Below are 114275 nucleotides of genomic sequence, written 5' to 3'. Positions count from 1 at the left end.
AAAATGTGCCCATATGTCTACTCTTCTCTTCCTCCCAAGCAAATAACCTTACAACACAAGGAGATTACTTCTGATCGGGTCAATTCCAAACTTATCCTGCCTTTCTACCCAACTTAATTAGTTTAGATTGGATGTTGCTTCTCCAATATATTTTTAGTTATGTCAATACATTTCGTAATAGTTTTTGTCCCCATGCCTTAGTTTTTATTTAGTTATCATTTCCTTTTTGTCAGAAAAAAGAAAAGTTGTTGACGAAAACTGTTACGGAACTTATTAGTTAACATAATTAATGCTGCTTATGGTTTGCACTGAAAATATTCATCTACAAAGCAGAAGTTTTGCCATCACATTTCAGAAGGCCCAACTTTTCCTTTAAAGGCAAATATTCTCCATTTCTGGTTTAAGTGGTACTTTTCAATTTCACTATCCCTTGGTGATTAGTTTTTGATTGAAGACAAGTTGACATCTTCCATGCGAAATATTGCCAATCAAAGCAATCGCAAGGTTTTGGGCAGATCACTTTATATCTCTTTACAACCAGTTTCACACTAGCAACTGCAGGTAACCTCCAGCAGCCAGTCACCTGGTCATGGAATACACTTTCACTGGTGGTTACCAGGGAGTCTCCGACTGGTCTCAATGGGGCTTAAGCAATCAATTTCACAGATATTGCCAATAATCACTCAACATCAGTCGGAGAATACACATTATACCCTTGCAACTGATGGTTGGCAGATGGTCACCAACCAGTCTGTAGACCTGTGCAACTGGGGCTGCAATGAAGCATCGATTTAATAGATAGACAGGCAGACTGAAAGACAAGTATGTGAATACAGCTTTGTGTTATTTTGTTTAGGAAAGTAAAACATTCAGAAAAGATATTTTACATATCTTTCAGGAACATAGCAGTAATGTGGCTGCTTTATTCTGGCAAGCTGGACACCAGAAAGCTTTTTCTAATTTAAGAATACTGCTTTAAGCCAAACACTCCTGGCTATTAATTAGGCTGACTTCACAGACCAGCCAAAAACACACACACATACAAACACACTATTCTCAGTCTCTAAAAGGTGGGGGTGGTGCGTCTCTTATCCCATGTATCACACTCACATTTTCTCTCTCTCACCTGAATCACAAGTCTGTTGTGCTCTGCTTTTTGCCCATACTTTCTACCCCCACATCCTGGTGTTGATGTGGGGGTAGATGTAATTTAAAAACAAATTAAAATATATCCAGTCTGATTGGTCTCTAAACAAATGAAGCCATGAAAAAGATTAGACTGCTCCTGAAAAACTAAAATCCTATTTCCTTGCTTTTCATGCATTTATCTCTTCAATATTTGTGTGAATGACTGCACTGCAGAATGTCTGACAGCAAGCAGCTCTCTCTGGTATCTTAAATGAGAAGCTGGTTAGACAGTCAGACTGTCAGATGTAGTGCACTGGAAAATGCTTCCCCACAGGAAACAAGACACTTTGGACCTGATTCTCTGCGCTTTGTTTTTCATTCCTTTCCAGGGGCTGAGAAGGGGGTGTCACTTTATAAGAGCAGGCTAATTTGAGCATTCACAGTAGCTTTTGATCTAGCTTAAACTTAAACTGCACTTGAACCACAATGTCTTTTATAATTTGTCACGTACAGCCATAAAGCATTTCATCATTCATTTTTAATCACGTGTGTCCATTTTGTATAATGGAAATTGACGCATCAGATTCAAAAGATTAACAATGATTGAATCCTTAAAAGATAATTCCTTAGACCCCCTTCACTGTTAGTCTGTTTCTTAGTAGGGCTTTTTGAGCTGTAGCTCAAATGTCTTCAGAAAAGCCCCAAATCTCTGGGGTTCCCGTCCACTGCACTAGCTGCAGGCTCATATTTGGTACTGTGGTGGGTGTGAATTCAGCTCCAGCCGTCCTGTTGACAGTTCTACTGCACTAGCTTTCTGGGGCATGATGCGTTCACTCTGGATGCTTTCCAATCATTTTTGTACAGGAGAGCGGGGAGCCCAGCCTCCTGCAGTATTTTATGCCTTCAGACAGGTACAGGGGAAGATTCAAAAGGATACTGAAGGTTGCAAGAAATTTGCACTGGTAAACAATAGTGTCCAGTGACCTTGCCACCAGAGCACAGTGAAGGAACAAATCAGCTCTGAGTCTTGGCTGTGCTTTCAGTTGGAAATGTCAAGTCCAAATTATGTTTTTTTCACAGACAGATGGAGGAAAAATATTACTGCACTGTAGCTCGGCTATGACTTAATCCTTTCCTTTCCTTTCCTCATATTTTTTCTAAAATCTGTCCGTGTGTTTCTTCAAACTGGAGTGTTTCCAGCTGTCACACTGAGATGCTTCCCTCACCACTCCTTTGCCCTGCTGTCAGACCTCAGGAAGTTAATGATCTTCTGACACCACAATATGGCAAGCTATGGTGACATCATGCTCGAGTATGAACGTCTCAGCTATGGAGCGTTTACATTGGTGTGTCAAAGCTAAAATAACGAATAACTGAGGAAAATTTTTACCTTTGTTCAAAATAAGTATATATGTGCATCACAAGATATACATTTGAACAACAGAAAGCTGAACCACCCTTCATTGACAGGAAGGATGAAATTAAATCAAACACCCTCCTTCTGGGAGAAAAAAAAAAAAAAAGGTAAGCAGCAGTGCAGACTGGACACCGCTGAATGGCTTTCCTGCAATCCTTCACGCCCAGCTTTTGCACTCCTGAACTAAGAGGAAAAATAGCCATTCTCAATCACCTGCTGCACCTTCTGTTCTCTTCTCTTCTCTTAATTAGTAAGTAATGATTTCTATATAAAATTTCATAATTCGCCAGCACTTTCAACTCTCTTCTTTTTACTTTTTTTTACTTTTACTTTCTGAGTGTAGTTTTGAAGGGAGAAACCATGTAGTTCATATGAATTTGTGAATATGGGAGAAAAAAACAAACAAAGGGTGGATTGGAAGAATGCTTTTTAGTGTTCTTAACATAGTGAAGATCATCGCATTAACTCTAGGGCTGACTTAGATTGGTTTGATGAGGAAAGATCAGAACAATAAAGTAGATTTATCACAAGATGAAGCAGACCAGTGGGTCTGTGATTATGAGATGTGCAAGGGCTGTAAAAGCAGTTAACTATTTTGACAGGTTGTTGTTGTTGTTTTTTCATAAAGAGAACTGTACTGTATGAAACTCTGATCCCATCAGTCAACCAGTCAGTCATTCAGCATTTCAGTCAGTCACACTCAGTGTCTGCTCACTGCTTGAAGCTGTAATGCCTTTACGCATTGCAGCAGTACACACCTCCCAATGTCTGGGACTTCAGAGGTTGATGGACACACACACACACATACTCACACATATAGAGACACACACATAAATTACATGCAATCCCTCAACTGCCCTCCCCTCCTTTTTATCCCTCACTTCACCTCCTCCCTTTCATTCTTTCAGCATCTCTGAGGACCTCAGAGTGCAGCAGGAATGATGGACAGCAGACTAATATCCAAAGAAAACCACCCCTCCCCTCTGACTTCACAGAATAGCCGGAGAGAGGCCAGTATGCCCTTCAGAAAAAATAAATAAATAAATAACATGACCTACCACTGAAAGAGAGGAAACGCTGGCAATGATACAGCACTAAGAAAAAGGGGCGGGCTGAGAAGTCATCAATATTGTAATCTGTTCTTTAAAATATGAATACTGAACATCTGCTCTAGAGACATAGACATTTCATTGTCATGCAATTATCACCTTGTGAATGCACTGATTCACTGGGGACTTTAAATATGACTAATGCACACAATGTCCCCAGTGAATCATGCTATTTAACATTTTAAGACTACAATTATGGAAGTAGAATGGATCTTACGTTTTTAACATTGTGAAGATCATTAGAGGCACCTTTGACAACACACAGGAGGTGATGCATGAATGCTCTATGCTATTTTAGGACAGTAACTATGTAGAAACTTGCTTGGGTCTGCAAGGGGATAGAAATGAAAGCAGGGATATCATATGTAATGTGATAAAAAAAATTGTAAATAACAATAAAACAGAAATAACTTTTCAACGAAATACATGTTTTAATCTTATTCAATTCAGTTCGGTTCATTTTATTTCAGTTCATTTTAGTTCAGTTTATTTAGTGTCAAATCACGAAACCTCAAGGTGTTTATATTCTTAATTTCATAATAACGCTTACCCTTATTCTTCATCATGTGAAAAGGTCACACTTATTTCTGTGGAGGAGGTTTTTTAAGTATTGAATGGACCACCAGTAAAAGGTCATAAAACAGGGGCCTACTGGTTAGTCAATCAGTCTAGGGGGATGGGATTGGTGGATTTGGGTTGTCTAAGAAGATACAATCCACATATTTACTGATGTGTGCAGGCAGCATTTAAACATACAGCTATGAAGAAGAGTTGTCTGCAATGAAATTAACAGCTGGCTTTAAAAAAACAAACAAACAAACCTTTCTTTAAGAAATGGTACAGCAGCACTAAGGTTCTTCATGTGCCATAATCTATAATTCAACAGCAGCAGTGCCATAAGCCAGAAATTTAGCACCCACTGTGTTGTATTTTACTGTCAGCTTCTCTATTTCCTGTGGCACCAGCTTAAGTAGACCAGGTCCAAGTAACAATTTCTACAATGGAAATTGAAGTTTATAAATTGAAGGCCATTGCTGATTATCCTTCATTTATTCTAACATTGCTGCCGTTTTCATTTATTCCATACTTATAACTATTCTCTGATGAAGATTTTCTAGCCACATACCTTCAAACCTGACAAAATTGCTAAACGGCAGATGTTCACACTGTAAACTAAGATGCTGGATAAGATAACTTTTGAGGTCACATTATGATGTTGTACAGTCATGTAAATAAATAAATATATGAAGTTGTCAATGACTCTATGGTGCAATGAAAAAAAAATACGAACACTGTGAGAATTAGAATGGACCATTCAGGTGTGTGTTGATATGACGCCAATGAAAAGACATCAGGAGCGAACCGATTGTTTCTGCTTATCTGAAAAGGATTATAAGACCAAACAGTCCGAAATCCATCATTCTACAGTAGATTATACACAAGTGGAAAACAAAAAAACTGTTGAAAATCTTCACCAGAGTGGACACGCCAGCAAATTAACCCAAAGGTCAAACCACAAAATGCTCAGAGAAATTGCTAAAAAAAAATCCAAAGTGTTGACAGACACAATTACCTCATCCAGTTGTCCCACACAGTGGTGCAGGGGTGCTGATCTGGACTTGTTTTTCAGCTACAGGACCTGTGCACCATATATGTAATGAGTTGACTCTGACCTCCCATTATTCTAGAGCCTAATGTGAGCCCATCAGCCTTACAGCTAAAAATTGACCAAAATTTAGTTATGCAACAGTACAATCATCCTAAACCAGCAAGATCTACAACACAATGGCTGAAAAAGAAAAGAATCGAGGTGTTGGAGTAGGCCAGACAAAATCCTGACCTCAACCCAAATAAATGCTGTGATGGGACCTTAATCGAGCTGTGCATAAAGAAATGCCTGAAACCCTAAATGGACTGAGTTAACGTTATGAAGAATAGTGGGCCAAATTTCCTTTAGAAGAACAGAGACGGTTAACATCTTCCAGAAAATGAATACTACAGTTAAAGGTGACTCTACAAGCTGCTGAATAATGAGGTGTCTAAGTAGAAGCCTCAACCCAAATTAGAAGAAACACATTGTAGTGATGGAGGACAATCACGGGACAATGGCGTATCTCCGTGCGTATGCGTGATGCTATTGTTACTAAATATTCTTAGGTTGTAAACTGCATGATGGATGTGTGTGTCAGAGTGTGCTGACTGGACACAGCTTCCTATGTCTTGATTAATTGATGGCAGATTCAGCAGTACAAGCTCCCTTTGGTGCATAGTGTTCTCTCTGCCTGTCTGTCTCACCATGTCTGCAAAGTGTGTCAATGTTGCAATATGAAAAAAAAAAAAGCACGGACATTATAAGTAGTTACAAGGGCATTAAAAAAATCTTCTTTTAGAGCTGGAGGTTCACTAGGCCCGTAGCATCTGAAACAAGGTTAAGTTCAGGTGATAAATATATACTTTGTCCTTTATGTGGGTCATCTCCTAGGGTGTGTACGAGAGAAAGACTCGCATAAGGACAGACTGGAACAATTAAGAGTTTCTAACCTTAGAAATATACAAATGCCTGCAAACACAAGGGTCCACACAGTAAAACAGCTTGACACCGAAGCATAGACAGACAAACAGCCCCAGGAGGCAGTAAAACTGTGGCACAGAGCATTACAAACCAACGAGGAGAAAGGGCAAATATGGTGGTGGGCTGGTAGGCAAACAGGGAACAGGTGAAGATGTGGATTTCAGGTGGAGACAAAACAAGCTATAAACCTAAAAGAACTGACCTGATCCAGCTGCTGTGATACCTCTATATGCTTTCTGGATGAAAATGTGGATACTTTTTGGCTCCAGACATTGTTCACACAGACTGTGGCTCAGGAGAAATAGAGCGGGTTGCCCACCATACAGATTGATCTGAACTCATCCAGTCCACAGGTTAAATAAGGGGAAGATATTGAATCTCCAGTTGACGCAGCCATTACTGTGTGGGTGCGTGTGATAAAAGCACCATGCACACTGAATGTCACAAAGCACTGCATAAGTACGCGTGAATCTGACTTATGAATGGTCAATAAACCTAAAACATACAAGTTCAGACTGTGAACTAAAGTCATGGTACCGGCCTCCCTACTCAATTCCGAGCATTGCAAAGAAACAGTTACTAAAATTTATCTCATTAAATCTCATCAAAACTGGAGCATAGACTTCTTGAAGGGCCTGCATTGTTGTGTGTTGGAGTTCCTACAAGAGCCTACACAGAGCGTCATCTGCATGTTGCAGCTATGGAGTGAGACCAGGAGGCAGAGTCAGAAATATGTGGAGCCTCTGGCCGTACTTGTGTCTGTGCTTTTTGAGCAAGCTTCAAGTGGCTATTCCAGGAACTGCAGTTTTTGGTATTTCTATCTTCATTTTTTAATCCCTGAAGGTTGACATTTCTTTTACAACATGTTGTGTTTGTTACTTTACTTGTTATCCTGCTTCTTTAAATCCATAGTACTACATAAACTGGTGTGGACATAGCGGTACAGTGGTAACCACTGTCACCTCACAGTGAGAAAGTTCTTGTTTCAAATTGTATGTTATGTTGTTGTTACCTCCAGGAGCTGCAGCTTCCACAGTCCAAAGACATGCAGTTGGGTTAACTGTTAACCCTAAACTGATTATGGATGAGAAGCAGATAAAATGTTTAAAGTGTATAAGGTCACAAATCAGAATAAGGCACTGTATGAATGCATGTGAAATGTGTCTTAACTCTTTTAGTATGTCTGTGAAGGTTCTCAGTCATCCAGGTCATCGTAGTCAAAGGAGCTTTGACTACATATCTGGGACTCTCCACCATTTGACCTTAGAACTGAAGAAGCTTCTCGGATGAGAGGTGAAACGTCTTCAAGCAACTTAAAGAAGTCCAGACGCTTTTCTCTGCAAGCTCCTTTGACAACTCTTTTAGTAGTCAATAAGATCACCAAAGTGTTATATAAATGCTAGTCTGTAAGTACTGTGACACAGTGTATCGAGGAAATAATATGAGGACTCCTTCAGCATCATGACAGTAAACAACTGATACAAAACATCTGGCTTGACTCACTAAAAACAAAACTTGCAACAGTCTGATCTCAACAATGACGGAAGACGTCATATCTACTCAATAATACCTGTTTAGTATCTCGTCATAGCTTTAGTTATTCATTAATTAGTATTATTATTGTTGTTGTTGTTGTTGTTTATAATGAACTTTGTATAATGTGAATTCATAAATACTAACAAACAAATCTGGAGCATGTTTCTTTTGTGTGTGAACACTGGTCATTTCAATTGAGGTCAGTTTGTATTTATCTATGTATGAATTATTTATGTTAACCATTTCCTGTGCCGTAGTATTTACATTATGATTACGTTCTCTATAAAGAGATAATAAAAATACGAATTTTGAATTGTGAATAATAACGAATCAAGAGCTAATCAGTTAAGAGGTGTGAGAATATCTGAGGTAACGAACCCACGCTGTTATAGCTTACTTCTTGCACGTTGCACCGGGTAATTAAGGCGCTCTTGTTACTTACTGTTTCTGTTAGTTTTTAACGTTGTTATAATGAAAAAGAAATGGAGTTTGGAAACTAGATAGACCCTCCAGTTAGCCCGGATTAGATTCATGAGCATCCCTCCTGCCCCCTCCCCCTCCCTCTCCCTCTGCATGTTCTTCCCTCGTCCTGCAGGAATAGTCTTTCCTCCTCCACCGCTGCAGCCCGGCATGTCCGCAAACTGAGAGCGTGAGCGGTGAGACACGGAGAAAGACACAAGCCAGCCTTTAAGACACACGGCTTGTATTTTGCGCCTTCCCTTTGAAGGAGAGAAGATTTTAACACCGCGACGAAGCTTTTAGAAGGGACTTGGACGAGGATCAAAAACAAGGTAAAGGATGTCCCGAGCAACCACTGGGATGTTGACGTGTGGCTTCACTGTACGGGACAGGGTGCGTGATAGGTCCGGGCACTTGGTACAAGATGCCGATGCTTCCGTCCACTGAAAAACAACAACAAAAAATAACAAAGAAACAAAAACACTGGCATGTGTGTAAGTTGTGTCCCCTGAAAAGAGTAGGGGATGCATCGCTCTAAGCTTGTAGAGTAGATAGTACATTCTGTGCACGAACTGTGGCGACATGCTGCAGATAATAATACAGTGTTAACTGCGAGGGTTCATATGGGGGGAAGGAAAAAAGGTGCAGCTAAGGAGACCGATGAAGAGGAAGGAATCCAGGAAATGATTTGAGCATCTGAGCATAAAATCGCTGACGAAAGAGCGATGCCGCAACCGTGCAGCAAGTTCTCAAGTGGATTTTTTAAAAATTCTGCTATAGTGTGTATTGCAATGTCAGTGGGATGGTGCGAATGCTGCAGAACTTTACATGGTTGTTATGTCCTAAAAAGGGACTTAACTCAGGCTTTGAATGCTGTAGAAATGTCTTTGGGACATTATAATCTTTTGAAATGACTACAAAGTATCCACTTGTGAGCCCCTTAGCAGCAGCGTAGAGAATCATAGCTTTTTTCTTTTTAAAGTTTTAAATGAACTGCTGATTTGCTCTGAATACCTACAAATCCAATGTAAATGATTATTATAGGAATAAGACATGCAGGAAAACGCCACAGTTACCAATATACTCACACAAAAGAATCAGACGTACTATAAGAAATCAGCAGAATGCATATTAAAAGCAGTGTGGTCAATCTTTCTAAGACCCATGCAGTGACACAAATTGTGCCTAGGTTTGCTCATCTTTGACCCCGTGTTTGTTTCCCTTTGCTTCTGGGAGTTATCTCCGTGAAGACAAATCGCAGGCAGTCCAGCACTGTCAGCATAAAATGCGCAAGACAGAGCGCAGTTGTAAATTGAGGGCACAGGTGCCTCAACCAAACTCAGGACACAGTGTTATCCTGAAGGGTAACGATGTTTTAACCGCTCGAAGTTTAACTATTCCCTGTTTTATTCACATTTTGAGATGGTTTCTGTACATTTTTAGCGCAGCTAATGGAAATAAAATTCCAGAGAGCTACTAAATATGAAGATATTCTCTTTAGAGTGACTCCTTTACCAAACAGGGATCTCCGTCTGAACATCGTGTTGTGTCCGCATTGTGCCTCGTCATTTCTACCCCCACCCCAAACCCATCCCATCAAACTTGTGTAAGAATCACTGGAGTGAAACAGTGGTGTTCCTACAGTCACAGCTTGTGTATTCTGTCTCCCTGGCTGCAGGTCTGTCCCTGTAACGCGACCACTGAAGGAGGAGAACACAGAACTGCTTCATCATGAATTTTGTAATGAAAGCTGCGCTGGGAGGTGAGTAGACTGCCCGGCGTGAGGTTGATTTAACAGCACTGCAGCGTAAAGGATTTAACAGGATGCTTGGCGGCAGTAGCAGCAGTATACTGGTACTGGCCTCATAGTTATGGAGACACTGGACTGCATCCAACATCAAACTACTCTCTATAGCATCATATTTCCTCTTTGTTTTATGCCAACTGTTTTTTAAAACCTCCAAGGCTGCAACATAACTTGTTTCAATAAATGCATTCTGTTGGCCAGTGCTTCATTATTGTCAAGAACTGCTGAGTGTTTTAACCTTGTCTTTATGGCCAGCATATCAGTCTGGAACCAGGTTAAGGACCGCTGCAGATGAAATAGGACGGCGGCAGCAGCAGTGATAGATCTAGTCATATACCAATAATACGTCTGTCAAGTGAAAAAGCCGCGTATCTCCAAAATGTCACCTTCTGAGGATGGAGGCAGCCTTACTGTAGGTTGATTTTAATGCATGAGGTTTTCACATGGTTTTAATACCCAAGCAGACTCGGCTTTTCACGTCCAACCAGTGGCACCTTTTGAGGCAAGAGAGATAGAGAAGGGCGGTTTTGCCAAGAATTAATGCTGACTTTTGTCCTTTAAAGCCTTCAGGTATTATCCCTTAGAATATTATCTCAGCTATTATTTGCCCCCTAATTAATCCTCATTATAGCTCTGTAATTCATCCTTCTCGTCAGCTATAGCTTCAAGGTGAAGGGCAGGAAAGTGGTACCAGTAGCTACAATGCAGCGGTTTCACTCATACCTGGTCAGTCGTGCATGATGTTGAGCTGTTGTCCAGGTTACAGAGATGTTAGGCAGTTACAGCTGGAGTTAAAGCATAGCCCCAACTCCTCATTGGGATGCAAAGGATGCAAGCGCTGCCTTGTTCTGCATAGCTCCTGTGCTGTGCAGCTGTGCTGTGAATTCTTAAATCAACTGCACTGCACTGGATGTAGTTTTGCTCTGCATAGGTTGGGCTGCACTCCCCCTGCAGACATTGGGAATAGATTTGACAGTGTGGGTGTTTATCTGTGTACACTGCCAGTGCAGGGGCGGGGTAGTGTGTTATATAGATGTGTGCACCTTATAAAAGATAAATGACAGTGAATGCAAAGGCCTGTCTGCGTGAACAGATCCTTGTTGTATATGTGAGAGAAAGGTGAGAGAGTAAGGATGCAGAGAGAAAGTTTGACGATTATCAGGATGGGTGTCATATTTAATATTTAATAATTATTCCTTCTGGGATGCATTGCTGTTAATGCCTTTGTATGTTACACAAGCTGTAGTTCCAGTCTGGACACAGTGACCTCTTTCCACGAAAATGTCCACAAAGTATTGACACTGCAAAACATCATTAAAGCTCCCTAAGGGGGGGTGAAAGGTTAATGAAGGAGGCAAGCCAGTTAGCCAGTTAATCAATGAGCTCAGCTATCAATCTGATGCTCAGAGCCTGAAAATCAGTAAATCAATATTTGTGAAATATTATTTAATTAATTAAGTTGGATCATTGAGTCTCCTCCGTGCTTTAGCAGTTTGAGCTATACAGTGCTTGTGGTTTCATTCCAACCAGTGACCTTTGTTATGTGTCAAACCCCTCTTTCCCTTCTCGCATTTCCCCGAGGCTTCAGTGACAGCTATGAAATTAAAAAAAGAAAAGAAACAGAATAACATGTTTTATTAATTAGCAATGTCTTACAGTGGATGTCTAATTGAGACTGAAATATGTTCAGTAATACTGGGTGGATTTCTATGACATGAGCGTAACTTAGGTACCGACTCAAGCACCAACATCAGTTCTAAATTTAATCTGTGCAGCACTGTGCTTAATGAGATATCAGGGAAAGTATCAATCAAAATGCTGACCGTGCCATAAATATCACTGTTCCTGATTTCAGTTTTGTCATCCTTTTCAACATTGTCAACTTGTGCAGCAACACACTGCTCCCAGCCCCCCCTGCTATGTGTGGAGCTGTCAAACAATGACTTACAGGCTTAAACATATCCTATTAAATGGTCAGGATGCACAACCTGTAATGTGAAATGGTGTCAATGTAAAACCTCCAACACATATTTAGGCTAGCCTGCCTAGCATGGGATGTGGCATAGCTTGTCAGGCTAGAAATATCCTGGATGTCAAAATGGAGACTTCGACAAAAGCCTGGTCTCCATAGCACTAGACTAGAGGGAACATCTTGTGGTGCTGTTGGGGAAATATGCGTACAAGTAAGGGCGATCGTGGCTCAAGAGTTGGGAGTTCGCCTTGTAATCAGAAGGTTGTCGGTTCGAGCCCCGGCTCGGACAGTCTCGGTCGTTGTGTCCTTGGGCAAGACACTTCACCCGTTGCCTACTGGTGGTGGTCAGAGGGCCCGGTGGCGCCAGTGTCTGGCAGCCTCACCTCTGTCAGTGCGCCCCAGGGTGGCTGTGGCTATAAGCTTGCCATCACCAGTGTGTGGATGACTGGATGTGTAAAGCGCTTTGAGGTCCTTAGGATACAAATACAGGCCATTCACCATGTTGGAAGTTAAAAATGCTTTGAGTAGAACAGTGTTATATAAGAGCCAGTCCATTTACCAGAATGGATCTAGCTGAGGTATCTTGGGGATCTGATTAGAACTCCTCAACAATGTTGTCTCCGAGAGGTTGTGTAGTCATGGGCAACCTTAAGGAGACCCAGAAGCTCTGGCTTGGAAAAGCTTTGGTGTTCCCTCAGAAGAGCTGGAAAAGCTGGCTCGGGAGTGTTGACCTTGTTAGTGTTGACCTCTAAAATCCACACTAGCATGTATACACTGAAAAACTCCTGACAGAAACATTTATATGACCTCCATTTATTCCTGTGACTATTTCTTTTCTCCTTAAGTCAATATTCAGACAACCTTAATGAGACAATTTAAACAATCTGCAGAAAGGTAGCTTGCTGAGAGACAGAAAACAGAATAAATCAAGCAGCATTTCTTCATTTCTACAGCATTCGTTTCCATCCAGTGATGATTTTTTTTTACCTGGTTTTGGATTTGCTATCCTGCCACTGAGTGTTTTGCTGAGTATGTTTGGCGATGTGCGGATGAGAGTCTGTGTGACAGAGGATGCTGCCAGTGCATTAAGTAATCCTCCAAGGCTTCTTTAGTTACAGATACTTGAAAGAAAACAGAGCGATGTTTAACTGTGATGATTCAGCAGGACTAAGATCCAAAGCTTGAAGAGTGCTGGGTAGTTTGCTGCATTTGCCACAATCGACACCGCTGGTCACGCGACTCCCAGACATATTATTTTTCCTCACACAACAACTAAAAAAAAAAAAAATGAAAACCTACCAACGTATTTTTATACTGTTGCTGTGTGCAAGCTGCAGAAAGCTCCTAGATGGGATATACAAACAGTGTAACTGAAAAATTTGTAGGCACCTGCTTGGTGATGCAGACATTTTAAAATACAATGAAACTTCTTTTGTTTTTATAAATTTCCGTCTTACTGAGAAGCAAAAGAAATGCAAAGAAAAGAACAAGATGTAATGAGATGAAACAAGTATTTTAATCCAACTTAAGGAACTTCTCAGAGTAAAATGGCATGCACGGATGGGCACATACAGATGAGGGGTGCTTACAACCACTTGAACAGGTATGTTTAGGCATGTTTATCTCATTTTAAAAAATTATTAAATTAAATTAAATTATACAGTACCTTGAGCTTCTTGGACTACAGTTTAAAAGCCCACAGCATCCTAAAAATCTCCATTATGGAAACAAAAAATTATGCAGTTAGATTAGATTTTATTATTATGATTCATCCGTGAAGATCTGTTGCTAGTTCTGAGCTATGGTACAGAGTAATGCATCTTAAAATTCCAGATCCACTTTTGTCTCCTTGTTAAGTGATTGCTTCGACCTCTGAATGCTTGGGTGCTGACTTGGCACCTCCTGACTCCTAACTAAAAGTTGAAGTTAGTTTGACAGAATGGGAAGCTGTTAAATGCGCTAGTCATTTAGTCCCAAGGTCTGGAGCTCAATCAAACTCTGAAGGCCTCAGGCAACAGCAGTGACACCATGACTGCTGCATCTGCAGAAAAGTCAGAAGTGCAATCGTCTAGTCAATAGTCACATTTAATTACTCATTTAACGCACGTTAACGCAAGTTTTATATTTTTTCCATTTGTTCAACAATTTCTTCAGCTATGGGAAGGTTAGATGTGCCAAGAAGATTGTCTTTACACAGAAGTTTGCAATGCGTGTACACTAGAGTTTATGTGTTTGTCTGTTGGTGGCACCAAATGTGCAAAACACAGTCATGAAACTTTACAGGTGTGAAGTTCAAGTACACCTGAAGGCCAGCTTTAAAGATCTGTTTAGGGGGACTTTGCAGTAGGACAGTAGACAGCTAATTGAATCGGCACAGTGGAATAATTATTGATATTGATATAATCATATTGATATAATCATCAATATGACACCCAAAGAATAAAAGGCAGGAATTAGAAATTAAATAGAGTGCATGCTTAATATTGAGTATTTTGTTTTATTTGTCAGATGTTGTGAATGATATGGAGACTTGCATGTGAAACCAATGAACAGAAAGCTGACCTTTGTTTGGGTGAAGATCAAAGTCCATGAATGGCAAAAGTCCATGAACAGGTGGTAAAACATAATGTAAGACTGACTAGAAACACAGAGGAGGTTAAACAGATGCTCTCACAAAGGAGAAAAGAACAGTCTGGGCCTATATACTCAAAATGGGAAAAGAGGCAAGGGGAGGTTAAAAAATAAATAAATAAAAGCGCAAGGAACATATGACTTTCAAAGTAACACAGGAGGTAACCAAACAGGAAATCGCCAATAGTGGTGAAAATTTTTACAATAACCCATAGAGAACTCAGGGGGGATAAACAAGGTAAGACTGAAAAATAAAACCAAATAAAAAAGATTTCAAGAACAAAGAAACTAAACACTGAGGCATGACAATTATATGGAAAAACCAGAAGGCCATAGACTAATGAAAACAATGAAAATCAAACTATAACCAAAAGCTGGAGCTAAGAAATCAGACTCAGTCCCAAACTTGAAATGCTTGGTCAAAGACCTGAGACCATAACATGAATAATGTCTCATAATTAAATACACACAGTTCCTTCATCATTAAATTAAAAGATCAGTATGCCAGCATAGCTGAATCGCTCATTTCTGCTGTTGTCTGGAAACCATTAAGGCTAGATACCATCGTCTGACCCATGAGCACCCAGTAATAATTTCTTCACCACATATCTGGTAGTTCCTGCTGCAGTAAAAGACTCCAAGACCACATTTTACCATGATCAAACACGCTTACACACAGACTGCTAACTGTTGGCTAAAAACTACAAAGAATTTACCGCTTCAGCAAATTAGTGTTCTACATATTGTAAACAAAATGGGAACATGCTAGTTTTTCCTGGTAAAAATATGAAACCCCATCGTTTCTCTGCTGTAATAATATTTAGTTATTTACTCTAACACATAAATGCGATCATAAGACATTTTCATTAGTTAAGTCTGACAAAACTGTGTCATTTGAGGTGGAATGAACAGAAGAGACACCTTGAGATTTTGCTTGCTCACCCCATCGCCTCAAAGTAGAGATAATCACATTTAGCAAGCTTCTAATATGATTGGCAAAGGGAGTGAGGCCGTCATTACTTGATTGGTGTGGAGGTCTACAGCTGGCACCCACACAGAATTTTCCCATTTTCTTCTTGTGTTAACTCCAAGAAATCAAATCATTTGCAAAAGTGACCTTGAGCTTTTGCTAGAGTGCAAGGTGTGCGTGACTGCATGTCTGTTTGGTACATCCAGATTCAACAACTAAATTATTCCACCGTATAAGGCATGATTAGTGAAAGGGAGAGACGGGGGAGGGGTTCTGAGAAAGGCAAATTCACAGAAAGTATCACTTTTCGAATTCATAGCCTGACGATTGTTACATGCTGCTGCAGCATTTTTATTACTAATACCATTTTTCCTGTGCTGAAATGGCCATGTACCTTCAGAACGAATCTCAAGTCTTGCTTAGAAGACAGCTCATAAGCTCAACTGCTTGTTAACGCAGCTATCTAATCAGCCAATCACATGGCAGCAATTCAGTACGTTCAGGCTTGTGGAAATTTTCAAGACGACCTGCCAAAGTTGAAATCAAGCACCAGAATAAAAAGAAGACTGACAGAACGATAATGAAAGTCTGTGTATTTCAGAAACTGCTGATCTGCTGGGATTTTCCAGCACAACCATCTCTGATTTACAGACAATGGTCTGAAAAAGAAGACAATATCCAGTGAGTGGTAGAGGAGATGTTAGACTGCTTTAAACTGATGGGAGGGCAACAGTAACTCAAATAACCACCTTAAAACGAAGGAATGCAGGAGAACACACATGTTGAACAGTGAACAAGACGACACCGGCTGCCAGTCCTGACATCTAAAAACAGGAAACTGAGAGTAGAGTTTGCATGGGCTAACCAAAATTAGAAAATTGAAGATTGCTCACCCCATCTTCACTTTAGCTGCAACGGTCAGGCTGCTGTTGGTGTAACGGGGTGGAGATGCTTCCTTGGGACACTTTTGGGAGAGGAATATAAGCTGGCATTAAAGCTGCTACCAATTAGTAGGCAAAAAAAAAAAAAATCTAAATCACAGTTAACATGCTCCCCACCATCTCCTCCACCGTCTCACAAAGCTGTTATTGAGACAATGACTTATATCCCAAAGGCCAAACTTGCTGGAAATCTTTACAGCACACTTGTGAACTTTCTCGCCACACACTGGGCTTAGAGGGGATTTGCCCGAGAACTTTGAGTGGGAAAAGAGAGATAAGTACTGTTTATCTGATTCTGTCAAAAGTTGAAACTCTGGGAGAGTTAGCTAAGGTTAGTCTTCTTTGCCACTTTCCCTCAAGACTTTGGATTTAACAAAGATTTACTGAAGAACTTTCAGAAGGAAGGGATTAAAGAAATGACACTTCTTATTAAGCAGGAAATGCCCAAACATGGAGGAAAGAAATCATAGTATATTAATTAAAAAGAGAGGTGATACAGGAAATGACTTAAAATGTTGTACTTGGATTATCTTGGAATTGTATTTTCGATGTGGTCAGTAGCAAGATTATCTACAATATCCAGTGGCACAGCAGGGCATGTCTATGTCTGTTATGGATAAAGTGGCTGATATTACTGATTTTAATTGAAAAACATAGCTCACCACAGCTTTGTGATAAGAGCAAGCTAAATAAATTTACTTTGGTTTAAAAGGGCGTTAATGTATCTGTGGCAAATGGCTTACAAAACAACAGCCAGACTCATTGTTCAGTTTTAAAGCTATCGTCCTTTATTCTATTTGAACAAATATGATCTGAATGCACAAATAGGATTTTGTGAAACCAGACCAAGTTTATTTTGGTTTGATTTAGTGTTGTTAAAATAAGAGCTGAGGGCCCTTTTCACCGTGTTTTCCTAGGGAATTATTTGACAGTGAGGCTCAGCTAGTTGTGAGTCATTGCATTACTGACGGGATTCAGCGGCATTGTTTACACAGCTTCTGCTGGAAATATTCCAGATCTGGGCCATAAGCTGATCTTGAAGTCCATGTTTATCTGGGATTTTCTGACACTGACAGTATCGATTCATGTAAACATTTATTTCAGTTTCCATAGTTTCGCATAGTGCAGTGCCTTTTTCCTGACTAAACCAGTGGTCAAAGAATAGTGGTGTTTATTAGTAATCATTGTCTGGGCTGGTAACATTCAAAATTTTTTAACTTAATACAGCAGGTTCTCTACTAATTGGAAGGTCGGTTGATCCCTAGTTCCTCCAATCTATGTGGTGAAGCATCCTTGGGAAAGATACGGAACCTCGAGTTACCACCAATGCATCCATTTGAGTGTGTGTGTGAATGTTAGATAAAAGTACTATATATCTATAACTGCTAGTCCATTTAACATTTAAATGGCACCTTTTCTCAGCACATATGAAAGCAATACAATGTTTATCATCGTGTGAACATGTGTGCACATTTATCACTTGCATTCAAAGACATATAAAAAGAAATTGCATAACCATGCAAAACCTCATGTTTGACCATATATGTTGACAACTAAGGACTTTAGCTGTAACCTGCCTCTCTTTCACTGTCTGATACAGATGCAGACTTGAAAGGAGCAAGTATAGCATGCTCTGCCAGATGTTGCTGTGTTGGCTTCTATGTGCTGCTCATCCAATGCTGATGCAGCTAATACCTCACTTTACCTTGTATTTCTTTCCTTCCCTCTGAATTTATTCTCTTTAATAAAGAGATTCTGACTTTCTCTGTCCTTTTCAGTTTAATACAAGTGGCTCATTAATGCTGTTGATAAATTGCTTTAAATGCTGAAAAAAGTGCTGCTATTGCAATGCTTAAAATCTTGGTTGAGAATAAACTCACTGCTGGTTGGGTGTGGATAAGCAGGGAACACAGATATGGAGTGAAACTAACTTGCATGAACATAATTTGTATTGATGGAAAAAGAAATAGAAGAAATTCAGTTTGGATTGTTTTTATTCTCATTGAATGATAGAACTGAAGGAATTTGGAGTATGAACTTTTTCAGCCTCTGCAGTGGGAAAAAGGTCTGAGAACCACTGAGCTTGTTAATAATTGTAGCTTTGCTGCTCTACACTTCCCATACAACACCTGTTCAAACTGTCTTGAGATTACAGTCTTCTTTCCTAGCCCCTGGGCTAGAGCTATTACTAGTTCTCCAGTTGTCAATCCCTTATTTTTGCAAGCCTAGCAAAGTATAAGCGGGTGAAACCAGCCGTAGGTGGTGTAGCTCCAGGGTTAGAAAACTTTTCCTCCCTGTTATAGATTTTATTTTTATGTTTTTTTAACATTAGAACATTAATGTGTTCCATTTCATGCACGAGTTGGAGCTTATTCCGTTGAGTGTACTTTTTTACACAAGCACTGGCACAGTGTGTGTTTGCAACCTGAGCTGTCAGAGTCTTACTGTTGTTTTAAGTCTTCTTCCTTTGTAATAAAGTCTCTGAGAAGCTGTGGAGCCCCAGAGCCTTAGAAATAGCCTTGTAACATTTCTAAGACTGATGTCTTTCAATCGCCCTCTTCCTCATTGTGTCTGGAGAGCTTTAGATTTTGATATTGTGTTCTTCTAGGCGATCTTTCAGCATACTTAAGTGTAGCCACGGCCCTTTAGCTGAGGTCCTGTTTTGAAGCCTTATTGTGAGCTTTTTTACCGTCACCATCCTGTTTAGTTAAATCACGAGTGAGAAGTGGATCTGACTAAGAAAACGAGGACACTCAATACGCTTAAGTTAGCATCTTGTCAATTAAAGTAGTTCTGTGCTAAATCGTACCCTATTTCCATTTTAGGACTATAAGTTGTAAATTATATGTGCTATAATGTGTATAATCTGTTGTATTAAATGTGACTTAAAATAAAAAATGTGACTTTTTAAATGTATTTTTATTGAGGTTATAGATCAAATGAGCTGTAGGGCCTTTATTACAATTAGAATTTTTGCAAAAAAAAATTTATAATTTGGGGGTTAACTAAGAGGGCAAATAAGCCTACTTCTCCATACAAGCTGTAATGATTCAATGTTACGAGTGTTGTCCCGCAGTTTTACTATTAGTCTGTTCTAACAAAGCCCAGATAACCTTTTTTGCTTATGGAAATACAGGCATCCTTTAAAACTTGTGTTTTGTGACTACTCAGGTTGCTTTTTTTTATGCTAAATTCTGTTTGAATATTTGATGCAATTTATTTTGAGATGTGAGCAGAAAAACTGGTGTCATTTGTGTTTTGTTAATTACCCAACACAAAAATGTGTTTTTCGTTTTCTGTCCTTCAGCACCCTTGTGCTCGCCCATTGCCAACTCATCTTTTCTCGTCTTCTGCCTTAGATGTCTTTTATCTCTCTCTACATTTTGCTACAGTTTGTTTTTATTATGCTGATGAATCAGAAAAACTAACAGCACCAGGGGAAGACTGAAGGAGTAGTCAGTCTTGTGCCTTGGTTGCTTGATTTTTCTCGTCCGACGTCCTTGCCCGCCTCTTACCTTTTCAATCCCACTCTTCGTTCTAACCTCACTCTCTCGTTTACTTCACTGTTTTCTAACACAACTTATTCCTTCATTGAGCACTTTCTCCATATTGCTTCCTTTCCAACTTTCCCTCTCTCTGTGTCACACTGTAACTTCACATGAACTGTTGGATAATCCCACTAACTGGAACACTTCAACAAATTGGACGATTATTTTTGACAGATTCTCTCCTTCTCATCACACTCTTCTTGCTTCCCTTCTTGTTGTGTCAAAATGTTCGGCTGTAGACTGCCTTGATATCCTAGATTCCTTATTCTCCAGTTCTTCTTTCCGCCTCTTCGCTACTTATCTCCTCCCGTCTTTGCCAAGATTCTTCAGACCACTGGTTTTTCTCCTAATCTTTTATATCATGATACTTGATGACTGTTTCTACTGTTTTCTATTGTTCGTGTTTGCAGAAGTCAACATTTTCTGTACTGAAATCAGGAGGTATTATTTTATTAGATGTATAACTCTGACAGGCACAGGAAGCAGATTTGTGCAAAGCATATTCAAAGGCTTATGCCTTGTAGATTAATATACAGAACTGTGTACTCTCTGAAATCTGTCACCATTCTTTCATCCTGTGTCATACTGATTATACTGTTAGTCTCATGAGTACGTCTTTTTTTCCTGTTTGCTTCTGATTGTTGCAGAAACAGCGTATTGCCGTGTCATCTGGCAAATAACTGTATACATCAACAGTGTGCTATGCAAAAACCGTTTGATCCATAGCCTATCTGATATCATCTATGTTCCTCAAATTCCACATTGAGACTTATTAGGACTGCAGCCATTACTGGGGTCACTAACATTTAAACTACTTAGTTAATGCAGAATTCCATTCAGTTCAGTTATATTTACATAGCACTAACTCAGTGTGCTTTATATTGCAAGGTAAGGACTCAACCATCAGGCATTTACCTGGCAGCAACACTCGGCAACAGTGGGACAAAAGAACTCCTTTTCAACATGAAGATTCCCAGCACAACCAAACTCATCAGGGACGGGATGAGGGGAAAGAGAAGAGGGAAAAAAAGGAGAGCATAGAGACACAAGGACAAAACACAAACTGTGGGAGAAAAGACTGCATTTCATGGCGTTTACTAGCTGAAGGAAGTCATTTTCAGTGCATCATGGGTCATCTTCCAGCAGCATAAGGCAGATTAACAAAGGGATAGGTCAGCGTCACCTGCTGTAGCCCTCACTATGTGCTTCTTCAAAAGGAAAAGTAGAAAAATTGTAATCTTGCTTTTACAAGTAGAGAGCGTGTCTGTTTCCCAAATACAAGCTGGGAGATGGTTCCATAGGAGAGCGGTCAGATAACCTAAGACTCTGCCTCCTGTTTTACTTTTAAAACTCTAGGAACCACAAGCAAACATGCTGTGTGGGAGCCAAATGCTCTGTTTAAATAATGTGATTCTATGAGGTTTCTATGTTGTTTGACTTTTTTTTAAAACTTTGTATATCAGGAGAAGTTTATTACATTCAATTCAAGATTTTTAGGGGCAAAAACAATAATCCCAGCTTTGTTTTATTTTAGAAGTGAAAGGTTATAGGTCATCCAGACCTTTGTGTCTTTAAGACATCCATTCACGTGAAGTATTCATTTTTCTGCCTTTTTAGATAATAACAGCTGGGTATCATCTGCATAATAGTGAACATGTATCCAGTGTTTTATGATAACATGACTTCAGGGAAGCATGTATAATATAAAATCCATTGTTTTCAGCACAGAGCTCTGTGGACGACTGGAATTTAGAAGGAAAGGGCAAATTCAGCTATGTTTTAATTGCCACCAGTCGTCAATATTTGCTTTTTTTTTATTTTTAAAAGGCTTTTAATGATCTCATCTACAAGGAACTTGCAAATGCCTTTCCAGCAATATTAAATAGGGTCCAGCATAAGGTTCTATTTTGCTGCCTTTTTTGGTATACTTTGCTGTCCATTTCATCAAAATGTGTCTCAGTTTTGTATGAGTCAGATGATTGTTGGGACCAGATCATCTGCACTGGTCTTTTAAATAGGCTTTGCCTGATATGTTTTGGTTTCATTTCCCAAAATCAAGCAAAATGGGCCACACTGTGAGTTCTGAATTAATAACCAAGTGTTACCAGCAGAGGGTGAACATCATGGTCAATGCAGACATCCATTTCCCTCTATTTTATTGTGACACGACATGTGAGGGCACCAACTATAAACACATGTTCCCCAAATGGACTGTGAAACAGTATCTGGTTGGAATTAGAATAGAAGAATCAGAGAGCCAACAAAGAGCAATGACAATAAAGCGAAATTATGGGTGCTCCACGGCAACTGTGCAGGACTAAAAAAAATACAAATAGTAAAGACATCAGGAATAATTTCAGTCAGTTGTGGGTAACTGAAGACACTACAGTAGAGTACTTGTTTTTATTGGGTGCCCTTGTAATGCAGTGTTTGCATTCAACAAAGTGGATGGCATGCTAGATTAATAAGAAGAACTGTGGTGTCCAAAGCTAATCATGAGAAAAGGTAAGCCCTTGCTTTTGTGGTGTAGCTGGAAGTACCACATTTTAATTTAAACCATGCTTGTAACTAACTCAGGCAGCAAAGGAGCTGTGCTAAAACAATCTTTGAAATCAGCTTGTAAACATATTAGAGGTGCCATTAATAACTGCTCAGACAGTATCTGTTTAAGAAAATCAAATAGTGAGTGAAAAGGGCCAACAAAAGACCAAAAACGGAAATGTTTTTGCATTTGATGTCAAATAGCATTGGATACTGGCAGATAATAATAGCTCTAAGGTGAAATGCTGAAGGTTGTACCTGTGTTTGTGAAATACATCTGCCTCTATTTCATTCAGTCAGTTTATCTGCTTGTCATCTCGTGTCTCGCAAACTAATTTGACAGCTCAATCTTGAAAGCCTGCTGGAGCAGTTGTTGTGTCTAATGTGTTTCTTTTTTGTTTCGTGTCTCTCAGGAGGCCCTCCTGATGTTGGCAAAATGCTTGGTGGGGAGGAAAAGGAAGAGGACCCTGATGCAGCGAAAAAAGAGGAGGAGAGACAGGAGGCACTGAGGCAGCAGGAGGAGGAGAGGAAGGACAAATATGCCAAGATGGAGGCTGAGAGGGAATCGATGAGACAAGGCATCAGAGATAAGGTATAATGAAAAAAATGGATTTTGCTCTGTGGCTAGCTAAGGTAGTCATAAAGTAAAATTTACAGTTTTCAACCCAACAAACAGAACTATAGTAAGTCAGTCAGTCTTGTAAGGAAAACAACCACCAAAACAAAGACAATAAAGAAACAATTAATGTAGAATTAAATAATGTCATACAATGAGCACTGCTTACTGCGCGAGAGATGCATATGGGCAAAAAACTTGGATTTTTAGAAGCCATTCTCTCTTTTGTTTTTCACGTACCTTCTAAAGGCTTCTCATCTTGGTGGCTTGACAGCACAACTGTTTATTTATATATATATAAAAAACTTGTTTAAAATAGACTACCGTGACATTGTTGTGCTTGCTTTGTGCTATTTTTAAAGCTCTCGTACCCATGAAATAGATCAGTAGATCAGGAAGGAGCTGTAGAGAAGTAAAAAGCTGTTGAAAAATGAGATGAGATTAGATTGATTTAGAAACAGTAATGGTAGCCAGGATACAATTGAAGCTACATATACATTATTAGGCCATTATTTGGACGTTTGTCTTTGTTCCATGATTACACACTGTATTTCTTTTATACAAACTAGTCAGGGCTGTAGAGACGCTGAAACTGCAGTGGCTGCAGTGTAACCACTTCACTGCAGTGTGAAAGGCAGGCAGTCTGTGGGTGGGACAGGTCTGAAGGGAATAGCCCACTGTGAATCAGCGGGTTGAAAAGCAGCACTCCTCCCTTGGTTCGTCACCTCGTCTATACTTCTTAAGTTCTCCCGGAGGAAAACAAAGAGTGAGGAACAGCTCCTAAAGTGCTTGTCACCAAAAGGATACTGTCAGTTTCCTCCACAGCTTCATTCCTTTGTGCCAGATTGTGTGAAAAATGCCCACACTATGTCCATGTCCTTGCTGGAGCATGGCAAAGCTAGCAGTGTCACATGCATAGCTGCTTTATTTTATGATTACCAAATTACTTGACTGACATTTGTCAACCAGAAATGGCATCTTACAAATGTAGTGTGTAGGCGTCTATAAAAATGTGATTCACAAGAAGCACTTACTCTTTAAAAAGCTGGCTGACAGCGCAATAATACTTCTTTTTCCATGATGTTTTGATTGAAACATGTTTTTTTTTTAAATGGATGCTTTTTTTTTCTTTGTGTGCTTTTGTCAAATACAAATTTGCAATGTATTTTTTGTCTGAGCTCTTATCAGCAAACTTGTGTTTCTGTTTCAACTCTAGTATGGCTTGAAAAAGCGTGAAGAGGCCGAGGCTGAGGCAGCAGCTGCCCAAGAAGAGTCTGCAGCGGGCAGCTTGACTAGACCTAAGAAGGCTGTGCCAGCTGGCTGTGGTGATGAGGAGGAGGAAGAAAGCATCATGGACACAGTGATGAAATACCTGCCAGGCCCACTGCAAGACATGCTCAAGAAGTAAGCTAGGTAGCTAGCTAACACTATCTAGCTTAGTTCACAGGCTACAGTTACTTTAATTTAGTTTTTCTCATTTTTCAAACACATCTAAACAAATAACATGAAGTTACATTTTGGCAAGGTGTTATGTTGTTTGGCAAGTCAATGTTTTGTGATGAAGAAATGCACCAACAGTGTGAACTGCAGCCATTGGACTAAGCTAGGCTGGCTTACCGGCCATGTGAACGTTAGTTATGTTAGAAAGCTAACAGCAAGCAGAGGGCAAAGACAAATCTTAGACGATTTATCCTTCTAGTCTGAGAAGTTTTAAACTCCCTTTTCTGTCCCCTGCAAGGGATGCAAAAGCTTTCTTGCACCACTGGAAAATAATACCCTTGTACACCATATTCATTCAGTTTGTACATAAATAAGGCAGTGCATAACAACCCTCCATGTGGGCAAAAAAACAATCAAAAATATTATATATTAAAAATATTATTCTGTATGTCTGTCTTTAAAAGAAAAAAAGTAATAACTTGATAAGCCATATTTTAAAAAGGAACTTTAAAGACTACTCTTGTGTGCTCCTAAAGCTCGTTTTATGTTCAGCCTTGTCTAAAATTAATGTGAAACCTTTTGCACACAATGTTAAAATCTCTGTAAAACCTGTCGTCTACTTTCCCCACACACTCCCACAATGCCCTTCATGTAGTATAGTGTTTAAAATGTTTCCATTCTCACATTCTGTGTCTCTTCACGTCCTGCATGCCATTTGTCTGTAAGAGTTAGTCGTGTGAATATGTGCTCCCATCATCTCGGTCTCCTTTTATCCTCTTTGTTATCATGCAAAAAATAATATGGCAATAACACCTGAGTTTGACTGTGTTTTCATGTCTATATAGCCGTTAATATTATTAGTAATAAAAAGAAATATATATATATAAATAAATATGTATGCTTTCAGGAAGTTTAATTTACATGTTTGCAGGGTTTTTCTTTTTTTATTTTATTGTTTTGATGAAGAATGACTGCTTGGCTGTTCATATAATAGCCAAAAACCTTAAGCTTTCAGCCATAAAACCAGAATTTACAGTATATATACTATTACCATCAGGATCACTTAAAAGGGAAAGAATAATAACAAAACAGTGTGAATAAAAAAAAATGTGTTTTTGAATAAGCAGCGTTGAGCCGAGAGTGAATTATAAGACCAGGTTTCGCATTATACAATGATTTGTGAGAAAAAGACCGCCTTCCCTCGATACGCACAGACACACAGTGAATACTGCAGTTTGCCTTCTAATTTAGCTACACAGAAAAAAGCTGGTGTGTTTTCAAAGACGATTTAAAGTGATGCTTGATTCAGTTTCTTATTGTTGGCTTAGATGTGATGATGGTCCAATGAGGTTGCCATGAGCAATAAAGGTTTATCATGTATGTTTCTGCCTGAGATTCAATAAAAACTTAAAACCTTGTTCACACATAAAAGTGTGTCGCTGTCTTATTTGTGATATTCCATATTTAAATCATGATGTAAGTTGCACTTTACAGTCTCAGTATACATGCAGTATTTGTTAGATTGGAACAATTAAGACGTTCTGCACGGTACAATAATAGAATATAAATATGTGTTTGTGTTTGCCATGTTGAATTTCACCAAATTAACAAAAACTAAAGACCTTCCTTCCTGAATTTTATTTCATTTGTTACTTTTGTAATAATAAAATTCCATTTCCATTCCACAATTATCAGGGATTCTAACATCTAGCCCTTTTACTGAATCAGTCTCATTTTTATTTTTTATCACGATTAACTAAAATCGTTTTAGTTTAGTCCAGTTAACTCTAATAACCTTGTACTGAAACAAATGATGCATAAAACTGTAATTTTTCCCTCCAATGAAATTAAAATAAATTTTTTTTTCCAGATCATTCTTACAACCTCCCTGGAATGACAATGAGAACCTGTAATTTTTCATAAATATGACATGTGGATTTTTTTCCTTGTTGCTGTATAAAATCAATTGCAACCAAGCGCCACCATTGAGGACCGTAGCCAAGAGAGCCAAGAGGGATGGAAAGCTTCACCAGCTTGGTGTAATTCTTCTCTTTCGCCACAGAGTGGCACTGTGGGCCCTGCGGTCTTTGTATCAAATGTGCTGAAGGTGTATAAACAAAGACAATTTTCAAGCTTTATTTAATTCATAAAACAGAACAAAAAAATGTGAACTATCTATGAAAAAACCGAGTCAAGCAGTACAATATGAAAAAAGCCCTACACAGGAGAAAAGAACATGACACACAGAGACTGTGAGAGCAGAGTCCTCTTTCACTTTTAGCTTTCAATTCTTCATCTTTATAATGAAGATATCGACCATTCACTGGACATTGTTACTGACAGTGTCAGTAACAAAGTGGTGATAAATAATAACACTGAATGTGTTATTAGCCCTTAAACATGCAATCAGAATTTTGAGCAAGAGTTGTTCACATTAGGAAGACATAAACGTTTCCTAAAACAAATAATTCATCGACAGCTAATAAAAGCTAACAAACCATCCTGCGATTTCTACTGGAACTGTTCTAATTCCTGCTTATATAACAGCTAACTCTACTTTTCCCTCATTGCACTGCTGATTTTTAAAGTTATGAGAAATCCCGCTATCTGCTCCAAAGTATACAGCAGCATAAAATCAACATTTATTCGGGTGGTTTTTTGGCCTATGATGAGAACCATTTCATTTTGATCTCCAAAGGATTACGGTGCAATACCATATCTCTGATTTGCAGTACCTGTCATAGCCAGACATGCTTGTAAATAGTCTGTTTTTCATACGAATAAGGGGGATTGTTATAGTCTGAAAGCTGCAAAGACATGAAAGGTTTCCTGCATACAAAAATACAACAAACCTGGATTTAGGGATTAATGTGAAACCTGTAGTAAAAAAGTCATTTCATACTAAAACACACATTGTAGCTCCAGTAAATACAAATCAACACAAACAATCAACAAACCAGACCTGGCTGAAAGTGTAAAACAAATCCATTCAAATATTCACAAGTTGCTTGGGTTAATATAATCTGGTGACTGTAAGCAAAAACCCTCTTGCCACTCGGCAGCTATGTAACATTTATTCTAAAAAACTGCATGTAAAGAATCTCATCAAATTATGTTTAAAATTGTTACATTTCTTTGCAGATTTTGTCCCATCACAAAGTTTTTCAAAAGCTTTTTACTCTCTGGGAGTTTTTTTTCTAACACCATCTTTAGTTTTGGGAATTTCTCTCAGAATTTGTTGAGCTTCTTGTCTCTCTCTCTCTCTCTGGCGCTCTTACAATGCCGCTGCTGTAAACACTTCTATATAACAGTGCCGTATTCGCTGGATATTTAAAGGAAAATATAAAGCACATTACACTGGCATTTGAATATTGCACATTAACAGGCAGCGAGTGCTAATATAAACACTGGATAACGTCACAGTGTAATTTGACAGTACATTTTCTTTTACAGCAACGTTTTTACTACTGGTTATTTGATTATCCAGCATAATCAAACCAAGTCATATGAATGGCTTCTGACTCTTTCCCAGGTCTGTTTCAATAAATACGTATGTAGTGACAAATCTCACAGTTGCCAGGTTTATACAGCCATTTGTAAATTGCTCAAGAATCTGTGTAGCTCAGTATCGAAATGAGTCACTAAATACTTTTTTTCACACTGAAAAATGAAAAGAGAAAAACATCAGAAGATGGGGGCAAAACCAGATGTTCATTTTTTTTCTCAATTCAATTTAAATGAATAATCTGACATGGCAGAAATTCGTAGTCTTGTAAGGTGTCCTGGAAGCAACAGCAGTAGTGACAACACCAGTCATTTACAGCACAGTAGTAATAATAATAATAATAATAATAATAATAACTATTAAAATTCAACTCAGCAGACTGCTAAAAGTTGCCCATCACTTTTCATATGGGACCACATTCAAAACCAGACCTTAAGCCCTTCACTGAGGAAGCATTGAAAGACTCAAAATTACAGAGTAGGAGTTGGTTTGTACAAAAAGCTGCAGTTATAGCTGTCCAAGCCTAGAAAATATGTCAAAATGCAAACTTCAGAGCACAAAGTAATAATATTAATGTCACTTTTTTTGTTGTTGCATGCACTGGAAACTCAGAAGGATCTGTTAATTAATCCAAATGGATCATTTAACATTTACTAAGTAAAAGTCTGTGAGTGAAAAAGTTCAGACACTGTCTCTGAAACCAAAACAATTGAACCTGATAGAGTGGAAGGGGGTGACAGATGGCAGGAGTTGAAGGTAGCCCTGGTTTCTACACATTTGTCCGACACTTTGGGAAAATGGGTCCTCCTTCAAGCCTTCTCTTTCTTACTGTAGACAGAGGGAAAATGGAAGGTTACAGGAGAAAGAAAGATGAAAGACAACATCAACCTCATCATCTTAAGCAACAGCACAGCAAAGCTGACCTCTTTAACTGACAGGAAGCAAGATAGCTGACAAAAAAAGCAAGGCAAAAAGAACATCACAACAAATTGGTGGCTGCAACGTGTAAGAAGAGTTCTTTGTGAATAAATACACAGGACAAACGTAAGCAAGTGGAAAGAACAGGACAGCGTCTTCTTAAACGTGATTACTTTGTGGTTATTGTGCACAATAAAACAGAATATATGTTCAGCTCTGAAGAAAATTCTGTCTCAAGATCACGTGATAATGCATGTTCAACAACCAGAAACTAATTACTAAAAGGTGATCAGAGACTCCATGAGAGTCCTGTGGGTCCACTTTTGGGGCTTTGGAAAGGAGTGAAAAAACAGGAGGAACCAAATTCCTCCAAAAATGCAGATGAAAAGAGCAGAAAGACCAAAGACTAATCACTCAAAGTCAGTATAGAAAAATACAGCATAATTTCAAAGTCAAATTCTGTGCTATGAGATTCTTTCTTTTTTTATACAGGTAGTTATCTCATCTACATGTTTCCAGAATTGCAAGATTTTTGCACTATTTCAGGAATGCCGTGGGACTAAAGAGCAGTCTCCGTAAGCTAGAGATGATTAAAAGAGTGAAGATGTGGACAAGCAATAGAAACTCTCAGAAGAGTATGACAGAAGGCAGCAGAGCTTCCGGTAGTACGGAAAAGAACCGGGAGATGTTGGCAGCAGAAAGGCAAGGCTGAGCGGTCATACAGTGTGTGACTGTACTGTACTTTTTTTTTTTTTTTACTTAGTCTTAGACTTGAACTTTTTCCCAAAGGCCCTCTCCAGCTCAGGGACAGATAGAGTGAGGGTGAAAGAGCCGTCTGTCTCCGACCTGACGACCCGGGCTTAAAGATGACGTGGGGAAGAGAAAGCATCATAAATGATGTAAAGTGGTTTTGAACATTATATATATACACAAAATACAAGAAGATAGTAAGACCATTTAAAACAAAACACAAACAAAATCATATCCACATCTAATTTAGTTTTGAAGCTACATTCTGTAGCGTGAATGTTACAGCAATCGAGTCAGAGAGGATTTATTCTGCCCTAGTTTGTTGTACAAAGTAAATATTTTGGGGGAAAAAAGTTGGAAATCAGGTCAGCAAACACAACAATTACTGGTAAAATTTGTGCATGACAGGAAACACTCCACTCACTCGCTTCATTATGTTCTCTCTCACGCTCACAGGCTTTTCTTAGTGCTGAGGTCATAACTCAGGAAGGTACTGTTATGATTGGCTGAGGCTGTTTGGCAGCTCTACTGAGTAACCAACTGATGATATCACTCTCATTCTTCTATTAGCCTCTGATTGAAGTAGAACTCAAGGAGATATAGTGATGATAAAGTGCACTCGTGCCCATACTAACGTCTAACTCTGCCAAATGAAACATTACAAAAAGACATAACTAAAAGAATGAAAATAATATTACTTGAGTATTTACTTGACGTTCTGTCAGTTCGAGACCTAATGCCACATCCATACAGTGATCATGCAGGTGTGTGTACCCACCCAGGTCATTGTTGTTCATCATGGCATTGGAGCCCCGGAGGCGTGGACCCTGCTGGGTGAAATGATACCCAAACTTCAGCAATGTGGTGTTTTTCTCCAGCATGTTGGCTATTTCCATCTCCACTTTGTTGCCTAAGGGCTGACTCTGGAGTTCACAGAGAGTGCAGGAAAGGATGGTGGAGAGAGGAAGACGAGAGAGGAGTAGATGATTAAAGGCAAAAAAAAAAAAAAAAATCAGTGGTGGGATTGAGGGTTTAAAAAAAAAAAAAGTTGATTTCAATCAATAACTGGACTTGAAAAGCAAAAAAGAAAGGGCCAAGAACAAGGAGAGAAATAAAAGTAGGCATTAGTGGGCAATGAGTCACAGATGTCCAACTATGGCATATGAGACATTGCAATGCAATCAGCGAGCATTAGACCAAAGTGGCAATGATGAACTGTGTACACTGCATGACACATACATACTGTTCCAGTGTGTTTAAATCTGTCTGTACTCTATGGAGGGTGTGAGCTTTTACCTGATTGTCTATCTTGAGCTCCAGTAGTGTGGTGTTATTCTGCAGCGACTCTATGAGGGCCAGGATTCCAGTCCCTGTTATGAAGTTGGACTCAACGTTCAGACTCTTGAGCATCGTGTTAACTTTCAACATCTCTGCCAGGGCCTGAGAAAACACACAGCACTTTGTATTCAGGAGCAGCTTTGAAGCCAGGCTGCTCTTGTCAGGCTTTCGTTGTGGTTTGGTCCCCGTTTTGATTTTGATTTGGTTTTTCTTCTGTTCATATTGTACAAATGTCTCCACTGTTTCCTACTCTTAGTCTCTGTTTTGTCTGTGTTAGTTCCCTCGTCTTGCTTGTTTCCATCTCCTGCTTCATTTTGGTAACTGCTATTCCTTGTGCGTCATCTGTGCCCTCACTTCCTGTCTTTGTTTTTCTTCTCATTTCCTGCTTGTTTCCATCTGTGTCTTCGCCTATCCGAGTTCCTTCCACTGTGCTATCTGCCACTTATGTCCACCTATGTCTCATTCTAAAATCTGGCCACTGAGTATATGCAAGTCTTTTCTTTTTTTGGGGGGGTGGCTGTAGCTCAGGTGGCACAGCAGGTCAGCCACTAATCAGAAGGTCGGTGGTTTGATCCCTGGCTGCATGCCAAATATCCTTAGGCAAGATACTAACCCCGTGTTTGCCTACTGGTGGTGGTCAGAGGGCCCGGTGGCGCCTGTGTCCGGCAGCCTCGCCTCTGTCAGTGCGCCCCAGGGCAGCTGGGGCTACAATGTAGCTTGCCATTGCCTGTGTGTGTGAATGACTGAATGTAGTGTAAAGCGCTTTGGGGTCCTTAGGGACTGAGTAAGGCGCTATACAAATGCAAGCCATTTACCATTTTCCCTTTGTCTGATCATCTGCTTGACTCCACATGTACTCCTATTTGCGTCACATTTCTTTTCTGTATTGTTGGGACGAATTTTCCTTGTTGCCTTGAGTTTGGATATCTTGCTCTTGTTCTGCAGAGCTTTTTCTTCTTTTTGTTTACGCCCTGCTTTTTTACCCTCTTGGTGTATTTTGATCTGTTTAGGAGGAACTTTGTCAAACCACATGTTTATTTTAATCTTCATATTGTTTGTCAAAATAGGACTCATCCCCATTAATGATAAAAAGTGAAAAACTGGGAAGCTGTTAAGATAAAAAGGGAAGAGAACTGAAAAAAAAAAGCAAGTTAGGTTGAAAAGCATTAGACTTACAAATGCTACAGGGTCATTGCTCCTTGTTCCTACAATACTGAACCTCTCCACCACTGTGTTCTTCATCAGAGCCTCGGCATATGCCTTCAGAGTTGGGATAGGAATATTCTGGGTGCAGAAAAACAAAAAATTAAATGTTGGAAAAACTTATTTCTATGTATTTTTGCATTTTCCCTTGTCATAAACAGTAAAAAAAATATTAATTGCTGTGATTCATAAAGAAACAAATGCTTGAAGTTTATGTATAAAACTTGAAACCAAATCCAATATACATCCAAATTTAAATATAATTTTTATAATAGATATAGATTATTAAACCTGCACTGTCTCTCTCTTTTTTTTTTTAACACAACCCAGCATTCTTACCTTGATGTTATTGAGGTTGACTTCTACCAGGTCGGGATCATTCCTCTTTACTCTCAACAGAGTTTCCTCTACATCAGTGGAGTTGGGCTCCTCATCAGGGACTGGCTTGTACTGGGTACACTGGATCACACCTGGGGTGCAACACACGTATAATATAAAAATATATTTACAAAATCAGACTGCTGATGGATAAATTTGCTTTACTCAGGGTCTGATTGGACTAAATCTCATTTCAAAAGCAGCACAAAAAATAACCTCTCCATTAAGTAGTTGACTCAATTTCTGAATCTGCGACTCTAAACACTGTAAACAGCATTTTCTGGATGATTGCTTGAGACTTTGCTTGTGTCAAGCAAAGAGAACACATTTATTTGGTGAAAGTATAGTTTTCCACATTCAGTGTTGCTTTTGGTCGTGGAGTACTCTGCTGGTTCAGAAATGCTGTTCTTCTTCTCCATGCTTGCCCCCTTTTTTATGGTAATCCAGGCTAAACATCTGTGTAGCTTCACATTTATTTTACTGACAGGGGATTGGTATCAATCTTAAGAAGGTGATTAAGCGTACTTCCAACGATAGTTTTTTGCAGAGCACAGTACAGGCAGAGTATTAGTATTTGGCTACAATAACCTCAGGAGATTTTCAAAATGATATTTTTTATACTTTGCAAAAGCTGCACAGAGTACCTCGTTGTAAGTGCTCTGCAGCAGAAGATCTAAAATACGGAAAAACTAGAATCCGTTTGGTTTACCAGCACGAGAAATGTGCACCTACTTTAGTAATGGATTGCAAATCTCTGAGATTCAGTCATTAAGGTTAATATGGACCAATGCTTTTGTAAAAAGGGTTTTTGTGCCCTCCTCTGTATCACTACTCAAAACAGAGTGACAACTTCAGCAGGAGACTGTGGGTTGCTTTATAAGGTAGTCATATTTGGATGTGAGATGCTCAGTCTCTGTTTAGAGCTGGAAGTGTAACTATAGGATGAGCCACCACACAAGATAAACAATAGCTCATTAACCTGTGAAGGAGAGCTAAAAGTAATCCCACAATTCAATCGTTTACACGATGTAGCATAACATGAAGTGCAAACAGATGAACCAGCGATAGTGTATTCCTGGCAGGATAATAGCAAAATGTATGTGTGCTTATACTCTTTTATCTACCTATCTATTTTACTTTAACCTGTTTTACATTATTTGTGCATGTATCAAGTGCAAAACAGAAAAAATATGAGCATACACTGTTTTTGGTAAAATAAACATTCTGCAAACATGAGATCACACTTTATTCCAATCCAACTGCAGCATTTTTCTTAAATGATGCAATTTTTTTGGTACTAGTTGAGTGATCTGCTTTATTTTAGAGTACTTTTACTTGTTCCTCGAAAGTCCCTATAATTCATGTGTACTTGTGTCCAGTAGTATACATTTCGGTAGGTGAGTGCAAGCGTGTATGTGTTTCACATACTGTTAAGGCCTTGCTTGTTGACTATAGTGCTGCTGGCCAGGGCTTCATAGTACTGCTGGTTACTCATCAGCGTGTGCATGCCCAGGATGGCTGGAAGAAGAGAAGGAGACTGAAGAATGAACATTTGAGAAAAAAAAAGGATCGAGAAAGAGAAAGCAAGAGAGCAGTGCTGACACTGAGTGGACTTATTGATTGGCTTGCAACCTTAGACCAGACCACCATGCACCAGTCGCTTTCAGCATCGCAATCAAGGCAAGCATGAGGAAAAAAAAAAAAGAAAGAAAAAAACCTGCACACTGTATGGATTCAGCTCCCGTGTACTGGCTTTGACTTCTGCAACCACAGCTGACCTTCTGCTCTTAGCAGGCCGAAGCCAAATCAATGTGCAATATACTTTATTTGTTATAAAAAAAATAATGAGATATCAGCCAGCCAAGGCAAAAAAAATCTATGATGTGCTCTGGCAGCAGGAAATCTGAAATATGTTTCCAGCCAAGCAGTTACTCTGAGGACACAATTAACAGAGAGTCTTTGCCTTGTTTCTTTGTCAGAGAGATTGAGAGTATCTGACTGTTTATTCGATTACTGAATGCAGTGAAGTGCGTGTATTGCAACAAGCTAAGAGGCTTGTTCACCACGAGCATTTCTCATTTTAAATCTCCGTCTTCTAACAGCAGCAGGGTTGGATAATATTTTTGTCACACATGAAGTATGCATCGTCTTGTAATTACTCTGACAGTGGTTAAAACTAAATGTGTTTACATGGTATAAGTAAGTATACTTCCCACAAAGTCAACTCACTGTCATCATTAATATAATAAGTTCAGCACATTGACTGCAATAACTCAGGCAGGCTAAAAACAAAGAAACAAAACAGACAGAAAAAACCCTGAAACATCAGCAACACTGTTTTAATGGCAGCTCGAGTTTCTCCTGATGGTATGGACATCGAAAAAGTTATTATTTTATATTTTAAGGCAAAGAAAAATAACTTCAAACACTATTCAGACAAAATCCAGCAAATGACAATAACTGCAGTGTGTAAAGCAGAGCTGCGTCATATCACATCATACCTGCTATAGCGGTGTCATGCACTTACATTCCCAACTGCCGCCACCTGCAAGCTGCAAGCTGATAAAACACTGGGTGTTTTCTACATCGTCATTAATATCATTTTTACAATTTTTTGTGATGTAGCTTACATCGTCCTTCCCCACTATGCAAAAAAATGTACCAGCAGGTCCACTCGCCCTGCATGAACCAAGTTTTTTGTTAAATACAATGCACGGTCCACACATGCAACAATACGACTACAAAGTAAAACAAAAAGCACAAATGTCACAGAAGACCAGTGTTGTTCCATGCAGGACTATGTGCAGCGTACAGATACCCTGGACGGAGATGAACTAATAGATAGAAAGATCCAGAAAATGAAGGTACGGATGATGATGATGAAGAGTTGAACGGTAAGAGTGGAATGAAGATGAAAGGAGTGCTAGAGGAAATGAGTGAAAGTTAGATTAACAAGGGCTAGTTACACCTATGGTAGTCTACTTACATTCATTAGTGAGAGCATGCCTAAAACCTTCATATAGAAATATATAGAAACAACTCTTGAAATGGAGAAAAGTTACAGTTCAGCTACATGTGCAGACGTAAAATCCAATTAAACTTAAGTACTTTTATTTGTTCATTTTCTTGGAAAAATTTGCCTACAGAGAGATGTTGTGTGATAGTTACCTGCAATATCACAGAGTTCAGCATCGGTAGCACTGGACAGGGCTTCTTCTAACTCCGGCTCCAGAGTCACAGACTCTATGATTGGATCCACTCTTGTTTTAGGCACCCAGGCTTTCCCTGCAATATGAGGGGATATATTTTATGCAAAGTAAGTGACTGCAAGCACTACTATTACAATGACAATTATCAGTAACTTTAATTTAGCATTTAGCTTACAAGTTACATTTGACAGACTCCAGTTTTTTCCTGGATTTTTGTCAATTTAGGGACCTCTATGGCTACAGATTTGCTTCTTAAGTAGCATTTTTTCTCAAAATGACCCAAAATTTCTATACATTCTGTGTGGTGTGACCGCATGTAGTGGAAATGCAGCTTCATAGTATATGCACTGAATTTCTCTCTAAGGTTGAATTTGTTGAACTGCTGTGTATTGAGGTTATTAAAGTTAAAAATATAACTAAAAACTAAAGTAATAAAAACTGAAACTAGGCATGAACACATATTTTTGTGAACTAAAATGAAAAAACAAACAAAACTACACCTTTGGAAAAAAATAAAACTGATGGAAAAGATTTTGTGAATTTGGAAAACTAAACTAAAATACAATTACAGATGAAATGTGTTTTCCTTGTCATTTATTATAAACTGCCTGATGAGGATTTGATGAATGCTTCTATTGAGGCCAAAAAGTCGAAAGGTTTGTATTTATATTGTATCTACACTCATTTTTCACAGTTCTTGCCTCTGGCGTTTGCCGTAAATGAAATAATAAGAATTAAAGATTGAAACGAATGAAAGCTAAACATTTTCAAACAATAAAAGCTAAACTGAAACAAGCAAACCCACTCTGGAAACAAACTGAAACTAAACAGAATTAACAAAAAGTCAAAATGAAGTAAAATTAAAAACTAGTAAGAAAATAATAATTTAAAAAAAATCTATGATAACTCTGTGATATATTGTTTTATTTCTTAAAATAATGGCATAAACAACTTTGGATTGTCCCCTCACAGCGAGGTGTGTCAAATCCACTAGACAGTCGGGGTGTTTCTGTGTGACGTTAGCATGTTCTCTCTGTGCCTGTGTGGGTTCTCCTTGGATACTCTGGCTTCCTCCTGCGGTCCTCCCATGTTAGGTTAATTGGACATTCTAAATCGGGTGTAGGTGTGTATGTGAACATGAATGATTGTCTGTCACTCTGTTATTCCTGAAACACAGCAATCATTTTCATTGCTACTACCATTAACAAAGGCTCACTCTTTTGTCATAGAAAGTCATGTATAAAAAAGACAGAACAAAAGCTAAGTAAATGTGAATTACAAAAACAGTGAAGACCATCAACCTGTTAGAACCTATAACTAGTACTGAATACAGTACATACAGTAGTATGGAATTTGAATGTAACTGTCAGTCTAAGGTGAGGACATGTAAGACAAGGTCAGTCCAGTTGCCAAAATCAGTTCTGTTACACAAGCTGTGTGAGGTGAGTATGCTTTCATGTCACACCTGACAAGCGGCTGACTCTAGAAGCCCAGAGATGTCTTTACCGATAGGTTTGCTATGTCTGTATTTGTGTGGCTTGCTCCTCGTGTTTCAGCCAGACATTTTTTCTGATGCTCATATGAACACGTGGCTCTGTGAGAGGAGTTGTGAGAGCAGTTTTTGGAAAGTCACGTGTGACCTGTCTTGGTTAAATGTCATGGCACCGCTGAGGGCACGGCAAATGCTGCGGCAAGTGGAGTGAGTCCCAAAGCAACAACACCAGCAAATCAGAACGTAACAAAAGTCAGAAAAACAGAAAGAAACTTTACAGAGTTTAAAGAGTTTGACATGGCTGAAGTTCTTCACCACCAGTCAAGTCTGTGTCTACGCTGTGGATTTCTGATAAACCGAGTTTTAGTGTTAACACCTGAGCTACAGGTTGGCTGTTTTCACTGATCAATTTGCCTTTTTGAAATCCATCCAAGAGTCCAGAGATATTTGTTTAATTACAAAGTAACACCATCATTTAAATCATGTTTAAGGAAGCTTTAAACAGCTTTCATTTATTAATAATAATAACAATAATATCTTAATAAAAAGATTAATCATGAAAAGATTTGCCTGATTAACTTGATTTTTATTAAACACACCAGTTCCTACCTCTCTTCTCCCCGGTGTAGGGCACCAGGTCTTCTTTGTCAGGATGCTCTTTGGCCTGTTTCTCCAGATGGGCCAGGAGGTTGTCTCTTTGAAACGTCCCTGTTGGTGCTTTCTTTGTCTGGTCCTTCTGGCGCATCCCAGCAGGCAACAATGCATTCTAGACACGGATTAACATTTACAATATGTTGGTATTGCATGTTGGAAAAATAACCCATACTTTTGCTAATTTGACCAGTCTATGTGTGAAGTCTATGTGTGAAGTGTGAAGGAATTTTTCGATGCTTTTAGCCAGACTTGCTCCCTGCTTTACAATTCCGATCCAGCCTAATGTAACTCAACATTCATTCCCCAGAGAATGAATCCTTGAGTTTCCCAAAGTGCCTTTCTACTTATTCTATCATGTTAAAAAGGTTTTCGTTTTTTTTCCCACAGAACTTGGTAGCAGAGACTGTATTACGCTCCAAGAAAGAAGAAAGAAAGAAAATGTACTTTATTGATCCCCGTGGGGAAATTCCTCTCTGCATTTAACCCATTCACTCAGTGAAGCAGTGGGCAGCCATTGGGCGCATGGGAAGCAGTGTGTAGGGACGGTACCTTGCTCAGGGGTACCTCAGGGTAGCTGTTCAGGGGAATCGAACCCCCGACCTTCCGATCATGGGGCCACCACTCTACCTACTGAGCTATCCCTGCTAAGAAGCCAATCACATAGCAACAACTTGGTCTCAATCATGCAGACATGGTCAAGACTACCTGGTGAGGTCTAAATCGAGCACCAGAACTGGAGTCAAAGATGGTTTGAGCGACTTTGAATGTAACATTGTTCTTTTTGCCAGATAGGCTGGTCTGAATATTTCAGTGAGTACTCATCGACTGGGATTTTCCCCACACAGTCATCTCTGCTTTATAGCACAAGACCACACCTGCTGTCAGCTAAGAACAGATGAGATGATGTGAGATGATGCGATTTTTTGCTGCTGCAACATTAACGCTCCATGTCATAAAGTTCAAACCATCTCAGTGATAGTGAGCTCACTGCACACAAATGGCCTCCACAGTCACACGAGCTCAATTGAGCATCTTCAGGTTGCGGTGATGTGCCGACAACAAATCCGAAGCAACTGTGTGATGCTATCGTGTAAACATGGACCAAAATCCCAGAGGAATGTTTCCTGCACCATGTTGAATCTGAGCTACAAAGAATTAAAGCATTTCTGAGTGCTTTAACTAAGTCCAACCAAGTATCTCATATCTCACCTCATGAGGTGTCAAGATGTATGTAGCTTCTGAAAAGTGAAGTGACTTACATCTGCATTCTTTCTAATGGTCAACAGAGGGCAGCTTCTTTGACTGCAAAAGCAGGGCAGTGCAAAGTCTATGATAAAATTACACTAATCAGGCTTTTCAATCACATCCTTCAAGCACAGCATAGCATATCTTTCTTTATATTAGGATTAAAGTCAGTAAGTAGCTGTGTTGGCACCGGATCACTTAGTTTATGTTTCCCTATGTCTCTGTCAGCAGTTATCTCATGCTAAAGTGGTCTCGAACAGGTGCTTATGTGGTTTTATTTTCTTTATCTTGTTCAAACTTCTCTTTTAGTTAAGTCTTGTAATATTTTGAAGCAAAACACAAAGCTAAGAACAAATGACTTTGATTTTTTTCTTCTGTAACAAGTTTTATGAGCTGCTGAGTGAACTGTATGATGTCAGGCCTAGACAGCATGACACTATATAATTCTCTCTCTCTCCTCTAGCTCAACACAGGACCAAGAAATTTCCCAGACCATTAGTGCACACCAAGTTATTTTGAACCTAAAGCAACATTCAAAACCATGCTCTTAGAAGTGCTACTTATAGCTGCATATCTTATCTGCTTCTCAGCACTTAGGGGCCTCCCTTTCTTTATAAGTCTGTTTCTCTTTTTGCTTCTCACTGTTATTCATCTTCAGTCAGACTCTCTCCTTACATTAGGAGCTTCCAAATAATAATCTGGTTGTACAGCAATTAAAAAAAAAAAAACCCAACCGAACATACCCGACACTTTGCGCAGTCAGCACAATCTAAGATATCACCAACACAAAGCTTATATCAGCTTTAGATTACAGCGCTCAGTCCCAGTATTTTATTTTTAACAGCATGAGTCGGCCTCTGTTTCTCTCCCATCAACTAACAGTCACATGTACAATACGTGTGTCTATGTGTCTATGAGCCTGAAGCTGAGACGATATCATTTCAAGATATATGACACATCAAGATTCATTTCAGATACCAGCATATAAAAATGCACAATGCAAATAAAAATGACCACCTGCAACAAATGCAAACAAACATCAGCACAGATTTCAACTTTCTCACGCTCTAATAAACATATCCAATAATACCTGCCAGCAAAACACCACCTCCACCTCCTCAGGAAAATATCCATCTATTCTGTAGCTACAGGCTCTCTACAACTTTTTGAAAATGGGAAGTTGCAGTCTCAGAGCCATTTTGATGGTTTAATCTATGCCAAACTTTTCACTTTGATTGGAACTTTTTCTACGTGTGATTTGTATTAATCCACACAAACAACTGAGTATGAAGCAAGCTTGGGTCAGTACACTTGTGAGGCAGTACTGTGTGTTGTAAAACACAAAATGTTCTTGTAATTGTTGCTGAATAATCAATAATGGCAGACATGCGTGCAAACTTTCAGTCTGTTTACTGGAACCGATGTGGGAAACCGTGCTGGGAATGTTACAGTCAGAGCAAATGGGCACTTTACTGTTGTGTAACAGGTGACCCTCATAAACAGGCACAAACAAGGTAAGGACATACGCACTGCTTCTCTCTGTTTCCTCTGTTTACGTCAGCGAGTCCCTGCAGTCACTCACTGCTGGCATGAGCCTCGCTAACAAACACACACACATATCTACTCCACATTATACCCTTCGAGTCATCCCCTTGGCACTGAGGGGGACTCCGGTCTCTTTATGAGGAGTTAGACATTCATCTGGCAGCTATTGCAGCAGCTGTCCACACCTTGACCCCTGATTTATTACTCGGTGGTCTGTCGGTGGACGAGAATCAAATGCAGAAATAAACATATCATAAAAAGCAGCAGCGAATAAACACGAGTGCTGATGTAGTATTATAAGTGCTTTAGCTGTACTTAATACAAAAGGAGAAATACTTTGAATAACAGGGAAGACTAAACAGTAACAAGAGGTTATTAATTTAAGGTTAGTATTTTACTTTTTCACACTTTCACTCTTCGTTTTTCGTTTGTTTCACCATTTTTACATGTATTACTGAATCAAACCCTGCCGCAGACACAAAAGACCTTCATGTTTAGTTGTAATACTTTTACACAGAGAATCTAATCTGCGCTCAGCAACTTCTAATACAGTCGCGGTCCAAAGTTTGCATAAGCTCATTGTGGTAAATGCTCTAAATGATTTATTTGAATTGATATTTTTCCAGGGTGGAATGAATATACAGCATCTATCTTTAATGACTTCAAAACATAAAAATAAAGAATAAAGAATTTAATTCATTTAGGATTTTCTCTAATTCACACAAGGTCAAAAGTGTGGATTACACCCCAACTAATATTTGGTTAAACGTCCCTTAGAAAGTTGCACCTGGAATAGATGTTAATCAAATTCTTCTAAGCAAAATTGGTGGAGCTCATTTATTTTGGCTCATTTTGTGGCACAGAACCAGCTTTACAGGTTATCCCAAACATTTTCAACATGGTTAAGGCTGGAGGTTCGGGAAGGCCATTAAAGAAGCTTAATGCTGACCTGTTTTATTTGGAACACCCAATTCTGTCCATGTTTAGTCTAGTGTGGAGTAAAGTTGAAGAATTCCATCTATTTGAGTAATGTAACAGTACCACTAGCAGCAAAACAGCCCCAGAGCATGATGCAACCACCACCGTGCTTGAGAGTTGGTACAGTGTTCATAGGTTTGAAAGCCTCATCTTTACTTCTCCAAACATGCCTGTTGCCATTGTGGCCAAAGAGCTCAATCTTTGTCAAATCTGACCAAAAAACCTTTACCAAGAGGGATTTTAACTTGTCCATGTGGGACCCTCTCAGGGCATGGCGATGTAAAAACTGGCTTCCCTGTGCAGTTGGTATTCCAGTAGTTTCTGGTTTCTGGTAACCTTGAACTTGGGGTTTTTCCTGAACAACCATCATCTGAGGGTGACAGTTTGGGTTTTCTTCCAGACCTTGGCAAAGTGGTGACACATCCAGACAAGATGTGCTTGCGCATAACTGTTTTGAATCATCTTGGAATGTGCACTTGTTTAGAAATGGCTCCAAGAGACCTTCCCAACCTGTGCAAATCTACTCTTTTCTATTGCTCTGAGTAGTGACCAACACTCAGAGCAATAGACAACTGCTATGAAACAAATCCTTTTTATGCTGGCAAAGAAAGTACCAGTTGTAGGCCTTGGCTTTGTCAATTTAAAAGAGACTATGGAACCTTCAGCACCGCTTATGAAAAAATGTGAGTGTATGTATATTTTATTTTGTATATACTTTTGCCGGTGTGGATCAGAGGAAATCCAAAATAAATTGCTGCTTGTGCACCCAATTCTTGTTTTTACAAGTCATTAGAGATATATGCTGTTATAATCAGGGGTGCACATAAGTGGTCCGCAGGTGCGCATTCGCTGTCAAAATAAAAGACGCGCACAAGATAAGATGTTGCAACGCACGTTTGCGTACATAAGATTTTCTGGAGGAGGACAGACATTTGTTTAGAACTCTTAAAGATGTCGAAGAAGCTCCTTTAAGCAATTACTTTGGTGTTCCTCCACCTCCAAAGAAATGTCAGAAGGAGTCCGAACTGCAAAAGAACCGCATATTCTCAGAAAAGTAGTTGCAGGAGGTGAGCTGGCTTCAAACAAATGATGAACGCACAGAGATGTGGTGCAGAATATGCCGTGAAAATCCCACTCTAGCGGACAAAAACAGTGCCTTTTATATGGACGCAAACGCGTGTTGCAACTTCTTATCTGGTGCGCGTCTTTTATTTTGACAGCGAATGCGCACCTGCGGACCACTTATGTGCACCCCTGGTTATAATCAATGCACCCTGGGAAAAAATTTCTTAAAGAAATCATTAAAAGCTCAAAAGTATCACGACATTCATTCCCATGATGAGTTTATGTAAACTCCTGACCATAAATGCCATGGCTTTGTAGACTTTTGTTTTCAGTCCTTTCCTTCAAACATATTTTAACAATTACTACTGTACTACCACTATAAAAACTAAGATTTATGTTATTTTAAAAACAGAAATTACCAGCTAACAGCAACTCAAACGAAAGCACACTGCAGCTCCAGTGATATACAATGTGATACATTACATCGTGCTGTCTGCTGAGCATGTATGCCCCCATTAATCCCCACTGATACCAGCATACTGACATAGCTTCTCCTTATGGACTTCAATGTTATAAGCTTACATCAGGATCCAGCTCCTCTAATTCATCCTCTAACCGCTGCAACTCTTCTTCTGACAGTTTCTTCAGCAGCTCGTCCTCGTCTATGTCTCTGTACTTCTCCATCTCCTTCCTCAGAAGTGCCATTGTGGACAGCACACCTGGGGGGGAAAGAAGAGTACAATATCTTGGAAAACAACAGAAATAAAATATTTACACATCAATTATGAGCAATGATGGCAATCAATTTGAGAGTTATACTGTTTGAGGGAATATACGTGGCAATAAAGCATAACCGTATTTATCATTTTCTTGTATTCTCTTTGCTCTTTGTTATTCTTGGGATGTGTTCAACATGTGAGGCATATTCAAACTGTTCTCTCACTTCAGCAACGCCTCCAAATGAAAAAGGCAAACTGTAGGAGATCAGGAGCCTAGATTATATCTATGGATGGAAACAACCAAGAAGTGAGTAATTAAAATGAATGTTGGAATAACAGTGGGTTTGAAGGATCAGAGAAAAGCAACACAATGCTTTAACAGTGGAATTCAGAAGACAGACTGACCTTAATGACCCCCACCTCGGGTAAAATAACAGCAAAGGCAGCCAAGTGCCCGTAGCCCTCTTGGGAAAGCAATTACACCTGAAAGAGGCACAAGTAAATAGTGTGAAGAGAGATTAATAGCTCGCAGAATTAGAAAACAATAGTACGTCATGAACATGGAAAGAAGTGAAACATCATATTTCTCTGCTTGTCATCTCTTCTCTACTACTCCGATTTCTCAGAAAGCAACTGTCCGGAAATACAGAAGGCTTGAAAATACGAAATTCATTGAGTGCAAAAGAAATGTATGAGAATTTGTCAAACATTTTCACTGGTAATGCTTTAAATGTTCTTCTTTCCATTTCTCTTATATCGTCACAGAGTTTTTGAGAGCTGTTGGAGTGTTCATTTTCATGTCCTCAAAAGGTTTCCATGTGCCACACTCACATCTTTAGATTAAATATGACGCTACAGCCAGCAGGTTAGTACAACTTAGCACAGAGTGGAAAGATAAAAAGCGCTAACCTAGGCCTTCTCAAAGCTAACAATTCCCATCTGCCAGCAAATATACAATTAAGCTGTTAACAGAATTGCTAGATGGAACTGCTCCTAGCCAAGACAAGTCTGGTATATAACTGCATCTTTAAGCTTTTATGCAGGTTTTTGAATGACTTAATACTAAATATGAATGAGTTTACAAATGCAGACAGGTGAACAAACTGCACCGTTAATTATTATTTAAGGAGAAATATTTTGAAGCCTTCCTAGGTGTTTTATTGTTCTTCTCTGCAAGAATTTTTCCATTTATTTGTCACCATTTCAATTTGATTCAATTAGACAAAAAACAGTTGTCTGATTGAATTGGATTTGCTTACAAGTTTTCACCTATTTGCTTGACACTTGGTAATTTTGCACATATCCTGCTGCTGATCATCTGCTTATTTTCTCCAAGTGTTGCCCTGAAAACTTTATAAATGTTGGATAGGTCAAATATGCTGTCCGTAAACGTGTCTTGCTCTTGTTTCTTTCTCAAACAGCTATGAAGACTCATTCCAAATCTTGCTCTCGAACTCTGTCTTGGCTCTGTGACCAGATGACTGAAAATGGATGAGCTGCAGTGGAACATTTGTGGACCAGAGCACCAAACACTGGGCGCGCACACGGTCACTAAGCCCCAAGTTCCTTAAAGCTGTAGTTCAGACTCTGACAAGTGTTGAGCTGCTACCGATGGATGCCCACATAGCAACATTAACTATAACTTCACTGAGCTTGTATCAGGCGATGGGAATGATCTCAAATTAGGCAGAAAATATTGAGCTGGAGCTCAAAGTGCAGAAAATTGTGTTTTTGAGGAGCACAAATGTGAAAGAAAGCTTATCTTTTTGATCTTAGCGATGTCACCAAGTGTGCTTTGGCTTTAATCCTAAAAAGCGGGGTCAAGCGTGTTGTTCTTTTGTTCTGCTTTCTCTTTTCACTCCATGTCAAGACAAGTTTCCAAAACCAGAGATGAAGAACTGGGCTGCACTCCAAATAGCACTGCAAGCCCACTGGAAGACTGCAACCTGTTCTGATGATATCGAACAGACACTTGCCTGTATTTAGAACATTTCTATAAGCCTCTGCTTCATTACAGGACATTCACTGGGCAGAAAGAGCAAAACAACTAAAAATGACCTGAACCAGAACGTACCCTCTGCAGTCATAAACATCTAACTTGCCTCTTGCCCTTGAAAGCAGGCCTATCCAATCCTTAAGCGTCTAAGAATAGCCCACTGATACGGGATAATTAATCAAGTCAGATATGTGTAAAACCTTGGGAGGGCAACTGGTCTTGCATGAGCACAGCCTTTCACTAACTGAGAGCAGAAGATAAAAATATTTCAGAATAAAAGTCTTTTTAAAACTGTGTGTATACAAGTTAGCTACTCCTGGGTGAAGGCAAGATTTTTTTTTTCAGTCATGAAGTACGCAGACATTTCTGCAATATTCACAAATGCTCTCAGAGTGAAGAAAACTGAAATATTCATCACAGAAATAAGCTCATGCAGCAATATTAAAGTAACTTGATTTTTCTTTTTGCAACTCCTCGTTAACTGCTTTCAAACAGCATACAAATGGTACGTGAAGCCTTTGTTGCCATCTTCTACAGGCTGCTGAAATGACCTCCACAACATCTTTGTGCATAACTACTTCACAGATTCACATTCAAATATAAGCATAACTCTACATATCTAAAAAAGTAAATTAAAAGTGATTTTAATTGATTAAATTACCCCAAACATATCTTAGCTGCTCAGTTTGTTCTAGGTCTGATGCTGAAATGGAATAAAACTACAATAATCACACTTAACTCTGCTCATTTTTGAGAAAGTAGAAGAATTAAACCCTAATTTTGTGCCACACAATCTAAAGGAAAGATAGCAGTTGTAAAAATTGCACAGATATCTGAAATGTCCCAGCAGACAACAGCTGAGAGACAACTGTTCTCCTTTACTCAGCCACATGTCACAATGCATGTGGCAGAAAATAAGCTCTGTGGAAAGGATGGCGTGTTTTATTACTGGCACTCCAAAGAAAAGACAGTTTGGTTCGTAGATTTAGACCTGGCATTGAGGTGTGCATACAACCAAAACCATTAAAGGCCACACGTTAAATAATCCTTCATTTTGCTGAGGACATCTGTGGCCACTGTTTTTTTTTTTTGTTTTGTTTTTTGCTTTGGGGCCAGCACAGAGTCATATATCATGATCTGTATACCAGACCAAGTAGCTCACTTGCTACCTTGGACCTGGGGTCAGGCCATTTGTTCATTCTGCAGAGGTCAAAGTGTCATAATGTTTTTGTTAAGTGTAATATCACCAATGAGTGCTGTTATACTCCAGCTGATAATATAATACATGGCTAAACCAGGAGGTAAACAGCAGACTTCTGAAGCACCATTAAGAGCTGTGCTCATAAAATAAAAATGACTGACAAACAGAAGTTCCACAGCTTAGTTATTTCTAGAGTGGATGTGTGGAGGTCACAGAAAACCAGCAACTTTTGTATACTTCGGAACTCCTGTTTCTGCAAAGTTGTAATAACTTTAAAAATTAAATTAAAAGCTGTAGTTATGATTGGTCCAAATACAATCACAATAAAATAAAAATAAAAAAACCCACCCAATCTGCATCTTTCAGTTTAATATTTAACCTGCAGCAGCCAAATGATGAAAAACAGAAACAGGGAACTTATAATTGGTGTTCATTTTTTCTAGAAAACCACTTTCCCACTTTAAGTAAATGTTAAACTAATCCGGTTCACGGTTTTAACACGGAGAAGTGACCTTAACTTATTTGACTGCTTTGCTGCCCGCAGTAAAATATATGCATTAATTTCCCTACCTCCTCCAGCGCTATTTATAGCCGGCTGGTCCCGCTGGGTGACAGCAACGAATACTTTGACCAGATATGGTTTCCTTCACAGCCGCCTGGAGTCGCAGCAGTGCGAAGCACGGTCCGCTGCAAGCGCGCAACTCCGGGAATCCGCCAAATTTCCCCTAAATCAAACCGTCCATGACCCGCGGACAATCTTGAATCCAGAAGATTTCAGCGCTCACAAAGTTTCCTCCCCCGGCTCTGGTCGACTCTCTGTGGACCTGTTGGGACTGAATCTCATCTCCAGCAAAGGGCAAACCAAACTTTTGGGGAAGAGATCCTCCTCCTCTCCTCGCTCACGGCTGCTGTGTCACTCCTGTGATGTCACGAAGATGCGCTGCCTCCATTATCGGACAATGGTTCACTATGTAGCGTAGCTCACGATAACGTTTATGGTTTACATTAAAGCTGCAAGAGTCTGGGTAGGATATCGGTTAGTTTGGTGACTGTTAACCGCTTAAGTGCTGGACTCTGGATCCCTATTATTTTACTGTGCAATAAGTTATTGTATTCTTACAAGTACAGAGAGCAAATCTGTACCAATCCGTTTATATTGGTTCTGCAATAAGCACCAAATTAAATTTAGGTTGGCTGAAGCGCAGACAGATGACTGTCTGTTAAAAAGTACTTGTATTTAAAACACTGTGTAGAATAATAAGTGGAGTAACAGATGTTTGTGCAGACACGTTACAGTATATGTTTCTAACACTGAAATCTTAAGTCCACTCAAATCCATTAAAATTGTGAAATTATAATTCAGTCTGATTCAGTTTGTACAGACAGCCAAATAAAACTGTTTAAAATACTCATTCTAATGTGGGTGAAGCTAATAAAATAAGTTAATAATAATAATAATAATAATAATAATAATAACAATAATGCTAAATATTATGTAGCAAAACTCAAAGCTGTTTAATAAAGCACCTGATAAACAAGCAGCACTCTCCCAAGGCAGCTCACTCTGAGCATTATTTGCTTTAAAGGTAATATTACTGTATTTCATGTATATTAACTTTATGTGTTTTTCTTTTTAAAGTTACTTGAAGACATTTGTAATGCAGTTAGTCAGGTCAGGGTAACATGACAGATGTTTACTTGATTACACAGACATTATGTAGGACTAAGATAGGTAATGGATAACAGGTATCAATTTTAAATAACTGGACATGAATAATCTGAGCTCCTTTAATATTATAAAACAACATATTTCAAACTTACTAGACAGCTCTTTTGCTTGACAAAAGTGCCTTTAAAGGTTAGAAGAAAGGTAGAAATGTGAAATGTAAAAGTGAAATCAGGGGTTAAATGTGAAAACGCTAACATTAAACATTCAACATTAAACTATATTGTCCATTATACAAAATGATACTGGAAGGCAGAGGTTAAACTTGAAATCTTTATACGGTGCATGCTTTCTATATTTTGAAAATACACATCACACTTGCAAGAATCTGCTGACAAGAAATTGCTCCCCCCCCCCCATATTTGCCCAACAAACCGTTAAACTGACATTGTTGATATAAGGAAAAATTTAATGGATTTATGACCCTATCTAGAAAATTGTAATCAGAATTAAACTTTTTGAGCCAGAAGGTATGGACGCACATGCAAACCCACCCCCCAAAAAAAACAACAACAATTTCTTCATAAGTATACATTTCAAATATATATTATATAAATAAACAGCTGGATTCACTGCAATATCAAACTCTGCAAAGTCAGCTCAGCTTAAAGAAAAAGCAAAACATGCAATAAAGAACACATATGGCTTAACTAGAACCAAAAGAAAAATGCAGGAAATTTTTATTAACTTCAAGACTGTGACCCTACCAAATCTCAAAAGTCTTCGTACAGAATAATGAACACTGAAACAGAACAGAGGACATTTATCCCCATGCTTGTGTTTCCATTCTAGGAAGTTCAAGACAGCTCGACATCAATCGCAGTGATAACTGTGTGGATCCAAAGGTCCTGATTATCCACTGTGGTGTCCACTAGGTAAACTGTCAACCTGCGCTCCCAAGGCTCACCTTTGACCTCCGACACATCTTGCACACTGTCCACCACTGCGACCAGTGCGCGATTCTCTACATGATTTCTGAATAACATCGAGGAATCCTCTGACCATTGGTGCTGTGTTACACCTGTGTGATCAGGAAAAGGAAACAACTAGTATGTGTACACCACAGATTTCATATAAAACATGGACATGTCTACTACAACACCCCCCCCCACGGCCTTTTGCATTTTGGCTTCCACTATATTGATTGGTAGTAGTGACTATGTTTGGATGGATGGATGGATGATCTCCGTCACACCTCTCTGATCTTTCAACTAACAAAACCTCCAAATAGAACTCAGTCAGCTGGTAAGTTGCTTCTGATTTTCCTTGAAGCAGGCTAAAATAGGCCAAACTTTGGAACAGTCTGCCTCTTCAAACTAAGATCTCTCCAACACTCGACATCTTTAAAACCTGTCTGAAAACACATCTTTACTCACTAGCTTTTAATTCTGACTCAGTTTTTGTTTTGTTCTTTGTGTTTGTTCTACTTTTTACCTTTTTAAAATGTGCTTATAAATAAATTGATTGATTGGTTACTAAGTTGGGCTGTCAAGTTAAGTCACATGCAACAAGATTTGCTTGTTGAACACTTCTTTGCAAGTGGCAAGCAGTCCCATGAAGGACACTCCAGGTTTCAGATGGTAGCTAACCCTCAAACAGAATTTTGCTATTCCAATAGTAGACATAATTGTACCTAGGGCTGTGGGATATGACCAAAACCTCATATCCCGATATAAGACATTTATCGCCCCGACAACGAGATATATCACAAAAATGTTACATTTTCTGTAAATTCTGTGAATCTCGGGCAACTCTACTTGCGTGAAGTTTTTTCAGCTGGGCGTCGTGTACCTGGAGTTGAGTGTGTCACATAAGTTGAAACTGCCACAATTTTCTTTGTATTTATTACACTGCGTGCTAGCGAGACAGAAGCTAAGCTCGCTGCAACATGGCAAATGCCTCAACGCTACCCGAAATTGAACCTCCCCCACCCTCATTCAGATCTGGCATTTGGAACTATTTTGGTTTTCATGTGAAGCATGACCCTGAAGGTAAGCGCGCCATGGACAACAGTAAAACAGTATGTCGGATGTGCCACGTAATGCTCAATTACATTGGTGGGAACTAGTGCGTTAGCGCAGTTAGCTCATTAACGTGTTGACGCCGTCCAGCCCCCCACACGGGGTGATCCGCGGTAGCTCGTTAATGGAGATTTGCGCCATTATGGCGTTAAAGTAATTTTAACGAGATTAACGCTGACAGCACTAGTGGGAACACAATGAATATGACTGCACATTTACGCCAACATCATCCTAGTGCAAAGACAAGTGGAAGCAGACAAAAACAATAAGCACGCATGCTACAAACTTTACCCGAGTCATTTAGACAGCCGTTAGCACATGCTTCTCCTTATGGGGACCTGATATGTTTAATATGCTGCTGAAAATATAGCCCAGAAGAAGCGTATAGTATAGCTTTTATTTTGGAAAGAGCCATTTCTCTGTAATAAACCCTCTTTTCCAAAGATGAGTGATTTCTCGATCAGATAGATTTTATTTTTTTATTATTTTTTTGTTTCAGCAACATTAAATTTAAAAACTACTTTTGAGTTAAAACATATTTATAATTTTAATGAATGACAAATTAAAAAGGCATGAACATTTTTTGTGTCGAAAAAATATCGAACCGTGACACCAAAGTATCGAACCGAACCGTGAATTTTGCATATCGTTGCACCCCTACTATCCATCTATATGTAAAAAACCAGTGAAGCTATATGAAGACAATAACTCACCTGCCAGTTGTGCAGTCATAGCCTGGAAGGGCAGCTGTCTGAACTCCTCTATTAAGGGCCTGATGAGCGTACTGTGGACTAGCTCATGCTTACCGTAGTCCAGCTGGTAGACAGACACCAAGCCATTGGAAAGACTCCCCTTCACCTTCACACGGTGCCAACTACATACAGGTAAACATCGGTTAAGCCATTGACCCTGACACAATAGCAACTTATTGATTTTAAACTGTGAACCTTGGCATCACACAGCAAAGCAGTTGAAGGTTTTCCTCCTAATATAAACTTATAAAAGAAGAATTCTTTAAGAATATCTTTTATAATTTTGGAGTCTCAAAAATATGCTACAAAGACAACAATGTGTAAGGGAAGGAGAGAGAATAAATGAAGTAGTTGATTTATTTCGGGAAAAACTGACAGACCTTTAGCAGCCATGTGTCGACTTACTTTTTGTCTATTTTGGCAGCATAGATGTGCCCTTTCTGGATGGTGGTGGTTGGGTTGGTCTTCCCTGTCTGGTTGTAATAAAGCATCATCTCCCCCATCAACACCACCAGCTTATGCAGGTCATGCCAAGCCTGCAGCACAAAGTAACCAGGGTGGCATGCCACTGGTACGAACACATCTATATTCTGACCAGGCTGAAAGAAGAGGACAAGGAAAATGACTTCTTGGTACTCCAGCTTTTTTTGGGTCTGGAATAACCCCAAACCCATATTCTTTACTAATTTAATTTGACCATAATCTGTAAACGGATGTGAGAAATTGCTCTCACTCACACACACACACACCAAATTTGAACAGCAAGATTATGTTGAACTTTTAACTGGAAAACTCTATTCATTTTCAATGCTTCAATGTTACAGTTTTATTGTTGGACTGTAGTAGAGTAACTGCATGTTTCACCATGCAAAACAATTGTTTTATTTTAAACTAAGCCTTGATGAACTTCAGTTTATTCTCTCTGAAACAAACCACTTTGGCTTCACCATGCTCCCCTCTAAACCAACTTTTTTCAGATTGGCTCCCCTGGCAACAAAAGCATTTAAAGGAGTGGTAGGGAGGAGTTTTGTGCTTAAAGCCAGGGCTGCGTGCTTGAGACTATTCAAGCACACAGACTATTCTTGCAGCCATCTTTTACTCCCAATAGAAGGTTATCTCATCTTCACGCACCAAGGGGAGATCCAGCAGAGGTGGCAGCTGAAGTAGTTGCGTCTGAGTTTTGGTGGTAGCATCCCCGCCCCCTGCTATGTGACGTAGCTGCGGTGAAGCCTTCACAGCGGGATTCGAGACTGAGCTGCTGAGAGACGACCTCTCCATCACAGGAGTGAGACCTACAAGTTTAAACAGCACCCCATTCCAAATATTACATTAGAGATTATGAGCTTAAATAAAAAAAATAAAAAATAAAAGTTTCAGGTCAAATGTTTACTGCTGGTAGGAAGTATTTCAGACCCAGAATGTTTATGATGCGCACCATTACCTGTATTCATGTTGCAACTGGTGATTGTGTTGTTTTGTATTGTGAGCTTCTTCCACAACTCTGACTGGGCCAAGTGATGGTTGATGCTCTCGTCCAAATGCTGACCGCCAACGCCAATGAAAAGATACATATAGACAAGCGTGTCCTTTGTGTCCTGGTTTAATTTCAAGATCTGAAAATGAAAAGAATGGTTAAAAGAATGCATGGACAAAATGTACAAATTGAGAGCTTAAATTTATCGTGACTGCTTTACACAGTTGCACTTTGGAGTTAACTGATATTTAACTGCACGTCTACTAATGAATCAAAATACGACAACCAGAAGTCTAACACACTGTTAGAACCTACAAGACCTGTGATTTGCCCTGTGATGTACAGCACTAATACAGTGCCAGCAGATCCTTTATTCTGTGCATTTTGAGTGAAAGAGCCAACACAAATCATATTTGGTCCAACACATTCTCATTATCCATCAGAAGTTCATGGTTTGTGGATCGTTAGACCAGTGCTAGTAGATGCTGTCCATAGCTCTTCCACTAGCAATGCTGGTTATGGTATGTCTCAACAGTCAAATCTTTCCTGTTTAGAGATACTTCATTCCATTTACCTGAAAATTTGTCAAAAATCACTTCTTTCACACTGGCCATTATTCCAGTATGCAATTACAAGTTACTGTGCTTCAAAGTGAAGATTTTATTATCAGCAGCATTTACCAAGTCTATTTTTTGATGTAGATAGTACCTTCATTCTACAGGCTTCAGAGCCCATAACAGCCTCCTTCACCCACAGAATGGCCTCTTGGCTCCAGTCACCCTCAGGAACAGGAAGGTCAGCTAGGCGACATTTAATAGCCTGGAGAAGACACACTTACAAACCTTTACATGTGTTACAAAACTCGTGAAGCCTGTCTGACCACTGATCTCTCCATCACCTAGAACAAACACAAGTAACTAACCTGTGGTGGGATGATAATGAAGTCTTTCAAAAGAAGAGGGGGGATCTCCCGAAGATCAGTGAGTTCTAGTGTTGCTGGGACACCAAAGTCAATGACAGAAATCTCCATCACTCTGTTACCATACATATTGGTGATCTAAAATTAAAAGCAACAGAAGATGAAGAAGAAGAAAAACTTACTGGTCATGATTTTTGCCATTCTCAAAACATTTCTTTCAATTATTTTAAGTCTTCAAACAAATACATTGCCAATATTTGATTCCTACCTCAACTCTGGCCCACTTTTCTTTGTAGCGAGCTAGACAGAACTTGCCAATGAAGGGCCTAGACACCAGGAACTCAGATGTGATCTAGTAGTGGGGGGGGGACGACGACAAACAAACAGAAAAACCCAGTAACAGTGTTAGAAAGCTTTGCCCATTCCACAGGTGAAACGGCAGTTGCAAGGAACTCATATCTGTGAGAAGTACAAATAATGAATAAATCCCAGTAAATGACAGACAAGTGTCTGAAGTCTTTGGTGGGGATCAAATGCACTGTCAACGAGATAAAAGACAGGCACAAAAAAGAAGAAGAAAGGAAGCCATTCGTGCTCAAAGGTCATCCTTAAGGAAAAACCTCCAACAAGAACTTTTTTTTTTTTTTTTTTTTTTTTAAAAACTAGATGTTTTTTTGCATTCATTGTTCTTTGTATTTAAAGTAAATGCATGCTTCTGAAAAGCAATTTAAACAGCCAATGTGAGGTACAACAACTGCACAAAAACCTCATTGTCCCTGAGGCCCAGTATGGGGAATGTATTTTTCCCCCTCCTTATCTTTATCACTACATTCTCTGAGCTGTTTATAACTTCTCACAAAAACACATGACGAAAAATACAATCCTGCACACATAGTATGTGGAAATACCCTTATTCCATTGTCTTCCACTCTTCCATGAATGTATGTACTATAAAGTATTATATACCTGGGAAATGAAGTAGGCCTCTGTTTCTTCTAGTAACTTGCTCAGTCTTGCAGTTCCACGGGAAGGGAGCTGGCAGTACAAGGTGCCATCTTGACACACATTTGTGACAGACACATCCTGATAGGTAACATTTACCTACAGGCAACAGTATCATATTATACAATGCTGGAAGAATTCATCAAAAACTTGTGTGATGCAGCAATGATGATAATGGTTAGAGTCTCACGCACAAAACAGTCTTTGCATTTTCATCTTATTTCTGGCCATTTGATGAGCTAAAATGAGTGCATTATGCTTCAATAAATGAAACCCAGATTAATTTATTGAAGAATAATGAACTAATTTTAAAAAAAAAGCAATTTTATTACTACAATACATTAAAAAAAAAACAAAAAAACAATGAAGATAATGAAAGTTTTGCTGCACTCCCAAAGTTATTTTTGTACTCTTGCATTTTTAAATCAAGTAACACGTGTTTCTCAGGAAAAATAACAAGCAGCAAGCTCTGCCTGAGGGCTAACAAATCACTTTGCCCAAAGCTGAATATAAAACTGCAGTTTCCAAACCACCCACACATGCAAACACACACCCCTACTGTAACATAAGACACAATAAAGTACGGGTAACACAGCACCACTTAGTGGTTATGTTGAGTTTATAAGAAAAATATGAAAAGGGGAGGAAAATAATTACAAATCTAAGTCTTCCCCACTAGAACTAATTGTCTGACCAAATTTTATTTAAAAAAAAAAAAAAAAAAAAAAAAAAAAAAAAAAGGTATATCCTCAATAATATGTAAACCTACAGACAGAGGGTTGTTCATGGTCTTGTCCTGTAGAACCTTCAGGCAGGCGGAGTTGATGTTGAGGTCGTCATCCTGTGAAGTATCATAAAGTACTGCTGTAGGTACTTCACTCTCTTGGTATGGCTCTAATGTTTCCATCAGCAGGATCTTTCCAATTGCCACATTATCCATAAGTGAGAGCACCAATGGATGGGAGCTGAATCTTTCTAGGCCTGACAGGAGGATAGTAAAGAAATGGAAAAAGATGAAGACAATGGCAAGAGCATCAGGGTAACAGAAACTCCTAAAAACACTTCCTTTATCTAGAGATTAACTGTTTTATACAGAACAAACTCAAACAGAATTTCCTAATGTTCTACATACCTGCAAGCTGAACATTAGTGGCTTGAAAGGGCAGGGAAAGAAAGTCCCTGCGTAGTTCCAGCAGATTTTTCATGTTAGTCTCTACAGAGAAGCCATAATCCATGTAGTAAACCTGACAGACACACAGAGAGGTTCTTTGGTTTCACATGTCTACACACACACACACACACACACACACACACACACACACTAAATATTATAAGACTTTTGGACGCCTTTTAATACACATTGTATTGTGATGGAGCTTAAACATCAGTCTCACACAATTTGAGACTAAACTTACAATAAAACAACAACAACAAAAACATACAGAGTATTAATTTTCAAAAGTAAGAATGCACTCTTTGCAAGTGTACATAAAGTTGGTTTAGTTTAACATTAGAACCACAAAAGGGGGTAATTTGGCATTTATAAAAAAAAATAAAAAAAATCCTTTTACCTCTGTTAAAATAAAACCATCATCTCCTATTCCTACACAGGGCTTATTCATCAAATACTGAATTTCTAGGGGTGCTGAATTTTAAACAAATATTTTGACATGAAAGATGCTATAACATGAGCCAGAGCTAGACAGATGTTATAGATAAATAAATGTATACGTTATAGTATTTAGATAAAAAAAATAATAATAATAATAATTAACTGCCAAGGTGAGCATGGGATTCTGAACTACAGGGAGTGCATAATTATTAGTCAAGTTGTATTTTTGAGAAATAATTTTATTATTGAACAACAACCATGTTCTCAATGAACCCAAAAAACTCATTAATATCAAAGCTGAATGTTTTTGGAAGTAGTTTTTAGTTTGTTTTTAGTTTTAGCTATTTTAGGGGGGTATCTGTGTGTGCAGGTGACTATTACTGTGCATAATTATTAGGCAAATATACATTTCTGACATTCAAAAACAAAACAAAAACAAATCGGCGACCAAGATAGCCACCTTTCTTTGCAAGGACACTCAAAAGCCTGCCATCCATGGATTCTGTCAGTGTTTTGATCTGTTCACCATCAACATTGCGTGCAGCAGCAACCACAGCCTCCCAGACACTGTTCAGAGAGGTGTACTGTTTTCCCTCCTTGTAAATCTCCCATTTGATGATGGACCACAGGTTCTCAATGGGGTTCAGATCAGGTGAACAAGGTGGCCATGTCATTAGTTTTTCTTCTTTTATACCCTTTCTTGCCAGCCACGCTGTGGAGTACTTGGACGCGTGTGATGGAGCATTGTCCTGCATGAAAATCATGTTTTTCTTGAAGGATGCAGACTTCTTCCTGTACCACTGCTTGAAGAAGGTGTCTTCCAGAAACTGGCAGTAGGACTGGGAGTTGAGCTTGACTCCATCCTCAACCCGAAAAGGCCCCACAAGCTCATCTTTGATGATACCAGCCCAAACCAGTACTCCACCTTGCTGGCGTCTGAGTCGGACTGGAGCTCTCTGCCCTTTACCAATCCAGCCACGGGCCCATCCATCTGGCCCATCAAGACTCACTCTCATTTCATCAGTCCATAAAACCTTAGAAAAAACAGTCTTGAGATATTTCTTGGCCCAGTCTTGACGTTTCAGCTTGTGTGTCTTGTTCAGTGGTGGTCGTCTTTCAGCCTTTCTTACCTTGGCCATGTCTGAGTATTGCACACCTTGTGCTTTTGGGCACTCCAGTGATGTTGCAGCTCTGAAATATGGCCAAACTGGTGGCAAGTGGCATCTTGGCAGCTGCACGCTTGACTTTTCTCAGTTCATGGGCAGTTATTTGGCGCCTTGGTTTTTCCACACGCTTCTTGCGACCCTGTTGACTATTTTGAATGAAACGCTTGATTGTTCAATGATCACGCTTCAGAAGCTTTGCAATTTTGAGACTGCTGCATCCCTCTGCAAGATATCTCACTATTTTTGACTTTTCTGAGCCTGTCAAGTCCTTCTTTTGACCCATTTTTCCAAAGGAAAGGACGTTGCCTAATAATTATGCACACCTGATATAGGGTGTTGATGTCATTAGACCACACCCCTTCTTATTACAGAGATGCACATCACCTAATATGCTTAATTGGTAGTAGGCTTTCGAGCCTATACAGCTTGGAGTAAGACAACATGCATGAAGAGGATGATGTGGACAAAATACTCATTTGCCTAATAATTCTGCACTCCCTGTAAAGCAGAGTGGGTAAGAGGTGGGAGTGTGCGACCAAACATGTGGAGAACTGGCCATTTTACTGACTGTACAGAGCAGCGAGGAAACCATAGCTGAACCCAACTGAGAGTGCACAGTATGGAGAACTAATCCAAGGGAAATACATTTTTTTGTTGCAGGAGAGGTCAAAATTACACTTTCTGGCAGAGACAGAACAATAAATTCAAATTTCTTTGTATTGTGAGAAACTGGAGAAACCCATGCAAATACAAATTTTCCAGTGTGTCAAGTTTAAAATACTTTCAAAGCAAACTATGCTGCCTATCTTAATTTGCGTAAGCATGCCATTTTCGTAAGTCACTTGTCCTTAAACTTGCATTTTTTTTTTTTTATTTACATAGACTAACAGCCACACTATCAAACTCATCTTCTTCAACTAATTCTTAAGAAAGGGAAACAGTAGTATCATTAGATTTTAATCCACCAATGTGTGGGATCATCTAGACAAGCGGTCTCCAACCTTTTTTGCACCACGGACCGGTTTATGCCTGACAATATTTTCACGGACCAGCCTTTAAGGTGTCGCGGATAAATACAACAAAATAAAACTAGTACCGGTACCGAAAAAAAAGAAGATTTATTCATAACACACGTGAAAAGACCCAGGAAAACCGAGTTAACGATAAAAATGATAACAAAATAACGCTGAAAACCGATAAAAACCATACATTTCACACCTGAGCCTCAACTTTTGCGGCCCGGTACCAAACGACTCACGGACCGGTACCGGTCCGAGGCCCGGGGGTTGGGGACCGCTGATCTAGACTGAGAATGAAACAAAAAGAAGAGCTTTGAATGACCTTCAATATGCCTGGAGAACTCTTCCTGAGCACCACTTAAAGAAATTCCAAGAAACAGAGTTCAGTCTGTGTTAAAGAGTAACATGTGGGCATACCAATATTGACTTTCAAGTCTGTTCAAGTCTGTATATGCTTTACTTCTATTCATGTTTCATAAATCACTGCCACCATCTCCAATTTTCCCAGCAAAATATAGAGAAATGAGACATGGATCAAGACTTTTGGACAGTTAAATGCTCTTACACTTATAAAAACTGCCTGATGGTTTAGCCAAATTAAAAAGCTTGGCTCTATCAATATAATTTACTGAGACGCATAAAGGGGATTAAAAAAAAACAACAACAACAAAAACAGTGACATTGTGTGTCAGAAACTCTCAGGGTGACTAAAATTGTAGTGGGTGCAACTAGATATTTTAAATATAAACATTTAGGACTTTAAGGACTCATAAACACACTAGCACAGAACTATGGTTAAAAATAAATAAATTCAAGAAATTTACCTTGACCTTGTTGGGGCCTGTGACCTCTAACACCTGCCCTCTGGCCATCTCAGCTCCATCCTCACCTCTGACAGCTACAAGCTGACCAACTATGGGATTAGACACAGGATGCTGAATGGAGTTTTGGCTGTAAAAGGTTTGCATGGCATCCTCCATGGCTTCCTGGGCGTTGGAGTAATTCTCACCTACATACCTGAAGAAAGACAGATTTTCACTTCACTCTTCAATTTGTCATAACTTACTGTGGGGGAAAACATTTTTGTATTTTCAAATTAAATCCAAATAATGAAGGTTGCAAGACATGATTTTAGTCATAATAAATCACAAACAAACAAAAAAAAGACTGAATTGATATTATGTAATAATAATAATAATAATAATAATAATAATAATAATAATAATAATAAATTGCGTTTATATAGCGCTTTTCGAGACCCTCAAAGCACTTTACAATTCCACTATTCATTCACTCTCACATTCACACACTGGTGGAGGCAAGCTACAGTTGTAGCCATAGCTGGCCTGGGGCAGACTGACAGAAGCGAGGCTGCCATATCACGCCATCAGCCCCTCTGGCCATCACCAGTAGGCAGTAGGTGAAGTGTCTTGCCCAAGGACAACGACCAATATGTAGGTGAGAACTACTCCAACGGCCAGGATCGTGGCTCAAGAGTTGGGAGTTCGCCTTGTAATCGGAAGGTTGCCGGTTCGAGCCCCGGCTTGGACAGTCTCGGTCGTTGTGTCCTTGGGCAAGACACTTCACCCATTGCCTACTGGTGGTGGTCAGAGGGCCCGGTGGCGCCAGTGTCCGGCAGCCTCGCCTCTGTCAGTGCGCCCCAGGGTGGCTGTGGCTACAATGTAGCTTGCCATCACCAGTGTGTGTGTGTGAATGGGTGGATGACTGGATATGTAAAGCGCTTTGGGGTCCTTAGGGACTAGTAAAGCGCTATATAAATACAGGCCATTTACCAAGACAGACAGAGCTGGGGATCGAACCGGCAACCTTCCGGTTACAAGATGAACTTCCCAACCCCCTGAACCACGGTATGTTGATAACAAAAGGTTTTGGATTTTTCTCTTCCATTTTGTTGACTGGGTTTAAATTATTTTTTAGATTTAATAATGCATTAAGAAGTACAAAAATGTCTGCATTAATAAAGTCTGTCTCACCTTACAGTAACGGCATTGGTGGTCTTGACTTCAGTAACCAGCACTGATGGGTATTGCACTGAGGGAAGAACTAAAGAGGGAGGAACCACAGGACTCAGGACCTTCAGACCAGAAGGAAGAGGATGCCTTATACCCTGCTGGTTTTCTCGACCGTCTGTGGGTTTTATGTCTGCTCTGCTTGATTTGTAGAGGATGGCCTGATCACAGGAAAGAACGAAAACATAACCATTGTTAAAATCATTGTTGTTTTAGCTGCAAACAATCACCATTTTCACCCCTACAGTTTCTGTGTTACCCATCAGAACACCTACTGCTGTTTACTCAACTTATACGTCACCTACACTGCATCAATCTCTTACCTTCTTCTTGTCATGTGGCGAGGGGTACTCCACATTGCATATATCAAGCAAAAGAGACAAGTTGTCCAGCACATGCTCAGGGAATGGCACCTTGTATGCCTCCATAAAAAGTTTGGGCATAGCATGGGCCCACAGACCCTGGCTGTATTTGGAAAGGAGCTCCTTTATTTTCTGACGAACATCAGCTGAGACAACAGCACACGGTTTTGATGGAGGACATGGTGTAGAATCAGAAGTGGGATTGAATGTGACTTGTGTACAAGGGCTTTCAGGTGTTGAGGGACATGAAGAAAAATGTGTGCTGGTAGTGCTTAAATTGTTGAGCGATGCTTGTGAAGTGCTGGTGGTGCTCTTTAAAGGAACAGGAGATTTCTTGGTAGGCAGAGGAGGGTAGACCAGCTGGTCGGCTCGGTTGGTGGAAAGTTCCTCTACCTTTGGAAGAAGATAAATGAGACACACAAAAAAGTGAACATCTTAAATAAAGCTGTTAAGCATACAATCAAAGACCACAACACACCTCCAACTTACCCCATCTCTAACACCCTTCTGTCATTCTAACCCTCTCCATGACCACCTTCACTAAATCCAGGAATCTTACATGTACTCCTGCCTGGCAGCTCCATTAAAATTCTTTGTCTAATAAATCCACTGTACCTCATTTGCACAATTCCAAACCATCTCAACCTTGCCTCAAACTTTGTCTCCTCAAACTCTGACTCATTTTTAATCTTGTCTATCCTGGTCATTCCCAGTGAAATTCTGAGCATCTTAAACTCTGCTACCTCCCTCTCATTTTATACGTGTGTATTCTGTCTTGCATCCAACTTTCTTCTTCACTCCAGTGCATACCTCCATCTTTCCAGACTCTCCTTCACCTGCTCGCTACTTTTACTACAGATTGGTGCTCACAGATGACATCCAGGGAAACTCCTACTTGACCTCATCTGTCAACCTGCCCATCAACACTGCAAGCAAGAAGGGGCTCAGAGCTGATCCCTGATGTAATCCCATCCCCATCTTGAACCCATCTGTCACTCCCATTACACACCTCACCACCATTTCAGTGTCCGCATACATATCCTATACCACCTCACATGCTTCTCCTTGCCACTCCTGACTTCCTCGTGCAGTACAATAGTTAGCTGGCACCTTATCATGTGCTTTCTCTACATCCACAGAGACACAGGGCCTGTCTCAATATGCGTTCTCGTGATACGTCATCAGTCGGAGACCAAGTACTGTTCCAATTCAAAGTACGCATCAAGCCGAGAACACGAAAAAGTCCCGGATGTGTTCTCGCTCCGCCCGTTTTATCGAGCATGCATCGGTGGTGACTTGTGGACTTGGTACAGCTAAATATCCCAGAATGCATTTCGTCCAAAACTCAAATGCAGTAATGGCGGACGTGCGGGGCTAAAAACTTTTAAATATTACTCTTTCTGAGTCACAAAATAAACTTTTAAGTTATTTTCAAGCGAGAATGTAGCTGTGTAAGCTTCAAATATCTGCTCGATTTATCAAGATATCATATATTTCAAAATGTGCTCTGATGTTTTTGGAGACGTCTGTGACCCGCCAGCTCTATAGCAGATATGGCCTGCATGGTAAATGGCCTGCATTTGTATAGCGCTTTTCTAGTCCATAGGACCCCAAAGCGCTTTACACTACATTCAGTCATTCACCCATTCACACACACATTCACACACTGGCGATAGCGAGGTTGAGGATCACTAGAGCCGGCGAGAGCAGCGGACTCCCGGCGCAACATTTTCAACCCCCCCTACGGTCTTTTCGCTACTCAGGTTAAACAAACCCCAAACCCCAGCAGCTGCCTATTGTATTGAGTGTCCACTAAAATATAAATAAAAGCGTTCTAACATCTCACCTGCTTGTTTTTATTAAAACATACATGTACACTATTTTTATTTTATTTCGCTACTGAGGTTAAACATGATATATAAGTCACTTAGATCACTTCTAAAAGTTAACGTTTGGTTTATTTCAGTGTTTTATTTGTTCCTGAGTAAATCGGTTTGGCTGTGATTAAAGTTAAGCTTCATAACATATTACTCAGTTAAATTAAGAGGGGACAGCAGTAAAAACTCCGGACCTGTGACATCATCAAGTACGCTGGTGTTCCAAATGTAGAAATCGCGAGTCTGTGCTCACGTTCTCGGCAAGTCCGTACTCCCGTGCGGTCTCGGCAAGTCCGGTCTCCCCGAGAACGCGAGTGCGTACTCGCGTACTTAAAATTGAGAAAAGGCCACAGTGAAGCTCCTTCTAGTGCACTCTTCTGGCATGAAGCCATACTGCTGCTCATTGACTGCCACCTCTCTTAAGCTAGCTTCAACAACTCTGAGGCCTAGCATTACTTTTTCATTTGCTATAGGTCTGAAAACTAGTACTGGTAACGATTTCAACTGAAAATACTATCACTTCCTAAGAGTTTGTTAAAGAAAAAAACTTGACTAAAAGTACTTTTTTTAAAAGGCATCACGATACGTCCACAACCACCCTTACTAACCCTTTTTTGGCATTTTAAACTACAAGTTTTCAAAATAATTGATTCTGAGACTGCAGAACTGAGTGTGAAATTGAAAACTGTCACTGGGTTTATAACCTAACATAAAACAAGACATTAAAAAGAACAAAAAAACAAAAAAAAAACCAAAAACCCAAAATACTCAACTTACGGTACACACGTGTGTCCACTTTGCCATGTCCCTGAGCACCTGAGGATGGAGGTTCCGACTGAACGTATCACAATAGAGTTCTGAGAGTTTTGACATCCACAGTCCACTGTAGTACTTCTCCAGGAGCTGACTTATTTGACTCTGCACCAGCTCCACGTCATACTCACTATCCTGCATGGAGGGATTTGAACGATCATGTGTTGCATTGCCACCTATGGGTTAAAACTTTCTACTATACCATATTATCAAAACTATGCAAAAGTTATTTTCTTAAACAGAAAGCATCTGATGTGACTTCAGTGATCAAATAGTTTAACTGAAATAGTATAAATATGGATTCTAAGTGTATTTTTTTACTCAGAAGTATTAAGATTGTCCTGACCATCTAAAGAGCACTTTGTATTCTAATATTGACAAAATTAACAGCAACAGACCGTACCTGGGATTGGCTGGGCATAGATACTCGCTGTAGGTTCACTTCTGAAAAATGTTTGAAAAGATAGAAATTAAGTAAATACACTTTGATACAAGCCAGTCTCAAAAGCAGAGCACTGCTGTTTGTTGTTAATCTTTATACATATGCTGTATTAACTTCTTAAATCAATCATTAGCACTAGAGCAAAACTTTGTTTCATTTCAGATCCTATGATTATTGTGACCATACATTGTTCTGAGCACTATAGCTGATAAAAAGTCAAACACTTCAATATGGTGCTGGTTAAACTGTCATCTGTGCAGCTGATTACAAGAGTTATATATTGTGATGCTGCACAGCCAAATTCACTTTGCTAACAAGCTTGGTACTGTTTGTACTTTTCTTTAGTAATACATTTCTAAGCCTGACTTGAAAAGATCTAAAAAATATGCCCAAAGAGCAGTTTAAAAGCAGATATATGCAAAAGCACTATATTTGTGTAACTCTTGTTATACTTGGATTCAACTTAGAAAGTTGTGCTATCAGAAAAAAAAAAAAAAAAAGAGGAAAAATCTCAAATACCTTTGGAGTTCATCAAGTTCTTCTCTTTCCTGTTAGCAACATAGATATCTTAAAGCACAATGTGATTTCATAACAATAAGCTGTCACTCAACAGGACACAGAATTTTGCATTCATGTAGCTATGATTCTTAAAGGCTATACATACTAAAATTACACAGTACATTTTTTTGAGGAGAGCTTAAGCTTAATTTGCCCACAAGTGTATCTTCACCTGTTAAGTGTAACACATGCTGGTTTTAAAGCTGGTTGAGGAGCTGGTTGTCGGTGTTCAACTGGTGTGATGGAGCTGAAACCTTGGTCCAACTTCCTAGCATTTGAGAAGATTATGACAGAGTGTGACAAAGAATTTCTGCAAAGCTGAATTTATTGTCTAAATATTGCTTATAATTCCTTGAATAAATAAGTAAAGAAGATATTGTTAACCTGTAGTCCCCTGAGGCACTGAAACCTCTATAGCCACCATAGGGCCAAGAACGGTTTTTTGATGAATAACATTTACTATGAGCAGAAGGTTGGCGGAGTGAAGTCCTTGGCCTCACTAAAACCAAGGAAAGAAAAACAAACCATATAAATAATGACCAATGTTTCCCCACAGATACAGTGTATGAAAACCTGCCCAATCATTATGACATTAATCTTTTTTTTCTTCTCTGTCTAAGACGAGACCATGATTAATTAGTTGTTCCAACTAAGAAACACCTACCATTGAGCATGTACGAGTTGGGAGGCTTGAATCTCATCTTGCAGTTCACAATCTGGGAGCGACCAGATTTCTTCGAGGTTTTCTGCCTGGCAACCAATTGAGCAATGTTGGCAGTCTCCTCATACACTGCAGCTAAGCACTGTAACTAAGGTAAAGATTAATAAAAAATTGTTTAATAAAAATTTCTAGCAGTTATACGTCTCCCAGTTCTTTGATGAGGCAGTAGTGTAGAGGGAAAACATTTTTTAAACAATACACTCACCTGACCCATGCCGTACTCAAGTTTCACCACGGAGGGAATGCTTCTGAGGTAGTCCTCGAGCTTTGAGAAGCCCAGCTTCTCCAGTGGGATGTTCTCTCCACACAGTGACCGGTACTCCGACTGAAGGTTGTCAATTGACACGCCGTCTTTGCTGGACTGGAGGACAGCCCGCAATATCCTCTTGACGAACTCGGCATCTGCCATCTTGGCAAACTGAGACTTGCACAGAACTGAGAAAAAACGGAAAGCAAAACATGTTTTTTTAAAAAACAAAAACATAACATTGTAACAAAAATGTGAGCTTCAACAGCACATTTCTTATTTTCAAAGAGCTCTGATATATTTTACAGTTTGGATACTTTAAAAATCTACAAATCTTTGGTCCCTAAGTTAACATACCAACACGTTTGGGGCACACTCATTATGTCCGAAATCTTTTTTTTTTCTTTCCACTCAGGTTCATGAATTTAGCCTGTAAAGGGAGTCACAGGAGTGACTAACGATTAGGTAGGAGTTTCAGGTGTCGAAAACCTCACCAATAAGTTTGGTGTGTGAGATTTTGGTATACCACGTTTGTATCATTGATGCAAAGAGCAAAATCTCAGTGCCTCATTACTGGACTCCTTTTTAATCCTCATGGAGAAAAATGGCGCAAACCGCGGGAGTTGACTAACGGCTAACTGTTAGTACAAAGTAGCTCGTTCAGAGGTCGGAAATAGTCCTTCATTTCGGCCCACAGTTGACATAAACCATAAACCAGCGAAAAACATCTATATTGCGCAATTAACATCAACTTGAATTTGGTAATTTTATCGACAGGGAGACGGTTAAAAGTTAATAGTACCTGCACCTGTTAACCAAACGCCTGGAAACTCTTCTCTCGCGAACTCAAAATCTCGCGCACGCCCACAACTCCCAGTAGTTAATTATCCTGAACAGCGCAATTTTGAACCGCCTCATATACGTTTAAACATTACGTCGCTTTTTTTTTATTTGTCTCGTAAACATTTAGCTAGCTAACACATATTTTCTTACATCACACAAAAAAGGTTTAATCAATTTTTTTGAAAAGCTGCTCTTAAGTGTTGTGGAAAATTTAAACTTTTATCGCAGAAAAAGACTTCACTATTCTCAAAGCAAATGTTTGTTGTAAATTTATTATTAGTATGCTGTTTTGCATCATTCATACAATATACCAGTAATTTTGCATCTGGTATACATTATCCTTGATTAATTGTTCAAAGTATTAATCCAAATAACATCAACTCTAGGATTTCTGGTATCATTTTATTAATTTGTATTTTGATTTTATTTTCAGCAACCTACAACCTACACTGGCCTTTCTATATATGTACTACTATAAAAAATTGTATGAATGCTCACTATTAAACACAACCAGACATTTAAGGAAAAGTAGTGTTTATTAGCAGTTAGATTTTATGCTGCCAAGACAAAATAAAAATAACAAGCACAATAACTGTGTGGTGTAGGTCAAGTAACTGTATGGCCAGCTCCAACTCGAGATGTTATAGAGGTTGTGACAATATACAAAGGTTTGTTTATCCCTGCATTTATACATTTATATTTTTTTTTAATTTGCCTTCACAGCAGATGCTTTCATTCTGAGTCAGGGAAAGAGATGGCATGAACTCATGTTTGAATTCTTATGCCAAGTCTGAGTAAAAACTATGTATTTGTAAAAAACAATACACGCATAAAACCCACAGACTCTAGGCCACAGAACTCCATTAAAAAGAAGTACATTCACTAACTAGCAAATTAGTGAAGTTGTTCTAAACTTATTTATGGCACTCTCAGCTGGTGACATAACAGGTAGTGAGATTATGGCAGTGCTGAAAAACTTCCTTCTGCTTTATAACAAGTTTCCATTAAAGGTCTTCGTCATTCATTGGATTCCAGCTTATATTTTTTTAAAGAACCGGAATCAAATGTGTTATTAACAGTCTTCTTCTGGTGGCAATTTGATCTCTGGTGGCAGCTCTGACAATGCCTGTTGCCTCTGTGTTTGAGATGCCAAAATCCAAGCCTGCAGCACTGTGTCTGCTGGGGGAGATGATGACGAGAGGTGGTGCTTTCTTAGCATGATCAGGGGAGGGTTCCTTAGTAATGTGTAAAGCAAAGCCCAACGCCTCCTGGCCCGACTGTTCACAGGGGGTTCTGAACAAACAGAAAGTGATAATAAAACAGAAGTTTGAGAAAGATCAGATGACAGAAAGGTCAAAGCAGTATAAAGGTGTCTATAAATGGAAGAGACACACAGACACACCACTGACCTGACACATTATTGTCGAATGTGGAGTAAGCAGATGAATTGTGTCTCTGCAGCGTACTTGACACCAGCATCTGACAGAAAGATACCATGACTGGGTTGTTGTGATAATGGTCAGCAAAGATCATCCCAATCCATGTAGTGTAGCCTGGATAAAAGGGGAAATACAATTATCAATATTCAGAGATACAAATTCACACACCATCAGACAGGGTATTGCAGTAACATAAGAACAAATGAGCACAAAGCTGTCATTTTACATGTCTTTTACATGTTATTTGTGAAATAACATCTTTTTTTGTTGTTTTTTTTTACTAGCTTTAATCAATATTTGACTGATACCAATATTTGCCTTGAGACAAAGTAACTTGTAATTCTCATTGAAATGCTGCCATCTCGTGGATGCATCTGAATGTGGTCTTCTGGACATCAAATAATATGAATGATAAAATTATTTTTCATTATTACTGCAGTATATTAAAATACCAAAGAGTTTAGGTTTGGCTGTGATCTTTTTTTCTTAACTATATGTTTTTAGTTGAATCTAAGCTTACCAGCATCCATGTTCTCATACCCCCGCTGCATAATAGTTCGGTCTATGCGAGACACCAACCATGTTCCCACCACAATGCTTAAAAGAAGCCTCAGTATGCAGGTGGTCATCCCCATAACCACGTTGTAGAAAAAGAAGAAGTAGTTGAAGCAGTGAAATGCCTTCCTAAAAAGGGGGAAATTGTGATTTCAAGTTAATGTGCTTTGAGTTAAATTCTTTTGTCTTATTAATATTTGAAAAAAATTGTTAAGTGATGTTAGCATTGGAAATCAATATATATCTATTAACTATTAAATATTAACTATAATTCTTTATGACTCTGGTGGTCATCTGGTTGCTTGTGAATATGCAAATCTCCTTGAAAAAGTGCCAATAATGCTTTCATACTACTTTAAATATTTTGTATCTGCTATCTAATGAGCCACTTACTGAGTATGTGAGATTTACGAGAGATTTTGGGATTTTTAAAATGCCTTTTGGCATTTTTCTACCACGATGAATTGCTGGCAAATGAAAGATCTGAGTGTTGGTGTGACTCAAGAACACACTTTATATGAGATACACCTACCTGTTGTTGAGGGCTAGAGGTTTCTCTTTGTCTGTGGCATCTATTTTGTTCTGAAGGAAGAAGATCTGAACCAAAATTATTTGAAGAATCACCAGGCTAATTACAATGCAGATGGTCAGACTAAAAGAGACACAGAAAAACATTAAAGGTCAGCCAGAGTGCACATTAATTTATATATGTAATCATAGCAACACACTTATAGAAAGAAAAACAGCCTTACAATATAGTTCCCAGTGTGGAGAGCATGCTAAGCACTTTCCCATTCAGTATAGGAAGAACCACCACGTAAGCAATCAGCAAAGCAAACAGGAAGTGGACAAAATGGACAATCAGGTAGCCTAAAAAAAGCAGAAATAATTAACAACTGTAAAAATATTTTCCTTATAATAGCTGCCTGTATAATAAGTCAGACAGCTTTTCTGTGATTAATTTCATCTATTGGCATAGATTACATCTACATAGATTTGCATTTTGATGAAAGCTACTGTATGAAAATGATTCTTAAGATTTGGTTCTCAAGTCCTAATACAGGATGTCCTATTTAGATCAGGCCAGTTGTCCTTGTTTTGAAAGTTTACGGTAAGAAAAGCTTACCCCACAGTGTGAAAGCGATTTGCCAGCCCGAGTATCTTGCAATGGAAGCCTGGTAAAATTCATGGCACAAACATTTTTGTGTACTTTGTTAAGAATGCAATAATTTAAAATCACTTCAGCTCTACAGTATGCGTGTTTGCATCCAAGTGTTTTGCTTACCACACTCGTAGCAGATCTAGGCTTATGAAACTTCTCAGGAAGAAATACTTTCTGTCCTTTCCAGAGCCTCCTTAAGTGTTTCCTAAAGCAACAGTAAGCTCATTAAATTACAGACAAATTCAGATCTGTTTGTCTGCTTGCTGGTAGTAGAAATGGTAGTCTTGCTGTAAACTAAATATAGCTAACAGTCATTATACCTGTTTCTTAAATTTCTTACCTGTAACATGCCAAAACATGGAAGGTGTAGGCAACAGAGTTAAGACTGGCAAAGATGGTGGTGGCTAGCCAGGATTCTTAAATAAACAAACAAACATAAATTCAAACATACATAACTTTATATTACTGTATATTACTTTGTATTCTTATAAATGGCGATGACCATTGTGTTCCTAATATTTAACAAAAATATTATTCAATTTTCTAATAGAGGTTTATTTGGTAATTCCTACTGGCAATATTAACTCTCAAAACAGCAGGAAATAAAATGTGTCTGATATCCACTTTACACATAATATGTGATATTAATCACAGGGTTCATAAATGCTCCCCCTTTAAAAGTCTGAAGGGACTACTTACTCCTGGCCACAACGATAAATTCTTCCAGCTGTGGTACCATGTATCCCAGGGATTCTGTCTCGTTACATGCAGTAACCACATCTTTCAGTGTATTTTTCCAAGTTTCAATTTTGTCAAAAGTAGAACTACTGACACTGTAGTCTGCTAGTGTCATCTAAAGGAATGGAAAAGATAAATGAATATAGGAGTCCCCGCAGAAGAAGTATAAATCATTGAAATAACACCAAACAAAGGGAATCAATTAGACAATTCAAGAAAATCATAAAATATATTTTTCCGTACCGTATATAGGCCTATTAGGGATATTACAACAGTGCCAATGATTCTGCTGGGATACTTGAAGTGGGGGTCCCACTCATAAACCCTCCTTTGGAACCAGGTAAGTGGCATACTGCAACACAAACATGGATGAAAAGTTTCAATTTGTCCTGTTCTTAGGTTCAATAGCAGCTGCAGCATTTTTTTAACAGCACTGAAAATTCTCTACAGAACTGTGACACGTGTGATTTTCAATTAGCTGGATTGTTAACTCTCACATTTTTGATACTAAAACCTTTTGAAATGGCTTGAACACAGCATACTGGACTTTAAATCAGTCTGAAACTCGGTTTCTATAAAATGCAGTCATTAAAACTTAACATCCAATGTTGAGTCACATTTTATATTAGAATGAAACTAGGATACCCTGAAGATTTGTAAAAATACAAATACTGGTGACACTCTTGATGGAGGAGATTGAACAACATCTACCTATTCGGAACCATGATAACAGATGCATGCTGTCTATGCAATGAGGGGGGATGTCTATTCTGTTCTCTATTTTGTTCTCAAACTGATCTCACTTTAGCGGCTCAGTATCAGTATGGGTGGAGTTCCTTTTTCTCCTCCATTGTTCTACCTCTCTGACCTGTCTTCCCCATGTGATGTCTGTGTAATGTCTGTACGGGAGGAAGGGTAAGATGGCGCTGGTTGCCGGCAGCCTTAAACCAATTTCATTCGTGTACACGAGTGGGTGTATTTACCTATGTCCGGGTGTCTTTTGCAGCAGTCTCTTAACATGCTGAACCTGGTGTCGCTCAGTTAGCTCTGCAGAGTCCTGGCAACAGATTCAGACATTCATACTCGGACAAAATTCACTATATTCATAAAAAATTGTAACTTTCTAATCTATTATGAAAAAAAAAAACGTTATTAAGATAGCAACTGACATCGACTTCAACCAAGGCAGCTACTATCTGGGTAGTATTCATTTTATTATCTTTGTATTTTTAATGTATGAATTTTGTTTTCTTTGTTCTTTTTTTAAAATGTATGGAAGTTTGTACTGCAGGCTATTGTTGTTTGCTCTGCTGAAGCCCATTTCAATAGAGAATACCTGACATAATTTTTATTGTAATTATTTTTAGTAAAATGTGTATGTGTGTTGAAAATACAAACTACACTGGTAAGAATAATAGTTTGTGTGATGAGGTAATGAGACTTTTTGTCCATTTTTAACCAATAAATCATTAAGTTCAACTTGAAGACCTTGGTGAATGTAAGTCAAATTTTAATGTAATGTTAACACATCCCCACTCTACACCCTTACAAAGTTTTATCAGAATTTAAAAAATATGTGAGCTATTGTGTTTACAGGCAGAATGGGGCACATGCACACACATTTGCTACCAACAACATAATATTCTTGATGGCAGTAATGACGTTATGTTGTACACGTATTTAGTAGGAATCATCACAATCCATGTATTGGTATTTCTGACCTCTTGTTCCATGTGCAGGCGTATTCGAATAGCTTTGACCAGGATGTAAATAAATCGCCCGAAGAGGAAGATGAGGGAGAGCATACGGGGCCACTGGGAAATCACCTTTTGGTATTTACCCAGTATCTTTAAAACCATAAACACAGACAATCATAAATGTGTTCTTCAAAGCTTAATGCACTAGGCAACTTCATAGCTAAATGTTCAGCAGAGTTTGAATGCCTTTAATTAACATGGGTCGAATATTGTGAAAGCTTGATGGACGGTACATTGCTGGGTTTCCTACCTTACCACTGGGACAAGTGACTGTTTCCCAGGCTGTAATTCCTATCCTACAACATAAAAACACAAATGTGTAATACGGTTGTTAATAAAATTAAATCACCCACACATCAACCAGTTAATCTATCTATTTAATCTCCAACTTTTTTTATTATATTTTGTGTTTTTAGTTCCTTTTTTAAATTAACCATTAGTTTATTTTTGTTTTAGTTTATGAGAAGCTTTAAATGATGTTGTAAAACATGCATACATAGACTATGTCTGAATATTTACCAAAATAGAGAGTAGAGTATTCCCAGCACTGCCCCTGTCATTCTGAATGGTGTGGACAGACAGGCAAAGAAAGGGAAATAAACCAAGCCCACTTCTAAAGCTCCAATCAGGTACAGAAAAGCTGAGGATAACAGTCAGAACAGTGTATCTGTCAACACAATTCTTGGAAACTCTACAGTAAAAAAGTAAGAGGATAACAATGTACCTCTGGCCCAGGATGGAACAGTGAACAGGACATAGTTTTCAGAGAACAGGAGCAAGACGCTGCTTGATACGGCCCCAAAGGCAAAGCCATAAGACCAACGATTACTGAGGCTGCCTACAGTATCCAAAGGGCTGAGGCACAATGATTAATAGAAAAACAACCATAAGTACAGAAAAAGCCATAGTGATGCTGTAGTCATACAGACACAAGTAAATGATTCTTAAAGGATGTCAGTGAAACTTAGTAGGGGATATCCCAAAAAGTTGATTCTGGTCATCTGGACGTAGCGTTTTCAGTAGGACAACGGTTTCGTCACCCATCCAAGTGACTTCTTCGGTCTCAGCTGAATGCAGGTTTCCCCAACGTTATAAACAGTGGTTTTGCATAATGACTGAAACTAGCACTACTGACAAACAACGGGCTGACGAGTAATTGTTCCCATTGTTCATCAGTGGTGCTGGTTTCAGTCATGAGAGGAAGAGTGACGAAAACTTTCTCCCACTGAAAACGAAGAACAAAATCAACTTTCTGAGAATTCCTTACCTAGATGATTGCATACTTAATTAATTTTTACACCAATACATTCGTTTAAAACTACAAACTTATGACTGATATTTACGTCTCGTTCTATTGTATAATAAAAGATAAGACACTGACTTGAGGACCCATCTGTTGTTACTACTCCCGTTGACTTACACAACTATAGCAAAACGTCGATCTAGGAATGGCAGTCTGTCGTCAATGGCCAGCCTCTGGGCTCGTTTCTGAAGGAATGACAGCACCCCTGCAATCAACACCTGGATGAAAAGATATCACATCATAAATACTATAATAAATAATAATGTCATGTTCGCATCAACTGTGTGAACAAGGAAATAGGGTGAGCATATGGGTCTCTTATAAAGGCTTTATTTGATCCTTATATATTGCTGCACCAGTCAGTGCTGCTCACTTATTGTGGCAGCAGTTTTTTTGTATGTTGCTATGCTGTTACCCTGCATTCCCAGTAGCACTGCGCTAGTGCTACTCGTAATCCTTGGTTACACAATACTATGCAAAAGTTTAGAGTCACCCCAGACTTTCTTTTATTTTTTTTCAATGTTGTCTTCAGTAAAAGTGACTAAAGTTACCATTCAAAGTTAGAGTGCTAAGTTTTCTGTTGTGAGCACACACAACACTTATTCATTTCTTGAGTTAGGTGACAGTTTCTGGCTTGTATTTCTGGCCACTGTTGGGTGGTATAGTAAATATAATTTTTTTTTTGATAACGTAATTTAACACATTACTTGCATTACAAATATTTTTCAATTCTCTACAAAAAAAGTTAATAATAAAAAAAACACCCCACCATGGATAATAGACATCTTTTGAATAAAATAGGCCTGGCTGAAATTAAGTTGGGACACTACATACTTGAGTTGTTCAAATACAAAACAAATTTCAATTATTAAGGGAGTTTCTGAAACTCTGCATTATTAATATGGTCTTATTATAGGCAGTGTTGTAGTTGACCATGTCTAAGATCCAGTTTTAATGAATGAATAGCTTACTGCTGGTATGAGTGAAAGATGCAAGATTAGCTCCACAGACACTCTTTGGTGACAATCCTCATCCGGGGAGACCCTGGAGACACAACGATACTATGAACACAATGTAACATAATGCACTGTAACACATGACAAATTAAGGAACACCTAGTTTGTTCCCTTTTGTTCTGCTGAGTACAAATTAATTTGATAGACTAAAAAGACACCAACAGGACAGAGCCTATTTAAACTAAAGTGCTGATCTGAGTGGAATAAGCCTTACAAAACCTTTCCAAAGCTTTACTTACTAAATCAGATAGAGATAAAAGAGCATTTAATAAAAAGGGTTCATAGTGCACTGATAAAGTCAGTTCAAGTTCTGTCCCTGTGTCTTTGTTTCAAACTCCTAGAATCAGTTTGTAAACTCGAACGGCGACAACAATATACAGCTGATTACAACAAAGTAAAGATCTGTAATGTAACACATTTAACATTTAGTGTTTAAAGTTTGTACTCACTCATGTTCCAGCAAGTTTCTAATCATCTTTCGATAAGTTGGTTCATTACTGTCCAGAAAACTTTGTTTCTGCTGTGCTGTAAAGATAAAGCAGGCTGTGGAGTGATCCCACTTCTCCTTTTCCTGGTTTTAGTCATGTGACTAATATGAAGTTGACCTTTGGCCTCAGGACTCAACACTTTTATAACTCTGCTGTTTTACTGTCCTCTGTGTTTTTTCTTTTTTCGTTTGGTCTCGCTCTTTGTCTGTCCAGTCCTTCCTCTTTCTGTCACTCTTTCTGCCACACACATACACTATCGACCACTGTGTTACTCAGTGAAAGGAGTGTAAACAGTTAGCTCACCCAGTTAGATAACCAAGTGTTCATTCACCTTGTGTCTTCACTTTACAAAGGAATGTTACACTGATTCCTGTCTCTAAATAACAAATCTCTTCTTTCTTTCTTCTATTCAGCATTGTCTTCACTGAAACATTTGTTCAATCTTTCGTCTGTTTCACTCTCCTTATTATTGTCTGCTTTGGTGAAATGTGAATTTGGTGGATAACAAAAGAAAATACCCCAAGCACACCGTTGAATGATATTTATTGATTGCGGTAAGTATTTAAAACAGTTGGAATCATTTCACTTGATTCTGATTGGGCCCTTGACAGTGACTTCACCAGGTGTGGAGGTCAGCAGCTCTGCTCTTTGACAATCATAATGTCCACCTTCGTTGATCTGATAAGAAAATAATAACGACATGACTGGGATGATTTCTGTCAAATGACTTTTAGTTTAACATATGATAAAGAGTGAAAATGAGGTCATGTTAACTACAGGTCACATTTCATCTGTGAACAGAGATAAAATGTGTCAGGAGTTACCGGGTCATGAACAAACAGAAAGAGGGAGAAACAGAGAGGAGATCTTTTTTTAAAAGAAATACATCATCCTAAAATAGCATTACTTTCCTGTAGCTAAATCTGTCTGTCATTTGAGGAAGATTCAAGCCTATATAAGATAATGTTTTACTTTAATCATTATCTGATAATTAAAAAAAACCCTCACATTACCGCAGCATTGACTTTATTTATTTTACTCAGACTCACAATATTTCCTATGTAAGGATTTTATCTTATCTTAATCCTATCTTCTATAGTTTTGTCAGTATTTTTGGCAATATTGAATAAGAGCATTGCTGCTAAATTACCTGTTCAAATGTAGAACTTTATCATTTCCCATGATATAACTATTACTTTCCTAAAAAATCACTAACATCTACATGCTTATTACTCGTAAAAATGAATCAAGAATGACCTGGAAAGCTTCATTATTTGAATCATGAAGCAATTATTTGTCTAATTTATTTTTTTAATTTATTTTTTACAAACAGATGGATGTGCAAGTATTATATCCTCCTTAATGCAGGCTTGGGTGATGTTGAAGTAATGTGTGAATACTGGGAGTGTAGAGCAGCTGTGTGTACTCACTGTCTCTGGGCACACAGCTGACACTCATTTGCATAAGTGTTTCCATCGCTGCCACATACAGGAGAGAGGTTCAAAGGACACGCCACAATCTCTGCCGTGTCAGGACAAGTAGGCTGGCAGAAAGGTAAACATTTGTCATTTATATTCTATAATAGATACAATAATACTAACAACATTTCAGCAACAAAGCTGTAGCTTCAGTTAAAACAAATCCAATCCCCGAAAGTACTCAAATATAAAGTTTCTATTTAAAAATATGTCACCTTTCTCATGAGTCCAGACCTCTCTTCTGCACCTTAAAAAAACCCAAAGAAAACTTTAAAAATATATATATATTAAAAATAGTTCATATAATAGTCAAGAAATAAAGAAAGGCCAAAAAAAAGAATTTGGCCTTCAAAGAAGTAACTACACTGATTCAAACTGTGCACTAGAATGAGAAACTACTACTGCTGTATTGTTAATATGTAAAATGTTCACTAAGTGTATGAGTGCATAGAATTTAATAACTAAAGTAAAACTGACACACCTGACATAACAGCCCCATATTGCAAAATGCGTATGCATATGTAACCAAGTATTCTGTATTTCCTATTTATAATGAAGTCAACTTAACTATACTTTACAGAGATAGTTTGTCTGTGACATTTGACTGTTGTTTTTGGTGATCAGTGTTGAAGCATAAACCCTTCAACTCAGTGTTGTAAAACAATAAAACTTCATTATGTCAGTGTGCTTCTACAACTGCAGCTGCTCCCCAAACTAACTAACCCCGATCTAACACAAATATAATTTCACTTAAAAGTACCCCACATACAGAAGAATGATTGTTTGTTTAGAATAGAGGGCTTTTCTTTGTTACCTGCAGTCATACAGATGAGCAGAAGTCCCAGAAAAACAACTCTCCCAGTCATGATGTTGGTGGGTGAATAACTCGGAGTGACAGGAACCCGTGAGTATGCTTCTCTTTTTAAAGGCAAATAAAATGTGTGTGTGGTGGGTGTGTATACGTGTGTGGGAACACAGCAGATGAAAATGGACACACAGACGCATGAAATCTCTAGAAACTTAGTCACCAGCACACATTAACCCACACACCCAAACATAAACTGATCTTTTGTTCATCCAGTAGCTACAAACTTCCATGTGACAAGCCCACCCTTTTTTTCTTTTTTTAATCTAGCACACAGGTACTGTGAAAGCAAAGTCAAAGTAATCACATCGTGAACCTTTTTTTTTTTTTTGAAAATGTATGAATTTATTACTGTAAAGAATAACTATACATAATGGGTAACAACCACAAACGGCCATAATACTTAAAAATGTAAACAAATAATAATATTGAGCATGAGAAGAGAAAAATCCCTACCTTAGTACTGTCTCGCTCTCTCGTTAACTTGCTACTATCTCTGCTTTTGACTATTTCACTCATTTCTCACGATCACATGTAAGCCTTTGTTCTCTATTTCAAGTTTCAAACAAATCGTTTTATGCAGTGGATTAACTTTGTTTTGTCTGTATTCCAGTGCAGAGATTTGTTTTTACATGTCTCTTTTGCCATGATTTCCACTTTAAAATAGTTGAAATAAAAGACTATACTAAACCTATAAAGTGCTCAAATTTAAAACAGGGGTTTGGTGGGATGGGGATCAGACCCTTTGTGTTGGTAACAGAGTCAGCCCCAGAGCAGTTATCCCCGAGATATTGGAACCCCCTTCCGAGATTCCGCGTGAAACAGAGCACCTGTTATCACCTTAAAGCCTGGATTGGACTTCTGAACTATAAAGCATTACAAGCATAAGTATTAATTGACATGGTCCTCGATTTTAGCCTGGCTTACTGACTAGCTCTTATAAACAAAATATCTCAACAGCTTGTCCTATATCAGAGCTACTGACAGCACAGATACCTTCAGTGTGGCAGTTTATGGACGTGGACAGAGTAGAATTTGGCAACATGACCAGAGGATAGAAAGAACTTGCAGTCTAAATAAGACTGAATGAGAGCACAAGTTTGTTTCACGCTGTTGACAATGAGAATAGGAGGATTTTGACTGAGCTGATGGATAAAAGCACAACACAAACTTTAAAAAACATTTGCCTCCTCCAGATTATGCTGGTTGGTTAAGGATACATATTCATCTTCATTTGGCACAGATACTGTTTGTTCACTCCACTGGTAACATCTTTTTTTTCGACTTGACGTCACAAAATTGCTACTGTACATAATATCCACATCGGCACTGGCTCAGGTCTGAAAAGCTTCCGTGGTACCCTCGCACTGATGTTTATAAAAGCACATCCTGGTCACACTCAGATCTGGCGGCATGCTTTGGTACACAGAAAAAAGGCCAGACAGTCCAGGTGTGTGGCCCATTGGAAAGCATGCACTATATATTTCCATTTGACTTTCAAAAATTCTTCAGTAATCCTTAGCCCTCCTTTGTCCGAACAGGACAGAGTGAGTAACAACAAGCCAGCATAGCAGACTGTACATCTTGTGCATATAACAAAGAACCACAAGATTTTTTTTGTTGTTGTTGTTGTTTTTTCACGATGAAGGACACACTTTAAAACAAAACAGTCAAGTTTCTCTATACACACAAAGAAATTGGGCTTTTTTTGTGCTTTGATGCATGTTGGTATCTGTCTTATACATTCCTTGGCAGCCTACATACATTGTTGTTTTAATGGAGTGCTCAAATTTCTGTCTCCGCCAGTTTAGGCACTATGCTGGACAATGTCAAGGACACCAAGTACGACAAATAAAAACAAAACAACTTGGTTAGCAGTTCTTAATTGTTATTTGAAGAAAAGTAACTCTGTCAAGGTTATGTTTGCCTGGAGGAATTAAATTACCTTTAAAAATGTAATTAGTAAAAATTACTATGCTGATGATTGCACATTTGTGACTAAAAGTGGATTGTAAAAGCTTTTTTTTTAACCATCATTTGATATAGAAAAAAATCCCCCAAACTGCGCTTGGTAATGAAAAGAAATCTAGAAAGGTTTGACCCTGAATAAAAAAGCAGTCAGTCTGTTTTTAACCAGGTTAAAAAGGTTGAACAGATTTAACAGCTGGCAGTGACTGATCCAAATTTGTTTTTTTTATATCATCCTGATTTCTCCATACAGGCAAATATATTAACACCCTCACTGACCACAGCTAACTACTTTAGGAAAGGGGTTTAAAACTGAGAGATCTTCTGCCGTCCCCTGGGTCTTGCCCATTGAGTGGGTAGCTAGGCTACACATGCTTTCCAGTCTAATACAGCATTAAAATTCTGCTGTCAGTTCAAGTGTTCTGAGTCTTTCCTTTCTTTCTGTCAATCTAGTGAAGGAGAAGCACCTGTCTCCTACCCTCACAGAAATATCTCGTCATCTTAAACATAATTATATATATATTTCTTGCATTGATTTGCATTGAGCTTTCATTGTTTCAGTGTCTGTCACAATACCTGCAGTCTCTGCCTTTTCAAGAGGCTGTGCATTGAAATGCAGGTCCACTGAGAAATGATGACAATTGAAAAAGACTAAAAAGTAGAAAAAAAAAATGAACGCAGTCTGTCTCCCCAGAGTTTAGTGGTCCATCTTTTCTCGGTCGTGGGGAGGGTGGGCGAAGCATTGCAACTCCCACAGATGGTATGTTGTGGAATCAGACACAGCTCTCCCTGGTCTTGTTGTCTGTGAGAAAAGAGTTCAGCTGGGAAATGTCCACTACAACAGCGTCCCGCTTGCTCAGATGGACATCTTTCAAGTGGTCCTCGTCACTTTGGTCCTTGGCAAAATTTACGAACACCTGGAAAAGGAGGGCGAAGAAGAGGAAAAACAAATGAGCATGCTTAAATTGAAGTTGGATGTTCATAATGATTGTTTGTAAGTTTGCTTACTTGGTCTAAAGTGGTCTGAGAAACAGAGTAGTCCTCTATGCTGAGAGCCTCTTTGTTCTTTGAGAGCAGGGAGAAGATTCGGGCGAGAGAGGTGAGGGATGAGGGAAGCTGGTACTGGAGCATGTTGCGGTGCTTCTCCTTCAACGTGCTCCCTGGTAGCTCCCTTTCTATGAAGTCCATTACTGGCCTAAGGTCTGGGTCTGGTCCTGCCACCCGTAGGATGATTGTGTAGCCATCTCCAAATCTAACAAGTATATTAAATATATATACATTCAGTTTTTTTCCCCTGCTATGGGGCTGAAGACCAGTCTTTCCTTCATATGAATCAGCTGACAGAAATACAGAATCAGGATTGCTGCCATATATAGTCATAAACATAAAATAATACCATTAATCTTACTAAAAGTGTAAAACGACTTTTTGTGAGCTACAATGTTGTGAGAGGTGATTTTTTGTGGTCTGACCTGTTTTTGAGATGCTGCACGCTGCCCAGACAGCGGAACCTGCCGTTGACCATGATGGCCATCCTGGTGCAAAGAGCTTCACACTCCTCCATACTATTACAAGACACATAAGAAAGATATTCATAAGGGGGGAATTAGAAAAAAAAGAAAAAAAAAAGAAAGAATGTCCAGGTAAACAAACACATGGACCGGAAGGGCCTGTCGAACCTGTGAGAGGTCAGGACTACAGATCGCCCCTCTTTGATGATGCTCAGGATGGCGTTCCAGAGAGCACGACGTGCCTTGGGGTCCATGCCTGTAGTTGGTTCATCCTGCGAACATGTAAGAGCAGGTACTCAGCTGCTGCTACACAATCATATTTACGAGACAGTTCACTGACTTTAGGAGCTTTAACATTCAGCAATGCTTTATTATTATTGTTATTATTAGTTTCACTGACCAGAAACACAACAGGTGGTCCTCCTATTAGAGCAATAGCAGTAGACAGTTTCCTCATATTTCCTCCACTGTAGCTGCCAGCTGCCTTGTCCACATACTTCATCAAACCCAGTTTACGGATGCCCCAGTCTGCCACCTAGTGGAGGGTTAGAGTTTTGCGTGTGTTAAACTGACTTCTGGCTGAAACATCATATCATGGCTGAAAGTGTTATCATTATCAGGTAAAGTGTCTAGTTGAAATATAAAATAGGAAAAAAACCCAAACAAACAACAACACTGCACAAGTAGAATTATAGGTGTAGTTTACGTGTAAAAGGCAAATATGTATCACGTGTGTATGCTTGTTGCTGACCTCACAGACTTCCTTCTCGGGCACTCCTCTCAGGATAGCATAAAACTCGAGATGCTCTCTGCCAGTCAGTAGGTCATTGATAGCATCAAACTGAGGACAGTAGCCCATGTTCTGATGGACTTCATCTATCTCTGTGGTTACACTGCAGTAAGAGAAAATAGATTAAAGTGGTTTTTTTAAGTGATATGAAGAAAGAAAAAGAAACCTGAAATGTAACACCTTTTCATGAATTAAGTAGTGTTGTAATCTACATAGTGTCGTATGATATGACGTCTTTTCTTGTCTCTCACCTCTTGCCAGCCAGGTAGGCCTCGCCACTTGTTACCACAGAATCTCCTGTCAGCATTTTGAAGGTGCTGGTTTTTCCTGCTCCATTCACCCCCAGCAAACCAAAACACTGCAGGAAAGAGGAAGAATATATTCTACTTAATATTTCACATTCAAAATGCCATTTGCTAATCCTTAACTGAAAAAGAAATTACTCATCCTCATATGTATAAAAGCTAAAAGACAGCAATACCTCTCCAGGAGGGATGCCAACACACAGCCGGTCCACTGCTGGCTTCTGTTTACGCTTGTAAATCTTGGTGAGCTGTCTGAGCTCCAGGATGTCTGACTGTCCTCCACCGCTGAGGATCCGCTGTCGCTCTCTTGCCACATCCTCGTCTTCCTCTCCGATGGGCTTCAGATGACTAGTGGATGACCTGAAAGTTACGGAGGAAAGGAGTTAAGTCTGAGTGTTGTGATATGGAGAACAAAGTTTAATGCATTTAAAACAGAATAATCACATGTATGTAATAAGTTTCCCCCACCTGGCCTTGAAGCAGAAGTGATACTGAATGAGGACGGTTATACAGAAGAAGACAACACCCTCAATGGCCATTGCAAACAAGTTCTTTCCAACCATGTCCCAGGCCAGAGGAGAGCGGAACCGGTTTTCACCTACAACAGGACATACATTTTAGGAACAAACACTTATTTTTCGTACCTTGTCAAAAACTAATAAGAACACATTTATTGCTGTAGTTAACAACTGCCTGCTGTGTTTACCGAATCTCTCCAGAGCATCAGCCATTGCTTGATTCTTCACCATGTCAATAAGTCCTCTTCCCAAGCAGAAGTGAGGGAAGATGAGGAACACATTCTTCAGGATATCATTAATGCCACCGATTTCCTGAAGGAGGAATGAAGGCAGCATTTAGCCAAGAAAGGTTGAAAATTCAATGTCAGTCATTCAAAAACCTGCAACTCTAGATATTTTTGAGTAATTCCTTACAAATTTACAAGTCTCCTGCTACTAATAACTGCTTACATTGCTTCCAAACAGCTCGAGAACAAATGTGGACACGCTGCCGTTGATTCCTATCAGTATGTTGACGCTAGTAAGAACCACGTAGGCTGTGCTGGGTATTTTAAAGAAAAATGAAGCTGGGTACATCAGAGGGGTGATTGACCATCTGAAAAAAGACACAAACAGAATTTTATATGAAAACAGGTTAAAGATAAACAAAAACGGAAAGAGACAAAGAAATTGTGTTTGTGCCTAATTTACCCATATAGTAGCAGCAGCAGAGCCAGCACAGGCAGATTGGTGGAGGAGACGTAGGCGTCTTGTTGGAAACACACAAAGATGATGATCACCAGTGTGGCGGGAACGATGTAGTTACACTGCAAATGGGATAAAAAAATGTACTTTCAATAAGCTAGATGTTGTATCACGACTGTGGTTTTCAAGTCTTTTTCAAGTCTTGAGCCAAATGAACCTTAAGTTTCGAAAAACTAAAATGACTTACCATATCCCAGACAAAGTTGGCCAGCCAGTAGAGGAAGGGTTGTACTCCACTAATGAAGTGCATGTGTTTAGCCTTGTTCACTCTCTCTTGGATGAGAAAGACCACAAAACTGGCGGGCACAAAGGACATGGCGAAGATGACGCAAATGGACACGAGCACGTCCACCGATGTTGTCATCCTGGAAAAGAAATAACAAAAGACACAACGGGAGTAAGGAGAGGCCAAAGAGATAGTTAAACCTTTGAATTCAGCACTGTAGTCACTGTAATACTCACAACGCGACTTGTGAGAGCTGCTCCTTGGTGAGGTTGAGTGGATGATTGTAGGCAGTGATGCCAAACTTTGTGGGGTCTTTTCCACCTGGCAGACTGACCCGTAGAATGGCGTTGTTCATCACATTGAGGAAGGAACCAATGCTGTGCCAGCCTTTGTTGTTAAACCAAATCTGCATTAAGAGAGGCAATTGTGAGAGTTTCACTTGATGTAACATTAGAGACTAAATAAAAGGAGCTTAGACATAAAACAGCAGCTTGGAGATCAGCTAAGTGTTACAAGTCTGTAAGAGTAAAGAAAGTCTACAGCATTCATTTATTTTACCCCCTCTTGAGCACTTATTATCTTTCCACAGTCAAAGTAGCACTTAAAAAAACCCACTTAGGTTCTAATGTTATAGTGCATTTGCTGTTATTTTGGACACCAAATAGTGCCAGACACCATTTGCATTTAAAATGTGAAAGTACAAGTACAAGAAAAATACACATTACTTGATACTCTGTAAGAAAGAAAACATAGGGCAATAAATCTCACCAATGTGGAGGGGAATCTATGTAATGTTCATTATCTATGACATACTCAACATAAATAGCATGTAGGTTGAGTACTACACATTTTGTGTGCAAGCTGCAGGTTTAACAATGGCACTGTTGAAGGAATTGATCAAGGAGGCTTAACTGTAATGTCCAGAGCCACGTGCTGTTGTATAACTGCTGTCTCGTGTGTGCATGTGTGCGTGTGTGTGCTAACCTTGACGTTATTCTTGGTGTCCAATCCTTGGATGAAACTGGAAAGACTGTGAAAGAAACGATCTGCTGCAGCTCCCTGGAGAATGGGCGAGGCAGCAGACAGAAGAAGTGAGCCAAGTCTTTTTTTAGCACATGTGTAAACTGACACTGCTCAGACTTGTAATAAGATACCATGTTTATCATCAGTACAGCTGTAATTATAACAGCACAGACAGACCCCCTGTAAGAGTCTTATCCCGACAAAATCAAAGCAGGCCATTATGGAACGGTTTATGGATTATGTAGTACATAATGTAATAAAATCTCTTACTCTTTCAAGATGGAAACGTCTCCTCAGCTGAGCAATTGCCCGATCAGTTTCATCTGCGTGGGCCAGAAATTGTGAACTCCTTGCACCTAATGAGAATCCGCCATATCTGCAATAGATTACAGCCATTTTAATACTTTGAAAGGACACAGCGGAGAAGCACTCACTCAGTATTATTGATTTGTGAAGGAACTAAAGATGCATCATGTCTGTTACTGTACCTGAACTCGTTGACCCAGATCTTGTTCTTCAGGCTGTAAGAAAGGAAAAGAAATTACTCAGTGCTTGATAGTTGCTTGAATGAGAACAATTTGCATTAAAAAAAAAATCAAGGTAAATAATAATAACATGTCAGAGGAGTGTTACCTCTTGCCAATGATCTGAGCGTAGGTCTTAACCAGATAGTCTGAAACGTTTCTGCCTGTCAAATTCTGCAGAGTGTCTGTCTCACTGAGCTTCATCTGGATACAAAAACAGACAAATCAGTTATTTCGTGTTCATTATTCATCTAGTTGGTTGCTCACACTCATTATATGACTTTTGTTTTAACTGGTTTTAGATTTTATTTGCCATCTCAATTTCAATTATTTATTTATACAGAGCCAAATCACAACAACAGTCGCCTCAAGGTAATTTATGTTGTAAAGTAAAGACCCTAGAATAATACAAAGAAAACAGAGAAAATATAATCATATGACCCCCTATGAGCAAGTGCTTTGGTAACAATGAGAAGGAAAGAACTCTAACCTGTGGTGGTGGAAGCCCCCCAGCTCCAGATGGACACTCGGGCAGCATCCTCTTGCGCCCTTCGCAGCTGCACTCACACAATGGAGACGGATTCTGCATGGTCCAATTTCCTTTGTCAAACATGTCCTTCACACTTTGAGAGACTTGAGGGACCGACCACTCATCTTGAACTGCAGTGCAGGGAATGTCCCTGGAGCATAAAGAGGGCGCTCATATTAAAATCTCCAATTTGTCCATATGCATTAAGCATTCTTCCTGAAATTCTGACTGATTCTTACACGATCTATAATATAGATCTAAATATTTTTCCTAAATGTAAGTTAACTCACGGTATTGGCTGTCCTTCCATGCAGCGTGTTCCAAAGCCAGGTTCTGCTGTCAGAGCTCCAAGCAGATTGTTGGTATGAGGGTCTTCAGGCATGTCATTACTGCAAAGGCACAAACAAAACACATTCCTTTTAATAACACATGCCATTTTAAACTATCTCTAAAAGTAGGAGAAATACATGTTAAAAGAACATCGTCACAAAATTCTACTTAGCATTTACAGCTTTGGTAAGAACACTAAAGGATAGGCAGCGTTATGTAACGTTTTACATCTTTAATGGGCTGAGAAAAATGGGCTATTTTGCAAAACAATGGATTAAAGTTCTTTGCAGACAGATTTTATCTTACCTGATGAAGGTAAACTGTTCTCCATACATGCCAGGATCCAGAGCCAGGCTGGGGTACTTTCCAAATGGAGGAACGATCAGGCTGAAGACCAAGGCAATACACACAAACACTGCCGGAAGCACAATCTGAAAGATAACAGCACTGATGTTAAAAGAGAAAAATACAGCTATTATTTTATAGAATCAGAATCAGCATCAGAAAGACTTTTATTTATCCCCAAGGGGCAATTAAGTTAGTAGTTAGGAAGAGCCTCATGATTGAGCGAGGCATAAACATTCATATAATGGCTAGCACTGTGTGTAGAGCCCATATATGTGGGTTTAATGCCAGTATACCTGGGCAAAAAAGCCCTTCCTAGAGCGTCGAGCATAGAGGAATCGTTTCCACAGTAGTGCTACAAACTGCTGTCTCTTCAGACTCCAGCCTTTCACTTGGTATGACCCTTTGCCATCTGTTCCACTAAGCCAGTCGGTCTCACGGGATTCTGAACACAGACAACATGATACCCATCAGCAAAACTGCAGTGTGACAACATGGAAACATAACTTGTGACACATGGATTGTAATAACTTAATGTCTGCAAATTTGTAATTTTGTTTATATTTATATATCTGGTAAAATGAAACTTTAGGTACAAGCATAGGCTGAAAGATTTGATGAATGATAGCGAAAAAGATCTTTGCTATCACTGCACTTCATGCTGGGTAATCCATTTCTACCTGGGTCACCTTCAGAGTCATTGAAATCAAAGTCATCCTCAGTGAAGGGTTTCAGGCAGCTCTGGTGATCTCCGAACGCATGACGACGACGGGTTCTGGTGGGCACGACTCCATCTGCAGCCACATGAGAATCAGTGAGCTGAGCTAAACTATTTAAATTCCATTGTTTTGTCTTTTCTATGTTCCCTGATGCTTCTTATTTAAGACTCGGTGTACACAGCATTTAATTTCTAATTATTTCATCTAATGTTTACCAACAAATGGTGTTATAATGTAGATTGCATAGGAGACGTTAGGTGTGGAAATGTTGGAATAAATATCCCAGATTTACCTGAGAGCTCAACTGAATCCACTCCACTGTCCTCAGCCACTTTCAAGAAAATCTGAAGAGTTAGAGGGAAATAAATTAAAATACTGGCTAAGGTGAAAACAGACTGCAAAAAATAATGCAAATGACATATAAATATGTAAAAAAGTTAACTCCAACCAAATGAAAATGTAGTATCTTACTTCTTCTAGGGTGGTATCAGATATTCCATAACTTGAGATTCCCAAGTCAGTCAGTCGGTCATCAAGCTCATGAAAGAGCTCCACAAAGGCGCCATCTTTTGCAGCCTGGTAGGGCAAGACATAGGCGAGTTCATGGCCGAGATCCTCCACCAGGCGAGCCTCAGGGACATGCTTGAAAATCACATTGGAAATGAGGGAGACATCTGTGGGGAAGAAAAAGCAGAGAGAGTGAGAAGTTAGTAAACGGACAGAGGTCATTTTACATTACAGCTTTCCTTTTTGGAGCTCAAACTGATAATGTGGGCTTAATTTTATAAGAAAGACAGCCACTTTGTTATTGATTCTTACCAATAGTAGTGGTTTCACTTTCTGGTTCACTGCCAAGACCAGCATCTGAACTGCTTTCTGATACATTGTCCTCCTGTTTAAAAGACAAGACAATGTTAAGAGGGAAGACTAAATCAGTTGTCCTTCATTAGCAATCAGCATGTATATTTTCTATTTTACTATAGTAGAGTATATTTCTGTATTAATGATACAGAAAGTTTTTTTTTCTTCATTTGAAAAAGCTTAATATTGCTTTTTACATTTCTTGTACCTTTTCTGTTTTCTTGCTATAGGAGACTGTGCTGGCAGAATTCCTGCATGACTGTAGTGTCAAGTCATAGTCTCTCTTGACCAGGGTCAGGTAGTAGCCTGTCCCCAAGTGGGTCTTCAGGAAAAGAGAGGAGCCTACGCAACACAGCTTCCCGTGCGAAATGATGGCAATGCGGTCACCCAGGATGTCAGCCTCGTCCATGTGATGAGTGGACAGGATGATAGTGCGGCCTAAGAATAGAAAAAACTGAATTTGTCATTTCATTCTTGGGGGTGGATTTCTTGACTCAAATTCTATGTAAAACTACAAAAATAACAAGCTAAGACAATATCAGATCTAGTTACCTTGTCTGTATTTGAGCAAGAGATCCCAGATGCCCCTGCGTGCGTAGGGATCAACACCAGCTGTGGGTTCATCCAGAATCACAACCTTTGAACCACCAACAAAAGCCAAGGCCACTGACAGCTTCCTCTGCATCCCACCTAAAAAGACATCAAGAAATAAAAGTCAGAGACAGACTTTCTGTAGAAGCGTTAAACAGAAAATCCCTTTGCACAACCTGCCCACTGAAATAAATCAAATTTAAACTGACCGGACAGGGTGCTTGTGCGAGACTTTCGTTTGTGAGGCAGTCCAACATCATTCACAATTTGTTCCATTTCCGCCTTCACCTTCTCCTCTGAAAGACCCTTCAGGCGGGCGTAGAACCAGATGTGTTCCTCGACTGTCAACCTGCATTACAGCAAGCAACAGTTCACTTAACAGCCAAAGCACAAAAGACTGAAAGTTTCCACAAAAGTCTGTCCCCCAGTAACGCATACGTACATGCTGAAAAGTACGTTGTGTTGAGGGCATACACCCAGATTCTGCCGGATTGTGCTGAGTTCAGAACGAATGTCTTTGCCGAGAATGTAGGCTGTGCCAGAGGTGGGTGGAAACAGCCCTGTCAGGATTGACCTTGATCAGAAACAAGAAGGAAACACAAAAATACAGTCAGCACTTCAGCTGAGCAAACTTTTAAATCCTTTATCAAGTGTCAAACTCTCAGCTCAGCAAAACTTGGGAGTACTGTAGACAACATGTGCACTATCTTACATAGTTGTGGTTTTGCCAGCTCCATTGTGTCCGAGGAAGGAGGTGATCTGTCCCTCATAGAATCTCAGGGACAGCCCGTCCACGGCCAGTTTGTTTCCATGGCTGTAGATCTTCACGAGATTCTCAATGTAAACACCTGGCTCTATGTGGCTTGGCTCTTCCTCAATGCAGACAGCTGCAAATCAGACACAAAAAAACAGCATAATTTATCCTGGTATGCCATCCAAACTTTAAGTAGTTTAAAGTGAAGATGTGTTGTATATCTAAAAATTATGATAATAATGATTATGATATGTACCATCAGCGTTACCCTTCTTTGACAGAGGGGTGGAGATGTTCTTGTTCTCTTTTTCTCCACACCAATATGTCCTAGTGAAGGGAAAATACCAGGGCCTAGGGATCCCATACTGACCTGTAACAGAATGTATTGCTTGTCAAATAATTCATATTGCTCATGTGCAATTTGTCCGCTAAAGGGAAAAATACCCAAACTGCAAAGTTTTTGCACAACTCACCAGGGAACACAGCTTCAATGTACCAGGTCATTATTCCGTACAACACAGCGTCAAACAGCATGAGGCAGATGGAGGTGGTCAGGTTGTAGCTGTCTTCCTCTAGAGGGCTGGCAAGTAGGTTTGACCACTGTATTCCCACTCCTTGCTCCTCAAAGAGGGCAAAGTACTCACATCCAAAACCGAAAGCCACAGGAGAAAGGAGACTCTGTGAAAATGAAAGAGCATTCAAATTTTAGGACAGAAAATTATGCCTGCATACAGCAAGCTTGTTTTTAATCACTATATTCAAACATAGAAGTAATATTTTAAGACAAAGAGTACAAAATGCAAAAGAATCATGTTTGTATTCATAAGTGTGTAATTAAATCTATTCAACACACCACAACAATTTTTGCTCCAAAGCCCACGTAGTCCTGCCAGGCAACACAAAGCACGTAGGGCAGGTAGAGAGTGAAGTATATAATGCCACCGCAGGCGGCTGCCAAGTTGGCACGAGAAAACAGCGTGCTGATGAGAAAGCACTGCATGATGGTAACTACGCCAAACGATCCCAGGAAGAGAAACACAACGCCGGAGTCACTGTAAGGCAGCAGGTTACCCATCTGAGAAGGACGTCAGACAAAAGAGACAGGGAGAGAAAAGAATGATGTCAGTTGTTTTCCACCTTTTAATTAAATTTGGAGACATCATGGAAAAAGAGTGACTTAATTGTGCTGAGTATGAACATCTGCAATGATCAGTGCGAGCATGTTCACTTGTTTTCTATAATTTGCTGACATTCCTTCATGGTGACATATTGGGCATACGTGTGTGTGCCTGTGGCTGCACCAACCTTCAATAACATCACCAACAACCCAGCGCTGATCAGCAGGGGGATTAAACTGCTGATGAACCAGCTGAGCCAAAGGGTGCCGTTGTTCAGTCCCATGATTCTCATAGTCTCTTTGAGACGTGCCTCTTTCTCGTATACCACTCCCTTGATGATGATAGCTACTGAGTACATCCATGCCAAGGTCATGAAAAGAGGCATTGACCGACTCATCACACGCAGGAATCTGAAAAAGCGCATTGAATGTTACACACATATCCTCTGTAGAACTGAAACACATTCTTTTTTTAACCACAGCATTCACTTACATATCATCAACGTAGCAGGGGTAGGGCATCTGCTGAATGTAGATTCCTGTCTTCTGCTTGGTGCCGGTGACAGCTCTGATAATTCCTTGTTCGATTACATCCTGCAGGTAGGAAAACCCACCCCAGACATACCGCAGGTCCTCAAAGGGGTCTGCCCTGGGACCAGGGTCCCAATATCTGCAAAACAAGATGAAAATCAAGAGGGTCAAAGGAAAAGGGAAAATAAATAAAAAACGTCTGGTCAACACGGCCACTTACCCGTCTTTAATCTTGTTTGTTCTCTCCACATTATCGATGTCCATACGAATTTTGTAATTGACATTGGGTGGCAGGTCAGTGCTGTTGTTGTGGGCAATGTCAGGAAACACGATTCCAGCCCAAAACCTCTGGTTATCAAGAAGACCCATGGACTTGTTGACCAATCGCTCCTCATTAGCCACTGGCTCCAGCTTGTCCAGGTTCACACACTGAAGGATTTTGATAAAGAATGGTTTTAATTTCAGTTTAGCTAGAAAAAAGGCACTTTTGCAATAACTTTTATCTGAAAAGTGTTCATACTGAAGACGCCATCAGCCTGCAGACATCCAGTTCAAGTGTTAAGTCCTTAACAGCTCCAAAACAAACTACTCAGCTCTTACGAATGCTAAAAAAGTTTCAGCTCAAGTAGTCACACAGTTTCTCAGAATTACATTTATTTAAACTGGAAAACAGCAATGAACTTTACACCTGATTGCACAAACTCAGGTGCTTTTGTAACCACACCAGGATTGTTTAGCTGATTTGTTGAGAGCTCCTACAGATTAGCTTCAGACTTTTTTAGTTGACAGAAGCAGACTTGTACCAGATCCTCCCACAGCAAGTCTCTACTGTGCCAACAGAAAGCTAGAAAGCATAATGAAATGTGGGTGGACGATAACAATTAAAATACACCATATGCTACATATGTATGTCATTTTTGACTGTGTACGGTTGTCCTCGACACAGTTCACAGTGCAAGAAGCTTCACACATCATATGATCTTAAAGGGTGAAACAGTCAGTAGGTCAGTGAGTTGTTTGTGATTTTGCTGAACATGTAATTGACCCTAAGTGAGGCTTTTTAAGTGATTTGTATTGCATTTGTGCATTTAATAACATTATCCGCAGTGGCTAGAGACAACAGGTCAGACAAAACCAGGTCAGATTCACATTGAGATTCACACTAAAATGATCAATTACAGTAATAAAATTATCTATATATGGGAAGTAAATAGCTGTGAGGATCTGAAAGCAGTTCAAATGCACTGAACAGTCGAAGATGATGGCAGATTTGTACTGTGATGCCAAAAAATGTGAAATTAGCTGTTATTTTTCTGCATGCATGAACACCTATTCTACAGACATAACTTCAGACTCACGTTATTATGGCTTTAATCCCAAAATCTCAAAAAACATGGCAGCACATGACAGTTTGTTGTGCACTTTTTGCTAATACATCCTTTTATTAACACTAACCTCCATGAAACGAGAAATGGTCTGTATGGCGTGGTTGGTTTCATTGAAGACGTCTCTCCAGGTGTAGACCGATCCTGCGTGTTTTTTGTTAACTGAGGTCTTAGAGAGGAATGCTGCTATGTCTGACACGCGCAACTCAGTCCCACTAAGCTGGGTGTTAAGGAACATAGCGCTGGCATTATTCTGGAGCAGGGTCTGCAAAAAGAAAAAATAACATTTAATAACAAATAAAATCAAAATAACAATGCTGATTTTGATAGAAAAAATTTTTAAGATGCTGGAAAAGCTGAAAGTTCTTTTTTCTTTCATTTAAATTGTCTTTTAACCTTCTTCTTTTTGTGATGCAAAATGCCAAACTGTGAAAAACTCCTGCATGCATTCTTGCTTGTTCAGGCAGTTTATCCCTGACAGCAACTTATCATTAAACTCAAAATGCAGCTCATTATCAGTCAGTAACATCAAAGTATTTTTACAACCCTTCACCACCAGGTGGTGCTTTATGTAATTCCCACATGAAAATGCTGAACAGATTTCTCAGGCACAGCCATGCACTGATGTATTTTTGAGAACATAATAACAAGTAAACTGACTCCAATAGGATGAATCCAGAACGATGCTCACTAATCGTGGCAGAACAAGTAGTCAACCAAGCACATGTGTGGTTGGTCCGGCTCTTTTCTTATTTGAACGAGAACAAGTGTGGCCTAAATGAGATCAGTTCTTAGTTTTGGTTTACGAGGTTTTTTTCCTCAGCTGCCAAATTCTCATTTCGATAGCTTCAAATAAATTCATCAAAAAAATCCCAGAACATAAACACTCTTTGCTATTGAGGTCACATCAGATATATAATTATACATAATTACATTTCAGTAAAGGCGATCCTTTCATGTAAACAGGAAGCACACAAAGCAGACAGTGCTGATGTGTGCCAAAGGAAAATGCCCCTGCACGCACTCACCCTGACCATGTCCATTTCCTCGCTATTCTCCATGAAGTTCCAAATCTTGGGCTTCATCTCCTCCCACATCCCTCCAAGGTCCCTCAGCACACCCAGCTCCTGGAAGGTCTTATTAACCTGAAAGACCCACCAAAGATAATTTCATTTAATGGTTCATACACACCTCTAATGGGGATTTTATATGTTAAGCGATAGCTATACCTCGTGGATGATCCTCTGTGTTGCTGGAGTGTCTGGTGTATAAAGGATCTTCCCCATGAGAAGGGGCTTCAGAGCTCGCCAGATCATTCTGGAAATGGGACTGGACTCCAGGTTCTTCATCAAATTGTTACAATAAGGAGCTGAAAAATAAAAATAGAGACATTTAAATGGTGAACCTTGTATTAGTAACAACAAAATATTTGACTAACAAACTGTACTATTGTGAAACTAAATTGATAGGTGAGCTCTGGACACTTACTGGAGGAGTTATCGTAAGTGGAAATGGGTTCACTGTCATTATCGTTGCCGTGGTTTCCAAAAAGGGCCTTGTAGTTGTTGTCTTCATACCAGTTGAGAGACTTGATTTTCAGGCCCCCTCCCTCAGGATGTCCACAGACGATACGTGACACGGCCTGGTACATCTGATTTGGAGACCCTGTAGCATTTGCGGTAAGATACAGGATCTCCTTTCGCATATCCTTCCAACTCTTCATGCTGGAAAGCTGTAGTAGAGAGAGGCAGATAGAAATGTCAACATATTGATGATTGCTAGGTGGCAGTAGGTCAAATTAGAGATCTACTTCTCATGTCCTCAAAAAATCGGTTGACAATCTTTGGTTTGTCTACACAAATAGAGATAATGCTCCTGAAAAGACCTATTTTAGACACAAAATATCATCTTAATATATTAGAACAATTTTTATGTTTCAGGCAGGAGGCTTTTTTTTTTTTTTTTACCATATTGCCTTTTTACAGTAAAGTAACTGCATATATTTAAGACTGTCACTTTTTTTTTTTTTAATTATGCAGATCCACATGGTTGAAATTCATCCTGAATGACAACATGAGTGTTTTTAATGCACCGCTGATCACTTCAAGTGTCATCCCATATGTGTTCAAAGTTGCTCTGCACACATTTCTTCTTCAGGTATTCTCAAATGTCCTGAATGATTAAACAGATAACGAGCAAAATGAAAATAATATGCCCACATCCTTATTTGAAAAGGGATCATTTGTGACAACAGTAATATAAAATGTTTGAGTGCCTGTGTGTGACACAGGAGGTGTGAAGATATTGAAGGTTATCATCTCCTCTATGGTTGGTATTCTGGACGTGGAAGTCAAGTGCTGCACTGAGGGGTGGAGACACTTAGCTGTCTGCCTGCCTCAGATAAATTTAACTGGTGTTCCTGGTCTATCGTTATGCCTGAGTATGTGTGTGCATGAGGAGAGGTCAGATAAAATGTAACACGTATTTCTGCACGTGACTTGCATGCTACTGCTGAGCAACTTACATAAAAAGCAGCTGTGATGATGATATTTATCATAGTGTACATCTCACATGTGTACGTTTTGTAACAAATAACACAGAACTTGCATTGCATTTCAACAGCAGTTATCTCTGCTAGTTTTCTGCTGCTTATGCATGTGTTTTTAATGTGCACACAGATAAAGGGAAATTGACTTTTAAGTTAGATAAACTTTGTGACATTCACTCATCATTCTGTTAAACATTTGTTTGGCATTGGCACAAAATGTAACAAATATAAAATGACCAAGATTATCTTCTTTTGCATATCCTTCCAGTTTTAATCTCCAGAAAAACTGGAATTATTGTGATGTCAACATACATTTGCATTGTTTCATCAAAGTGAAGGAAGCAGGGAGTTCATTCTGGTTCACACTGAGGTTACTATAGGTCATCAGACAAGTCCACACTAGTTCACTGTTAAGTTTCCAAACTGGTCATCAGCTACCTACACACGCAATTATGTCACCGACTCGTGACAGAGAAGGATGTCTTTTGTTAAAGTAAAAAAGAAAGAAAACAGACGATAACTTCAGCAATTCCAGCGTCACACACGCACACAAAAAACAATCAAGCATTTCAAGTCCACTCAAAGGGGGACTTTTGTGAAAGGAAGGGGGGTACTAGGGCATACGGTAATTTTGAGCTTTGTGCTTTAAGCATGGAGGATGAAGAAATCAGACCCTTTCTTGAAAAAATGAGATAAAAATGTGAAAGAAAGAAACTGAAGACAAACAAACAAACAAGACAGTGTGTGAGAGGCTGCAGCAGGAGGTAGAAATGAGCACAGAAAGCAGAGGAAGGTACAAGAACAAAGAAAGGTTACTATCGGGCGTTCTCGTAACTGGCAAACATCCGCAGGCTCCACAAGTACAGCCCTATTATTCTGACAACTGCTACTGAGTACATGCTCATTGACACAGAAACACACATGCACACACACAAACGCATATAAACACATTCAAGCCAGACAAGTAGAAACGCACACGGCTTTCTGAAATGCCACGCATTCCTGTTTTAGACTGAAATCTGCAATTTTCTTTGTCATCTTTGTCACTTAATATCAGCTGCTCCATGTCATTTTTATTCATTTATTTATTCGCTATTTGCCAGGCAAACAAATATTCAACGTAAGTTTCAAACAAAGAGAAACTGAGCCGTAATTTAAAGACCTGTTGCGTCCTACATTTGCACTCGCTGAGCTCGTTTTGTATGCGGTCGCTTTGCAGCTGATCCTGCAGCCACATCAAATGGTCACATGCTTTCCTGCTCTGTCATGTACAAAGAACTGTGGGTGATTATTTCTGCCAGTATGTGTCTGTCTGTAGTGCTGACTGGGTGCATATCAGAGTCTTTTAGGAAGTTTTGTTTTGTGGCTGTCAAAGTACATTAAAAAAATATCAGGCTGTGCATATGTGTATGTGTGTGTTTGTATTTAACACTGCATGTAGCCACCAGGCAAAATTTATATATAGGTCTGCATGAGTGCGTACTTGCCTTGTGCTGAAAACGCTTTTGTGTGACTAAATTAATGTGTCATTTCCCTAGTGGGTTACTGCCCATGTTATCTTGGGTGACTAGGTGACTAATACACACATCCATGCAGGAACTTGCACAAAAATACACACACGCACATCGACACAGACATGGAGGCAGCAGAGAAAGATCATCCTAGAGTAACCCCACAGCTGAGTCTACACAGGTTACTAAAGTTCAAGTTTCCGCTCAAGCACACAGCTATTTAGACGAGAACAGACCCTCGGAGGGCAATCCTAAAATAATTGTGAACATCAAGTCACAAGTATAAAATACATTTAGATAACTTCCAAAGAGATCCAAATTCTCAGACAAAACAATAGAATGGGAGTTGCAGGTGCACACAGTTGTTCTTTCTAATAACGTAAACCTATTAGAAAAACACATAACAATACACTGATCATTTTAAAGCAGGAAAGAGTAAATAAACTAAGAATGTTGCTGTATGCACTGTAAACTGGGCTTCTTTGTGAAAAATTCTAATGAACACTATACGAGTCAAAAAAGTTAAGTTATAAGCTTGTTCTCTCTTGTTCATCTGGTCATGTTAAGAGATTCAGCTGACTTTAAAAACTCTAAAAAGAGTTTTAAATCAATTTTTCACAAATAGTCTGCATTTGCCAGTCTTGCCAGAGAAGACAATTCATGACCCCCTTTTCAATAATTGCCACCAATCATAATGAAGGTTTTAGTATAAATTCTAAGGGGGGATTCCAGATTATTAGTGCACAAATGCCTGCCTCCTCAGCAAAACCAAAATAATCTACTTACAAACTGAGAAAAGGCTTCAGATAAAGTACTTAAGTAATTAGTTTAACAATACATTAAAAATTTAAACTCATCATGGCTAGCAGAGAAATAAAAGGCAGCGATGTCTGATTCAGACAACGACCATTATGTAAGTCTGACATGGACCATTTCTTTTTGCATAATTTTCCATGTAGTTATGAGATGCTGGTTGATAAGAATAGTTACATCTCATTGCTCCATAATGCCAGGCTCGCTCATACTACTTATCCAGTGTTTAATGAAAAGCCACGAGGTAGCTTAAAAAGTAGACATTTTTGAAAAAAAAAAACCCAAACAAACATTTGATAGGTTTGTAGCTTAAACCTATTCGCTGGAACGTTCAAGACATTTTAACTACACAGCAAAGCAAGACACGAGTAGGCAAAGTTCTTCATGTTTCTCGTGCACGGGAGAGAACTGGACAAACGTCGTTCCTTCACTTGACCCCAGTTGCTCTCGTCCACTCCCCCGTAACACTGCTCTTTTTGAGGTTACATGAATATACATAGGTTCATTAACATATGACGTCTACATACACACAAAGAGTACCTTGCCTGTGCGTTGGGTCAGAGTGTGACCCCATAAACGACTTCCCTAAACCTGCTGGTCTGGAAGTCCAGCAGTTCATCTAAACAAAAGGCACTTAGAGTAAAACAGATATAGATGTGTTTGCTATACCATGTATCAGCAAGAAAAGATACAACCTTGCTCATGATCCCAAGAGTGATCTATGCCAGAACACTCTGGAGAGGAGTGAACGCACCCCCCTCTTCATGCTACACAGAGTTGTTACAGACCTCCTAGGATGAGACATTCTTTCAATCTACAAATGATTATATACTTCTAAGCATATATGAGTAAATATTTCTAAGCATAAATGACAGTCAACAATATAAACCTGACACATTAAAAACATTAACATCTGTACTTTTTTTCATGAGGTTTGTCACAGGGCTGGTAATATGGAAAAGGGCTTTTTCTTTGCTCCTGAAGAAAAATTCTGAAAATGCATTAAGCTCTTTATGCCATTCAATAGTGATAAGCCTTGGCTTGAAACACAGGCTGTGAATGATTTTTGGTTGGGAACAAGAGGGTACATGATTGCACGTCTCCATTCTGGCAGCTGCATATCTCATCTATCAGCCAGCTAAGCAACGTCATATAATCTGCTTCTAACAAAGTAACAGACTGAAAAGAATTATAGTCTTTTTTTGGTCATTACACCACTGCATGATAGCAATTCATTCCCAATTTCAGCAACCTAAAACATAACCAAGTCTCCAGTGACGTGTAAAAGTTTCCAAGCAGCTGTGGCCAAAATGAATATAATCATGGTAAAGCACAGAGGAAGTTGTGCAAGAATGATTGCAGTTGAAATTCTTTTTTAAAAAAGATTTCATGAGATTATGCTTATCAATCATTTACACAGAACAGAGAGTGGAATAATGCAACATCAGCTGCCGAGAAGAGGAGAACACAGAAGTACATTGGTGTTCTTGCAGCTGCTTAGGAGGAACATACACCAACACATACACACACTTGCATTCACGACTGGATCTTTATGTTTTGCCAACTCACCAAGCAGGGGCCTGAGAGAAAGAAGGTTCTGTTGTAGCTTCTCTCGTTTCTAACTACACTCCAGCAACGCTAAGATACATTAGCTCAGACGTGGAAGTGAGCGTGCATGCACGTGATTCTATACTGCTTGTCTGCAATGATGTGAGACAAGCGAAGACAGTGCACCTGGTTGCCTGCTGAGCAAAGCTTTTACAGGAATATTTCACAGCCTGCTTACTTTTATCTAAGCTTCAACAAGATGCATTACTGCAGTTTTTTATGCTTTAGACTATAATTTATTTTCTACTGTTTGTACAATAACGTGATCTGTGGTGCAAAATCGCTTAAAAACAGAGGGACCCTAGTAAATCAGAGCACACTGTGTCAGTAGAGGAGATCTGATTTTATATGAGGTGTTATAAAAGACTCATATAAGAACAACCTTTTCGAATCAAAGTGCACAGTGTGCTTTCTATTACTTATTACTACCCCGACCCTAACTTTAAATATCTTTAGTGAGATTTGGTTCTTGGTAAGCATTGATTTTATAGGGGACTGAACTTTGGACACAAATACCTCAGTAACCTTGTTTGTTCGTGTTATGTTAACATGGGGGGGTTGCGTTATCTGTATACATCGGCGGTGTGTTTACCTCAACGGCCAGTGCTCCCAGGCTTTCCAGAAGATTGTCGGTTGCAGCTGAGACTTCCTGAATGTCTTTTGGATCAGACCTCACATCCCTCTGTGAGATACAAAGAGGACAGTTACTGTGCTGTAGAGATTTTTAAGGTAGCCTGCACAAATAAAAATTGATTGGCAATTTTCTAATTGCTTTTGTTCTTCCATAATATACTACTAATGACCACAGGAAAAGATTTATCACACAGGCAGAGAAAGGTGAGAAAGTTGTGGGGTAAAGAGGAAGAATAACATTTGGGTCAAAGGTGAATGAAGAGGGACCCAAGAAAGAACAACAGGTCAATGTTAGTTTGACCTAGGTTTCCATTTGTCAGACTGCTGTGAGTATACAAGTGCGTGAGAGTGTTCTCATATATCACATTTAGTTGTCAGCTGCTGGAATGTCTGAAATTCGATAAAGCACAGGTGCTTCTGAAGACAGAGTGGCTTTCTAAGAAGAGAGAAAGACAATTTAACTTTCTAGTAAGTTCTTTCTCTCTAAGTTGCTCGCTCGTCTGCCTGACTTTCTCTTGCCATAACAATTTCTCCACTGTCCCTCTGTTTTACACACACACACATGCACATACACATGCACAAATGGGGAGAAACGGACTTATGCAAGTTCCGGTCTTCATATTATGCAATTCAAATTTTTTCCTGTTGGAAAAATTTCCCAGTCTTGCATCATTGTTTTAAAGACTCAATTAAAAAGACATACACATGATTTTTTGGCTTGATAAAATCACGCTTCTCTGAGCCAGAAATGTTCCTTATTTACACGCGAGTGAGCAAGACAACACCAGCAATGGTTATTAACTTTACTGACAATGATGACATTCAGAGATATTCTCCATTTATCTCCTCCTGTGTTTGTTTCTTGTTTGAACATTCTGTGCTGCATAATGTTGGCTGACCTCTTCCCATCCTTCCAATCATGACTCACATTTCTATCATGGGTTTGGAGGGATAGGGCAGGCGTTTTGGAAACATGCAGGGAGAAGGGAGGTTAAGCTGAAAAGAAAAAAAAAAACCCCAAAGCAAACAAAAAATAGACATGGGAGCACAAAATATAAGAGATTGTGGTTATAACTATAATTCCTTTTGACCACTGACTGGTCAAAAGGTGTTTTTATAAAGAACATTTGTGATTCTCCTTGCAAAAGAAAGCTAGGGACTTCTAAAAAAAAGTACTTTGTTTGACTGAAAAACACTTTGGGGATATCTGAATAAATACATGAGCACTAGTAATAGTTTTACTATAACCACGAAGCGTCACAGTTCCGTGACAATAATGCATATTTTCCATTTTAAACAGGAAGGGCATGTCTTCCTAGTTCCGGGCAGGTACACAAAATACCACATCCCGGTCAAATATGTAAACACAGATGGCAGATTTAGAGTGCTGTACTCTGACACACTATTGAGTTACAAGTTTGTTGCTTTTTTTCATCTGTTTTCTTATGTTTCATTTTATGCCAGAAATACTAAAATAAGACGTTATATAGGTATTATTAGCAATATTACATTTGATGTCAAAATTAAGATCCATTCTAAACTTATCATTTCATGGATTTCAACTTACCCGAACAGGTTTTAGGAAGTCCAAGTTAGACAGGAAGTGGCTCTGGGCCTTGTTCAGCCAATCACTGGAACTCTTACAGATGATCTCTTGAGTCATGCGGGACACGTTGCGGTCAGCAATGTGGACAAACTCCTCCAGTGGTGTGGTGTTGCAGAGATCTCTGAGATGGAAGCCGAAACCTTTTGTGAGGACCTAAAAAGAGAGGAGGGAAAAAAGACAAAACAGGATTGAGATAATATAGAGAATAATGAAAAAGAATGCATAGGTGAGATAATGTAACAGGAGAATTTTAATGTCTGTGTGTGTTTTATATATTGAGTTAAGCTACGATGGATTTACAAGTAAAACTGCATCAAAATTTTGTGAATAACAAAGTTTGCTAGGTGACTGTTACTGGCTCTTATATGACTAATATCCAAAAAACACGCACAAACTGATAAATTCCTGAAAGCTGACCATGTAAGCAAAACAATGATGTTCCCAGAAAAAATATTATTGAGCAATTATGAGGTAAGAAACGTTCTGAATGGCGATGCTGGGTAAGCCAAGAACAAACTGGACAAACGTTAAAAGTACTCCAGTACTCCAAGCAAAACTCAATTCCAAGAAATTCATTTTGCCTTAAAAAATTATCCCTCTTTTTCTCTTTTAAAAACTCACAAAGATAGAAAGAAATTTTATTAAGCAGCTGCAGCCACAATTAAGGCCCCTTTTCCTCAAGACTGTAGAAATGTGTGTATTTGTGTCAGTGTCTTGTTTTGTAAATGTCCTTTAACATTTTTTGTTATGCCATCATGTCGATTAGACTTCACAATCTGCACAGACATACACGACTTCCAGTGTTTTCACTGGGAAAACATCAGTGCTTACAGCAGACAGGTCGAGGGACTGGGAATCACTCTCACTTTATACAACAAAGGACACAGCAATATATGGCAACACATACTTCCTTGAATTTTCTCTCCTCTCCTTCAATAATGCTCTTTATGAAATTTCTGACCAAAAGGACATCGCCCTATCTGATCAATAGCTGTCCGGGAGAGAGGAATGAGATGAACAGATGGTAAAACATGATCCCAGAGTGGGAATTTGTCTCTGAGCTTTGGTCTCTGCACGTGAGGAGAAATGTGGGGAAGGAGGAGCGGCCATGTGACTTCAGCCCTCCAACTGCTAAGCAAGGATGATGTGATGTGCTGAGGTGGGAGCTGTTGTTGAGGGTAGGCAGATCAGTCAATGTATGTTCTATGGAGTTTGTTTGCATAGAAGAAGTGTTCTGTGTGTTGACCTGCGCATGAGCATGTTCTGAATTATGGAAAATTAAACACAAGACGAGAGGAATCGTTTAAAAGTGAGGGAGGGAGCAACAGAAAAGGGAGTTTTGAATGTAAAAATAATGGAAAATAATTAAATTACTGACTTAAAAAAGAAAAAAACAATATATATAAGCATACATGACCTCATTTAAATTGTTTCCATTACACTGGGTTTAGAGAAAAAACAAACTGAACAAAAAGACTAATGATAAGGGGACAACCTCTTCACCCATCTGCCCTTCACCCACTCTGATTTTTCTCTCGGGTATTAAGGGCTTAGCTGTGCCACAGCAGAATACAGTGGCCCAATAGACGCTATGAAGCCAAGGTCATTGGATTTATTCACAAACACTGTGGCCAGGGGTGGTTATGATTATCTCATAAAAAAGAAAAAAAAAAACAGTGATACAAGTATTGGTAGTGGTTCTCAGGTGGTAAGAGAAGCTGCACGAAAACATTTAACCCATTGGTGAATGTTACTTTAAAATAAATAATAATGATTCTAGACAACTGTCTTCATTTACCTTCTCAAGATTGACATCAGCCTCCACTATATGCTTCAGGGCGTGACGAGGAAGTGACGCATTGTGATGCAGGAAGTGAGAAAGGGTTTCATCATCACGCAAAAAGTCTTTCAGCTTGAAACCTAAAGGAAAGAAATCCAGATACACTGATTAAAAATAATAATAATAATACCACTTTCTAGTGGTTGATTCTGACATAAAGACAAATAGCAGATATCCCAGGAGAAGAGGTTTAAACAAACTGCTTTCAAAAAGTTATAAGCTCTACCTAAGCACATATCTGCAAAGAGACTGTTTTTATATTGTCAAAATTCAATCTCACAATTGTAAAATTTAAAGGCCTTAATTAAAGATTCAGTGATTCGATGATAAATGACCTCCACACACAGATAATCCTTGTTTTTTTGGCTAATTCCAAAAAAAGATAAAGGAAATGAACAATGATGGCTTTACCCAGAAACACAATGTCTCATCTGCACTCGTTGTACTTTGCTGCATTCCAGTGAAGTCAAACCATTTCAGAAACTGGCTTGAGTAAGCTGTGTGGTTAAACACATGCACGCACACACACTGACTTCTCTCTATTCCTCAGCTCCAGGTTTGGAACTCAGGGTTACTACAGGGCATTCAACTTTGGACTAAATATTGTGTCTTCTTCTCCTCTATAAGGATTTATCTTCCCAGATTTTCCCATCTCTCCTTTCACACAGCGTTCTGCCCTCTAACTAACATTTTAGACCATTTGAAAGCCATCTATTTACTAGCCGTGAATGAAACTACTAACTAACTAACTAATCATGTAGCAAGAACAGGAACTCCTTCAGTTCGCAAGAATAGATTGTTGGTGGAACGACATACTTTTATATCAACTTTTTCCCTTTAAAAAAAGGTTTACGCATTCTTTTACCACCCTGCCTGATTACTGGCCGTCTATTCTGTTTTTATCTGCTCTCATCTAGTCCGTTCTCAACTATAAATCAGGAATGCTTGTTTAAAAAACATCTTCCTACAACCCCTCTCATCTTCCATTCCTTTCCCATTATCTTAAGTAAATCTTTTTCTGCTCTCTGGTTTTTATAACAAGCACAGATGCAAACGCACACAAACTCATGCAGACAGGAAACACTTGTCTCGACTGAACTGAACATCCCCCGAGAGGAAATGAAAGGGAACAGTGTGTTTCTGTGTGTTTGAGGGCACATGTGTGTTGTCACTTTTTTTACTGCCTGCAATATCTACGCGCCGTAGTGTGTGAATTGTTTGTAAGGGTGAAAGTTTTAACATCTACATCCTTTTAAAGTCCTAAATACCCTTACCAGTCCTTATGGACCTGTGCATGTACAACTAATTGTGTGCCTTTGTGTGTCTTTGTCTATGTGTGACCTCAAGTCCCAGCTGGTAACAGCTAGGGAGTATTAATAAGGTCTAATCAGCGCCCCAGTAGGAAGTCAAAGCTCCCATGGTGCACCGCATCCAAAGACCCTTCGGGACACACCAGTGTGGATGGTGCAACCTTGTTGAAATGGAAAATCTAGCAGTACTTTGTGCAGTCAGCAACTTATCACTTATCAGGAACAGGAACAGTTTTTGAAGTATTTGTTTATGTGTGTTTTTCCTGCGTTGGTGCCAGCCTGATATGAGTGCAAGTCCCATATTAACATTTGCAAGTCTGTACATGTTCCTGGCATTACCTATCACTCTTGTTTGTAATTAAACAGTACTGACATCACACACCTTAGCGACCGTGGCATCACTGGTCAAACTAGTTCAAAATCAAGCTGTCATTTCTGTGATACCAAATCTGTCACAAAAACTCATCTAACAGACTTAAGGTGAAATTAACCTCAAGGGGGGAAAAAACCTGCTGGACTGTCTACGAGTATGTTGGCATGTGAGCCTATTTGTGTTGTAGATCACTCTCCATTCACTGATTATTGATGTTACATAATAAGAACTATAATCACTGTTCTGAAAGTTTTTCAGTGTCTTTGCAAACTGTTGTTAAAGTCTCTACTTCAAAAGCTCGGGCTCAAAAAACAAAACAACACTCAAATAAAGTCTTTTAAAGCAGTCAGGCAGATTGAAGACGGTGGAAGATTCACTATGCAATTGCAATTAAGCTTTACTTCTCTGAAGATTAGCAATATGGTTAGGAATCAAAATCAAAATATATTTACCTCTCATCTACTCTTATGATATTAAACACATTTCAAAAACATATTGCATATATAGCAATGGCAATATGCAGCATATTGGATATTGCAAATTACTGCTGAATTGTTTACTTTGATGTAATTGTCCATGTCATCTCACACCACAGATATCTGTTAGATCTGATCAATGAAAATAACATACAGTGTCATCCACTTGTCTTGTTATCTAAAGTCAAAAAGCTTATCCGTGTCCACAACACTTCACAATCCACCTTTATCAGTTAAGGTCTTATTGAAATGACCTCCCTACAAGTGCTGAATTATTAACCAACATGTGAGAGGCTCCACTCTCAGCTCTTTGATCTAGGCTGTTATTCTTATAGCATCACTCTGAAGCAGCACCAGCTCTGTTTGCCCTCTTTGGCATCACACAGCGCTGTCTCTGCTCTATATCAGCTCATTTCCTTTTGTGGATTAAAAGAGATACTGAGTGGAATATGGGATTGACGACTATCAGACCGCTGCGCTTTCACAAAGCAATTATGATGAAGTGCACAGATACAGAGAAACTGTGTTAAAAAGAAACCCCATGGCTCCCTGTTCACTCCATTTAAAATAAAATGTAATAACGCACAGATAGATAAGATATATCACTGGTTTTTAAGGCATTCCAAAAAAATTCTGACAGAAAAAAGGAATACAATATCACACGCCACACAAGGCATGGAAACTGAGAAATCTTTACAATTGAAAACTGCCAGTCCATATTTTCTTTGTGTGAGCTGATTTGTTTGCAAACCATGCTTTGCTTTGTAGGAATCATTGCATAATGAATTGTATCTCCAGGCTAACAAAACGGCAAAGTCAGCTAAGGTACCCAAAATAACAAGAAACTGATTGCCGTGTTTTATTGCATAATTTATAATTGCTTTAGCTTCTCAGTATATCAGAAAATAAATGTACTTATTATTGTGTGAGTATAAAAGCAAGGAAACACTAATGAGTCAAACAAAAGAGCAGCCAGATTAATTAGACTTCCTCGTTTCACATCACCAATTAAGGGAGGTTAGTAGTTACATCACTGCTGTTTAATGTTGTTATACACTGTCCTGAAATGCCATCCTTCTGGTCCTCCTTTTTATCCTTTAATAATGTTTTTTCCATAACATCATTATATGTTTCCCCCCTAAATGTGCAAACTTTATCGGTAACAGACAGGAAGAAACAATACTCCAATCCAGACAAAGTAGAAAATCCTTATTATGATTATGCTGTGATTGTCAGGGCAGTTTAGACTTTGCTACCACCAGCGACACATAAAAGTGGAGAAGTGCAACACCCACTAGCTGCTCAGAAAACGGGCCCATGACATCTGGTGGACTGAGATAAGGGGCCTCTGAGTACTCAGGGTACCATTAGTTGCACGAGCTGGTACACTGCAAACGTGATCTTAAGTCACTTTATCTACGTTTAGCATATTTTTGTCAGTGTATTGATCTGCAACGACTGAAGTCTATCTCACTGCAGATCACAAGACATTACAGCTCTTACTTGTACCTGGAAATATATTCTTGGGTCTTTTTCAGAGTAAAAAGGGAGGAGGAGTGGGTTAAAGGGTGATCAATGATCAGTCACCTGATCCTCAAACACTTACTAACACAAAAAATACCAAATAATCAAAGGCACAAACTTACGAGCAGTGTTTTTCTGAAGATTCCTGAGGGCTCTTAGCAGTCCCTTGTAGCCTTCATAGCTCTTATCATTCTGAGTGTACAACAGGATCTTCTTGGCATCAGTGAACAGACGGGAGATTCTGGTGTTTAGAGAAGGATGAGAATTGGATGAAACAAAAAAAATGTGTTGTTTGAATTCTGTGAATCAGTGCATAAATTGTTAAATATTAATACATTTGACAGCCAAAGTACTCACATAGAATCATTAAAATTTCCCACCACCCCAGGACTCTCTCCAGGTGTGGGATTACGGAAGCAGGGGTTGTTGGCATTACAGATGATACCTTGTACCCAGGGCAGAGTACCTGCTGAAGGCATGGCCTTGTTTGGGAAGTGACCTGAAAAATATACATACAAATTCAGATATAATTTGATGTAATAATATCAGCTTTTGTTAAATGAAGTCATAAAACAGATGACAGACACTGCAGAAGAAAACCTGATAGCATTAAACTACCAACTGGGAACATATACATCATTGCAACATCAGTATTAAAGAGTGCTGATTTTATCTTTAACATAATTTGAACTCTCATGAGCTAACATTACCGATATAACCACAACTGACAGAGTAGAACCAGTTATTATAATACAAAAGATAAGAAGAGAAAGCCAACCATTGTCAGAAAGTTGACACAGCCATGATTAACTTTCTGTCATGAGTTTATTGGGTTAATTGCGATGCAGCTGAATTGAAAATTTGAGGAAATTCTGTTGGAGGTGACAACTTTCCTTTTCAAAAGTGGAAAAAAAAATCTTTATGAATACTACCAGGATTATTTTGTGCTTTCAATCAATGAGTTGCAATCTTATTGACTTAAATGGGGCCAAAGTTGTGAAACCAGCTGTATTGACAGCCAGTAATGTAATTCCCCGAGTCTTATCACATGTTCAGTCAGTGCAAGTAAATGTTGGCAAGTCCAACAGATTCTTCTATGAATAAAACAAAAATTCCCTGGATGAGTAAAGTAGTGATCTAACCCATTTGGCATAGTTTTCCTGAAATTTTTTTATAAAATGCAGAACAACTGTTAGAAAGTTCAGACCGATGATACCAAGTTCACTTAAAAGTAGGAAAAACTTGCAGAAATTTTTAAGATGATGCTTTTAACAACACTTACATTCATGTTGTTCATAGGGCGGATAATATATTCGGACTGATATCAGGATGAAAAAGATGAACAGGGGCCAGACGATCTCAATCAGCAACTGGATCTAAGACACAATGGATGATGACAAAGCTTAATCAATGAAAAGAAAGCAGGCTTTAAAATCTTCATGTGAAAAAATAAGTTAATCATCCCAAAACAATGGGTAATCTATTTTTTACCTTGCTTTTGTGTGTTTGTGTATTTACAGTTCATCTAAGGGTATTTCTACTGCTTTAAGACAGAAAAATATCAAGTGCGTGAGGAAAGGGGCTATCAGCTGTTGCTCTTCAAACATTAATCCCAGCATGACTCTAAAGTAAAGTATATGGGTTAATAAGAGGAGATGGAGTGAGACAGAGAGATCTGCTGGATTTAAGGACTGTGGATTTGTCCATCTGCTCCATATGGCTTCCTCGCTTCATCTGCTTTTGACACAGGCTTTAACAGCATGCTAGACATACAATGTAGGGATAAAGAACAAAGCCAACGTCTCAGAAAATGTACTGTATCCCATTGTTGCAAATAATTGGACCGAAAGTCACGCAGCTAAGCCGTCACTTTGAGCAGCATTTTCGACTTGATGGACAAATGGCTTAATTGTACACAGAGAAGCCTCTCCATTTATAATGGAATACTATTCAACACTTGGGAACTGAATTTCATTTACATAACTTTGAGTGTGTAGGCATCAACCAACACAAGAGTAACTGGATAATGGATCTGACACATAATTGTGTCATCAAGCTGTCTTCAACTGATTCACAGTAAACAGCAGCACTTTTCTTTCCAAGTGGCACAAAGGACAATTACACTGTTGCCATTGCATTGGGCTATGCAATGCAATAATCCGTATAAACAAGCTTCTGCAATGCTTTTATGACTAGGCATGTGGCATTGGAAGATCACATTCAAAGATTACATTTAAAGTAAACCAACTAAAAAGTGAGACAAAGCATTGCTGGGAAATCATAAACGATGGATCTGTCTTTTTTGTGACGAACAATACCATGGGCAATAGTAGGAAATTATAGCAACGATAAAACCAAACTGAAAGAAGAAAAATAAAAGGTACACAATTTCCTTGTGGGTACTGAATAAAAGGTATTTAACCCCCAAAAAATTGGTTTAGTGAAACACTGATAAATAGGAAAACATTTTAAGAGTCACGACAAACAGATAAAACAAATACCCAAATACAGGATTAATCAGTCAATTGAGCTACACTGCTACTTACAGTCTGTCTCCGTCGGTAGGTGAAGTTCTTCCAAAGCAGTAAACCCAGCTGAGTGGAGACTGCCATGTTGCCGTCTTCCCAACCTCACTGAGCACGCTCCTGCTCCTCACTGTGAATCCACACAGACAAGAAAGAGGATCAAACACTGTATAAAGGACTCATCAATAACAATCTGCTCCGCGTGAAAAGTCCACTAATTAAACAAAGTCAGCTAACTGACTAACTAAACCTCTATTCCCTGTGGATAAAGACACGGATGACAAAAAATATACCCCACTGACGCACAAAAAAAAAAAAAAAAAAAGAACAGGAAGTTGTTACATGTTACATTAGCAAAACCATGATTACCAAGATCACGCATTTCTACCGAATATGGCTGTAAACTCGGCCTCGTCATGTGACAGTAGGCCATGAACATAGAAACAAGAAATCAAAAAATAATAATGATGGCAAAAACATTCACCTATTTAACAAACTGTTTCAACCTGAAACTCAGAGCCAAGCCGAAAGTATCGCTACAGTCGACAAATGAAGCCAACTCTACTGACTGAGGAAGGGTGCTAAACCCTGCAAACTCAGGTCCACTTCATGTAGCCCCGTCTGTACCAAAGTTAAGTGACGCTTCTTCTGGGAGAATGACTGGGTGGGTGGGGGGCAAATTCGTCATCTGGTACGAGTTGTTAGCTACCACCCCCCTACCCCTCCAATCCCTTCTTTTCTTTAATCACAAAATAAAATTCATCCTGTTAACACTCAGTATCGCACACAATACTGTGTCTCGTTTAAAAGTTAAAGTTATCACCGTAAACCCATTTATTCCTATTGTTTAAAACAAAATAATCCACTGATTAATCAGAGTTTCTTTCAAATGCTTGTGAAAATCTGCGTGGGTGGAAACCTTTCCCTGCCTATTTGTTTGCACTATCTGCAGCTCAAAAAGTCCTTGGATATTTGCTCAGATGTGTTTTATGCAACGCGATCTAATGAGACTACCTATACAGTCACTTATAGTTTTATTTCAGTTTCTTTTTTTTAATACCAGAAACAACTGATGATAGAAAATTAATCAATGTGAATAATTAAAACAAGAAAGCCTTGGAAATCTGAAACACGGCATTATCAAGAATTAGTCAGTAAATTTGGTCTCCTGGTGATCAAAAGTTAACATAAAAACTCTTTAATAAAGAACTTAAGAGTCACTGCTGCTCAAGGCTGATACAATTATTAATTAAGGTCACTGAAATCTATTTTACTTGATGTTAACTGCAGTTAGAGAGGAAGACGTTGTAGCATGACATATCAAAAATAGTATAAGGGCTCATTCCTGACATCTCAACATTTCACTGAGCTCAAAAACTATTAACAGTAATGCACTTTATGTATTTTCAGATTTGATGGTTTTATTGGTGATGAAGTTGGATTATTTTTGGTGGGAGAATTAATGCTGTGCTGTTTATTACGCAGAAGTCCTTTATACAGAGAAAAGCTGGCTGGATTTCACAAAGAGCAGGATGACAAAATAACAATGTCAAGGACAGGGTGATGTTGAAACACGATCTTAACTGATCTGCCTGTGGGCTGAAAAACCTTATTAAGCCATTCATACACTTCTCTATGGTTTTACACCGCATTTTTGCTATTTCAAGCAAATAACATTTTAGTCAATCTAACCACATTCTCAGGTGTTTTGCAGCGAATTTATAAGTAATCAGTAAATCCACTTAAATGCATTAAATGTCGCAATTAAAAACTAACATGAACTTTGGGAACAGCAAACAATACTCTAACCCCTGTCCTTATTCAGCTGTACTCCTACATCTGTTTTCTCCATGAGTCACTTATTTTAATAACAGAACTCGGGGGCATATATAACAGTTTCAGAGAAACAATGTAAGATACCTGGAACTGACATGTTGAGAGCCTCTTCACTGAAAAAACAAAACTAAAAGCAAAACATCAGCTGTCTGATTTTTCGTTATTATTTTAACGCTGTTGACCATTTGTGATGACCATTCACTGAGGATGTGGGGGAGAATTCTGAAAACCCCGAAGACAAAAAAACATCATCAGCACGATCTTGTGTTTTATCACAGCTGATGGTGAATGCGGAGAACACCATGCTTATTACCATATCAGAGACAGCAATGGTGCTGTAGCAGATGGTGAACTATGCATACAATGCATTCTTTCTATGCATTTCGTCATTTAACACACACAGTGAATAGATGTCACTATTCTTTTCTACTAAATACATGGGATTTAAAAAGAAAAACATATGTTTTGTCTTTTTACTGGCAAAATTTATTGTTCTGTAACTGCCCACCCCCTTCCCCTCAACTGAACCCCGCGTTTGCGTCCTTATTGCCAATTACAAACCTTTGCATTCATTTACCTTTAATTCTATCTATATTTTCTCCAATAATACAACCAGCTCAACATGACATCCCGATAAATCATTATCGATCAGTCCACCCTCCGGGATTTGTATGATTCTGAGACACGACGTGGTGGAAATGCGTCGCATACAGAGAGACACGAGCGGTTCTGCTTAGTGATGAGAAGCCCGTACAGTGCAGAGACAATGCGCCTCTAGTGGTAGACACACAAATTTTTTTCTTTTTAATACTTGTTTACCATCAATCCTCGCTCACGTGTTATATCACTCTCACACATGATTTCCCCCCCTTGACTTCATTGTCTTGCTTTGTGTAAAACACCTGACAAATCACTCAAGAGTTTTTATAGAGAGCGTTTTCGATATTAAGAAAAAAAAGAAATATAAAATCGTCGATGCTTTACTGGAAAGACGCGTTTATGCTTCCCTAAATCACGAATGAAAAAAACAACCTACAGTAATGCATCTCGTCATCACTGCGTACATAGCTACACATAAAAAAAACCTACATTCTCGTCACCACTGCGCACATACACATAGATTTAAAAGAAAAAGACTTTTTTTTCACTGACAACAAAAAACTAAAATAAAGGAAGAAATTATAAGCAGCATATAGTTAATAGTCATAGTTGAAATTGGCCACCTTTTGCACTACAACCAAATGTCAACGATATAGCAGACTTCAAATCATCGTCTGACAGAGTTTTGTGCTTCTGTTTCACTGTGTTACTGAGCTGAGGTTACTGGCGGTCATCAGCTTTGCGACGCTGACCCACAGCAGCAGCATCAAGTAAGCCAAAGTGAAGGCACAAGTAGGGTGAGCAAACCTTCAGCATTAAGAGGCAACAAATGGGACGAGAAAATATCGATGTAACAAAGACCACCTATACATACAACTGTTACCATGCAAAGCGCTCTGTCGTGGATTTGCGTTAATTGAGGAAGAATGTAGATATTTTTTGTTTGTTTGTTTTTACGTCTTTAGTTTTTCTTTAAGGGTTTGCAAAAGAGGACATTGCAACAAACTGCCTTTTATTTTTGGTATACCTCACCGGAAGTCCTGTACTTGACTATAGCTACCTTGACATCGCTTTTTTTAACACCACATAAGACACTTGCGCCACAAAAGAGCAAAAAATAAGGTAAGAAAAGATGCATTCACTTGTACTTAAAAAAAACCCCAACAGTACTGACTTAAACTTAAAGTGTCTATTCAGGCACATTAACGTCACTGGTTAACTCCGCGACGTTAATGCAAAAACGTCGACTAATAATTAGCCAATAATTAAACAATATAAATTTTCATCAAAGAAGAAAACTAAATTTTCACTCACGCGGACTGAGAATATTAAGATGACAACGTCTTCATAAATAGTAATATGATTTTTTTTCTTTAAAAGAGATATTCTCACACTCTTTGTTAAACAAAGAAACGCACAGTTTCTCACAAAAGTCAAAACTGCGCTTCCAAATCACCGACCTGTATCCTGCACGGTGTTTATATCCACTCCTTCTCATAAATTGAAATCCTTCGTTCAAAGGTTGAATAAAATGTTCTCCTCAGTTGTTACGGTGTACCGTTGCTCTCTCTCTCACTGGCTGACAAAATGTTTTTTTCTTGTCCGCCAGGGTTTTATAGCGCAGCTCGATGCGGAGCAGAGAAGAGCAGCAGCAGAGGTAACTAACGGTCACCGTTTGTTGCTGCTCCCATATAAGGAAAGCACGTGCGGAGGCAAAACATGTCTTAAAGGGCCAGCGACACTCGCGCGCCTCTGTGCACTGTGCCGCTTTTCAATAAGTGGATGATTCATGGAAAAATTCAATTAGCAACAACACTTCTTTTAGACTTAATCAGATTACTGACCATTGTTCTATATCCATTCAATAATAATAATAATAATAATAATGCGTTATTATCTCTTTCTCTTGATAATTTAAGTAAAATTATGCACAGTGGATTGAGTTCAAGAAATTTAAAATGATATTAGGTATACAACATAATCGTAAAAATGTAGAACACAATATGTATTAGATTCTGTAAATTCTGTAAATATAACATTTCCATATCCATATGTTGTGTGGGTAAAGGGCATGGATATATTGATAATTTAGAGAATGAATGTTTAAAAGGCCTATACAAACACAGAACAGTTTCTATTTCAAAAGGTCCTGTAGATAAACAAGGGAGTTGCAACAATACTGGATGTTCAGTCAACAAACTGTACACTTGTATTCTTCCTGAAACGCAATACTATAGGTGAGTCTTAATGTGGCTCTATCTGTATATGTGTATTCTTCCTCCTGGCCAATGCGTGCACAGATAGGCTCTGGCCCTCTGTGACCCTGAAAAGGATAAGCGGCTTAGAAAGCGCATGGATGTTAGCTTGTCATTGCTTCATTTCTAATTGCTGCTTTCATCCTTCAAACCTAAACTCAGATCACGGCAGGCTAAGACCACTCCAGGTCACGTGGAGTGATTTGGTAATGCACAATAAACAGTAGATGCTGTACAGCAACTATGTGCTGTAGTGATTTGGATAAGAAATGAGATTATCCTCTTTCAGAGCTGCAGCAGTGCTATCACAGTCAGCTGGGATAACATTGCTGGGCTAAGTAAATAGATCCACTTCAAAGGGATGCAATCCAGCAGAATCCCCTTCGAGATGAGTTTGAGTTTTGATGTCTTTCACCAAACTCTGAAACTAGGAAGCTTTTATTTGTAATTCTTTGCTTTGTATTGCACTGTGGTCAGATATGTTTAATGTGGCCTGTTCATAACTTACTGACTGACTGAACAATGTTAATATTTAATAACTTGTGTAACTTGACTAAGCTCAAAAGTTTAATTATAGCTGCCACAAGTTGCTGCTGGTCATTCATATGCGTCTATCTGGCCATCACTTTCACTTTGATCAGTGACTGTGCCCAAGTTTACAAAAAACAACAACTTTCACATCATCACTTTTTAAATGTTCTTTTTCTTTGAATGTAAAGAGAAGCAAAAACAGAAATTCTTGTAGATTCTGTTTAATCTTAACAGAATCTGTAAGAAT

At 39.0% G+C, this 114275-nt stretch overlaps 6 protein-coding genes across 12 annotated transcripts; 1 reads left to right on the top strand and 5 right to left on the bottom strand.

Moving 5' to 3' along the window:
- The first annotated feature begins 8342 nt into the window (after positions 1-8342).
- cplx2a (complexin 2a) lies at positions 8343-26118 on the top strand. Its single transcript, XM_085277382.1, has 4 exons — positions 8343-8553; positions 9900-9983; positions 23045-23223; positions 24464-26118. The coding sequence occupies exons 2-4, from the start codon at positions 9953-9955 to the stop codon at positions 24653-24655; spliced, it is 402 nt and encodes a 133-aa protein (XP_085133508.1). The 5' UTR covers positions 8343-8553; positions 9900-9952; the 3' UTR covers positions 24656-26118.
- Positions 26119-26812: 694 nt separating this feature from the next.
- Positions 26813-47762, bottom strand: tmod1 (tropomodulin 1). 3 transcript variants are annotated; one of them, XM_085277380.1, is made up of 13 exons: positions 47454-47762; positions 44092-44169; positions 43911-43970; positions 43550-43686; positions 38090-38246; positions 35948-36064; positions 34208-34297; positions 32741-32871; positions 32375-32482; positions 31157-31300; positions 30639-30783; positions 29870-29969; positions 26813-29020 (listed from the first exon to the last, which is right to left on the bottom strand). In XM_085277380.1, exons 4-13 carry the CDS (start codon positions 43670-43672, stop codon positions 29002-29004), a joined length of 1134 nt encoding a protein of 377 aa, XP_085133506.1. In that variant the 5' UTR covers positions 43673-43686; positions 43911-43970; positions 44092-44169; positions 47454-47762; the 3' UTR covers positions 26813-29001. The 3 variants fall into 3 exon arrangements, with proteins under 3 accessions (XP_085133506.1, XP_085133505.1, XP_085133507.1); XM_085277379.1 differs by lacking the exon at positions 43911-43970 and having other exon boundaries at positions 47454-47761; XM_085277381.1 differs by lacking the exons at positions 29870-29969; positions 43911-43970 and having other exon boundaries at positions 47454-47757.
- Positions 47763-48657: 895 nt separating this feature from the next.
- Positions 48658-66566, bottom strand: tdrd7a (tudor domain containing 7 a). Of its 4 annotated transcripts, none has more exons than XM_085277374.1 (23): positions 66427-66444; positions 65982-66054; positions 65583-65812; positions 65321-65465; positions 65041-65155; positions 64829-64924; positions 64618-64646; positions 64060-64100; positions 63621-63791; positions 60928-61359; positions 60569-60765; positions 59399-59591; positions 55910-56021; positions 55547-55758; positions 54742-54876; positions 54044-54127; positions 53779-53913; positions 53565-53675; positions 52824-52995; positions 52514-52674; positions 51788-51981; positions 51344-51504; positions 48658-49630 (listed from the first exon to the last, which is right to left on the bottom strand). In XM_085277374.1, the coding sequence occupies exons 3-23, from the start codon at positions 65784-65786 to the stop codon at positions 49407-49409; spliced, it is 3324 nt and encodes a 1107-aa protein (XP_085133500.1). In that variant the 5' UTR covers positions 65787-65812; positions 65982-66054; positions 66427-66444; the 3' UTR covers positions 48658-49406. The 4 variants fall into 4 exon arrangements, with proteins under 4 accessions (XP_085133500.1, XP_085133499.1, XP_085133502.1 ...); XM_085277373.1 differs by lacking the exon at positions 66427-66444 and adding an exon at positions 66151-66409; XM_085277376.1 differs by lacking the exon at positions 65982-66054 and having other exon boundaries at positions 66433-66566.
- A 418-nt stretch (positions 66567-66984) lies between these two features.
- Positions 66985-75300, bottom strand: stra6l (STRA6-like). Its single transcript, XM_085277377.1, has 18 exons — positions 74887-75300; positions 74393-74465; positions 73539-73639; positions 72843-72973; positions 72638-72758; positions 72369-72414; positions 72083-72208; positions 71345-71418; positions 70605-70713; positions 70323-70476; positions 69964-70039; positions 69747-69828; positions 69588-69636; positions 69214-69331; positions 68994-69113; positions 68427-68590; positions 67877-68020; positions 66985-67760 (listed from the first exon to the last, which is right to left on the bottom strand). Exons 1-18 carry the CDS (start codon positions 74910-74912, stop codon positions 67540-67542), a joined length of 1935 nt encoding a protein of 644 aa, XP_085133503.1. The 5' UTR covers positions 74913-75300; the 3' UTR covers positions 66985-67539.
- Positions 75301-75451: 151 nt separating this feature from the next.
- On the bottom strand, positions 75452-77357 carry spink4 (serine peptidase inhibitor, Kazal type 4). The gene is made up of 4 exons (XM_085277378.1): positions 77218-77357; positions 76619-76650; positions 76356-76468; positions 75452-75603 (listed from the first exon to the last, which is right to left on the bottom strand). The coding sequence occupies exons 1-4, from the start codon at positions 77267-77269 to the stop codon at positions 75558-75560; spliced, it is 243 nt and encodes an 80-aa protein (XP_085133504.1). The 5' UTR covers positions 77270-77357; the 3' UTR covers positions 75452-75557.
- Positions 77358-77585: 228 nt separating this feature from the next.
- Positions 77586-112866, bottom strand: LOC146572916 (phospholipid-transporting ATPase ABCA1-like). Of its 2 annotated transcripts, none has more exons than XM_085277370.1 (49): positions 112703-112866; positions 108828-108936; positions 107564-107657; positions 106639-106780; positions 106404-106522; positions 102557-102678; positions 100720-100911; positions 99112-99201; positions 93528-93771; positions 93269-93408; positions 93068-93184; positions 92110-92304; positions 90875-91083; positions 90617-90793; positions 90312-90534; positions 89860-90081; positions 89480-89684; positions 89263-89376; positions 88965-89139; positions 88695-88826; positions 88462-88601; positions 88214-88351; positions 87870-88099; positions 87620-87692; positions 87272-87474; positions 87093-87144; positions 86762-86875; positions 86378-86526; positions 86043-86167; positions 85697-85795; positions 85368-85557; positions 84987-85081; positions 84842-84874; positions 84624-84729; positions 84315-84389; positions 83567-83736; positions 83292-83469; positions 83051-83166; positions 82811-82955; positions 82549-82672; positions 82311-82440; positions 82019-82202; positions 81789-81895; positions 81499-81640; positions 81148-81282; positions 80916-81019; positions 80709-80801; positions 80245-80488; positions 77586-80153 (listed from the first exon to the last, which is right to left on the bottom strand). In XM_085277370.1, exons 2-49 carry the CDS (start codon positions 108891-108893, stop codon positions 80010-80012), a joined length of 6816 nt encoding a protein of 2271 aa, XP_085133496.1. In that variant the 5' UTR covers positions 108894-108936; positions 112703-112866; the 3' UTR covers positions 77586-80009. The 2 variants fall into 2 exon arrangements, with proteins under 2 accessions (XP_085133496.1, XP_085133497.1); XM_085277371.1 differs by having other exon boundaries at positions 86771-86875.
- Positions 112867-114275: the final 1409 nt, after the last annotated feature.

Source organism: Mchenga conophoros, linkage group LG6 (assembly GCF_057382185.1).
Source record: "Mchenga conophoros isolate Kocher_MC1m ecotype Shallow Benthic linkage group LG6, M_conophoros_male_GT1.1, whole genome shotgun sequence".
In the NCBI taxonomy this organism is placed as follows: Eukaryota; Metazoa; Chordata; class Actinopteri; order Cichliformes; family Cichlidae; genus Mchenga; species Mchenga conophoros.
This window is presented reverse-complemented; position numbering and strand designations above follow the sequence as displayed.

What these genes read in the sequence shown, in the direction of transcription:
- cplx2a (XM_085277382.1), top strand. Translation starts at nt 9,953, where the DNA reads ATGAATTTTGTAATGAAAGCTGCGCTGGGAG. An exon ending in AATGAAAGCTGCGCTGGGAG is followed by an intron (nt 9,984 to 23,044) that starts GTGAGTAGACTG and finishes CGTGTCTCTCAG; the next exon opens with GAGGCCCTCCTGATGTTGGC. An exon ending in GACAAGGCATCAGAGATAAG is followed by an intron (nt 23,224 to 24,463) that starts GTATAATGAAAA and finishes TTTCAACTCTAG; the next exon opens with TATGGCTTGAAAAAGCGTGA.
- tmod1 (XM_085277380.1), bottom strand. Translation starts at nt 43,672, where the DNA reads ATGGCACTTCTGAGGAAGGAGATGGAGAAGTACAGAGACATAGACGAG. An exon ending in TAGAGGAGCTGGATCCTGAT is followed by an intron (nt 38,247 to 43,549) that starts GTAAGCTTATAA and finishes ATCCGTGTCTAG; the next exon opens with AATGCATTGTTGCCTGCTGG. An exon ending in GCAATGACCCTGTAGCATTT is followed by an intron (nt 31,301 to 32,374) that starts GTAAGTCTAATG and finishes GTGTTTTCTCAG; the next exon opens with GCCCTGGCAGAGATGTTGAA.
- tdrd7a (XM_085277376.1), bottom strand. Translation starts at nt 65,786, where the DNA reads ATGGCAGATGCCGAGTTCGTCAAGAGGATATTGCGGGCTGTCCTCCAG. An exon ending in CACTAATGTTCAGCTTGCAG is followed by an intron (nt 55,759 to 55,909) that starts GTATGTAGAACA and finishes TCCTCCTGTCAG; the next exon opens with GCCTAGAAAGATTCAGCTCC. An exon ending in AGGCCTACTTCATTTCCCAG is followed by an intron (nt 54,128 to 54,741) that starts GTATATAATACT and finishes CCCCACTACTAG; the next exon opens with ATCACATCTGAGTTCCTGGT.
- stra6l (XM_085277377.1), bottom strand. Translation starts at nt 74,912, where the DNA reads ATGATTAGAAACTTGCTGGAACATGA. An exon ending in ATCTTTCACTCATACCAGCA is followed by an intron (nt 73,640 to 74,392) that starts GTAAGCTATTCA and finishes CTTTTCATCCAG; the next exon opens with GTGTTGATTGCAGGGGTGCT. An exon ending in CGACGTTTTGCTATAGTTGT is followed by an intron (nt 72,974 to 73,538) that starts GTAAGTCAACGG and finishes ATTGTGCCTCAG; the next exon opens with CCCTTTGGATACTGTAGGCA.
- spink4 (XM_085277378.1), bottom strand. Translation starts at nt 77,269, where the DNA reads ATGACTGGGAGAGTTGTTTTTCTGGGACTTCTGCTCATCTGTATGACT. An exon ending in GGTCTGGACTCATGAGAAAG is followed by an intron (nt 76,469 to 76,618) that starts GTGACATATTTT and finishes CCTTTCTGCCAG; the next exon opens with CCTACTTGTCCTGACACGGC. An exon ending in CAGCTGTGTGCCCAGAGACA is followed by an intron (nt 75,604 to 76,355) that starts GTGAGTACACAC and finishes TTTTCTTATCAG; the next exon opens with ATCAACGAAGGTGGACATTA.
- LOC146572916 (XM_085277370.1), bottom strand. Translation starts at nt 108,893, where the DNA reads ATGGCAGTCTCCACTCAGCTGGGTTTACTGCTTTGGAAGAACTTCACC. An exon ending in GGGGGCTTCCACCACCACAG is followed by an intron (nt 85,082 to 85,367) that starts GTTAGAGTTCTT and finishes TTTTGTATCCAG; the next exon opens with ATGAAGCTCAGTGAGACAGA. An exon ending in GTAGTCCTGACCTCTCACAG is followed by an intron (nt 80,802 to 80,915) that starts GTTCGACAGGCC and finishes GTCTTGTAATAG; the next exon opens with TATGGAGGAGTGTGAAGCTC.